This window comes from Aethalodelphis obliquidens, unplaced genomic scaffold (genome assembly GCF_003676395.1).
Source record: "Aethalodelphis obliquidens isolate GAN/ISIS:26980383/991018 unplaced genomic scaffold, ASM367639v1 scaffold5, whole genome shotgun sequence".
NCBI classification, from domain to species: Eukaryota; Metazoa; Chordata; class Mammalia; order Artiodactyla; family Delphinidae; genus Aethalodelphis; species Aethalodelphis obliquidens.
This window is the reverse complement of record NW_020837949.1, coordinates 66,298,956-66,443,134: the sequence shown is the minus strand read 5'-3', so window position 1 is coordinate 66,443,134 and position 144,179 is coordinate 66,298,956. Positions and strand designations below refer to the sequence as shown.

The 144,179-nt window shown below is 36.8% G+C and overlaps 1 protein-coding gene across 17 annotated transcripts; it reads left to right on the top strand.

The window, feature by feature from the left end:
• Positions 1-37,192: 37,192 nt before the first annotated feature.
• ETV1 (ETS variant transcription factor 1) lies at positions 37,193-133,952 on the top strand. Of its 17 annotated transcripts, none has more exons than XM_027102557.1 (14): positions 38,591-38,808; positions 38,907-39,066; positions 39,243-39,374; positions 40,179-40,266; positions 41,636-41,683; positions 50,984-51,037; positions 89,204-89,333; positions 92,890-93,078; positions 97,391-97,638; positions 114,902-114,970; positions 116,571-116,639; positions 120,130-120,299; positions 126,256-126,357; positions 131,205-133,952. In XM_027102557.1, the coding sequence occupies exons 3-14, from the start codon at positions 39,330-39,332 to the stop codon at positions 131,424-131,426; spliced, it is 1,434 nt and encodes a 477-aa protein (XP_026958358.1). In that variant the 5' UTR covers positions 38,591-38,808; positions 38,907-39,066; positions 39,243-39,329; the 3' UTR covers positions 131,427-133,952. The 17 variants fall into 17 exon arrangements, with proteins under 17 accessions (XP_026958362.1, XP_026958361.1, XP_026958364.1 ...); XM_027102555.1 differs by having other exon boundaries at positions 38,592-38,808; positions 38,907-39,103; XM_027102556.1 differs by having other exon boundaries at positions 38,592-38,808; positions 38,907-39,103; positions 39,216-39,374.
• The last annotated feature ends 10,227 nt before the right edge of the window (positions 133,953-144,179 follow it).

The window sequence follows — 144,179 nt, the reverse complement described above, 5'->3', positions numbered from 1 at the left end:
CATAATAAATAAAATCATATCCTAAGTAAATAACTATGGCACCCTGTTTTCATTCTTCCATTTCTAGAACTACTGCCAGGCTCTCTCCACATTATCAAGTAATCAAAAAGTTTATACTGAAGTATAAACCAGAGGACATATGTAAAATGGGATCTTGAAGGATTATCTGATACATCTTCTGTCAGCCCCAAATGTCTAGCACCTCTGATGAATGATTCTTTTAAAGGAATTAGAGAAATTCTGCCACTCTCATTTGATAGATTTTTCAAATATACATACTTTATCATATATCAAAATTTCTGTTAATGGTACTGAGTAGACTTTAATTTTTCCCTTATGCTTGAAGGGTTAATAAGCTCCTGGAGGATAAAAGAAGATACACAGCAAGCTGGATACAAATGGAAAGCAAAGCAGAGAAATCAGTACCCACCAGGGCTCTGCATATAGTTTAGCACAGTGTCTGGGACATAGTTGGTTCTAAATAAACTTGATTCCTGAGGAATCAAGATGTCGGTGTGGGAAAATGCAGAGTTAGTGTCTCCCCACAGCTATGGTGCCTGCCGGCCACTGGTGGGGAACTCTGACCCCCAAGGAGATGGGAGGAACCCTGGAATGAACTGGTAGGACATAGGGGGACCGAGGGGGGGAGGAGAAGTGGAGGCCAGACAAGATTGGTGCCCCTGAACTTGGGGAGATCAGGAGAGGCAGGTGGGAAGGACTTTCCAGGAAGAGCAGGAGAGGAGTGGAGGGTGATCGCCTGGCCCACTTGGGGGGGGGGAGCTTGCTGAGCTCCCAAGCTGGTTCCCCCACCTCCAAAGCCCCATCCAGGCAGTGTGGTTCCTGGAGGCATAGGAGGGAGGCCGGGGAGATCAGGAGTGGCAGGCGGGAGGGGACTTCCTAGACCCCAGACCAGAGGAGCAGGAGAGGAGAGGAGAGGAAGGTATTTACCCCACCCACTTGAGCCCAGGAAGCCTGCTGGGCCCCCCGGGTGAGGTCCCCTGCCCTCTGAGACAAGGGGAGGGGGACATGCCTGGGCCCCTTCTGTTCCTTGAGACTAAGCCCCATCCCCCACAGCTCCCAGGGCGTTTTCCAGCCCTGTGGGTCCTAAGCATTGGCCCCACAAACCACACAAACCTTGCTGTTGCTTAGCCCCGCTCACCACAGCCAAGACCTTTCCTGCCCCACCCCTGCCTTTTTTTTTTTTTTTCTTTTCCCTCCTCCTCTGTTTTACTATTGTGGTACTGATGTACCTTCCAGTTGTTGATTTATCTGTATGTTTATTTTTACATTCTTTCTAACATATCTCTTATTTTCCTAGTCTAATTTTATTTTTTACTTTGTTATTCTCTTTTTTTTTTCTTGCTGCCCCACGTGGCTGGTGAGATCTTGATTCATGAGCCTGGGGTCGGGGGGTAGCTCCTGCAGTGGGAGCTCCAATCCTGAACCACTGAGCTAACAGAGAATCTCAGACCCCAGGGAATATTCATCGGCGTGAGGTCTCACAGAGCTCCTCATCTCAGCACCAAGACCCAGCTCTACAAAATAGCCTACAAACTTCAGTGTTGGAAGCCTCAGACCAAACAACCAGTAAAACAGGAACACAATCTCACTCATAAAAAAAAAAAAAAAAAAAAAAAAAAGAGACGTTAAAAAAATATGTCACAGATGAAGGAGCAAGGTAAAAACCTACAAGACCAAATAAATGAAGAGGAAATAGGAAATCTACTTGAAAAAGAACTCAGAGTAAAGATGATCCAGAATCTCTGAAATAGAATGGAAGCACGGATTGAGAAAATACAAGAAATGTTTAACAAAGATCTAGAAGAACTAAAGAACAAACAAACAGAGATGAACAACACAATAACTGAAATGAAAAATACACTAGAAGGAATCAATAACAATAACGGAGACAGAAGAACGAATAAGTGAGCTGGAAGACAAAATGGTGGAAATAACTGCTGAGGAGCAGAAGAAAGAAGAAAGAATGAAAAGAATTGAAGACAATCTCAGAGACCTCTGGGACAATACTAAATGCACCAACATTCGAATTACAGGGGTCCCAGAAGAGGAAGAGAAAAAGAAAGGGTCTGAGAAAATATTTGAAGAGATTATAGTGGCAAACTTCCCTAACATGGGGAAAGAAATGGTCACCCGAGTCCAGGAAGCACAGAAAGTCCCATACAAGATAGACAGTAGGAGAAACACACCAAGACACATATTAATCAAACTAACAAAAATTAAATTCAAAGAAAAAATATTAAAAGCAGCAATGGAAAAACAAAAAATAACATACAAAGGAATCCCCATAAGGTTATCAGCTGATTTTTCAGTGCAAACTCTGCAAGCCAGAAGGAAGTGGCAGGATATACTTAAAGTGATTAAAGAGAAAAACCTACAACCAAGATTACTCTACCCAGCAAGGATCTCATTCAGATTCAACAGAGAAATTAAAACCTTTACAGACAAGCAGAAGCTAAAAGAATTCAGCACCACAAAACCAGCTTTACAATAAGTGCTAAAGAAACTTCTCTGAGCAGGAAACACTAGAGAAGAAAAAGACCCACAAAAACAAACCAAAAACAATTAAGAAAATGGTAATAGGAACATACATATCGATAATAACCTTGAATGTAAACGGATTAAGTGCCCCAACCAAAAGACACAGACTGGCTGAATGGATACAAAAAACAGACCCATATATATGCTGTCTACAAGAGACCCACTTCAGACCTAGGGACACATACGGACTGAAAGTGAAGTGATGGTAAAACATATTCCACGCAAATGGAAATCAAAAGAAAGCTGGAGTAGCAATAGTCATATCAGATAAAATAGACTTTAAAATGAAGACTGTTACAAGAGATAAGGAGGGACACTACCTAATGATCAAAGGATCAATTCAAGAAGAAGATATAACAATTATAAATGTTTATGCACCCAACATAGGAGCATCTCAGTACATAGGCAAATGCTAACAAACATGAAAGGAGAAATTGACAGTAACACAATAATAGTAGGGGACTTTTAACACCCCACTTACACCAAAGGAAAGATCATCCAAACAGAAAATAAATAAGGAAAAACAAGCTTTAAATGACACAATAGACCAGATACATGTTATTCATATTTATAGAACATTCCACCCCAAAGTGTCAGAATACATTTTCTTCTCGAGTGCACATGGAACAGTCTCCAGGATAGATCACATCTTGGGTCACAAATCAAGCCTCAGAAAATTTAAGAAAATTGAAATCATATCAAGCATCTTTTCTGATGACAACACTATGAGATTGGAAATCAATTACAGAAAAAATACATGGAGGCTAAACAGTGCACTACTAAATAACCAAGAGATCACTAAAGAAATCAAAGAAGAAATAAAAAAATACATAGAAACAAATGACAATGAAAACATGACAACCCAAAACCTAGGGGACACAGCAAAAGCAGTTCTAAGAGGGAAGTTTATAGCAATTCAGTCTCACCTCAAGAAACAAGAAAAATCTCAAATAAACAATCTACACTACACTTAAAACAACTAAAGAAGAACAAAGAAAACCCAAAGTTAGTAGAAGGAAAGAAATCATAAAGATCAGAGCAGAAATGAATGAAATAGAAACGAAGAAAACAATAGCAAAGATCAATAAAACTAAAAGCTGGTTCTTTGAGAAGATAAACAAAATGATAAACCCTTAGACTCACCAAGAAAAAAAAGGATAGAACGCAAATCAATAAAATTAGAAATGAAAAAGGAGAAATCACAACAGACACCACAGAAGTACAAAGGATAATAAGAGACTACTACAAACAACCATATGCCACTAAAATGGACAACCACGAAGAAATAGACAAATTCTCGGAAAGGTAAAATTTTCCAAGGCTGAACCAGGAAAAATTAGAAAACATAAACAGACCTATCACAAGTAATGAAATTGAAACTGTAATTAAAAATCTTCCAGCAAACAAAAGTCCAGGACAAGGTGGCTTCACAGGTGAATTCTATCAAACATTTAGAGAAGAGCTAACACCAATCCTTCTCAAAATCTTCCAAAAAACTGCAGATGGAGAAATACTCCCAAATTCATTCTACAAGGCCACCATCACCTAAATACCAAAAGCAGAAAACGATATCACATAAAAAAAGAAAATTATAGACCAATATCACTGATGAATGTAGATGCAAAAATCCTCAACAAAATACTAGCAAACAGAATCCAACAGCACATTAAAAGGATCATCCACCATCAAGTGGGATTTATTCCAAGAATGCAAGGATTCTTCAGTATATGCAAATCAATCAATGTGATAACCACATTAACAAATTAAGGAATAAAACCCATATGATCATCTCAATAGATGCAGAAAAAGCTTTTGACAAAATTCAACACCCATTTATGGTAAAAACTCTCCAGAAAATGGGCATAGAGGGAACCTACCTCAACATAATAAAGGCCATATATGACAAACCCACAGCAAGCATCATACTCAATGGTGAAAAACTGAAAGCATTTTCACTAGGATCAGAAACAAGACGAGGATGTTCACTCAGGCCACTCTTATTCAGCATAGTTTTGGAAGTCCAAGCCACGGCAATCGGGAGAAAAAGAAATAAAAGGAATACAAATTGGAAAAGAAGTAAAACTGTCACTGTTTGCAGATGACATGATACTATACATAGAGAATCCTAAAGATGACACCAGAAAACTACTAGAGCTAATCAATGAATTTAGCAAGGTTGCAGGATACAAAATTAATGCACAGAAATCTTTTGCATGTCTATACACTAATGATGAAAAACCTGAAAGAGAAATCAAGGAAACACTCCCATTTACCATTGTAACGAAAAGAATAAAATACCTAGGAATAAACCTGCCTAAGGAGGTGAAAGACTTGTACTCAGAAAACTATAAAACACTGATGAAAGAAATCAAACATGACATAAACAGATGGAGAAATATACCATGTTCTTGGATTGGAAGAATCAGTATTGTGAAAATGACTATACTGCCCAAAGCAATCTACAGATTCAATGCAATCCCTATCAAACTACCAGTGGCATTCTTCACAGATTAGAACAAAAAAATCTTGCAATTCATGTGGAAACACAAAAGACCCCGAACAGCCAAAGCAATCTTGAGAAAGAAAAACGGAGTTGGAGGAATCAGGCTCCCTGACTTCAAACTATACCACAAAGCTACAGTAATCAAGACAGTATGGTACTGGCACAAAAACAGAAATATAGATCAATGGTACAGGATAGAATGCCCAGAGACAAACCCATGCACATATGGGTACCTAATTTACAACACAGGAGGCAAGAACATATGATGGAGAAAACACAGCCTCTTCAATAAGTCGTGCTGGGAAAACTGGACAGCTACATGTAAACGAATGAAATTAGAACACTCCCTAACACCATATGCAAAAATAAACTCAAAATGGATTAAAGACTTAAATGTAAGGCCGATACTATAAAACTCTTAGAGGAAAATATAGGCAGAACACAGCAAGATCCTTTTTGACCCACCTCCTAGAGAAATGGAAATAAAAACAAAAATAAACAAGTGGAACCTAATGAAACTTAAAACCTTTTGCACAGCAAAGGAAATCATAAACAAGATAAAAAGACAACCCTCAGAATGGGAGAAAATATTTGCAAATGAGGCAACTGACAAACGATTAATCTCCAAAATTTACATGCAGCTCAATATCAAGAAAACAAACAACCCAATCCAAAAATGGGCAGAAGACCTAAATAGACATTTCTCTAAAGAAGATATACAGATTGCCAAGAAACACATGAAAGGATTCTCAACATCACTAATTAGAGAAATGCAAATCAAAACTACAATGAGGTATCACCTCACACCAGTCAGAATGGCCATCATCAAAAAATCTACAAACAATAAATGCTGGAGAGGGTGTGGAGAAAAGGGAACCCTCTTGCACTGTTGGTGGGAATGTAAATTGATACAGCCACTATGGAGAACACTATGGAGGTTCCTTAAAAAACTAAAAATAGGACTACCACAAGACCCAGCAATCCCACTACTGGGCATATACCCTGAGAAAACCATAATTCAAAGAGTCATGTACCACAATGTTCATTGCAGCTCTATTTACAATAGTCAGGACATGGAAGCAACCTAAGTGTCCATCAACAGATGAATGGATAGAGAAGATGTGACACATATATACAATGGAATATTAGTCAGCCATAAAAAGAAACAAAATTGAGTTATTTGTAGTAAGGTGGATGGACCTAGAGTCTGTCTTACAGAGTGAAGTCAGAAAGAGAAAAACAAATACTGTATGCTAACACATATACATGGAATCTAAAAAATAAAATGGTTCTGAAGAACCTAGGGGCGGGACAGGAATAAAGATGCAGATGTAGAGAATGGACTTGAGGACACAGGGAGGGGGAAGGGTGAGCTGGGATGAAGTGAGAGAGTGGCATGGACATATATACACTACCAAATGTAAAATAGATAGCTAGTGGAAAGCAGCCGCGTAGCACAGGGAGATCAGCTTGGTGCTTTGTGACCACATAGAGGGGTGGGATAGGGAGGGTGGGAGGGAGATGCAAGAGGGAGGGGATCTAGGGATATATGTATATGTATAGCTGATTCACTTTGTTATAAAGCAGAAACTAACACACCCTTGTAAAGCACTTATACTCCAATAAAGATGTGGGATAAAAAAGGAATCTTAAAAAAAAAATGGTACTGATGAATGTAGTTGCAGGGCAGGAATAAAGAGGTAGACATAGAGAATGGACTTGATGATATGGGGTGGGAGGGCGAAGCTGAGGCAAAGTGAGTGTAGCATCGAGGTATATACACTACCGAATGTAAAATAGTTGATTCGTGGGAAGCAGCAGCATGGCACAAGGAGATCCGCCCAGTGCTTTGCGGTGAACTCAAGGGGTGGGATAGGGAGGATTCTAGGGAGGCTCAAGGGGGAGGAGATATGGGGACATATGTATGCATATGGCTGGTTTGCTTTGTTGTGCAACAGAAAGTAACACAATATTGTGAAGCAACTTTACTCCAATAAAGGTGTATTAGAAAAGAATAAAAGAAGCTCCCTCTACATGGCCTAGAAAAAACGATGAAAACTTTGTAAATGGACCTTGATTAGTAAGTCTGAAATTAAAAGGAAATTTTTCTAACACTATCCTTTTCACTTGCGGAGCAAGGGAACTACTGGAAAGAATATCATTGACAAGAAAAGCAAATAAAAATTCTGTTATCAGTTTAAAGTGACAACATACTACCATCACCTTTTTCTCAGTCACCATCTTCAAGAACAAATAACAATGAACAGTTGTTGGATTTGAAACTGGAAAATTACAACTGATAACAGATATCAATTGCTTCTCCAACTCTGGAAAATTTTTGAGTTCATTTCTCCTTAAATTTTTGGAGGAAAGAATCTATTAATGATTCCCACTTTAGGCCTTTTTCTCAGTGTGTTTGTAAAGTCTTTTCTGGGTTGATTGGACTTCGAATAGTGGCACATAACATATTTAACTCATTTCCTTTACTTCAAACACCGTAAGCTACTACTGCTTCCATTATCATAGGAAATGTAGGTAAATGACTGGACCTTCAGTCTTAAAAAAAAAATAGCTTAGATCAAGAGATAGTTAAGAAGAATAAATTAAATCTGACTTTTAGCATGTTTTATTGTGGACCATTCCTTTCAATAATTAATGCTTCAAATTCTAGATGATGGATTTATTTTGAGCTGTCAGTTTTAAGACAGAAAGAAAAATGAGAGAAAAATGTTCTAGGCAATGATAACGTCCTACTTTAAAGTTCTTATGTGTTTGCTTAAATAGTTACAATAACACATGCTGCAGAAATTTCCTATATTTATTTTAGAATTACTGCTATGCACATATGTATTATTCTTGGTAGGATGGGCATCTTCATATCTAGGGCATCCCACTATGATGACTGATTATGTTCCAGCTGGTCTTTCTCTACTTAGGAATGAAATTTTTTACTGGAGTAAATTTAATCAGAAAATCCTGTTAAATGTGGCACTCGTCCCAATCAGTTGAAAGTTTCGAAAAGAGAAAGTATAAGAAGAGAGGCAAAAGCTACAGTCTTTAATAACATGAACTTATCCAATGTGAGTTCTGAAGTTGGACAGTCTTTGACTCTTCTTCTGAATTCATCACTTATTAACTCTATGACTTTTAAAGTGCTGTAAAACCCCTCTAATTCTTGGTTTTTTGTAACTTTGAGAAATAATATTAATAGCTACATTTTAGGCTTCCTAAAAGGGTAAATTGAGATACTGTATACATGCATTTAGCCAAGTGGGCAATAAGTGTTTCCTTTTATTGTTACTGTTATATATTCCAACCAGTGTCAAAGAATGATTTGCAAACCACCTGCATTGTTATCTGTTGAGGTACTTATTAAACTACAAATTCTGGGTCTCTCTCAATACCAACTGTTTCAAGATCTCTAGGGCTGAGGCCCAGAAATCTGCATTTTTCACAAGAACCCCAGGTGATTTTATGCATATTAAAACATTTTTTTCCAATTTTAATCAGTTTTTTTTTGATTTTTAAAATGGAAGTATAGTTGATTTACAATGTTATATTAGTTTCAGGGGTACAGCCTAGTGATTCAATTATACATATATACATGTATAATGTGTGTGTATATATATATGTATACACACACACACACACACACATCTGTTCTTTTTCAGATTCTTTTCCCTTACAGGTTATTACAAAATATTGAGTATAGTTCCCTGTGCTATACAGTAGGTCCTTGTTGGTTATCTCTTTTATGTATAGCAGTGTGCATATGTTAATCCCAGCCTCCTAATTTATCCCTCCCTCCCCTCATTTCCCCTTTGCTAACCATAAGTGTGTTTTCTATGTCTGTGAATCTGTATCTGTTTTGTAAATAAGTTGATTTGTATCATTTTTTTTTTTTGGATTGCACATACAAGCGATATCATATTATATTTGTCTTTCTCTGTCTGGCTTACTTCACTTAGTATGACAATCTCTAGGTCCACCCATGTTGCTACAAATTGCATTATTTCATTCCTTTTTATGGCTGAGTAGTATTCTCTTGTGTATATGTACCACAACTTCTTTATCCATTCCTCTGTCAATGGACATTTAGGTTGCTTCCATGTCTTGGCTATTGTAAATAGTGCTGCTATGAACATTGATGTTTATGTATATTTTCTTTTACTTAAGTTTTATTGGTGTATAGTTGATTTACAATGTTGTATTAGTTTCAGGTGTATGGCAGAGTGATTCATTTATACATATACATATATTCATTCTTTTTCAAATTCTTTTCCCATATAGGTTATTATAGAATATTGAGTAGTGTTTCCTGTGCTATATAGTAGGTCCTTGTTGGTTATCTGTTTTATATATAGTAGTGTGTATATGTTAATCTCAAACTCATCATTTATCCCTCCCACCCATGTTTCCCCTTTGGTAACCATAAGTTTGTTTTCAAAATCTGTGAGTCTGTCTCAGTTTTGTAAATAAGTTCATTTGTATTATTTTTTTAATTAGATTCCACATATGAGTGATATATGATATTTGTCTTTCTCTGACTTATTTCACTTAGTATGATAATCTCTAGGTCCATCCATGTTGCTGCAAATGGCATTATTTTGTTCTTTTTGTATGGTTGAGTAATATTCCATCGTATATATGTACCACATCTTCTTTATCCAATCCTCTGTTGATGCACATTTAGGTTGCTTCCATGTCTTAGCTGTTGTAAATAGTGCTGCAATGAACATCGGGGTGCATGTATCTTTTTGAATGATGCTTTTCTCTGAATATATGTCCAGGAGTGAGATTGCTAGATCATATGGTAGTTCTATTTTTAGTTTTTTAAGGAACCTCCCTACTGTTCTCCATAATGATTTTACCAATTTACATTCCCACCAACAGTGTAGGAGGCTTCCCTTTTCTCCACACCCTTTCCAGCATTTATTCTTTGTAGACTTCAATGATGGCTCTTCTTACTGGTGTGAGGTGATAACTCATTGTAGTTTTGATTGGCATTTCTCCAATAATTAGTGATGTGGAGCACTTTTTCATGTGCTTTTTGGTCATCTGTATGTCTTCTTTGGAGAAATGTCTATTTGGATCTTCTGCCCATTTTTTGATTGGGTTTTTTTTTTTTTTTTTTTTGATATAGAGCTGCATGAGTTGTTTGTATATTTGGGGGAATAATCCCTTGTAGGTTGCTTCATTTGCAAATATTTTCTTCCAGTCAGTAGGTTGTCTTTCTGTTTTGTTTATGGTTTCCTTTGCTGTGCAAAAGAGTTTAAGTTTAATTAGGTTCCATTTGTTTATTTTTGTTGTTATTTTTATTACTCTAGGAGGTAGATCCAAAAAGATATTGGTGCACTTTATTGCAGAGTGTTCTTCCTGTGTTTTCCTCTAAGAGTTTTATAGTGTCTGGCATTACATTTAGGGATTTAATATATTTTGAGTTTATTTTTATGTATGATGTTAGAGAATGTTTTAATTTAATTCTTTTACATGTAGCTGTCTAGTCTTCCCAGCACCACTTATTGAAGAGACTGTCTTTTCTCCACTGTATATTCTTGCCTCCTTTTTCAAAGATTAATTTAATGGGTTTATTTCTGGGATTTCTATCCTGTTCCATTGATCTATATTTCTGTTTTTGTGCCAGTACCATACTGTTTTCATTACTGTAGCTTTGTAGTATAGTCTGAAGCCAGGGAGCCTGATTCCTCCAACTCCTTTTTTTCCCCCAGGATTGCTTTGGCTATTTGGGGTCTTTTGTGTTTCCATACAAATTAAAAATTTTTTTGTTCTAGTTCTGTGAAAAATGTTATTGGTAATTTGATAGGGATTGCATTAAATTGGTAGATTGCCTTGGGCATTTTAGTTATTTTAACAGTATTGATTCTTTAATCCAAAACATGGTATATCTTTCCATCTGTTTGTGTGGTCTTCAGTTTTTTTCATTAGCATCTTAGACTTTTCATGGTACAAATCTTTTTCCTCCTTAGGTAGGTTTATTCCTTGGTATTTTATTCTTTTTGAGGTGACAGTAAATGAGATTGTTTCCTTAATTTCACTGTCTGATCTTTTGTTGTTAGTGTATAGAAATGCAACAGATTTCTGTGTATTAATTTTGTATCCTGCAACTCTACCCAATTCACTGATGAGCTCTAGTAGTTTACTGATAGTGTCATATTTTCTATGTATAGTATGTCATCTGCAAACAGCGACAGTTTTACTTCTTCTACTAAAGTTTGAGAAACATTACTTTAATACTTGAATTTCCTTTTTTAAAATGCTGTTTTCTTATCATCTGGCAGTAGTTTAAAGTCACTGTTTAGTAACTCCATTTTATCTTATCAATATGCTAACTACCTGAAAGAAAATAAATGCACATTGCTGGGGTTTGTATTTAAAATGCCCCCTTCCCTGAATAGCCAAAATGATCTTGATAAAGAACAAGAAAGCTGGAGGTATCATGTGCCCTGATTTCAAACTATACTACAAAGCTACAATAATCAAAACAGTACTGTACTAGGACAAAAACAGACATATATATCAATGAAACAGAATAAAGAGGCCAGAATGAACCCATGCTTATATGAACAATTAATCTAGGACAAAAGTGGCAAGAATATATAATGAGGAAAAGACAGCCTCTTCAATAAATGGTGCTGGGAAAACTGGACAGCTATGTGCAAAAGAATCAAACAGGACTACTTTCTGCACAAAATATGCACAAAAATAAATTCAAAATAGATTAAAGACTTAAATATAAGCCCTGAAACCATAAAAATTCTAGAAGAAAATATACATAGTAACTTCTCTGACATCAGTTACAGTAATATATTTTTGGATTTATCTCCTCAGGCAAGAAAAAACAAAAATAAACAAGTGGGATTAAATAAACTAAACAAACGGGACATCAAACTAAAAAGCTTTTGCACAGTGAACAAAACAAAAAGTCCGCCTACACCTTAAAAGTACACAGAGCTGTAGTCAATTATATCTCAGTAAAACTGGAGGAAAAAATTAAAGTAAAATGCCTGTTACCCCCCCACTCACCTTAGCTCAGGCCCATTGAAAACTGCTTCCAACTCCCCTTGTGTCTTCCTCATCTCTTTTCTTCCTGCATATAACCCATAGGAACTTTCTAGCACTCACTGTGCACACTTCAAAATTTTTAGTTGTTAATCATCCTGTACATGATAAAGTCTAAGCTTCTGAACATAGAAATCAAAATCCTCAAAATGTATCCCCTACCTCTCTTTTAAGCCATATATCTACCCTGTCCCTGACACAGTATACTCTACTGAAAGAAAAGAAAAAGAAAAAAAACCCTCAGCATTTCAAATAAATAGTTCTGCCCTGTTTCAATGCCCTTCCTTCAGTCAACAAATGACTTAAAATTTCTTCCCGTTGAAATCATGTCCACCAAGATCCAGTGTGAATGGCACTTCCTCCCAAGAGCTTTTTCTAATCTCTTCAGCTGCAAGAGATTACCTTCTTAAAGCCCTTAGTTTGTAATATTCTTAAAACACTTAGATTTTTCTTTTTTGTATTATGTCACCTGTTAGGTTTTTCACTTCTTACAGACAAAAAAAACACATCATTATCTCTTTCTCTTCATCCCTTGTTGTGCTTGGCATAAATACTGGACTCAGGATGGTTGTTTCAAAGGAACCACTGAATGAATTAATGATCGTAACACGTAACTTGCAATAATAGTTTTCTAGAGACGCTCAACTTATGAAATATTTATCTTTGGCACTTTTAATTACTCTTGGAATGCAAGGGTGTTCTTGCTTTATCAACTGTATATGGACCTTAAAAACTACCCCATCCAACACTAGCATGACAGTTGAGAAATATGAGTAACACGATGACTTGCCCAAATCATACTGTTAAGGATGACACTGAGTCCAGAAGTATATTGGACTAATTCTCTGTTCAGATGATTTACACACTTATTTCATTTGTATATATGTACACTTATACATCAGTATATTTATTTTTCACATTTCTGTAAGTGTCCTGTATAAGCTTATTCTGTTGTTTCAAGAATGCTGTATAATCATCACAGTTCTACTGGCATACAACAAGAAGCATCGATCCTCATGTTTAGGAGATTGATGTCCACTGTTCTTCAGCTGAACTACACTGAATTCTGCATTAGGCTACAATTCAGCTGGGCTTAGCTACAGACTGATGGGTGGGTTCAGGTTTTCTTCATGTGTCTTCTTTCTGATGGGAAGCGAAAGGGGCAGCAGCTACCTAGGGCATGCTGTTTTGCTTTTTTCTGATTTGTCAAACTATCATTTCTGCCCACATTCCATTGGCCAAAGGAAGTAATTTTTATTATGTTTACATTTATATTTAATATCTGAAATATGTATATATGTCAAAATGGTTTAACTTCTAAAGATACAATTCTAGATATTCCTTGTTATAAGTGCAACTTGTAAAAAAATAAATGAAAATTAACCAATATAGAAATTTAGTTTCTGTATCTCCATTATGAAACTGAAAAAAATATATATATATATATTCAGTTTTGTTCATACTTGACAAAATGTTTATATGACTGGCCTATACTGATTATTTTTGATTATTCATATTTCTACTAGTGGGAGAAATTACAGTGACTTCATTTAAATGCTAGCAATTTTTTTTTTTTTTTTTTTTTTTTTTTTTTGCGGTACGCGGGCCTCTCACTGTAGCGGCCTCTCCTGCCGTGGAGCACAGGCTCCGGATGCACAGGCTCAGCAGCCATGGCTCACGGGCCCAGCTGCTCCGTGGCATGTGGAATCTTCCCAGACCGGGGCACGAACCCGTGTCCCCTGCATTAGCAGGCAGACTCTCAAAAACTGTGCCACCAGGGAAGCCCCAATGCTAGCAATTTAAATGAGTAAAGCTATGTTTTAAAATATTGAGGAATTTGGATTTTGTTTTCTATTTGCACCAAACAGAAGAATGAAAAGGTACAATTTTTAATCTGCAGTAATAAAATTCATGAGAAAATTGCTTAAGATCTGAACTTTTAACAATTACTCAGATTAATTCTGATACACGTTACCCAAAATCAGTTTCAGTCAACCCTTCCTTAAAAGGGAAACCTCATGAATCATGTTTATATAGATACACTCCAGAATATTTTACACATTTAAATTGACTTCCATGTGAAAATGACATCATTAAACAAAATATCCAGCATTTATTAATTTTACCAAAACTTTGCCTCCCTGAGTGATTGCTAGTGATTGCCTGTAGTCTAATCAAAATATTATGTGAGAAGCAAAATACTATATATCATACAATTTTATTTCAAAATTCCTACTACTTTGCCATGATACTTAGTAAGATCTACTGCTATACATTTAGCTATATTTTTCATTAATAATACTGAGATGGTCAAACCCTTAAATTGCTTTTAAACTCCTTATATACAAGATGGAACCATTTTAGAAAGCTCAAAATAATGAGAATTTAGGGATTAACTGTTTTTTTTCCCCTTGGAAATTAATATGCAGCTAGTAATTATTGTACAACACTCACACTGAAGACCTGGGGTCTGAAAACTGAAAATATAAAGTTGTTTAAATGGTGTTACTGTAACCTAAAGATTCAGTACTAAAATTTCTCTCTTAGTTATTTTATATTTGTTTGGGTTGGCTATCCAACCCAAAAATCCTTTGCCCAGTTTTATTAGAAATTTCATGTCAAAATGGGCCTAACAATTCTGACTTTTTTTTTTCGCCCACAGTTTAATAATTGCTGTTCTCTCTCTCTCTCTTTTTTTTATAAGGAATTCTGAAGAGGGTAACCCATCAAGTATGTTATTTGCGCCCAGTTGCCATGGTTAGAGAAAAGGTAAGGGAGATTCCGTAAGAAAGTGGGGCCCCCAAACTATCATTACATCATTAAAGAGGAAACACAACCACCGGTACTACCTATAAGTGTTCATAATTCAGCTGCAGTAAAGGGATTTACTAGATGACAGTGTAAAAGTGGTTATTTTCTATTCCTATCTGCATTTTTTGTAAGACCTGGATTTTTGTGACCTATACTGTATGAATATTTGTTTCAATTAAAAGGTGCTTTCTCTTTCAAAAAAAAAAGGGAAACAAACAAAAAATTCATTTTTTCATGCCTATCCATGTTGATTTTCTGCTTTCTCTATAAGGTGGGGTGGAGAGGCAGGAAGAATGTTCTAATTTGAAGTAATTTGTAATGAAAATTAATTGTATATTTCTATGCATTTATTCAATGTTTTATTGATTGATTTTAACTAGAGTTTAAGTCTATATCAGGGAAGAGCTATGTGCAAATTACTCTGAAACTATTGTCAAGTTTGGCAGTGTTGGTGCTTTAAGAAATTCTTTGGTTTTCATTGGAGTCATTTATTCCTATTGATAAGGAAAAGTGTTTGAATTTCTCTAATACAAAGTTGCTGCACTGGGAGTTAATACTAACTTTACCAAAGTATACGATGGTAAGAATGAAAATGTCTCACTCTGGATCTTAGTTTCATTTCCTATAAAATGGGGAATTGATACTGTATCAGCTTCAGAGTCCCTTCTGATGATAGGATACTGGAGTAGTAAAGAATTGTGCTTAACCATTATTTTTATGTACTAGTGTTTATAATGATCAAAATACAATGTACATTCATGGCAGAATGTGTGATAGGATAATTTATTGAAATATTAATTTGTGTTTCATTTTCACTGCTATGGAAGGATCAGAAAGAACATGAATTATTTTTACTTTGACATTTCTATTACATTCCCGTCCTCATTCCAGTAAGTGACCAGAATTTGTGTTCCTTTTGTTACCTGAAGATAAACTCACTCCCCAGCTTTTGTTTTCAGTTTACTAGGAGGAGTTATACTAAAGATTGGAGAGACAGAGAGAGAGAGAGAGAGAGAGAGAGAGAGAGAGAGAGAGAGAGGAATGGAGAAAGATGCAAGGTAGAGGAAGCATTAAAGGAAGGGAATGGAAGACTACCGAACCCTTGATTTATAGGGATCCAGGCCTCAGGCCTTGCAGAAACCCCAAGAGTACGGAAGAAGCTGGGGGAGGTTGGTTGAGTACACGGGACTTCTAGGGAGGTTGCTCTTGAAGGACTTAACAAAGATTCCTTTCACTGGCACTACCTACCTTCAAGAAGAAGTGGGTGGGTGGGACGGAGGGAGATGCAAGAGGGAAGAGATATGGGAACATATGTATATGTATAACTGATTCACTTTGTTATAAAGCAGAAACTAACACACCATTGTAAAGCAATTATACTCAAAGATGTAAAAAAAAAAAAAAGAAGTGGGCTTGGTCACTAAATCATAAAAGAAGAAAGCAAGAGAAGAAGAAAGGAACAGAGAGGAACTTCAAAAACAGCCAGAAACAATTAACAAAATGGCAGTAAGCATAAATTGATCAATAATTATTTCAAATGTAAATAGATGAAATTCTCCAATCAAAAGCCACAGAGTGGCTGAATGGATTTAAAACAAAAACAAAAGCAAAACCCATCTATATGCTGCCTACAAGTGACTCATTTAGATGTAAGGAAACACACAGACTGAAAGTGAAGAGATGGAAAAAGTTATTCCATACAACTGGAAACAAAAAGAAAGCTGGAATAGCCATATTTAATCAGACAAACTACATTTTAAAACAAATACTATAATAAGAGACAAAGAAGAGCATTACATAATGATAAAGGAGTCAATCCACCAAGAAGATATAACATTTGTAAGTATTTATTCACCCAACATAGTAGCAACTAAATATATAGAGCAAATATTAACAGACCTAGAGAAAGAAATAGACATCAATACAATAATAGTAGGGGACTATAATATCCCACTTACCTCAATGGATAGATCATCCAGACAGAAAATCAATAAAGAAACATCAGCCTTAAATGATATAGACCTAATAGGTACTTACAGAACATTCCATACAAAACCAAGAGAATACAGTTGATCCTTATACAGCATGAGTTGAACTGCTTGGATCCGCTTATATATAGATTCTTTTTAATAAAGATATTGGAAAATCTTTTGGAGATTTGAAACAATTTGAAAAACTCACAGGTGAACTGCATAGCCTAGAAATATCAAAAAAATAAGAAAAAGGTACGTTATGAATGAATAAAAATGTAGATATACAAAATACAGGTCAATCATTTGTTTATGTTATCAGTAAAGCTTCTGATCAACAGTAGGTTATTAAGTTTCTGGAAAGTCAAAAGTTGTACAGGAATTTTTGGCTGCACCAAAGGGTCAGCACCCCTAACCACTGTATTGTTCAAGGGTCAATTGTATATGTTCTTCTCAAGGGCACATGGAAAATTTTCCAAGATAGATCATATGTTACGCCATAAAACAAGTCTTAGTAAATTTAAGAGGATTGAGATAATATTATGCATCATTTCTGACCACAGTGTTATGAAACTAGAAATTAATTACACAAGGAAAATTGGAAAATTCATAAGTATGAGGAGATTAAGCAACATGCTACTGAACAACCAATGGGTCAAAGAAGAAATCAAAGAATACTCTGAGACAAATGGAAATAGAAAATTAACATACCAACATTTATGGCAAGCAGCAAAAGCAGTTCCAGGAGGGAAGTTCATAAAGATAAATGCCTACCTCAAGAAACAAGAAAGGGGCTTCCCTGGTGGCACAGTGGTTAAGAATCTGCCTGCCAATGCAGGGGACACGGGTTCGAGCCCTGGCCCAGGAAGATCCCACATGCCACGGAACAACTAGGCCCATGAGCCACAACTACTGAGCCTGTGCTCTAGGGCCCACGAGCCATAACTACTGAGCCTGCATGCCACAACTACTGGATCCCACGCACCTAGTGCCCATGCTCCACAACAAGAGAAGCCACCAAAACAACAAAGAGTAGCCCCCACTCGGCACAACTAGAGAAAGCCCGTGCACAGCAACGAAGATCCAACACAGCCAAAAATAAATAAATTAATTAAATAAATTTAAAAAAAAAAAACAAGAAAGGTCTCAAATAAACAACCTAATGTTACAACTCAAGGAACTAGAAAAAGAAGAAGAAAGCCCAAAGTTAGTGGAAGGAAGGAAATAAAATGTCAGAGCAGAAATAAATGAATTTACAGACTGAAAAGAAAATAGAAAAGATCAATGAAATTAGGAGCTGGTTCTTTGAAAAGTTAAACAAAATTGACTAACCTTTAGCTAGACTCACCAATAAAAAAGAGACTCAAATTTAAAAAAATCAAAAATGAAAGAGGAGATATTATAACTGATACCACAGAAATACAAAGGATCATAAGAGACTACCATGAATAATCACTTACAAATTGGACAACCTAAAGAAATGGATAAATTCCTAGAAACTTACAACCTACCAACACTGAATCATGATACAATAGAAAATCTTAACATATGTTGATTATTAGTAAGGAGATTGAATCAGTAATCAAAAACCTCCAACAAACAAAAATCCAGGACCAGACTGCTTCACTGGTAAATTTTACTAAACATTCAAAGAATTAATACCAGTCCTTCCAAACTATTCCAAGAAAAATTGAAGTGGAAGGAGCTCTTCCAAACTCATTTTACAAGGCCAGCATGACCCTGATACCAAAACCAAACACAAGAAAAAAAATTACAGGCCAATACCCCTGAGGATCACAGATGCAAAAATCCTCAACAAAATATTAGCAAACTGAATTCAAAAATACGTTAAAAGGATCATACGCCACCGCAATCAAGTGAGTGAGACTTATTCCAGGGATGCAAGAATATACCAACATCCACAAATCAGTCAATGTGATACACCACATTAACAAATTGAAGAATAAAAGTCGTAGGATCATCTCAGTAGGTGCATAAAAAACATTTGACAAGGTTCAATATCCATTTGTGATCAAAGCTCTCAACAAAGTGAGTAGAGAGAGAACATACCTCAACATAATAAAGTCCATGTATGACAAGCCCACAGCTAACATCATACTCAGTGGTTACAAGCTGAAAGCTATTCCTCTGAGATCAGGAATAACACAAAGATGCCCACTCTTGCCACTTTTATTCAACATAGTTTTAGATGTCCTAGCCAGAACGATTAGGCAGGAAAAAATAACTCACCCATGGAAAGGAAGAAGGAAAAGTGTCACTATCTGCAGTTGACCTGATGTTATATATAAAAAACCTTGAGAGACTCCATTAAAAACCTGTTAGAACTAATAAAAAATTTAGTAAAGTTGTAGTTATAAATCAGTACACAAATCTGTTGTGTTTCTATACACTAATAATGAACAATCAAGGAAATTAAGAAAACAGTGCCATTTACAAATGCCTCAAAAAGAACAAAATATCTAGGAATAAATTTAATTAAAGAGGTGAAAGACCTGTATATTAAAAATTATAAGACATTAGTGAAAAAAAATGAAAGAAGACCAAATAAATGGAAAGATATTCCATGCTCATGGATTGGAAGAATTAATATTGTTAAAATGTCCATACTACCCAAAGCAATATACAGATTCAATGCAATCCCTGTCAAAATTCCAATGCCATTTTTCACAGAACTAGAACAAAAAATCTTAAAATTTGTGTGGAATCATAAAAGACCCCAAACAGCCAAAGCAATCCTAAAAAAAAAGAGCAAGGCTGGAGGCATCACACTACCTGATTTCAAAGTATTACAAAGGTATAGTAATTAAAACAGTACGGTATTGGCATAAAAGCAGACACATAGATCAATGGAACAGAATAAACCCATACATATATGGTGAATTAATTTATGACAAGGAGCCAAGAATAAACAATGGGCAAAGGAGAGTATTTTCAATGTGTGGTATTGGGAAAATTGGACAGCCACAAGCGAAAGAATGAAACTGGAATACTATTTTATACTATATACAAAAACTAACTCAAAATGGATTAAAGACTTACAGACTGTAAGACCTGAAACCATAAAACTCCTAGTAGGAAACATAGGCAGTAAACTCCTTGACATAGGTCTTGTTGATGATTTTTGAATCTGACACCAAAAGCAAAAGCAGCAAAAGCAACAAAAGCAAAAATAAACAAGTGGGACTACATCAAACTAAAAAGCTCTGCACAGCAAAGGAAACTATCAACAAAATGAAAAGGTAACCTACTGAGAGAAAATATTTGCAAATCATGTATCTGATAAGGGACTAGTATGCAAAATATATAAAGAACTCATACAACTCAAGCAAACAAAAACAATTTTAAAAATGGCAGAAAAAATGAATAGACTTTTTTCCATAGAAGACATGCAGATAGCCAACAGGTACATGAAAAGATGCTCAACGTCGTTAATCATCAAGGAAATGCAAATCAAAACCACAATGAGATACAACTTCTTACTTGTTAGAATGGATATTATAAAAAAGACTAGAAGTAACAAGTGTTGGCGAGGATGTGAGAAGAAGGGAACCATTGTGTATTGTTGGTGGAAATGTAAATTGGTGCAGCCACTATGGAAAACACTATCTCAAAAATTAAAAATAGGACTACTATATGTTCCAGCAGTTCTGCTGGGCATTTATTTAAAGAACACCAAAACACTACTTCAGAAAGATATGTAGCCTCATGTTCATTGAAGCATTATTTACAATAGCTCAGATATAGAAGCAACTTAAGTGTCCATCAATGGATGAATGAATAAAGAAGAGGTGGTGTGTGTATACACACACTCACACACACACACAATGGAATATTACTCAGCCGTAAAATACAATGAAATCATGCTATCTGCAACAACATGAATGGAACTCAAGGACCTTATGCTAAGTGAAATAAGTCAGATAGAGAAAGACAAATACTATATATGTGTGTGTGTTAGTGCATAAAAAAGAATAAACCTAAAACTAAGTTTATAGGTCCAAAAACAGAGTAGTGGTTGCCAGAGCTGGGGATGGGGATGGGATAAATGAAAGAACTGTTTGTTTGTTTTTAGTTTAAATAAGTTAACTAAAAAATAAAATTAAAATATAATTTATTTTTTAGGAAAAAACTGGGGTTGGACATTGAGCATATCACTAAAGTCATATTTGACTAAAGAACTGAGGCCTTCTTCCATGTTCCAGTCTTCCTATTAAATACGTAGATTTCTGTGTGGTCCTAGAGAGGCAGATGGATGTTGCCAAAATGACTGAATTTGGATCTCTTACCAGCCAAACAAGGAGAGGCTTGGAGTCAGATGCAACTTGATTTAATGACAAGAAAGATAATGTGACATTTCTTGCTCATGTACTTAGAAACTGAAAATTATAATGGCTGCAAGTATTGAGCAATAAAAATTCCTTTGAAAATTAACTATAAACATAACTGAATAATTAAATTAGAATTACTTTCCTCTGCTATAAACATCAAAAGGCAAAGTTCAAACTATATATATCAAATAAACATATATGATCCAATAGAATGAAAGTAGTGTTCTGTTTGTTAGAATGCATCATCGTAGGTAAAAACCCTCTAGGACTTTCCAATGCACAGAAAAATTTAAAGCTCTCAAATTTGTTTTTACAAGCTCAAGGGGTGAGACCTAACATAAAAAAAATACAGCATTCTTTAGCCCTTATCTGTGTACATCATTACACATTCAGGAGATTTGCCTCTACAAAGCTTTGTTATTTTGAGAGACAGCCCAGTGAACTTGTCACCATTCATGATGCAGTGGTGCGAAAAAAACTCTACTGTGTGTCAGGTATCCTAACTCTAGTCCCAGTTTCTGATTTTACATCTGTGGACTTGGTTAAATTGCTTAACTCTTCTGATTCTCAAAAGTATCCTCTGTAAGTTAAAAAGATTGTGATAAGAGGCTCCAAAGCTTCGGCCAACTTGAATTTTCTATTATAATGGTAATTTTTTCCAAATACTTTGTTTCCCTGGCCTTTAGCCCGATATCCTAAGAACTGCCATCTTAACTACCATTCATGTATTAATGTTGAAAGTTAAAGGAGTCACTACAACGATTCTCTCATCAGCTAACAGTTTTGGAATTCCCTTTTCTTATTGTCTTCAGAGTCCATCTGAGTTACACAACAGAATGAGTCTCAATACTAGTACGTTAAACTCACATCAGTGTTTGAACAAAAGCAACATTACCCACTTTGTTTTGTTTTGTTTTGTTTTGCGGTACGAGGGCCTCTCACTGTTGTGGCCTCTCCCGTTGCGGAGCACAGGCTCCGGACGCGCAGGCTCAGCGGCCATGGCTCACGGGCCCAGCCGCTCCACGGCACGTGGGATCTTCCCGGACCCGGGCACGAACCCGTGTCCCCTGCATCGGCAGGCGGACTCTCAACCACTGCGCCACCAGGGAAGCCCCCACTTTGTTTTATTCACAAGATGCCCTCCAAAAGGTTTTAGTTGTTTCAAAGAAAATCCATACTCAAAGACTCCCTTATGTTAAAATTATTCAATAAGAATATCCTGCCAGCATTGATGCCAGCTACAAAGGATGAAACCTGAAAGTGCTTTAGGTGATGGCGGTGTCTTTGAAATAAACATCATCCTTTAGTCTATATATTGTATTCAACTCACTAAATATAAGGAATGTATATTTGCCTTATTTATGATTTTCTTCAAGAAATGCCCTTTTCTAGAAGCATCTGTTAGGCATATGCCCACTGCTAACCAAAGAGCCAAAATATCAAAGCGCCAGCATTCTTTTGAATTGAAAGATCTAGAATGTTTGCTGGAAATCAGCTCAATAATGACACAATCACAATATGCATACATATTTTTTGTACATTAGCCTTTATCAATGGGAACTGTTTGCAATACTTTAACGAGACTAAAACAAGGGCTTTCATTTGAACTCAATACTCAGAGGACTCCACAGGATTTGAGGGCAGGAAAGAAAGCAGAGAAGGTAGTAATTCCATTTTACAGTTGGGAAAACTGAAGCAGAGGCATAATTGAGTTCCAAAACTTATGGAGGAGGTGATGTTAAATCTAGAACATAAAGAATTATTTTTCAAGTCATGGCAGTTTTATTGCAAAAGGACCCTGTACACATTTATCAGTTCTAGTACCTTAATAGCTACCCAACAAGTCATTTTTTTGAAAAATATATAACTAATAAAGACATTTAAATTAACATAGCTCTAATATTGACTATGGCCTTTTTTTTCTTCTCTTTCTATCTGAGTTGAAGATCAGTGTCCCAAGACACCTTAAATAAAATCTACGTAAGAACAGTAAACTTGTGAGGCAAATGCAGCTGCCATGTTCCACTGCCCTTCCTCTCAGCCAGGACAGATTATTGTCTGGTTGTTGTCTCAAATCCTCCCATTAAAACATTCTGGAGCCCCTTTCATGTATTAGGACCAAAACATGAGACTCCGAGAAATCAAGAGCAATCGATGTGGACTTCAGTTAGCATGTGACATCAACAGAACTGCTGAAATTTTCAATGGAAAATCCACAAAAATGTACAGCAACAATACTTCCATTAAAAAAAAGAAGAATCGTAAGCCATTTATCTTCCATTGGATGAAAAGAAGTAAAGTTAGATTAAGTCTCGCAGTAAAACTTTCTGGCTATACTTTGTACGTACTGAAGTACAAGAATATTTAGCCAATAAGGCGAGTTTTTGCCCATTCCCTAAAGGAAAATTATACGACTAACTAACACAAGATAGATAATACGGGGGTGGGGGGGGGAATGTAGTCTGTCTTGTGAAGTGTGTATGAAATTTTTCCATCTAAACAGCAAAGAAATCATATCTTTGGTTTCTTTAACCCACAGAAAATAAGCAGTCAAATTGTAGAGACTTGTATGAATAGACAAATGTCATAAATATTTTTCTTTCTCCCGATATTTAAAAAATGTCTTTATATTCATATATTTATCTATGCACGCATAGACTCACCCTAAAGTACCCATATTTTCAATCTGTGATTTAAAATTCTCACCTCATGGGGACTGCCCTGGCAGTCCAGTGGATAAGACTTTGCCTTCCAATGCGGGGGTGAAGGTTCGATCCCTGGTCGGGGAGCTGAGCTCCCACATGCCTTGGGGTCAAAAAAACAAAACATGAAACAGAAGCAATATTGTCACAAATTCAATGAGGACTTTAAAAATTGTCCACGTCAAAAAATCTTTAAAAAAATAAATAAAATTCACAACTCTTTTTTTTAGACTTAAAAATTATGTCTGTATGTATGATATTATTTGGAAAACAAATCTTTTGTAATAGTATATAACTACCTCCTGACAATATTAGCAGTTGCTTCCTAAATTCTATATATTGTATTCACTTTACCAAACAGGAAATGCAAATTGCCCTTCTTTGTTATTCTTCCATTAAAGATATGCCATTTCATTGAATTAAAGACTTGTTGAACATAAGCCAACCATTAGAATGAGGTTATGAATACCAAATGTACATACGTGTCGTACGCCTTTTCATTCTTAAAAGTGTGGAAGAATAGAAGGGAATAGAAGAGACTTATGAAGCATCCAAGTAGTTCTGTCCTTAGACAAGAGGGACTCATACTTGACACGGGTCCCACACTTATATAGGCCTTCACATGAATTTTTATCCCCAAATATAATTTTGCCCTGAAAAGATTGACTAGCTTGCATTTAAACATCATTTCAGCCACTCTTGGTAATGATCATACATCAGAGATTCTTCTTTAGAACCAATGATGTATACAGCAAATGTCATTGGAAGTTACACTTAATATTTCCCTCTTACATCCTCATTCCTCACACTCCACCACTTTTGTATTTTAGTAATGGCTAAATTGATAATACAAATCAAGAAAGGATTTGTGCTTGTGGAGATCGGTGAGAAAATGGAGACAAAGAATTTTTTAATGATAAAAAATTTGTATTTATACTGTAAAATTTCCTTAGTTTCATAGTTCCTTACACACTTTGGATCAAGGAGGCTACTCTGGGCTCCCCAACTACAGCTACTGCTGTCACTCCATAGAGTTGAGGCCAACACTCTGGATTCCAAGGAAAGGTGGAAGTAATAAGGGAGAACTAAAGTGCAAAACAGCTGGTAGAAAGTTAAGAAATAAAAATAATTGTTGGGCTTCCCTGGTGGCGCAGTGGTTGAGAGTCTGCCTGCTGATGCAAGGGACACGGTTCATGCCCCGGTCCGGGAAGATCCCACAGCCCGCGGAGCGGCTGGGCCCATGAGCCATGGCCGCTGAGCCTGCGTGTCCGGAGCCTGTGCTCTGCAACGGGAGAGGCCACAACAGTGAGAGGCCCGCATACTGCAAAGAAAAAATAAATTAAAAAAAAATTGTTGATAGTATGTAGCTGTTATTATAAGTATATCATAAACTGGTCATTTCAATTAACAAAGACCTTATAAACTGGATGCTATTTTTATCCACATTTCAAAAATGTAGAAACAGGGCTTAGAGAGATTAAGCAACCTGCCCAGGATCACGCAGCTATTAAATGGCTGAAGCAAGTTTGGAATCAGGCAATGTAGCCCCAGGAATTCATCCTTCTCAATGTCCACCTCCTCTCCCATCTTCTCTCAGCTGAATGCAACACATTTCTTTATTATTATTTGTCTTCCTGGGCAAGGAGAAGCCTGTTTCTATTCAAAAGAACTTCAACTCCAATATCAGCTATTTTTAATTTGATAAAATAAATTGGTATAACCTACTAGAAAGTGAATGTGCCAAGCATTGATGTAAGCACTTGACAAGAGATAATTCCTTTTATCGACTCTGTGATGGAGGTATTTAATTATCCCCATTTTGCAGAAGAACAAATAAAGGCACAGAAAAGTAAAATAACTTGCCCAAGCTCACACAGCTGCTAAATAGAAAAGCTAGGATTTGCAACATGGCAGCCTGGCTTCAGAACCTACATTCTTAAGCAGGGCTGACTTCTCATTAGGCACATAGACATAGAGGCAAGGGCCTGCCATATTTTAGAGGACCATAAAAAATGTTTCAATTTAAGTTTCTTTTAAAATCAGAAGCAAAAAATGAATTTAATAATAACAAGTAGATAATAAGTATAATATCAAGTGTATAATATAACTAATATCATAACACTGAATATATAATTTCATATAATTTCTAATTTCTCTCTGCATAATTTCTTATGCCAAGACTGTCTTAAAATATAACAATATAATTTTATAGTTTTACTATTAATTTTTAATGGAGGAAGGAGCCCATGAAAACAAAGATATTCAGGGTTCAAAGAAGTCAAATCTAGCCATGTTCTTAACCATTGTGCTATGCTGCCTCTCATTAAAAAATAAAGTTCACAGTCAAACACTCTTAAGTTTTGTTGTAGAAATAACTTTCTCCAAAAGTTATCTGCCTATTATTTAGCATCCTGCATATTTCCCAGGCAATGGCATGCTATTATCTTTTCCCAACCAAAACAAATTAAGAAATAAGAATCATCCTTTTCATGCAAATATCACTTATAACTTTTAAACCCATACTGACAATCATAAGGAAAAGTAGACACAATAAAAGGTAGCTGAGGTCAATTTCACAAAGCCTAGGACTCAAGTCAAACAAGTTCATTCTCTAAGTCTGTGAGCCTGTTTCTCTTTTGTAAATAAGTTCATTTGTATCATTTTTTAAATTTAGATTCTGCATGTAAGTGATATCAGTGATATTTGTCTTTGTCTGACTTACTTCACTTAGTATGATGACCTCCAGGTCCATCCATGTTGCTGCAAATGTCATTATTTCATTCTTTCAGTGGCTGAGTAATATTCCCTTGTATATATGTACCACATCTTCTTTATCCATTCTTCTGTTGACGGACATTTAGGTTGCTTCCATGTCTTGGTGATTGTAAACAATACTGCAGTGAACATTGGGGTGCATGTATCCTTTTGAACCATGTTTTTCTCCAGATGTATGCCCAGGAGTGGAATTGCTGGACATATGGTAGCTCTACTTTTAGTTTTTTAAGGAACCTCCATACTGGTCTCCATAGTGGCTGTGCCAATTTACATTCCCACCAACAGTGTAGGAGCATTCGAAGAGGGCATCTTTTGTGTTCACGTGGTAATATTGAATCAGTATAATTAGCAGCCCTCATTGTAAACTCCTTCAGAATTGCTGCTTTTTTTTTTGCTCTAATAATTTACGCAAGTATTTTACAAACTGTAACCCATAGGGCTTTAGTCCTAAAAATGTTCTAAGAGGGAAAAATGTTAGATGATCAACTACTTCTGGAAATTTTATTGTACTGTCTCAATCCAGGTCCCCACCTTCCCCGTCTCTAGGGGGCTCTAAACCACCACCATGGAGATTTAATTCACCCAGAGCATTAGTGCGTTGAAGGTTCTGATAAGTGCCAAAGGGTTATTTGCTTTCTTTTGTTTTGTCGTAAATTGATATGTGTTCCCTTCAGGATTTCTCAAACTTTCAAACCTACCCTGGCAACTTTTTCCTCTCCAGATATCTATTAGTGTTTCAAGATCAAGTCCTTCCCTCAAGAAAAACTTTGGGGAACTCTGTTCTGTTTATTGTGTAGTCACATTTGTCCCGACTACACATTAGAAAGTGCTTCAGACCAGACTTGAGCAATTATTCAGCAGCCAATTATTCATGGTCTTGAGGTGCCTGGGAGTCATATGAGCTGCGCTTTGCAGCTCTGTTCCTCCACTTGATGGCTCTGTGACTTCGGGTGATTCCTTTTCCTTTTTTTTTTTTTTTATCAGTTTCCTAGACTGTAAAATGGGACACCAGTACCACTGTTACAGTATTGTTCTGAAGATCTAGTGAGAGAAATTGTGCAGTATATAATATGCCCACTGCACAGCTTAGCACAGAGCAGAACTCAATGTTTCTTTTCACAAATAAACAGTTAAATATTAACCAAAAAAAATTCTGATTAAAAAAAGCCTTTCCCATCCCAGTTTTATAAATTCCTAGGTAATGGTTAATTTACTCATTTGCGTTAGTGGGCTACCTGGCAATTTCCATGACTACTGAAAAATAATTTTACATGAGACTAATTATAAAGCAGATCAATTTTTAGAACAAATGTCCTTGAAAACATCTCTTTAATTTCCATTTAGTTTGAACAGATTCATCTGCAACCCTTATTCATGCAAAACTCCCATTGATGTCACTTGATTCCAAACTAAATTAGGTGATCCAAAGATGAAGTAGAATCACTGAACAGACACGAGAATATTGTGCTTGTACTGTGGCTCCAAAGCTTAAAAAGCCGGAAGAAGAGGACGGAGTGAAGGGAAAAAACAATGATCAAAATATTGAAAGGCCAGAAATTAGGTGAAAGCGTAAATGAACAAAGTAGAATTTTAGGCCTTGTCATGGACAGTTTGAGACAGGATTTATAGAAAAACGTAACAGATCCCATCTTGCCTTGAACGTACCTCTAGTTAACTGTATTCATTCAGTGTGTATTTGGTGAATGCTTCGTTTGAGCTCAGTCCAATTCCAGGCAGGTTTGTAAATAAAATAATCAACAAGACCGCCAGGACCCACCCAACTTTCCTGGAGTTACATCTTGTAGTGGGTAAGGAAGAGTCAGGGAACAAACAAAAACCAGGACCTGTATGTAAACAAGTGGGAATATTTTAAACAAGCTAAATCCTATGATGAATAAAGCAGATTAATATGCCAGAGAAACAGTGAGTTAGGGGAAACACGGGGTGAGTCACGGAGGGCTCCTCTAAAAGGCTGCTTGGCTGGGATATCTCTCCTTCTAGCTTACGTTTTTCATCTATTGGGGGTGCTATGTTGTCTGTGTCTTCCTCATATAACACAGTGCCTGGTATGCTGTGATGATGAGTGCTGAGACCTGCAGCTGCACTTCCTTATTTGCTGAACAGAGAATTTAATAAGAGGAAATAAGTTTCCACTTCAGCATAAGGGATTTAGTTTAGCTATTACTAAGCACATCCCAATCCTGAAGCGTTAAATCCCTAAATGGTGTTGTAATTTGAAGTTCTTGTAGTTTTCTCGGGCTGCCACAACAAAATACCACAGACTGGCTTAACAATGGAAATTTTTTTTCTCACAGTTGCGACGATTGGAAATCCAGGATCTGGGTGCCAGCGTGGTCATGTTCTGGTGAGAGCTCTCTTCCCGGCTTGGCTTTTCACTGTGCTCAAGAAGCTGTGAGTGGAGAGGGAGGGAGGGAAGGGATTTGAGAGAGAGAATGAGAGTTCCTCTTTCTTTTCCTCCTTCTTCTTCTTGTGAGGGCCCTACCCCCATGAACTAATCTAACCCTAATTACCTCCCAATACCATCAGAATGGGGGTTAGAGCTTCAACATAAGAATTTGGGGAGGAGGGACATAAACATTCAGTCCATACACGCATCTTTAACAAGAGGATGTGTTTAATAAGTCCTTTAACAGTCATCCCTCAGAGATGACTGAGGTGATAGGAATACAGCCATGAGTAACATGAAGTCCCTGTTCTCTTGGAGCCTTGGGTCTAATTGTGGAAGCCACTTGGCATACATTAAAATGGCAAGTAAATCTGTGTTCAATCTGTGATAGACTGGACATTTGAAAAGAAAAAAGTTCTTATAGTCAGCCTCTAAGATTGCCACCAGTGATCCCAGCTTCCTAATATTCACACCTTTGTGCCATCTCTCTCTCACATTGTATTAGTCTGTATGACCAATAGTCTATGGTAGAACGGATGGTTTGTCACTTCCGAGATTAGGTTGTAAAAGACTGATTTCCATCTTGAGCTGTCTCTCTTGGATTATTGGTACTTGAAAGGCTTGTCATCAGCAGCCCTATGGAGAAACACACATGGTGAAAAACTGAGCTATGTGGCCAATAGTCACAAGAAACTGAGAGCACCAGCCACCACATGAGTGAGCCTGGCAGCAGATTTCCTAGCTCCAGATCACAGCTTGACTACAGCCTCGAGAGAGACCCTGAGCCAGAAATACCCAGCTAGGTTTTTCTTAGATTCCTGATTCACAGAAATAGTGAGATAATAAATGTGGAGTAACTTAAGCCATTAAATTTGGAGATAGTTTGTAACTCAGTGATGGATAACTAACGCTGGTCTTTCACTGCAGATAATTTGAGAGACAGTGACCTAGAATGTTCTTGATCAGTGATCAGATATGGAAGGCTTAAGTAAGAATTGATAAGCTCTAAATAAGTATGGCTCTGTGTGTTGGAAAATAAGAAGGGTAGTGATGGCATTGATAACAAACTTGATGAGCTACTGATGCCCCTTTGGGCTATAAGACTGAATTATCTAGAAACCAAGCACGGATATCTTATATTACGTCACGAATGAGTCAAATAACAAGAGCTATTTGTAATGAATGTCATGGCCTTTTCCTCTGTTTTAACTGATAACACTTATTATTTTAAGAATTCTGATATTTCAGTAGGAGTGGGTGTGAGAATATGTATATGTATAGGAAAGAATATCTTTGTTTTAACTCTGAATGCAAAATTATTTTTAGGTCTCATCCATATACATACCTGCTTCCTGAATGCCTTTCTGATAATGCCTTCCTTTATGGACTCAAATGATGTCAAGAGTGTCAGATACAAATCTTTCCTAACAAAGGTAAGACTCTCATCGTAAATAACTTATTTTTCTGGGTGGACTATGTTGTTCCAAGATATATTTGATAAACTTATGAGCATTGATATTATTTGACACAAGAGAAATAGGGAGTAATTTCAATTTAGAATATAAAAGTGAACCAAGAATAAAAACCTGAGTTGTATTTAGAGTGTGTCAGACAGATACAAAGAAGATTTGTAGCTTTCTTTGATGTGCTCACATGAAATGCCTGTAGTCAAAGGGCTATTTTTAAACTTGAGAAGAAATTCAGGACAAAAGGAACATTTTAAATATAAAAGAGAATTCAGGAAGATCACAAAGAAGTGAAATCACTATTACAAAGTTCAAAGACACATTGTTCTTCAAATACCAAGAAACTGACTTAAGGATCATTGGTGACCCTCATTCAGGGAAGACTCTCTAGGTATTAAGGAAGTGAGGGACACGAGGCTCTTCTTTTGCCCCCTTTGCAGAAACTGCTCTGTTTGGACAACTTTTCTGTTTTACTTTCTTGAGACTAATTCCTCTGTTGTGCACTGCCGTCAAGCAGCATTTTCTCTCTCCTTCAGCTACTGTGCTAGAGTTTTGAACTCAGCAAGGAGATCTTAACTGCAAGATAATTGGCATGTGGTGTCAGGCGTCACGTTGGCTGATCACTAGAGACCAGGGAGAGGAATCTGATGTGTCAGTCCCCTGCCTGAGCAGGATAAGTATTGGAGACCAGGAATTGACCTCCACATTGATAGGAAGCTAGAAAATTATTTTAAACATGGACAGGAAGTCCATTACAGGAAGTCAGGCTGACTGTTCTTAGGTATTAAGGACAGTTCTAAAAGTCATCTGGAAGGTCACAGGGATGGATCTGTGACATTAGGCCAAGGAGGACTGACCCAGAGAGGAGAAATCTTTTGTCTTATGTCAGAGAAAATCTCTAACACACAGGACAAGAAAGGCCACTTCTATGAGTACCAACTCTGCGAGGCAATTTAAATACATTAGCTCATTTCTTCCTCAGCAATTTTGGAAAAGAGGTTTTATATCCATCATATAGCTGTGGAAACTGAGACTCAGAGACATGACATAATTTAGCCTGTGTTGGACCGGCATTCAGATCTATGACCATCTGATACAAAATCCTCTTTCCACTACACCACTGTTTTTTTTCCTCTGAGTGACTTTATCACAGTCATTGACTAAAAATAAGATAGGAGACATCTTTCATAAGGGATCTCAAGGGTATCTATTACAAACCCTTCATTTAATACATTTAAAAAAGAAAGAAAGGTTACATTGGTACAAGTTATGATTCTGAATTATATACTTCAGATACTTTGCTGTCAGTCACAAATATCAGATCCTGAGAAATCACAAAGAATGTTTCTCTGTGTCAAAAAAAAAATGAAAGAAACCTATACATAGGAGAAATATATTTAGCTCAAGGCAGCTTTTAATTTTCTTTTCGATAATAAATCAAGAACAAACTTTTATCAAAAAGCCATTTGTACTCAGGTAAATCGGCCCTTTTCAGTTGTCCAGCAAATTTTTATTTGTTTTCAGTACAGTCTGCCTACAACATTGCTTAGTTAATATTTGAAATGTGTTTATATTTGTAGAGTGAGGCAGTTCAGTAGTAGGCTATCCATTCACTGATTCATTCATCCTACAACAAGCATTAAACACCTTCTATATGCCAGTGGCTAAGATACTTGTAATCAGGTCCTAAGTACTGAATGAAGGACAGTTATTAACATTTACACAGAATTTAGAGCTATGAAAAAATGCCAGCTCTGAGAGGCCAGAAGAAGAAATTCTCCTAAAGCTACCTTGGGATTCAGAACTGGAGAAAACAAACTATTTCCAGGAGGACCACCCAGAGGAGGTACTTTGGGAAGCCAGCCTGGAAATAGTCCTCCCAATGTGTAATACACATAAAAGATTAACTTTATTGCTGGTGATTTAGATTGTTCTAAATCAAGTTGTGTCCCAGGAGAATAAAATTCCATTTCTAAAGTGGACTTTTAGAATCATTTTTTCCCTTTTACATGAGGAAAGCACCTCCACCAAACCTGCATCTCTCACAGTGGTCCAGAAAACAACTACAAGGGTAGAGATTGGTGAACTCCACTGATGTCTTACTGTTTAATGTTACCAATGCCATGCCTTCAAATGCAAGTAGTCCTCTTTCCAAAGAAAGGTAAAAGATTTGTTCCTTATTTATTCTAAAATTTATAAATCACTCAAAGTTAAGATCCATGACTATCTAGATATATTGTTATTCTATAAATGAAAATTTCTATGGTTCTTACAAAATTAACTCTAAATTACTAATGTGTTCACCCCTTAAATGGATTAAAAAATGACTGATACATGCATGTTGTAACAAACCATTCCACGTGCTAAAGGAAAAATATGATTATCTTTTTTTATAAATTTCTTTGGTTTTTTTTTTTTTTTTTTTTTTTTTTTTTTCTGGCTGTGTTGGGTCTTTGTTTCTGTGTGCAGGCTTTCTCTAGTTGCCACGAGTGGCGGCTACTCTTCATTGCGGTGTGCGGGCTTCTCTTGTTGCGGAGCACGGGCTGTAGGCATGCAGGCTTCAGTAGTTGTGGCACGTGGGGTCAGTAGTTGTGGCTTGCGGGCTCTAGAGCACAGGCTCAGTAGTTGTGGCACACGGGCTTGGTTGCTCCACGGCATGTGGGATCTTCCCAGGCCAGGGCTCGAACCCATGTCCCTTGCATTGGCAGGCAGATTCTTAACCACTGCGCCACCAGGGAAGCCCCCTATGATTATCTTTTACCTCACACCTCTAATCAGACCTACTAGAGGTACCTGTAGCTAATAATAAGAGATGGATGTGTATTCTTTGGGATGATAAAAATCAATATTTTTAGCTAAATATAGTACCTATAGGAAGAGAAAAGTGAAGGTATATATTATACATTCTCAATGGGGGTGATATTGCCCCCAAGTGTTGAAAATTGGTTCTTGGAGGGATAAATGTTAGATATTACACTAATTTGTGACCTTCCAAAGGATTAAGGATAAAAACAAATATATAGTATATCTGTAGTATTAAAATTGAATGGGAGGGGGGCAATTAGAAATAAAAAATGTCCACAAAGCCTCTTTGGGGAGGCAGTAATGAAAAATTGTTGACAAACACTGGTGTATAGGTATATATACACATATGTCTCCTATATGTGTATACAGGCACCTTTACGCACACTATTTTTTCTTTTGAACAAAAACAGAATATATGATACTCTATATTCTGTCCCTTGCTTTTATTAACATGCTATGCCACGTGTAATCCGGGATTGACACATGCAAATGCTTACAGGGGTCAGGTGGGTAACATAAATAACATAACATAAATAAGAAAAACAGGGATTAGGGAAGAGTGTGGGCCATGGCAAAACTGAAACCCATGCTCCTTCACAAGAGCTTCACAAGCTCCAGCTGATGGTTGCTATTTGGGAATTTAGTCTCAGTGTTATCATATTCTCTGATTTGTCAAGCAATAGTGGAAATCGAAATTTTACGTGTTGATGATGAAATTTCCAAGCATGTCAACATTATGTGGGTCAAGCAAAACATGTCCAAACTAGTAAACCTTGCAGGTCTCCCTTTGGATTTCTGGTAGAGGTCCAACCCAGGGTTTCCCCAGAAAGATTCAGAGGCCAACTACAACAAAATCCTCTGCAACAGAATTTTCATGTGATGTGCTTGCTGGGCCCAAGTTCAGGTCTACTGAATCGGAAACTCTGTGGGTCCATCCAGGAATCTGAAGTTTTAACAAGGAGTTTCTTAAGTAATCTCAAGTTTGAGAACCAAGAACACAGCATACTTTTTAACAGCTATATAAACACCATAATTGAATTCCAAAGTATGAAATGATCATACTATGTTAAAAACCATGTCCTTATTGGTGGGTATTGAAGTTGCTTCTAAATTTCCCCCTCTATACATAATACTTCAGTAACTGTCCTTATGCACATTGCTTTTATTTTTATAGAACAGATTTCCCAAATCAGGATTATTGGGTCTAACTAAGGTCTAATAGATACTGTACATTTTAGGGTCTAGTAGATACTGACTTCATACTTACTTTAGACATTTTAGGGTCTAGTAGATACTTGCTTTATAAAGGTTGCAGAAAGTCACATTCCAACCAGCAATACATGTGAGTGCCCTTATCCCAACACTAACATCCCTGGACATTAGAATTTTTTTCCAATTTGATGGGATAAAGATGTTTTTAATTTTTTTAATGAATAATGTCCTGACTTCCAGTGCAGTTAACAATTTTTAAAAACACATTTCCTCTACAAGGGAATATTGGAGATATTCCCCTGCTGAGAATGGCAGGGTTAGAGTGGGAGCTAACACCTTGTACACAGTGTCAACTTTCTTGATACCCTTACCTTCTTCCTAGGGTCTACCCTCCTCTCAAATCCCTGCTTCTCTTCCCACAGGGAGCCCACTATAGCCACTCATTATCTTTCACTATTCTGGCAGGTTTCTAAGTTTTCCTTTAAAATTATATTCACCTGTTCATTCCTATGCCCACTTGTCTATTTAATGGTCTGTCTTTTCCTTATCTATTTGATGTAGCTCTGTGCAAACTAGGCCATTAACAGTTTGCTTACAAAGAATTCAAAAAATTATACAGGTTACTATTTTACTTAATAATCAACCCAATTTGAACAAATTTCATTTAATTTTAATCACATTAACCATTTCAAACTATCAGTAGTACCATTTTAGTTTGTTTCTGCTGCTTTTAGAAATGTGCTTTAACATCAGGCATTTTCAGTATAATGCTATAATAAGTTAACTGCAGAAAAGCCACTAATGAATTTTATTTTATTAAATAACAGCAAAGGAACTATAAAGATTTAAATAGCTTTTTATGCAAGTTAAAAACTTTCCAAACTCAGAAATGGATTTTTATGGGGGGCGGAGGGGGGGAGGTGGGCTTTCTCTCAAGAGCTCTAATTTCAAAACCCAAATGGAATTTCAAAATACAAGTAAATAAATGTCAAAGCCTCTTGGCCTCTGCTCTGCCATTCTATGCCTGAAATCCTGCCAAAATGAAATTTTCCATTCAAGAAGGACTGGCGTTTACTAAGCTGATTTTTAAAGACTCACTTTCAAAAGTAGTGGAAACATTGTGCAACTTTTGACGTTCCTCTCTGTGGATACAACAGCTGCCTCTGTAGACATTTTCCACAATGGTAACAATTTCTGAAAAACGAATTTTTAGCCCTTCCAATGCCTTCAGCCACTAGGTCTACTGGTTCTTCCCAGCGCCAAGCAGAGAAGATAAACAGAAGCCAAACTAAAAGCTAGCGTCTCACTAAGTATCACGGCACAAAAAGGACAGAAAGAGAAAGGGCAGAAGAGAAAGTGGGAGGGAGGAGGGAGCGTGGTCTGATAGTCCACTTGATAGAGGGAAACATTAATCTCAAAACTGTGTGCTGTTTCAACAAAACTGAGCTGTAGTGAGACTGGCTTGTCTGCTTATTCACATATTATCATATTCAGTTACTGTTAAGATCAAATAGTTAGAAAAGCTGAGTTCGTTTAAAGAATACAAAGGGAAAATATGGAGCCCCTGCAATACGTAGTCAAATCCGAGGATTAAGGCTCAGCTTCTCTTGGTCAGTCCAGCGTAGGTGGGAAGTAGGGGTAGTGCTTTTGGGGGCCGGTGAAAGAGTGAAGTCTTGGCAAATGGAAACTAAAACTGTCAGCCAGTGAAAACCTGCAGTGTGCCTAAAAGAAGCTTTAAAAAGTTAACAAACTATGGGATAAATCTAAGGTGGGAATGAAAATTAGAGTGTTGTGAGAAAACTGAAATCCATTTACTCTTTGACAGTCTAAAAGCAATGACTTGAAACAGCAAGCCTAAGTTCCTAGCTTGTCCTTAAGGCTTTCTCCCCACTCCTTTATTCTCTTCCTTTCCTCTTTCGCAGCTTTTCTCATATGCAGTGTATGTACCCCGTAATTATCTCCCTGTGAGTCTTCCTTTAATTTCGGACTTATTTTTTTCCCCCCTCTTTGTTGCTCCCAGACCCAAGCCTCCTTTTCCTCATGTTCTAGTATTTGTTCGTTGACGGAACAGAGAAGGGGTAGCGAGGCAGAAAAGTTTCGTGGTTTGGAAAACTTGGGCCTTTGTTGTGTCATTTCCCCTACCCCGTCACGCCCCCAACCACGTGACCAAGAAAGGCCGGAATTTTGTGAATGGAGCCGAAAGGTGGCTGCAGGGCGGGAGAGGCTCCGCCTCTTTTCCTAAAGCGGCCAATCTCCTAGCGGAGCGCTGCGGGGTCAGCAATAAACAACAATGGGCTGGGAACAGACGGTAAATTATTGGCTACCGAGAGAACCTCGCGGGGGCTGAGTCTGAAGCTCCGCCCCCTCCCGGTTACCATCGTTACCCGTCAGGCTCCAGCCGCAGAGAAGGTCTTTGGAAACTGTTGGTCAGGTTACGGGGGCTGGGTTATCCCGGGAGTGTTGGGCGGCGGGACACACTTGCCGCCTGACTGCACCCTCAGAAAGTACCCTGGAGCCTCACGATGCCAGCCTCGAGGCCCGGCTGCGCCCGAACCCCTCCCCGGCTCGGGTAAATGTGCAGTTCCCGCTCAAAATGCTTGTAGGTGCGCGCCTTAGGACGGGCTAACTCTGATTTACTACTTTCAGGGAACGCACGGTGTGTGTCCTTGCTGTCCACAGTTACTGGGTGTTTCCCCAGTAATAAGTTTTTTTTTTAATATTAAAAAAATTTTTGACCCATGACCTCCATGGGTCCGGAATTGAGCCTTGTGCGCTCACACTCCGGTTTAATACGGCTCCATAACGTTCCATTTAAGGAAAGAAACTTTCAATTAGAAATTAAGAACTGCAGCACGTTTCTCAAAGGGCTGAACAGCTGCCGGAAACACCCTTTGGTCTCTAGCTCTGGTCGCCACCAGGATCACAAATGAATTTCAACACCATTGAGTCCCTGGTCCCATCCCCGAGGCCTCTCATCCGCGGTTGGGCCGAGGCTTCTGAAGTGACTCTTTACAGCTCTAAGCCCCGTAGGAGGGTCAGGGCAAGTGGTTTCAGAATTGCAGCCCTCACTTTTTAACGTCCTAGTCATTGTCCTTGAAACCCGACCCCCCTCGCCTCTCTCCCCCAACTCCCGGCTCTGGCTGTTTAAAAGCTGGAGAGGAAGTGAAAGCGTCAAGTACAGTAAGTGATACCCTCCGCCTCCGTGTATACATAACAAAAGCTCAGGAAACGTGCGGGTCCCTAGGATATCCGAGCCACCCCTAACCTATCCCTGCTCCTCCCCACCTCCACCAGGGACTGGAAACACCTTGTCCCAGTGCACACGTGGGACAAATTTTATTTTAATACTTTACCTCACCTAGATCGCTCTGTAGTTCTCCCTTCCAACGCAACCACTCCTGAAGCGATTCCTCTGCTTCTCCCAGGTGCTTTCCCCATAGATTTTACTGTCCCATGAAAGATTTACTTGAGGATGACGTTAAAAAAAATAATGTTGTTGATGCGCCATAATGGTTATGGTGGGTGTTGAAAAATGGGAAGAGAACCTGGGCCAAAAACTTAGTGGGAACGAGGCTATAGTGTGAGGTGGGCTCCTTATCAGGTTCAAAGTAGAGGGGCTGGAGATCTTGAGGGAGGGGTGGTGGGAGACTAAGGAGGCACGGTCTTGGTGGATCGCACTTCAGAGTATATATGTGACCCGAACGAATGTGCTTTAGGAAATCAGCCCAATTAGTGGACCAAACACACCAGTAAGGAGAACTGGCGACTCGAAACACATGGCTTCGGTGTCCCCGGGCGCCTTAACAATAAGCAGCGGGTTAGGACGGCAGTCGATTTGCTCTGTGGCGTTTCCAGGCTGTGGTCACCGCGCCAGCCGGCGGAGCACGGGTATGGGCAGAGGGGCGCGGGAGATTCACGAGCAGGGGCAGCAAGCCTCCTGATTGACAGCCCGAAATCCGATCTTGTGAAAGAGACGCGGAGCCAATGGGAGGCAGCGATCCATCAGTTTGGATTGGAGGCCCCTGGAGGAGAAGTAGAGGAAAAACCACCGAATTGAGCTCTGTCAGAGGCGCTTTCGGCTTCCAAGGGGGAAGTGCTGGGCAATAATTAATGTTTTTATTAAAATTGGAGGGAATTTTTTGCAGCCGTTCGCCTAGCGTGGCCTTCAGGTGGGTCTTTCCAACAACTTTTTATGTCTCTCCAGATAATTGCATGGTTGTGGGTTGCAAAAACTATCCTTATGAAAGAGGTGTCTCCGTCTCTTTAGTCCCGTTAGGTGCAAAGCAAGTCTCGTTGATCGCCATTGCTAGTTTTGCACACGTTTGCGAATCAGAGCTGCCCGGGGTACACCGACCGCGCAGGGAAACATCGAGAGTGTAAATAAATACATCGCCTCTGGTTCGGATTTTTGCTACTGCCGAAAATATGTAAATTGTGAACTCTCTTGTCTCTCTTTGGATCCAGGTGAAGGAGGCGGTGTAGGGAGGGTTATTTTTGTGAATGGGACTGTCGGAGGGTAATTAGCTATGCAAATTCAAGAGCTTCATTCATGATTTTTTTTTTTTTTTTTTTGTAGCCTAAAAGCCATCTTGTTCCCCTCTAGGTTGATAGAAGTCCAGATCCCGAGGAAATCTCCAGCTAAATGCTCAAAATATAAAATACTGAGCTGAGATTTGCGAAGAGCAGCAGAATGGATGGATTTTATGACCAGCAAGTGCCTTACATGGTCACCAATGTGAGTGATCAGTTCGAAAGTTGCTGTTTATAAACTTGACTCCGACGGAGGGGGTGGGGTGGGGAGGAGGGAGAGAATGAGGAGGGAGGGGGCAAGGGGGCTGGGATTGCAGATACTTTATCTGCTTTGTTGCCACTGTAGGGCGACTCTGCTTCTAGAAGCCCAATCTTCAAAATGAGCTTACCTTTCAGTGATTTGGATAAGGCATAGTTTTGTTTTTAAGACTCCTTTTTCTGATTAAAGTGCTCAAGATGAGTGGAAGAGGAGATGGGGGGCAGCAGCAGCTGCTGCTCTCAAAGTTTTTGGCTGGGTTTGTCTGCCACATTGAAAAGAATGAAGTTGAGACAAATGCTGACACTTTTTGTTTATATGGGGTGTTTATTTTTTTTTTTCATTGTCTCTCTTACATTTTTCATTTCACCACTCTGTTTTTGTTCTTTTTTTAGGGGTGTTTCAGGGAGAATAAAATTCACTGTGTTTTAATCTAGCGTTGATCCAGCCTAAAACGACTTTAAGTGTAATTGCTTAATGTTGTTTTGATGTTGAGATACCATGAATATATGACTGATAAATAGTGTATTACCATCGGCACAGGGGAGCAACTCTCCCTGGCTGTTGAGTTCTCAGCATAAGCTTTCACTGTCAAATGAACACAGAAAATGATTATTGGAATTGATACGATGGACTTTTATTTTTCTATTTAGGGAGAAGATCCAGTAGACTTTTGTATGCATGTGTGTTTCTATGTGTGTGTGCCATGTGAGGTTTACATTCTTTTAAAGGATTTTATCTTTCCCTTTGTAGAATCAGCGTGGGAGAAATTGTAACGAGAAACCAACAAATGTCAGGAAAAGAAAATTCATTAACAGAGATCTGGCTCATGATTCAGAAGGTGAGGTTTGATTTTGGGCTGAATCCCCCCTCTTTACCTATACTTCCCACCCTCATAAAGAAGAGAAGCACTTCAGTCTTACCTTAAGAATAATACACTTTCAAATTACTGCATTTAACCAAGACTTCTATTTGGAGCAATTAACATGATGTGACAGTTTGCGTTGAGACATATTTTATGGCTCTGTCACAACCTAATGCAAGAAGGAAATAAAAACAGTGACAACCTTCTTTTAATCATTCTTTTGTGTTTAAATACCTTTGTCCATATGGCATACAAGTAATCCCATACACTAAGGTAACAATTTTGAAATATCCAACACAGTGGGACAAATTAGGCAGCTGTGCACACTGCTTAATTTCTCTTTTCTCCTGTGTTAGAAGTTGAGCAATGTAAGTGATTGTTTGATTTCCCATCCCCTTACACTAAAACCATATACTGTTATCAAACTTCTCATTGATGATTTTGATGACCACATGGTGAGGCCTTAAAATGTTCAATGAATCATAATCAAGGCCTAATTAGTAATTATAATACCTATTTGGGAAATTGGGTCACAGATTCCTTTTATGAACTGTTGGTAGGAGGTCAATATATTATAAATTATTCCAGCCCTATGCAGGCATTCATAATAAACTTACCATACTTAGATTTAATTACCAAAGTTCAGTTTGCCATTTAGATTAGGTATATTGGATTCTGAAATATCCTCAAATCTTCATATAAGTATAAATAAGTTACACGTGCCTCTCCCTCCCCACTATGACAGAATACACAGTTTTGGACTTGATAATAATCAGGTACCAGAGAATTATCTCTCTGACTTTTGTAAACCTACTCCTGTAGAAATTTTCTTCCAAAATCTTGTATTTAAAAGTTGTCCCTTTTAGTTTTGAGGCGTTGAACTTCAAAACATATAGTACTTTGAGAATTATACAATGTACTGTTACATGTTTTATATAAGATTCGGAAGATAGAAATAAAACGTTTTTCAGTCGTTCTGATTTTTCCCCTACTACTGTTTTAGCAAGAGTTGAATATATTTAAGAAAGGTTTCTGTGGATAGACATGCCTTTACCTCAGCCTTTTTGAGTTCTAGTGTATGCGTGTTGTTTGAGGTCCCTAAGCTTATTTATTAAGCTAACTGTTAAAAAGGGGAAAAAAAAGATATTGAGAAGTATTGCTTAATAGACATCAAAATGGGCAGGATTATTGATATAATTAAGTTACAAATCCTGATTTCTTTTTATATTGACTCCCCTCCCCAAATTAAATTGATCTATAGTACTAATTTCATGAAAAACATTTCCATTTAATGTAGGCTAAAGGTTTGCAAATCTTTTGTTTATGTCTTTGACTTGTTTTTTAGAACTCTTTCAAGATCTAAGTCAATTACAGGAAACATGGCTTGCAGAAGGTAAGGCAAAAAATTGCTTTCAAAGGAGGGGAAAAGCAACTCTAGAAGGGGAGGGAAAAAAAGTCCTGAACTTGCTGTCTTAATGTTCAGCCCAATTAATTGAGCTCTAAAAGAGCCACCTCATGTGTCATGCATACATTAGAGCCTCTGATGAGTTTGTCTTCGGGGAATCTGGGACTGCACTACCCAGTGTCATCACAAATTACCAGGAGAAATTGCTTCCAGCTCACAATCACATCTGCTTTTGGCAAGAACTAATGCACCAAGACTTCAAGTTCTAAGCCTCTGTTCAGATTTTAATTGCAATTGATCAGGTTTATATTATTGTACCTCGAGAGACCTCCTAGAGCCAGAACTCGGGCTTGCTGTTTCCTTTAGAGCAGCGCATATCATTATTTGGTGTTCTGGCGGAGGACTTTTCTGATGGCAGAAATTAGTTTCTCTGGGTTCATCAGGACGGGATGCTTCAAGATTTAAGTGCAAGTGTCTTCTTTCCACCTTGTTCACAACACAGAACGTTAGGTGTGTATCCAATGCTAAGGAAATCCATGGCTTTAAAATAAATCTTGGGGGGATTGGAGGATTTTAAAAATGTTTTCTGTTTGTTACTATGATGTGATGTTTGTTGAAATTGATCTTTGCTATTATAACACTTTTATTAGGATTTATTTAATATAGCAAGGAGATATTTAAAGGCATTACTTTTATTTTTGATAAAATTTTGTGTTGCAGTCTATTGTATCTTTTTTTGTGAAACTTTATTTTATAGGAACGAGGAGATATTGCTTCAGTACAGCTTTATACAACTTGAGAAATGTCTAATGTTGAGGGACTTTTGTTGGCGTCTATAATTTGAAATTTTTCTTTTGGATTTGGTACACTAAATGTGAAATAATAATTTTATCCTACGATGTGTTTTGTGGGAAATACAAAGAGAAAATTATAGATAGTTAGGTATTGAGTATAGTTGTGTTATTTCTGTCTTTGCATTACATGGGAAACATGCAGTTTTTGGAACAGATTTTTAAGATGGTTCAAAGAAGAGAGAGGGTCTCTTTAAAAGGAACCCAAGCAATGCTGTTGCTACTTTGAGGCAGACTGCTGTGTTTTTTCTAGTGGTCTTGCTTGCAGTTGATCAAGTTGCTGTTAGCATGTAAAATAAGTTTCTTTGTTTTGCTGATATTCTAGTTCTTCCAAAGGGCTTCTGCAATCTTTATAAAGCTTTTAAGTTAAATAGCTTTTCCAGTATCCCTTTGCAAGGGTGATTGTATTTGTATGTTAATGAAAGGTAAGTATTAATGAAAGTTTTAGTTACATTTAAAGGTCATTTTGCTTGTCACTGTAAATGAAACTTATTGCAATAGATTACTTATTATTGCAACATAAGCCATATATTCAAATGTAACTTTCTCAAGAAAAATCTGCACAGAGGCTCTTGCATGAATTTTATCTGTTAGTTTTGCAAAGTTAAATGTTGTGAGAACACTATGTTTATGAGGGAATTTATTCGCTTATCCAGAATACCTTCAGATATCTATTTTAATTGTTCTGGAAGGTTTGTTGGTTCTTAAGATGTTTAAGTCTCATTGATTCCAAGTCAGTGCACTTGCTGGCAGATTTTGAATGTGCACAGCAACTCTGTTCCTGGAATTTAAAAATGTGGAATCTGTGACAGACTCTTACCATTTTATAATCAGTTTCAGTGCAGTGTTTTACTTTTGACTTGTTTTGTTTCTTTGTCCCTCAGATAAGTGATTTGGTAATTTATCCAAGTTTATTTTAAAACTCTACACTGAATATTCTTACCCATGATAATTAACTTACCTGTAAATCAGATCTGAAGATTTAGCTTTATATAAAATAAACCTAGAAAATGATTGATGTATTTGAAAGAACATGGACTTTTACTTAGAAAAGAATTTATAAGCTTAAATAAGTTCAGGAATTAATCCTCGGAGTGTTTTATTGAATACCCAGGTGGGCTCCTATTTACAAACCATGAGTAAGATTGCATTTGAGGATAATTTAAACATTTGTTCAGAATACTTTACGTTAATGTATCCTGTCATGATATAAGCATAACATTAACTTTATTTTTAAAAATCTAAGAGTAAGAAGAGAGGTGGGTTTTTAAAATTATCTGTTAATGGACTGCACATTTATTTTTAGCAATTTTATATAATTATGTTATTTGCATTAGCATGTTAACTTATCCCACATCTTGAACAATATTAGCTAAGAAGAGATCTCAAAATTATACTAGTTTATTTGTAGCTAGATCTGTTCATTTATGTTCTTCTGGTCATCCAGAAATTAAAACATTGCCAAACTGGCAGACTATAAACGGTTCACATATTTCTTTTCATAATTCTTTATCGCCAAGAAAGGGACCATGGAATTTTAAGTCATCTTGACCCTTTTTAAAAAGACCATTGGCAATTAACCAAGTTTCTCCCGTAAGAATCCCACTGGGAAGTTAAACAGGTCTAAAAATGTTACTAGGCAGGAGAGTCAAGGTACTTGTAATGTGTCATATGAATTTTTAAAAAATTATCAAAGTCCCTAAATACTTGGGAAATAATATTGTTTCAGGTTTAATTTATTTTTTTCCTGTAAAAATTTTTATAAGGTAGACCCGAAGTGTAACATGGATTGGTCAGAGGTAAATTATTATGGATTATGAAATGTGTTTTATGTCCAAGGAAAAATTTGGATAGATAAGGTAGGACTTATTTGAGGGTGGGGTTGGAACCAGTATTTTCAATTCACTAAAGTCCTCTCCAAAAAATATGCTTCCATTCTTCCCCCAAATTTCTAAACAGGGATCAAAAATATGTTTTTGAAGAATATAACTTTATATTAGTATCAGTTTTGAAGTACTAACTGCAATTTTAAGGTTTTTTAACATATACACCACAATTTAAAATAGTCACATCTTATTCTGAAGAAAATTGAAAAGGTAATGTTTTCAGTGACCAGAGTAGCAGTTAAAAAAGTGAAGAATGTGCTTATTTTAAATTTTGCCATAGCCAGTTTATATTGTCATTTTACTGTGTACAATTCTTTATTTATTGATTCTTTGACTTTTGAATTCGATTGCCACTGACAGAAAGGCAATTCCAATTATTTGATCCCATGAAATAATGAGTTCAAATATCAATTCTATCAACATCCTGGTAACGTCCTGTTTTTTTAAGTGGTGCTTTAAGGAAGGGCATCCTAGAAATTCATAGTTAAAATGGAACCTTTTGTGTGGGGGGGACAGAAGTAGAAGGATGTAAAATCGAGTTAAAAGAGGATCACGTTCTTTTAAAGTTGCTTGTTAAAGTTTACCTTTAACACAACTTAAAGAAAAATAATACATTTCATATGTATCTAATATAAATACATAGCAACTTTTGAGTGTTATTTTTGATGTTGGTCTAGATGTCCTTGAGGTTTCTTTTCATCAGTAATATTAAGGAAAATTGTCGATAGTGATTCGCTGCCATCAGGGTAGAATGTTTTTCAGTTGTGTGGTAAGTCAAGTTTCATGCTGCCAGGACACTTTAGTCAAAGTTGTGCCTCCAAGAATAACCTTTCTACACTAAAGATTATTATTACCTCATGCCCTCATGCCGATAAGCTTTTTTCCTTTTGTTTTATGTGACTTTCTATTAATAGTCAGGTTTGCTGAAAAGTAGAGATGTCATTCTATTTCCTCAGTTCACTTTAGTGGCTGATACTAAATTTATAATCAAAATCATTTATTATGAATTTCATCAAATAATATGTGCTCTTGTTACTCAATATACATAATGCCACCCATAATACACAGTAGTCATAATGTACTCATTTTTATTTTTTAAAAACTAGACTGTTTCTTTTTGAAACGGAACATAAATTGGGTATGGACTCACGATTTTTTTTTAAATGTGAGGCAGTAAGGAGAAAAAGCTTTAAAAACTACATTATTTTGTGTGGTTTAAATAAAAAAGGAATTGAGAGTTAGGCATTAAATTACAGAAGTCCATACTATTTCTTAGAGTTGAGCAAGAGTCATTGTATGGGGGGAGGGGGGAGCTACTCTCCATCTTTTTCTTGTACCAGGAAATACTCTAAACTATGAAACAAAGACTTCTTGTTTGGACTTCATTAAAGGGTAGCAGGTAGAGTAGATGTATTCTGTTTCTCAACATTTATTGGAAGTATATAAATGCATTTTCATCTAGGGTCTATTTGCAAAATAGAAAAATTTGTTAAAAATAGAATTCGGATTTGATGTAGCCTAGATATCGGTTTTCCAGAGGGTCCTAATACATGTTAATGAAATATTGCTGAACTTTTCTAATTCAGTTACAGAAAATGTATAATTTCTTGAATTTCATAATATAACTTTATTTCCTCTGACCTGTGCACAACATTGTAATTAAAATAATAATAATGATAATAATAATAGAAGTCAGACCTCAGTAGCATTAGAGAAAATATATGGATAATAACAACAGCTCTGAGCTACGCTTAAGTTTTCAAGTCTCTCTATAGGTTAGTTAGGAAATTGAAGTTGATTTGAGACCAAAGACAACTAAAACTTACTGTTTTCTTTCTTTTAGAGCATACAGAAAGAATGCCTTTATCAATATTAAAGATGTTTTTGTCATGGGGAAAATGCCCCCCCTTTTTTCATCTGTTTCAATGTATTTATATTTCTGCATTAATTAATGTTTATACATTGGTACAATCATTTTAATGTTAAAAGTGATGTGGTATAAAACCAGGCTTAGCGGCCTCATGATTATTTTCTTCCATGGCCTGAAGCTTCATTTTAGGATTAAACAAAGTATGACTGTGTGAAGGTTGATTTTCTTGTTGTTTTACTTTTATTTAAAAGAAAATTTAAATTTCTTTAGAGAAACTTGTTTCTTAACCCTGTGAGAGTGAAATGCTACTAAGTTCAGCAATAAACTATTATAATCTTAAGGTAAAAAGAGCATTTGAATAATAAGCAAGAAAAATAAGGTATTTCTTTAATGGTTTGGCTTTTTTTCCCCCTTCCTTCTTTCCTTCCTTCCTTCCATCCACCCATGCATCCACCCATCCATCCATCCCTCCGTCTATCTTTACCTCTTTTCTTTTTTCCTTCTTAGTTTTATACATTTAAGTTTCTGTGACAAATTACCGTATAAAGCAGGATGGGTTAAACATATGTAAATATATATATGGATTTAACTTTGTCATTTATTTAAACGTGTACCTTAATGGATTTGAGCTGTATTTGAGACAGAGCAATAAAACTGGTATGTTTATACTGCAAGTTCAAGTTGACTTGCTTTAGCTCTCTGGAAGGGTGTGACATGAAAAGATTGCGGTTGGGCCCCATGGCTCATGCTGGACTGTGTTTTTGTGAATGGAGGCGGAACTCCAGCTCTGCCTGCTTGTCTGGAGGAATTGCTGAGGAGATCAGCTGTCTCATTCACGGGCAGAAAGAATGACTCTTACATCTTCCGCCTTGTTTGGCTCCAGGTCATTGTTACAGTGGATAGAACTGGTTTTAATTAAATATTAACCCCTTTTCAACTTGACATTTGTTTCAGTTGTAATTTTTCCACTTTTTCCCTAGCTTTAAAAGAAAACCTGACAGGCGCCTAGTTTGTAAGAAAAAGGGGGTTTTTACTTGTTTGCAGCCAAACTTGGAAAATATTTCAACACTCACCTTTCCTTAAGTAATGATTATTACTTTATTTGAAGGTTTAAAATAAGCACAAAAGACAGACAAACTCTGTTTAAAAATTGTGCACTCCCCACCCCAGCCCCGCCCAAGAAATATTAGTTAAGAAAGTATATTAAAATTCAAAATAAGGGTTAGTGATTCTGTGACATCAAGACTGTGATTAATATTTTCATGGGTTTCTTTCTCATAATATGTATTGCGATGTAGTAGAACGAGAGAGAGAGAGAGAGAGAGAGAGAGAGAGAGAGAGAGAGAGAGAGGGAGAGAGGGAGAGAGGGAGAGAGGGAGAGAGAGGAGAAACAACTTTGGATAATAATGTAGGTAAATAGCTGAAAGTGCAAATACTTCCCTTATAAAGGCGAAGTCCTGAGACTTGATGGCAACTTGTCTATTAATGTGTGATGAACTGATAGAAGCGCTCCAGCTATTACCAGTAAAATCCACATGCTTCATCTTCTTGAAAGCCTTTTATTGGTCTTTTGGTATATACTTTCTCTTCTCCTTTCTTACTCTTTCCCCTTCCTCTTTAATTACAGAGTGTGGGGAAACATTTTCATTCCCCAAAGGTGATTATTCCAAGCATAGTTTATTATAGATGGCAGTGAAAAAACTAATTTATTTTTAGGTTGGCCTCTATTGTTAATTTTCCACTTTGGAGTTGGTATGGCTTGCCGCAAATTTTCAGGAAGCTGTAGTTTGCTACTTCACAGAATTCCCCGTGAATGGAGGAAAAAAAGGAAATGTACGATACGAGTGTGGCAATACTTTGTCATATTTTCCTTGCCCAGATCCAACTTGTGTTTTTCGTTAGCTGCTTTCCTTTGACTCTAACTTGAAGTTAGAGGTAGACTTCAGCTTTTGTCCATTTAAGTAGCATGCTGCTTCATTTGGTCTATTCAGTTTCTTAAGATTAGCTTCTGTGAAAATGTGAGTCATATGTTTTTTGTTAAAATTCTGGAATATGTTCAGGCATAAGTGTGAAGTATTTATTCAGTATGTTAAGGAGTTAGAACAGAAATAGCAGTTCTTATTCTTTTTACAAAATTGTTGGTATGTAGCTATTTTCTGTATTTGTGAGGTATAACTTCTGGTTTCTTCTCCTCCTGAAGTTTTCCCTCCCCAGCTCCCATCTCCCAACATACACTGCTTATCCATCAGCGATTTTTACGCCTTTCTTGCAGTGATATATATCATTGAATTGCAACTTTGTCTTCTGATAGTAAGAAAAAAAAAGTCTGGCCTTTGGGACAGTCATACCAGCATATTCTGTTACAAATACGTTTTTGTTACTCACCCGCTATTTTTAACTATTCCTGTAAAGGGATATTATGTTTTTATTAGATTCTTGTAAATGTTGGCTTTTTAAAAGCATAGTGATTGCTGTGGTTGATAATTTTGCATCTCAGTAGTTATCTGAGTTTAGCTGTTAATTTCAAAGGAAAACCAAAACCTGTGGATATGGTGGGAAAAATGTGTAGGGTTTGATTCTGTCTGCCTGCTGTTATTTATTAAATAGATATTAAAAACACTTTTTGTAATTTTTTTTGGTGAAAAGACTTATTTTGATCGTTACTCCTCCAGTTATAATTTGTGAGTCTTTGAGAAAAATCAGGTTTACTGTACTGTCAAAAGAATGTTTATAGCTAAGAGAATGCTAATGTACATATTTTAGCTGCGATTTTTATCCGTCTCCAATATAATTCATTAGAAGTAAAGATATTAAACTTGCATTGTAATGATTTGAGTAGTACCTCGTGTGTGAATTGAAAAAAAGGGATGGGTGGTGGAGGTTTGGAAAGAAGAATATAAGTAACGTTTCTTGAGTATCTGATATTGTGTCTGGCGTTGTGCTTAGACTATTCCATTTAATTCTCATGAAAAACCTATATTATCACTATTAAACTGATGAGTAAAATGGAGTTCAAAGAGGTTAATGTTACACAGTTTACACAGCATAACATAGAACAATGATTTGAAGGTTGTTGGCCTTTAGTTAACCTTGGTATCAGGTATTAGTGGAATCGGAAGAAAAAAGTACCTCTTCCTCCAGTACAGGCTGATCAAATAGGTATCAGTTCTAATTTGGAAAAAAGCGCTTAATTTGTTTGGTTTTCTTAAGTGGCAGAGGATGGAATTTGTCTTCAATAAACTTAAGTATTGGTGTACAGAAGAAAGTTGTTAGAAAATAATTGAATGTCAAACTGCATATGTCTTGGTAATAGGCAAGATTATCGTTTGTTCCGCTCTTAATAATATAACATAAATTTTATTCAACCAAATATTTGTTTTTTTAAATCCTATTAAATAAGCTGACACAACAGACATTTTAATTCTATGTATGTTGTGTTCCTTTTTTATACAGAATTTTTAAAATGTAGAATTTCTTTTTATATGAATTTTTTTTCTTAATTACCAACACAAAGCTTTTTCAACAAAGACTGATTATGTTAATAAGAATTCCCCATACAGAATAGGCACTTTTAAAAAAATTAATTGACATCTGTTTTAGTATGACTTGATTGGATAAAAAGTTTCACTCTTAGATAATACTAGTAAAGTAATACTAACTAATCAGGCTATAGCTAAAGTTAATTAGGATTATAACTCATTATAAACCCAGCTTTTATGTAGCTTGTATGTCTGTAAGTGTGCGTATTTGTGTGTGCAGATGAAAACTCATTTTTTTAATATGTCAATTTGGAATAGGTTATTTTGACACCTAAATTAACTGTGATGAAAATATTCTAGAAGTGAAAAATATACTTGTGTTTTGATTGCCGAATACATTAAGTTCTTGCTCTTCAGAATTTTTTTCCTTTACTAAAAATAGGGTAGTCATTTGACATTAGGACTGATGAAATAGTGATATTCTTTTGTTAGTACTAAATAGTCACCTGGAAAATATTTTGCATGAAAAGATGGAGTTTGGTTTTATTATTTATTATTTTTATTATTGTGACCATAATCATTGAGATATAATATTTTATCATATATGACCAAAATCAATGATAATCTTTTCATGTAAAAAACTTTGTCACATATTTTGGCCAAATTTAGGGCAAACATTTTTAATTGTGGTAGTCTAATTGGCAGTAGACCGAACATATCAAAAGCAGATATTTCGAAAAAGCAGAGGGATATGTGTAGTAATTACACATCATTTGGAAGAATTGTGTGGTTAATTGAAATGGGCCGCTTAAGCACCGGCAGTAGGTGAATTGAAATACTTCTTACTCCATTCTTGCAAAAACAGAAAACAAAAAAAACCCCACTGCATCTAATGGAATTCCTGTAGCTTCTTTTATTTTGCATGTTTCTTTTATTTCCACGTGGCAGGTGAAATTCAGAGGGACTACAACTTCCACCATTTTATTTCTGACATACGTGTTTTCTGGGTGACACTGATGATGGCTTCTATTTCTCCTCCCAAATATTGCTGTCAATGCCATTTTAAATATGAGCTCATTGGCAAATAATCATAGGTTTGGTCTCAGTCTAAAAAGCTCTTCCATGAGAGATCTTACTTGACATTCTTTATGCCTTGGCAGTTTCTCTCTTAATTTTGTTTTCTTTTCTTTTTTTTTCTTCAGCTCAGGTACCTGACAATGATGAGCAGTTTGTGCCAGACTATCAGGCTGAAAGTTGTAAGTATACTATGACTCATCTCTTGAACTTTTCTTTGTCTTTGTTTCCTGCTTTTATCCTTTCTCTTTGGTTGGTCTCCACTTCCAGTGTCTTTTCTTGCATTGTGTCCGTGCCTTTTTAGCTTACAGTCATGAGGTGATTGTATTTGTCAGGTTGTGACCTCAGTAGAACCCCTGTAGGATCTGAAAAGAGCTTAGGAAAACTGATTGGATTAAAAGAGGGTCCTGTTCTCTATTTCGTTTATATCCTTGGAGAAGAAACAGGGTGTGATCCATGAACATGCAAGTGTTTACTTCCAGCTTTTCAGTATGTCCAGCAGGAAAAGTGTGTGTGCTGATGGGAGACGGTCAGTAGTTCAAATCCTCATGAGATTTATTGTATAACATAAAAATCTTAGACCACACATCCTCTGGCTTATTGTATTATTTTACACTCATGAACTTTCACCTGCTTGGATTTAATTTTTAGCCTCATTATCTGCTTCCCGGTTGCAGTCACACAAATGCAAGTAGCCATTGGCTTCTCTTAGGATCCCTTCTGTGTTTCTTTCCCCGAGCCTTGCTCCAGGGCTTGTCATAGCATGCGAGAGGAGTGATTCAGGGGTTCTCCCCTCCTCTAATCAAAGAATGAGCATTTTGCCTGTATCAACATGGTTGCCTCGGGGTTTGCTTCCGATATTTATGGTTTGCCTCTATCAGCAAACTGCAGCTATTGACCTGAGGTGTGAATAGTAAAGATAAGGGTATAAATGCCATCCTGATTATAAAACTGACCTAATACATTTTTGTTCTTTTAGCACCAATTAAAGCTCTAACTTGTTTCATTTTTCCAGGCCATTGACGGTTTCACAGGAGGCAGTAGCAACAGCAACAACAGATGCTTAATACCTTACAACTTATCAAACCCATACTTTCACACCTAATATCATAAATCTAACACAAATACCTACGTTACTTTGAGTAACAGATGTTCGTGTGCAATGTTTTCAGCTTTTATGTTTGCTATCTTACATTTCCCAGGTGTCAAGGGTTGTAAGAGGTTTCTTCCAGATTCTCTCCCGTGTTACATATTTTAGTTCGGCGTCATTACAATTTTTTTCATTTGTGGTAAAATATATATTACAGAAAATTTATCATTTGAATCATTTTTAAGTGTGCAGTTCAATGGCAGTCATGTTGTTGTGCAAACACCAACACCATCCATTTCCAGAACTTTCTTATCATCCCTACCGAAAGTCTGTACTTACCAAAAACTAACTCCCCACTTACCGTGCCCCCAGCACCTGGTAACTGCTGTTGTATCAGCTTGATTTTTGATCTGAGAAGAGAATTTTCTGTACTGTTTGATATATTTATTAGACATAGGACTTCAAGAAACCTGTTCAGCTAAGGTTTAGACCTTAATTAGAGACTCTTAGAAATTCCCGGAAGGATGATGGCTAAGGATGACAGCTAGGCAAGGTCTCCCTTTCTTCGGTGAAGTGTGGGAAGAGAATGGTCACATTTCCACATGTCCCTTCCTGTGAGGCACTGGAGTTCTTTCTAAAAACTAAACCTGTCATCTGAGTGGGAGAGTTAGTCTCATGGAGTCATTTTATATCTGAAGAAATTGGTAATGATTTTAATACTCTACCAAATGCCTAAAGGTAATTTTTTATTCCTTTTCTTATTTGTCGTCTTTTTGTTTTTTCATATTCTTGATTAATTCGTCTCCTTGAACTCACTTCTCTAGGTTCACAGCATATGATTTTTTCTTTCTTTCTTTATTCCTTTGATTACTCCTTCTCAAGTCACTCATCTGCTTTCTCTGTCTTTCCCAGGGTTCTGTCCCCAGACCTTTCCTCTTCTTTTTCTTATACCGTGCCAGCACAGTCCCACAGAACTTTCTGCGATGATGGGAATAATCTACGTCTGTACCGTTCAGTATAGGAGCCACTAACCACATTCCTCACTGAGCACTTGAACTGTGGCTAATGGGACTGAAGAAATTAATTTTTAATTTATTTATATTTTATGACTTTAAATGTATGTGAACACATGTGGCTATCAGCTACTGTGGTCAGCATGCTTCTGTTGAGCTATGTCTCCTACGTCGTTTTCTCTAGTGCGGGTCTCCAGTCTGTCCCCGTCTACTGAACATCTGGTGCCCTGATCCACCACTGAGGTCCTGGTGCAAATTAGAAAAACGCAGCACCTCTGCACTCACCCCCTCCGCCCTCAGCTGAGCATCAGCATAAAACACCATTTACATAGCACCCCCAGTTTTCAATGTGATTCTCCAGTGACAGTACACTCTCAGTAAGGCCAATGGTGAAATCTTTACTTTTTTTCTGCCCAGCATCTCTCTTCAACTCCTGTTGCCCTTCTGAGTTGATGGCATCACCAATCCAAGCTGAAAACCTTTAATTTATCGTCAGTCCGTCCCAGTTCTTTACCATTAACCTCCCTTTGCTTACCAAGTTGTTAATTCTACGTCTCAGAAGTATCTTAATTTCATGGCTTCGACTCCATTTCTAATATTTCACTGCCTTAGTTCACACCCACTTTCTGCCTCCACGGAACTTGTGAATCAGCCTTTCTGTTGGTGTTCTTGCCTTCGGGTTTCCCTCCTTCCAGTCCTGCTCTCTGCAATGATATTAACACACAGCCATGTGACCTTGTTAATTTTCTCTTTAAACTTCTTTCAGGACAAAGTCCTAATTCTTTAGCTGTACAGAACATTGTTCTATAACCTGGGCCTTGGCTATCTTTTCAGTTTTAACTCTTGCTATCCCAGCACCCTGTGTCTCTCCATTCTCTAAACTTGAGCCTTTCTAATTTTTCAGTCCCCCAAACAGAGTGAGCTCTCTTATGCCTCTACCTTTGCACATGTTCATTTTGCTTTAAAATTTTTTTTAAGTTTTGCTTTGCAGTCTGGTGTACCTCCAACTCCAGACTCAGCTGCGAGTTCACCGCACTGAGGTCTTTCTTGACCTTTCTTTGCATCCTTACCCTGCAGAGTTAGACTCTATAGCATCTTGTATCTTCTGTTTATTATAATATTGTAGATCCATGTCAGTAAGACTATGAACTTCTTGAGGATTAGGAGCATGTCATAGTCAGTATGCCTGGCGTGTTTCAGAAGCACCATAAGTAAAATTGTTGTCATAACCATGATCAGCTTCTTAGTGCTGATTTTCTCCTAAGTATTTTCGAAGTCCTAATTCCCTTCTTAAGGTAGAAACATCTGATCATGCCTTAAAGCATTATATATAGTGTCCTTCTGGAAAAACATGCTAAAACCATGAATTAATTTAGCCAAGCACTTTCAGAATGCTGAAATTTTATTTTACTTCAATGAGTGAGTATTTACAGTTTAACAAATATGGCTCTAGGACTTATGAATAAAACACCTAATTATAAAGGGAAACCTATAAACACACGTAAAAATAAATCTGAAATAGTCTAATAAGAAGGAAGTGGAGATGTGATTTATTTTAAGTTTCACTGACTTAAAGGACTATTGTTCGGATGATGGTGACCAACTAATTTCAATCTTCACTGAGGATGGAGAAAGAGGGAAATAATTTAAATAGAGGAATAGGGCATATGGATTAGACTCTAAAGAGCATTTCTGGATGGAGAAGTTTATCAAATATTGGAATTGAAAGGCCATCTTGTCTCCTAAATGCCCTTTGCAAATGTTTGATACTTGTCTGTCTGGAAAAGCTTAGTGGGGCAGAGGGATCCTATCTCTAGGAACAGAAGGAAACTCCATCCCCTCTGTGTGGCCCGTCTATAACTTCTATGGGGCTATTTTTTTCCAATGGGAATAATCAGATTTCCTTACATACCTCAATCGAATAAAATGCTTCTGTTTTTGCTTTTATTGCTTTAGCCCTTTGGTAAATGTAGGTTAGGAGAACGAATGGCAAGTTTCTGCCCAGCACTGTGTTACAGAACATACATTCGAGTGTAACGTGTATAAACATACGTAGAAGAGTAGTGAACAGAGCATTCAAAAAATCTGAAAAATGAAATTAAACCATAACACTGGGGTATTGCCTAAAAATTTTCCTGAGCATCTCTTATTTTTATTTATAAAGTTTTTCTGTTGGAAACCTGGAATCTTAATGATGTCATGCTATAGTTTGGTAACCTTTGAAGGATGCTGACGTTTGAAGCATGTATAGACATTAAAAACAAATGAGAACAAACAAAAACATCATACAAGCCCATCCTGGGAATTGAATGGAGGTTAAGAAAAACAATTATGTGGCTCAAACAAACTGTTTCTTAGAAATGAATCTTTTCAGAATTCAGACACTGTGGAAAAAGATAGAATAACTTTAGGATACGCTTTAGTCCAGAGCAAGTAGAATTATATCTCTTCAGAAAAGAGAATTAAAAGAGTATTTAGAATAATAGATGAGCCTTATCTTTCCAAAGTAGTTACAAATTTGTGTATAGACTGAATTTTTGTAAATCATGTGTTTTAAATTCAATACATCAATAATCTTATATTTTAAGTCATATACTTTAAATTTAGTTATACCACTAGTCTTTTAAAATCTACCACCCCTCATTTTCTTCATTTACAAAGTTGTGTGTTACTATTTTTCTAACTTGTTCGTTTCCATTTGATTACATTAGTTCCTTTCCATGTTTCTTCTACAGTGATTCACATGATAGATGATATTCACATTTACATTTTATGTTCTCCCAGAACATTCCCAGGGGTTTAGCCAGGGTTATGCAAAATTCCCAGTAGGATAGATCCTTGTAACTCTACACCTTTCTTTCACACCCGAGAAAGAACACTGGAATGCAAATCAATTAGAATGATGTCATTAAAGGAATAATAACCTTGACTCTTCTCTGATATATTTATGAAAGTAAATATAAAAAGTTTGCAAATTTCTCTACTTTAACTGAAGTTTGTAACAGAATACTAGTGACCCATTCTGAAAATAAGACAAACCAGTGTGTGCGGACTCAACTGTTTAAAGCCGTTATTACACGGGTGATACGTTGTCTATGTAAATGAAAGTCCTAGCTGCACTTCATCTTCGTAGGAATTTTTAAAAAAAAAATAGCACTTGGGGTGCTTTTTGCAGTGAAGTGGAGAAAAAAAATACCTTAACAGATTCATGTTACAAATCTGCTTCTGAAAAAAGCTGAAGTTAGGTCTATGCAGACCCTGACTGAATAATTCCTTTTATATTAACATGCGTTTGTCCTGGGTTGGAAAGTTCCACTTAGTGTTTGTGTTTCTTAATTTTCTTCCTTTCTACTAAGCTACCTTCCTGCATTCTGTTCCTTTCTACACAGACAGTGAGTACTTTATAAAATTTACTTTTTGTTACTAATTTTGAAACCTTTCTTACCTGATTCATGTTTTGGATGTGACTGGTCAGGAAGATTTTGTCTTTTATTTCTCTAACTGCTTTTACCAGAAGGTGAGCACACATTCACAGAGGAATTCCGTTTCTGAGATTTGAGGAAGTGAGTTTGTTACTGTGTTTTGTCTTCTTTTTAAACATTTTTGGAGGTAAATTTAAGCATGTCACCATCATCAGACTTAAACTATCCATTTCAAGGATGAAGTGTCTTCTGCCTTTCTCACCTGCGATCATACGTATGTGTATGATCTCAGCCATTGCCAGCCCTTGAAGGTTGATTCCTTTGTGTATGGTTTTTGTTGTGGTTTTTGTTGTTTTTGGTCTGTTTGTTGCTTTGGGGTTTTTTTCTTGTTTTTTTTTTTTTTTTTACAGCTTAAATATTTTATCAACGCAATATATTGATAGAGTAGGAAAACACAAGTAAGATCATTCCCCATGTTTCACAGTTCTCTTCTCTAGAGGCAACCATTTTTTTCCCCTTTGTAGTTGGCTCACATACTAAATAATGTAATTGTACTGCAACTTATTGATTTATCAGTTTTAGGTTTTTTTGGTTGTCCTGTTCAGATAGATAATCACTTTGGGTAAGTTTAAATTATTTTCCTGAAAGTCATCAGCTATTTAATTTTACATGAGTCCAGTAAACTTATTCACACTTGAGTGTGAATATGAATTATTTGGGAAGCTTATTCAAATGCAGCTTTATGGTCCCTATCTGTGAGAGTTTGACCGTTTAGGTCTGGAATTGGGCCCTGTAATTTCTAACGAGCTGTTAGGTGATTCTGATGCAGGCCTTCCAAGGAGCACAACGTTAGAAATTTTACTATCCTGTTATTTACTTATTTGTAGACTAAAGATAGCAGCATCAATTTTTTGCAGTTAAGTTGTAAGATGGACTTGGCTATTCATACACAATTCATTATGTAATAGATACAGTTTCTGAAGATGTTATTAAGTAATATATTGTCATCTTATTGAAATATACTAGGGAATTAAATCTATATAAAAATGATACTGTTGAAGTGGTTTCTTCATTTTTATCATTTTTACTTGAGTTATTTGTGTTTTCCAATTGCAAAGACTATTTTCTACTTATTTTCTCTTACCTTTGGCTATAAGAAAGTCATGGCTGATTGTAGATCCCTGTCATCCTTCAATCAATTCTACTTTAGAAGGCTACCTAGTAAATTGTGAATTTTCCCAATCTGGTTAGAGAGAACCAAGCATTGGGGGCCCCATCCTTTTCCAAGTACATTCATTAGGGATTCTGTTATTAGATAGTCTGCTCTTCCTTTGGGAGTGCACATCTGCCCTATCTATGCCAGTTTTGAGTCCAGCAGCCACATTTTCAGCAAAAAAAATTTAATTTGGTGCTTGATTGTTTCACAAGGAATGTATTTTTCAAACCAAAATAGAAACCCAGTGAAAAATAAGCTGCATCTTGCGATAATTTTCATTTTAGATAACCTCCCAGGAATCCACAAAGTTTTAGAGAAGAAAGAAAATCTAAATAATACACCTTGGGCCTGTTTCTTAATCTTTATTTACTTATCCGTAAAATGACAAAGAAATAATCTCTCAGACCCAGGCTACGTTGTGATTGTGACTTTTTCCACGCTCAAGGGAAAAAAGGAAGGGTAACATTTAAATATGGTAAATGCTTGCTTGAATTTGAAAGTGGACTTTAGAAAAAACATAATGGGGAAATGTATAAATAGAAATTACAATAAATTACTATGTACTTATAAGTAAACAGTTGGATCAATTTTATTAAGATCTGCTCTAGGAGAGAGATCCCTTTCACAAATTTTGGTTCTACCGGTTTATTCTTCATAAGGTAGATAGTTCAGACCCAGTGCCAAAGTGAAAACCAAAAGACAAAGGAAAACAACCCCACCTTCCAAAAAAAATTGAAGTTTGTTGTTTCCTTATAGCTGAAAGCTAAAATTACATATCTCAACCCAAGATTTTAGCTTTTTGTTTCCTATTTTCTTTATCGTTCTTTAATTTTGCCTTCAGTATAACAAATTATCCTAGAAATTAACTTCAGAAACATGCTCAAAGGGAGTACGTCAACAAATGCTTTCCACTTAGCCTGCCTATTATTAGTAACAAATTATTTTGAGAAAAGTGATCTGTGCCTTTGGTTGAACGTTACTCAATATTAAATAAGTATATCGTTATGCAGTAACTGGATTTATTAGTCTGAAAGCCAAATAGTATTTATTGGAAAATTTAGGTAAGGGATGAAGGTGGAAAAGTATTTGCAGAACCAAAGTTATGTTCTTTGTTCTAGTATTTTTAGTATATACACAGATGCGTATATATATATTGATGAATTAAAAAAGCAAAAACAACATTTATTAGTATTTGCAAATAAAGCCAAAGCAGTCATGAAAATGAGTACATTTGGGGGCCACCAAATGTATGTAAATTTCATGAAATCAGATATAAAGGACCGATGAAGAGGTAATCTGAGCTAAACTAGTACATAAGAATCTTTATGTCATAATTGTATGTTTAGTGTTCTTATGGGGTTTTATTTATATCATTCTGTTTTTTCCATTTTTTCCCTTTTATAACATTAAACGTCTACTTAATATGCACAGTGCTTATTTGCTTCTGTCTGTTAATGAATTTTCTCCTAATGAGAGTTTGTGCTGTGTCTCACTAAGTAAAAATGGTTGGTTTGATGTGGTTGCTTTTTTAAATCTAATGAATTGTGCCCCAACAAGCACTACTTTGCTTTGGCATTAGCTGAGGCTTTTGTGAACCCAAGAACGTATTTATCGGCAATTTATCAGGAGTGGCTAGATTAAAAATCCTACTTATATAATGTCTGATTAAAGTTTAAGAAAAACTACTTTTGTGTGCTAATGATTTTGTATGCCATCTTTAAATCTTATTTAAATCTAAGGTTAGCAAAGTTCATTTTGCCATAGATACTACATTGTTAAACCGTTCAGGTTTGTTTCATAATTACTCCTAGTTGTTGAATTTACAGTGCTTTTAAGAGCGATTTTTAGATGCCATGGAAGAGGTTTGAATTGTGATTGTTCCTTTATGTTTTATAGGGAAATATTATATTCATATTTCTGTTTGCAAAATTGGAGTGCTTATGTACGCTTACAAGCGTGAGCCATATCCATTATCTTCATTTTTATCATTTAAAATATGAATAATATTATCTTAGTAGTATAAACATTTTTATTTTACTTATGAGATTTTAATTTAACTTATTTACTGATACATACATCTATACAGTTGTATATTAAGGATGCTAAGTAAGTTTATAAGACACTGAAAGTTTATTCGTTCAGCGAATGTGCTTTGAGCCTATTATATGCTGTGCGTTGTTCTAGGCATTGCTGATACAGTGGTGGGCAAACCAGAAAAATACCTCTGCTCTCGTGAAGCTTTCGTTCTTATTGCATGTAACTGATAAAGTCTTATTCATCCCATGTTGAGGGATGTGAAATTGTATCGGGATGAGTGTGTATTCATAGTCACTGTCTGTTCAGACTCTGATCTGTTATGTTCTGAAGAAAATGTACTTAGGTGTTTTTTTCAAATTTTATGTTTATTTCCACAGAAAGCACTCTGCTTAAAGGTGTAGCCACTGGATTTCCCAGTGGATGACTCTCTGTGTTCATACCTCTTTAGCCTAAGCCTAAATTCCTGTGATGGTTGACTAAGAAGAATATTTTACAGCTTTTTAAAAATTATGTACTCTCATGTTAATATTGGGTTGGCCAGGAAGTTCGTGTAACATCATACGGAAAATGCCGAATGAACTTTCTGGCCAACCGAATACTATACATTGTATATTACTATATACAGTGTATTAACCTCTACATTTTGAGATCATACTCGTTCTTTAAGATTCCGTTCATATGTCATTTATTCCTTAATTATGTTCGAATTAATGACTTCTGTGTGCCCCTAAATGCTTTGTGTGCATCTCAATTTAAACACTATTTCAATTGGCTTGTAGAGGATGGATCATGTCCTACTCATCCTTGTATGATTCACATGTTGTGGCGATTGAATGAGTATTGAAATGACTGAATAGCTTCTTGGGTACTTAGACTCTTTCTAAAAACGTATTCATGCACAGGTGGCTTAAGTTGTTTGAAATCTAACGCAGATATCTTCTTTTATTTTCCATGTTTCATTTTTATTTGAAGGATAATGGAAAGCTGTCTGCATTTGTGTAACATTAGAGCCAAGTCTCAGTTATCAGATTAGGGGTCTCTGATAAATATTATTTAAGACTCATATCTCACATTTCTCAGTAATCTCTATTTAGCACGAATACTCTGACATAACTTGGTATTGTTCCAGTTTTATACAGAGAGAAACCTAGGATGTAAAATAATTCAGTAGGTAAAGCATGTGATGACTGATATTACAGAGGTCAGACCCCAGCTCATACTTTCTTTCTCTGTGGAAATCTTCCTTCCCTGAGAGCCCTTCCTTAGCCCACTTGTAAAGATTTCAAAACTGATATTACCCTTGGGAAAAAACCTACATTGTTAAAAAAGAATGTTCTTCATATGAGACATCAATATTGTTTGAAAATTCTTCTTATCAAGGTGTGATAAATTGACAGAGACCAAGAGAGCCGGGCGTTTGTCCCAAGAAAGATATTCTGTGAACTGATATGAGCTAATTACCTACAGGAAAGCAAGATGGGAGGACTTGGTATTTGGGGACTATTGCCAATCCTTATCTAGGCTACAGTGCTTTTTTTCCTCTTCCTCAAATATTTTATCTTACTTTACCAGCATTTGAGAGGTTTATGACAACACTATATATTTTCATGTTTATGTGCAGGTTTTGACTTCAGAAATGTTTCAGACCTGGCATATTTTCCTCGCAGGAGGTGGAGGGAGAAGAATAGTTTGGGTAATTATGACAGTAGTAGTAGTTAGCAGCAGCAGAATTAGTAAGAGTACTAGTCACAGTCGTAGTGTCCATGGAATTGCCAAAATGTAGTAAATATTCATGAAAATCCCAAAGCTGCAGCTTGAAGAGACATTATAGATTAGTGATATCACCATTCTTATGTTAAAGATGAAAAACTGAAATCCAGAAATATTATTGGGCTGTCTCTGATTTTAAAAAGAGTATATGCTCTCACTTGTGTGTAGGTAAAACAGCAAATAAAAATTCTATGAACCTAGACACTGTCACTTATATGTGACCTTTCCTTTATCAAATTCTCTGTTTGTAACCCTGGAATAAAAAATATTTTTCTCAACCATTTTCTCATTCAAGAAGGTACTTTTAAACTCTGCAACCTTATTAGCACAAATGTGTATTTTTCAGATAAAGGAATGAGTTTAATTCAACACGTCTTTATGGTAGGCTTTTGTTTATCTGCTTTACCAATTTTAGTGTGTCTGTATTTAATTCTTAGTTTACTATTATTTAGGTTTTTCACATTAAGTAGGATCAACATCTATAAACTGCTACAAAATTCTGGATACATTTTGATCAGAAAGAAATATATACCCTGCTTTGTCCACTTTTCCCTCTGAACTTCTCAACACTGACATTTAATCCTAAACCATAATACGCTCTTCTTAGATTGTCTTCCAGCTATAGAGTTGCCAGGAAAAGTTCTGTCAAATACTCTCAAGGCAACTGGACTCGGTTAAAAGTGGCTCTTTCTTACCAAGATGTATGGATAATATTGAAGCAAACCTTTCAATAGTGTTAGCTTTTCCTTTGAAATGGAGGTCATGCTGTGAAGTGAACTCTTACTGCTGTTTGAGGTTGTTTTCCTCCATCCTCATGGCCACAACAGCCTTATTACATTGATTTGATTTGATTCTCTAGTCCATGGCACTGGGGCTAGAATGTCAGGTGACTCAGGTGTCTCAACTGACCGGGCTGCAGGGAAAGCCAAGTCACTGGATGTCATTGCTCCCTTTTTTCTGAATGTTTTTGCCTTCCTCAGTCTCTCCACATTCTTGTTTTCTTCTAGGGTAATCAAACCTTATTTTCCTTTCTGAAAGCTCTACGTTTGTTCACTGTTTTATTGCAGATTAAAGGCTGGTGCATTAGAAGGTTATCAGCTAATCAATAAACTTCAGGCATCCCATCTTGTGATAAAACTGTTTCATTGATCAAAGTGGAAATTAGGCCCTTAGCCTTTAAATGGCAGTTTCTGAAGGTTTGGAGAATGTGCTTATGGAATGTATAGCCCAATCCTCTTGTGTATATTGAGAGGTAGTCGTATGAGTTTAATGTGTGTGTGATGTACACAGAAGCAGATTCACGTATAAAAATGTCTTTAGGGCTTCCCTGGTGGTGCAGTGGTTGAGAGTCCGTCTGCCGATGTAGGGGACACGGGTTCGTGCCCCGGGCCGGGAAGATCCCACGTGCCGCAGAGCGGCTGGGCCCGTGAGCCATGGCCGCTGAGCCTGCGCGTCCGGAGCCTGTGCTCCGCAACGGGAGAGGCCACAACAGTGAGAGGCCCGCGTACTGCAAAGAAAAAAAAGTCTTTAACTGTATTTTATTTAACATATCGTTCTCACTTTTCTTAAAATTTTTTTTTCAAATTCTGATCAGTAAACCTCTCTCTCCCTATCTCTCTAAATATATAAAACCTATTTTTGTTAAGACTGGTATTAAGATGTCTTCTAAACCCCTAAAGTGAATTTTCAATAATTGCACACATAGGAGATAAAGGTTCAAATGCTGATTGTGAAATCAGAAAAATAATACTCTTATTTTCATATTAATTACGTAGTTAAATAGATAATAGCTTAAGAATCTTAAGATTTCGCTTCTTTATTTTGGTAAATCGAAGCTTGCTCTTTTGGTTGAGTTCCTACCATTGCTTTTTTTTTCTTCCATAATGAAAAGTAAGTTTTGCCAACAAATATTCATAGTGCCAGGCATTATGCTAGGTGCTATAGAATGAAATTTAAAAACAATATTTGTGATAATACTAATCTCTATTTGTTTAGCAATTTAGAATTCATAGATCATTTTGACACCCACGTTTCATTTGTACCTCGCAGTGGTCCTGGGATGTAGGCAGAACAGACAACGTCATACAGGTTTAGTGAGATTCCCGAAGTCTCATAGATAGTGAATGTCAGAACCAACTCATCTTGTAGCATTTTCTCTTACACGCATCTGAGCAGAATGTGTTAACCCGTCATTCCTTGAAATGCTAAGACTAGACAAGTGAATAAAAAACATAAGTATTTTTTCCATTTGCATGTATGCATACATAAATTTATGTTTGTATAATATAAATTAAAGGAAAAATGGAAAACATCCAAAAGTTTCTTACTGTTTATGGATTTCTTCTAATTTATAACAATGTACAAAATAACATATATGGAAAGCATCGGTGGAGTAGACAGTCCTTTAAGTTCCCTATTACTCTATGAAAATCATGCTCATACTTTGAGTTGTAGAGAGGTATGGTTAACTCCTGTGTATACATAAGCCTTCAGCTTCAGGAATCCTGAATGTTTGATTAACAAAATAATGAAGCTCTCAAAAGAGAATTTTTAAATTTTGGTTTGGAACACTATTTCTCTTTGGGCATTGTATAATTTGGCCAGAAATAATTCCTAATATTGTGCAGAAATTAATTGAACATTATATTTGACATTCTGTCTGGTACAACTTTTTTATGTCTATTCATGCTCTTTTATAGTATTAATGCTATAGACACTAAAGCCATGTAATATAAACATGTGATCCTTTCAGGGGACCAAGGGCAGTGTACTACATAAGAGCAAGGCATTGGACCTAGGATGCTTGAGTTGAAATCTCTATTTACTAGGTGTGTGGCTTTGTATAAGCAACTTAAGATCATTGTGCCTCAGTTTCCTCCTGTTTAAAACCTGGATAATAATGTTCCCATCCCTTAGGGTCACTTGTGTACGTTTATATAAAATATGTAAGTAATGAACAGTGAGTAATAAACTACTATGCCATTTTAAATAAGGACTTGAGCATTGGGATTTTGGTATCCATGGGTGGGAACAGATCCTAGAACTAATACCCTGAGGATACCTAGGCAACAACTGAATGTCTGGCACATAGAAAACACCATATAAGCTTTTATTCTATATATATACAAATATATATGAAATACACAAAATACATAATTCATATAATATTTCACAAATGCATTTATTTTGATCAAGTTACTTTTCTGTGTTGTTTTTGTTTGTTTGCTTTTGCCATATTCAGAAATTATCTATACCTCCCAGCTTACAGGCTTATCTACACATATTGTAAAATAGTAGAAGAATACTATTTTAAAAGGTCAAAAGAATAGTATTTGACCTTTTACTGTTGGTCACACTAAGCAGTTCAGTGCATATCCACAGTGATACTGTCAGAAGACACTCAGAAGTGTTGTTTGTTCAAACCTACTGTCATTTTGACTCTAAGGATTCATAAACAGAAAGTTGACCTGGAAACATTCGGTACTTGAAAAACAGACCTGGTTATAGGATCAGTTAACATCTTACATTTAAGATTATGGGTTATGCATTCTGGTTGATCAAGGACACCCTGATTTGTGGGTCTAGCAAAACTGCCTGCATCTTCAATGTTTTTGTTGATTTTGAAGTTGATGTATTCATTGAAAGGGAAAAAAAGTGTTGATTTCTCAAGATGCAACCTTTACAGTGCAAAGCGATAATAATTATAGTGTTCACTCAGCCTGAAGAAAAAATTTCACCAGTTAAATAGCAATAATCAAGATGAGAACTATATTAGAAGGGTGCTAATTTTATGATCCTCTCTTATTTAAATAATAAAAATGAATCCCCAGGACCTTTGCTGTAACACTACGTGCAATGAAAGGGTATTCAGCTTTAGATGTGGCCTGTGGAAGCCCATTTAAAAGTAATTGGTTGCTTAAGTTGTGAATGACCTAAGATCATCCTTATCAAATAGGATGAATGAATTAGTTAGGCAGTGGCTGGGCTTCTACCAGACCAGTTGTGTTCGACCTAAGAATTGGACTCTGCGTGCTAAATTTAAGAAAAGTTGGTTCTAACTGTACCTAAAACAGAACTGGAATTACTAACGTTGGATGCTCGTTCAGCACTGAAGTAAATAAAGATCTTAAAGTAGCCATAATCTCACAAGGCAACACGTTGGCTTTAGGTTCAAATCTTAAGTTCCACAGTTTACCATATTTGTGATCTTGGGCTAATTACTTAACTTCTTTAACCCTTGTAAGTGAGAGGAGAAAGTAAACGGATTGGTGTAATGATTAAATGAGATATTTTATGTCAAGATTTTGGCATGCAAGTTAGTATTTGATAACTCAGTAACTCTATAGAAGTAAGACGTTATCGATGTCTATACTCTTTTGAGGCCAGAGGATTTCATAAGCTACAGTGACAGTTTCAGAATAGTAATGCTAATAATACAGTTAAAAACAATTGAAAGTGACTGCATTTGATTGACCTAGTGGTGAAGAAATTTGGTTTGTGTTGTCATTCCTGCTACCTAACCACCTGTTGGTAATATACCTACTCTAGATAGAGATAATCAATAGATGGTTCTTTAAAAAGTAAACCTCACCCTCCTTTCCATTATGCTCCATTACCAACCCACAAGGAAGAAACACTACAGATGTAGCAGTGTATACATTACAAAATTGTGGAAGATCCTGCTCTTTCTCTAGTTGGTGTGGTAGGTTGTCTATGCCCAGTGCTTGAAGTTTTTCCTGTAGGAAAGATAAACACTGTATTCGTGACTCACAATTGGGGGGGAAAAAAAAAAAAAAAAGGTGGTTTGACAGACCCAACCATTTTTATTTATTTTATTTTATTTTTTATTGGCAGAGGCACATTTAATTTACAGTGATTATACTATCTATTATTCAGCACAGTTTTAAGTACTACAAGCTCCCTGGAGAACAGGGGGGAAAAATGCATGTAAAAAGAACCCAACCCTCTCCAAAATCACACAATGCAGAAGAATCTCAGTGACAAAATACAATTCATGGCACAATACTGTATTTTAAAGTACTTTATATTTATCAATTCTGTATTTCATTCCCATGAGGAACTCAGTTTATTTATTTATTTTTTTGAATTTAATTTTTTTTATACAGCAGGTTCTTATTAGTTATCCATTTTATACAGATTATATATGTCAATCCCAATCTCTCAGTTCATCACACCACCACCACCATCCTCCGCTGCTTCCCCACTTGGTGTCCATACATTTGTTTTCTACAACTGGGTCTCAATTTCTGCCCTGCAAACCGGTTCATCTGTACCATTTTTCTAGGTTCCACATATATGCGTTAATATACCATATTTGTTTTTCTCTTTCTGACTTACTTCACTCTGTATGACAGTCTCTAGATTCATCCACGTCTCTACAAATGACCCAATTTTGTTCCTATTCATGGCTGAGTAATATTCCATTATATATATGTACCACATCTTTTATTTCCTTTTTTGGTTCCACATCTTCTTTATTCGTCTGTCAATGGGCATTTAGGTTGCTTCCATGACCTGGCTATTGTAAATAGTGCTGCAATGAACATTGGGGTGCATGTGTCTTTTTGAATTATGGTTTTCTCTGGGTATATGCCCAGTAGTGGGATTGCTGGGTCATATGGTAATTCTATTTTTAGTTTTCTAAGGAACCTCCATACTGTTCTCCATAGTGGCTGTATCAATTTACATTCCCACCAACAGTGCAAGAGGCTTCCCTTTTCTCCACACCCGCTCCAGCATTTGTTGTTTGTAGATTCTCTGATGATGCCCATTCTAATGGGTGTGAGGTGATACCTCATTGTAGTTATGATTTGCATTTCTCTACTAATTAGTGACGTTGAGCAGCTTTTCATGTGCTTCTTGGCCATCTGTATGTCTTCTTTGGAGAAATGTCTGTTTAGGTCTTCTGCCCATTTTCGGATTGGGTTGTTTTTTTTTAAATATTGAGCTGCATGAGCTGTTTATATATTTTGGAGATTAATCCTTTGTCCGTTGATTCGTTTGCAAATATTTTTTCCCATTCTGAGGGTTGTCTTTTAGTCTTGTTTGTAGTTTCCTTTGCTGTGCAAAAGCTTTTAATTTTCATTACGTCCCATTTGTTTATTTTTGTTTTTACTTCCATTACTTTAGGAGGCGGGTCAAAAAAGATCTTGCTGTGATTTATGTCAAAGAGTGTTCTTCCTATGTTTTCCTCTAAGAGTTTTATAGTGCCCGGTCTTACATTTAGGTCTTTAATCCATCTTGAGTTTATTTTTGTGTACGGTGTTAGGGAGTATTCCAGTTTCATTCTTTACATGTAGCTGTCCAGTTTTCCCAGCACCACTTATTGAAGAGACTGTCTTTTCTATGTTGTATATCCTTGCCTCCTTTGTCATAGATTAGTTGACCATAGGTGCATGGGTTTATCTCTGGGCTTTCTGTCCTGTTACATTGATCTATATTTCTGTTTTTGTGCCAGTACCATACTGTCTGAATTACTGTACCTTTGTAGTATAGTCTGAAGTCAAGGGGTCTGATTCCTCCAGCTCCGTTTTTTTCCCTGAAGACTGCTTTGGCTATTTGGGGTCTTTTCTGTCTCCATACAAATTTTAAGTTTTTTTGTTCTAGTTCTGTAAAAAATGCCATTGGTAATTTGATAGGGATTGCATTGAATCTGTAGATTGCTTTGGGTAGTAATTTTCACAATATTGATTCTTTCAATCTAAGAACATGGTATATCTCTCCATCTGTTTATAGCATCTTTAATTTCTTTCATCAGTTTCTTATAGTTTTCTGCATACAGGTCTTTTGCCTCCCTAGGCAGGTTTATTCCTATGTATTTTATTATTTTTGTTGCAGTCGTAATTGGGAGTGTTTCCTTAATTTCTCTTTCGGATTTTTCATCATTAGTGTATAGGAATGCAATTGATTTCTGTGCATTAATTTTGTATCCTGCTACTTTACCAAATTCATTGATTAGCTCTAGTAGTTTTCTGGTGGCACCTTTAGGATTTTCTATGTATAGTATTGTGTCATCTGCAAACAGTGACAGTTTTACTTCTTCTTTTCCGGTTTGTATTCCTTTTATTTCTTTTTCTTCTCTGATTGCTGTGGTTAGGACTTCCAAAAACTGTGTTGAATAATAGTGGTGAGAGTGGACATACTTGTCTTGTTGCTGTTCTTAGAGGAAATGCTTTCAGTTTTTCACTATTGAGAATGATGTTTGCTGTGGGTTTGTCATATATGGCCTTTATTATGTTGAGGTAGGTTCCCTCTATGCCCACTTTCTGGAGAGTTTTTATTATAAATCGGTGTGGAATTTTGTCAAAAGCTTTTTCTGCATCTATTGAGATGATCATATGGTTTTTCTTCGTCAGTTTGTTAATATGGTGTATCACATTGATTGATTTGCGTACATTGAAGAATCCTTGCATCCCTGGGATAAATCCGACTTGATCGTGGTGTATGATCCTTTTAATGTGTTGTTCGATTCTGTTTGCTAGTATTTTGTTCATGATCTTTGCATGTATGTTCATCAGTAATATTGGTCTGTAATTTTCTTTTTTTGTAGTATCTTTGTCTGGCTCTGGTATCAGGGTGATGGTGGCCTCATAGAATGAGTTTGGGAGTGTTCCTTCCTCTGCAATATTTTGGAAGAGTTTGAGGATAGGTGTTAGCTCTTCTCTAAATGTTTGATAGAATTCACCTGTGAAGCCATCTGGTCCTGGACTTTTGTTTGTTGGAAGATTTTTAATCACAGTTTCAATTTCATTACTTGTGATTGGTCTGTTCATATTTTTTATTTCTTCCTGGTTCAGTCTTGGAAGGTTATACCTTGCTAAGGATTTGTCCATTTCTTCCAGGTTGTCCATTTTATTGGCATAGAGCTGCTTGTAGTAGTCTCTTAGGATGCTTTGTATTTCTGAGGTGTCTGTTGTAACTTCTCCTTTTTCATTTCTAATTTTATTGATTTGAGTCCTCTCCCTCTTCTTCTTGATGAGGCTGGCTAATGGTTTATCAATTTTATTTATCGTCTCAAAGAACCAGATTTTGGTTTTATTGATCTTTGCTATTGTTTTCTTTGTTTCTATTTCATTTATTTCTGCTCTGATCTTTATGATTTCTTTCCTTCTGTTACCTTTGGGTTTTGATTGTTCTTCTTTCTCTAGTTCCTTTAAGTGTAAGGTTAGATTGTTTATTTGAGATTTTTCTTGTTTCTTGAGGTAGGCTTGTATTGCTATAAAGTTCCCTCTTAGAACTGCTTTTGCTGCATCCCATAGGTTTTGGATCGTCGTGTTTTCATTGTCATTTGTCTCTAGGTATTTTTTTATTTCCTCTTTGATTTCTTCAGTGATCTCTTGGTTGTTTAGTAATGTATTGTTTAGTCTTCATGTGTATGTGTTTTTTACGTTTTTTTCCCTGTAATTGATTTCTAATCTCATAGTCTTGAGGTCAGAAAAGATGCTTGATATGATTTCAATTTTCTTAAATTTACTGAGGCTTGATTTGTGATCAAGATGTGATCTATCCTGGAGAATGTTCCATGCACACTTGAGAAGAAAGTGTAATCTGCTGTTTTTGGATGGAATGTCCTATAAATATCAATTAAGTCCATCTTGTTTAATGTATCATTTAAAGCTTGTGTTTCCTTATTAATTTTCTGTCTGGATGATCTGTCCATTGGTGTAAGTGAGATGTTAAAGTCCCCGACTATTATTGTTACTGTTGATTTCCTCTTTTATAGCTGTTAGCAGTAGCCTTATGTGTTGAGGTGCTTCTATATTGGGTGCACAGCTATTTATAATTGTTATATCTTCTTGGATTGATCCCTTGATCATTATGTAGTGTCCTTCCTTGCCTCTTGTAGCATTCTTTATTTTAAAGTCTATTTTATCTGATATGAGTATTGCTACTCCAGCTTTCTTTTGATTTCCATTTGCATGGAATATCTTTTTCCCTCAGTTTATTTCTAGTAGAGGAAAAAAAGTATATCAACAATTTAGAATTCTGAGACCCAGCCATTTTTAAACCATGGTTAAGAGTCATTCCATTTTAGAAATTGTGTGAATTATTTGCATAGATGTAGTGCCAAGATAAAGATAGACAAATATTTAAGTCTTTATTTACATGGAGTACAGTTCTTGTGCATAAAAATATGTTAAAAACCAAAACCATGATCCTTGAATTCAAAAAACATAGTGGGAAGTTTGGAAGAAGAGGGTGAAATATGCCTGGGGTAGTTAAGATACAGTAGAGTGAGGAGTTAACATAGCAGCTAAGAGTACAGGTTCTGGGGTCCTACTAGTTAGGCTCATAACTCGATCTGCTACTTTCTAATTCAGTGATCTTAGTAAGTCACTTAGTCTCCCAATACTTCCATTTCCTCAGCTTACAAAAAGGCTCTCAATGGTAAGGATGCTATAGATGTGGAACAAGGGAACAGGCATACAACTGATCAGGGCGTTCATAATTATTGACACTATTACTATTATAAAATTAATAAAAGTCCTGCATGACTAACAAATTAAATAAATGTTACATAACTTCTATAGCTTTTTTAAGAGATTAATGTAAATTGGAGTAGTTGAGAATGTCTTCATGAAGCAAATGAAACATGACCTGGAACTAGAAACCCAGATTCATGGAATGAAATGATCCATGAAATGAAATGAACCTAGAGATTATCCACCCTTCATGGGCAGTAGTAGTGAATACTTGTTTAGTGCTCCCTGTGTGCTGGGTACTTTTCTAAGCACTTTATATATATCTTCATGCATCATCCAATCTTTACAACAACCTTGTGTACTGCAAACTATTAGTTCCTTTTTTTCAGGTGGGAAGATTGAGGCACAGAGTGGTTAAGTGGATTGTTTCTGATCACACAGTGACCAAGTTGCAGATCTGACTCTAGAGTTTACACCCATAACCACTATCCTATGCTGTTCCAGATAGAGTTTTGTGCCAAAACTAAGGTTGGTGGGGGAAAACAATTTGCTCAAGGTGACTAGTAGTTAGTGCCCAAGAAGTTAGGCACTTAATCCTTCTTAGCGCCTAATTTGCAATACTTCTGTGCATCCGCCACCTCAACTGGCTCTTCATGATTTGTGTGATTTCCCCAGTCATGATGGGAGGGCCTGTGAGGTGAGATGAAGGCCAGGTGTTAATTTCTCTGAAGAAGGCCTGAGCATTTTCTGTCCTTTGGGGAGAAAGGCAGCAGTATTTGGAGAATAGGTGTGCATTGGATAGTGGGAAGATGAAATTTGATAGGTCACAGTCAACATTTGTGAGTCAGCAGAAGTCCGTCAGGTACATTTGGGATTTATTCCTAAGGACAAACAGGCCAGCCTGGAAATTTCTAAGCATGAAATCAGATGTCATGTTATTGAGGAAGAGAAAGTGGAGAGAAAAAAACAAAGGCGCATAATATATATATATTTTTTCTTTTTTTTCTTTTTTTTTTCTTCGGTACGTGTGCCTCTCACAGCTCTGGCCTCTCCCGCTGCGGAGCACAGGCTCCGGACATGCAGGCCCAGCGGCCATGGCTCACGGGCCCAGCCGCTCCGTGGCATGTGGGATCTTCCCAGACTGGGGCACGAACCCGCGTCCCCTGCATCGGCAGGCGGATTCTCAACCACCGCGCCACCAGGGAAGCCCTATATTTTTTGTACATATATTTCAGCATATAAGCACACTGTAGGTAACCATATTTAAAAGAGGTACATACTAAGTAATGCACCTGTATCAGAAATGTTATAATTATGTTGGTGGAATCTAATGTGGTAAATTGAAGAAATGTGCAGTGGCTAAGAATTTATATGCATGCAGTTGTAAAGGGAGAGGGGAATCAAGCTTAATCTGACAATATTTATCCCTATGCACACCCTCAGTTTACAAAGCTTCGATTAACTTCAAAGGAATGAGGTGGAGAATGCAAACCAGGCCTGTTTTGTTTGTGATCATACGCTTGTTTTGTGGGTGGTATCCTTGTGTTTCTCCAAAGTTCATCTTTTCTATTTGCACACACGGAAGGAGAGCCGAGTCCTCTTTCATCTTCATATTTTTCTAGTTTCTTGGAAATGTCAATTACAAAGGAGGGCTGTATAAATCTTCTTTGTGTGGTTTAAGTGCTAATATAAGCTGCCGAACATATCAGCTGGCTACAGTATTTGACACACTTAATACTGACTTTACACCTGCAGTTATAGCAGACGCATTGGTAGAGCTCTGTGTTCTAAAGAATGAGATTATATTTCAGAATACAACATACAAAAGAAATATAAAAAAGTCCATTTTACTCATGAGTTTCCTACATTGTGTTACATCGGTAAAACATTAAGCAGCTTGAAAAAACGCTGTTTGTTTTCATTGTCTGTCATCCTCTGATCACTCAGTTGTAGAAAAATGATTATTCCTGTATAATTTGTGATCTACAGTAGGCATTATAATATCCGTTTATTCACAGGGGCTTGCTGTTAACATCTAAGCATCTCAAGAGGCAAATTTTAAATAGGTGCTTTAGGTTGACACAGCAGTAAATCTAGTTTTGACAGTTTTAAAAGAAAGCAGTTAAACATGCGAATACATTGATTGTTTGGATATACCAACTCATTTGAGCATGGAGATCCATTTATATATACCTTACGTCTTTAATTTTTTAAATCCACAAGGAGTATTAGTAACTAATATTTATTTAAGTGAAATTTATGTGAAAATACAATCCAATGCAGAATTTATTTCCCAGTTAGTGCATCAATATATTATGAATAACATAAAGACTTGCATTGTGCAAAGATTAGTATGATTTGATATGTACCTTGATGTTACCACAAAACGCTTTGTCCAAAGTAGAAGTAAAAAGATTTGTAATATACAAATATTATTGCCTCCGTGCTGTGATTTTCTATTTCCAATAACACCTGTGCAATACTGCTACCTAGTTATGCTCTACCTTTTATGTTTAATGTGGTAATCTAATTTCCCCTTATTTGCAATTAGCAAGTCAAAGTAAAAAATGTACATTGGAAAGTTGCCATGACACTATTGCTCTGGAGCCAAATTTAGTAACCGGTGAGAAGTCTTGGTTCCTATCAGACAGGGCTGGTTCCTGAAGGACCAAGCAGAATGATCTTATTACATGGCGTTTTCCCCTGTAATGTAACCTCAAGGATGCACTTGTGGGGTCATGCAATAGGAAGGCTCTAGAGTAGGGGAAAAAAGGAACAGACTTCCTTTGAACTAGCAGCTGCGAAGTTACATCAACAACTCTATGAAGTGTAATAAAAATTTGGGGATAATTTTCTACACATTTAAGAAGCCCTTCTGGAATACTGTGAATAGGGTGAAAATTAAGGAAATTTCTAAGGTTATCAGTGTGTGTAATTAATGAATAGTTGTATAATACTTGATTTCGTATTTTCAGCTATTCTTATGATTATATATCCCTAGATCATAGCAAGTAAGTCACATATAATTGTAAGTTTATATAAATATGTCTTGAGATAAATTGGGCTGCAGGGTATAAAAATCATATTTAAAAAGTTGTATTATCCATGGTTAAAGTCTTTCTCAATAATTGTTCATTGTGAAGATTGTGGAAGTGGACAAGAGTAGTCTCTTAAACTCTTTATGTAGTACCATAAACTGACTTGGTGCATTTGTGATTCATAACTCCCAACTGTTATGCCAATTAAAAATTAGAGATGTCTTCCTGTAGAAAAAAATTAATTTAATCTATAATATAATACATTTTTTAAAAAAACTTATATTCAAAGGAAGCAATCTATTTTTTTAATGAATTTATTTATTTATTTATTTTTGGCTGCATTCGGTGTTCGTTGCTGTGTGCAGGCTTTCTCTAGTTGCAGCAAGCAGGCTTCTCGTTGCGGTGGCTTCTCTTGTTGCGGAGCACGGGCTCTAGGCGCGTGGGCTTTAGTAGTTGTGGCACATGGGCTCAGTAGTTGTGGCTTGCGGGCTCTAGAGCACAGGCTCAGTAGTTGTGGCGCACGGGCTTTGTTGCTCCGTGGCATGTGGGATATTCCCGGACCGGGGCTCGAGCCCAGGTCCCCTGCACTGGCAGGTGGATTCTTAACCACTGCGCCACCAGGGAAGCCCTAGAAGCAATCTTTTAAAAATAAGTATGTTAACAAATCACAGAAACCACTTAAAAAATGCTAGTGTAATTCTGAAAGTCTTCATCCCAATAACAGTTTTCTTGGGATTATATCCTTTAGCTGTGGAAATGCGATCTGTGTATACACTGATTGTTTACATTTGCTTTCTGAAACGTTTGCAGAGTAAAATCAGCTCCTTATATACTCTATCTTACGTGGTATCTCTTGACTGTTTATTTCATGGCCATGTTTAAGCCTATCCAAAGCTCCCTTCATCCTTTGGCTTGTTTACTTATTTTATTTATGAAGGCTGGGCCTGTGTCAGTAGAGACTTTTTATAGTTATTCTGATATCACTCGTGCTATAGATTTTTTAAGTTAATATTTATTGTTAAGAAATGACAAAAGGGCTTGATTGGCATCTGGAGGTGCTGATGGTATTGTCACAGTTTAGGAAGCAAACACTCTACTTAGCTATGAGTCTCATTTTTTAAGAAAATCTTACGGATTTTCATAAGGAAGTTTGGTCAGCAATATTATCTGCTGTATGAAAAATAACGTGCACTTTTCTAAACGTTTCTACGTAATAATGAAACATTTTTTTCTTCATAAAGGCTATTTTGGGGTTAAAAATGTGGCTCCCAAATCGTAGTATTTACTTTTATATTTCATGAATCTCCCTTTTCTTGGAGAGAGTTCTTAATCTGGTACAGTTAAATAACCATTTTTCAAGATGGGCAAAATAGTTTGGATAAAAGCTTTTCTGTAAGAATGGTCATTTCTCCATGGAAAATGCTCTAGTGTACCTTGAATTAAATATTACAGGGCATATTTAAAGAAAATCCCCAAATTTATTTTGGGGAAGAAATTCTAAACATTTTGTACCAAATTAGTAGTTGGTTTAAGTAAGATGTGTTTGTGGGATTTATCCTCGTTAGTAGGAACATCTGTAACAATTGAGGCCAAGTGACAGATAATTTCTTTTTTAAGAAGGTGTTTATTGTCAGGAAAATTACAAAGTTTCCTTTGTAATTACTCTTTGTTATTTTGGCAGCCTGTAAAGTTTTATTGGCATTTACTGAAAGGTACTTTTTTTGGCTCTAGGCAGCTGCCTTTCTTTGTGGGGTAAACTTTTCTAGCTCTGGTATTCACGACATATTTTCAACTTTGTCTCCGATGGTGTCTTTTTGAACAAGGAGCCAAGTGGCTAATAATGTCTGAATTGTTCTCAATCATGTCTTCAGGAGAGTGACATCAGAATACTGCAGGTGTACTTCAGCCATTTGAGTGTTGTATCCTACTTATCCCGTGTATCATTTTGGAACCAAAGTGGTCAATTTAAGACCATGCAAATTACAGGCTCTTTCACATACAGCCTGGAGGAAAAGTATGTTGAAATTATGAATCGAAAGTGAGGATTCACTAATTTGAAAGAAAACAGAATCTTTCAAGCAGTACCGGGTCACCAAATCAGAATTGAAAGATTCTTTTCAAGAGGTGAATATTAAAAGAAGTAAAGCCCAAACATTGAAGAAATGGTGCTATAATAGAATTTTGTTAGACTTGGGAGTGTGACATATACGTTTGGAATTTCAGTTGTCTTGGTGGTGGTATTCACTCTGTCGCCCATGTACCATTTCTCTTACCTCTGGGCTTATTTAAAGACTTTTCTAGTTCAAGCCATTACATGTGAGATGAATTCTAAATTTAGAATTATACTGCTCTAGTTTTGAAGACCACCAAATTCGTTTAAGCAAGTCTTTGCATCACTACTTACTTATTTCATTGCTTTGAAAATAATACTGGAGAAAGTGGTTATACTTTATTTCATAAAAACTTATTTATTTGACTACTTGTTCTTAGTGAGTAAGACTTACAAATCATAGAAAACTCCTGGTCTTTTTACTAATTATTATTCCAAAGTGATGACAGGCATGTTAGTAATTGGCAGTCTTCTTTGGCAATGAAATATCATCTTAATTTTGTTTTTTATGTTACTATGGTCTATAGAGTAATTAATGTAAAATTTTAGGTTGGAGCTTCTGTATTTGTGATTTAATAAAAAAGGAAAATTAAAGATTACATTTATTGTTTGCTACTTCTAAGTAAAAATATCCTTAGATGCTACTATCTGCCTTGGTTCTTCTCTACTGTCTGTTGTCTACTTTCTTTTTTTTAATCAATAGATTTCAAAGAATATATTTACCACCTTTTATCTGAACCACTTGTTAGAGATCTATACAGATAGTTTGCAGAGGGTGATACTCTGAGGTTTGTTCTGGAGAGCTGGACGAGGCAGGGGGGTGCAGGATAGAAGAAGCCCACCTTTTACATGTCCTTCCTGTGGGAAGGAGCTGTCTTCATGGTCACACAGTATCGAGGACAGAGCACTCTTGGTGTCTGGGTATTCAGCAGGGCCCATCTGTCATGGCCTTCTTCAGAACTTCTTCATGCTAGACTGAGAAACACCAGGTAGTGTTGGCCTCTTCCAAGTCACCTAGGAATAATAATAGATGCTGATCAGCCTTTTCCAAGACAGTATTGTCCGTTATTTGGAAGAAATTACAGAATTACAAGCTGGAGAAGTAATATTAATTTTTGTAACCGTATAGGTCTTAACGAGTATCCATATCAAAGCACAATGGAACAATTTCTGCAGAAGAGGTATCTTGTGTATTTATAAAGGTCGTAAGTAGGTGATTGATGAAGTAGGGCAGTTTTTGAGGGGTGTGGGTTTGGGTGGGCATCTTGATTCAGAACTTCATTTCAGTTTATTAGATCTGTTTCTCAAATAGCTGCAGCTTGTTCAGGTTTGATTCCTGCCAGCTGGATATGAAGTACTCTCTGTTTGGGCTCGCTGTACAGAATCTCTTTCCAAAAAAATAGTGTCGTGCTGCTTTCCATCTACTGGACCAGTAGGGGAAGGAAGATCTGATTTGAAGCCAGTACAGAATGCAAAACTGATTCGATTTGGATTGTTTTTACATTAGGTCTTCTTTTCCCTGTTCTTACCCTTTTCCAGATGGAAGAACCAGTTTCCCACCAGGGCACTTTCTCCTGGCAGTTAAATTGTGAAGGTGAGGATCATTTAGCACCACTCCTGCTGAAGTACTGTTATAGTAGGATTAGGCTTTAAAATTCAGAGGAATGAATCAACACTGTCCGAGGTCTCTCTATTTTTAAATTAATGGTGCTTGTGATGCTTTTAAACTAGGAATATAACTTTTTGTCTTTTGATTCTGCTTTTTATTTTATCAACATAATAACATTACTTTTCATCATCCGCTGGAAAGAAGGTGGTCCATGAAATGCCTTTTAAAAGCATCAAGTGTTTTAAAATGTTAACCGTAGGTACACCTTTCTAATGTGCATATGCACCCTCCTTTCTTGAATATAGTAGATTACACCCAATGTTGCCTTTTCTTGGTGATTAAGTCTCATTATGAATTTCAGTGACCACCATTTGCTAAAATCCAGTAATGCCCTCAGGGATTCTTGAGGTGCTTAGAGCTGTGTGGCCTCAGAACGTTATGCCCTCTGAATTCTTGCATCAGATTTTTACATTTTTCTTTGACATCAGCAGCAAACAGGTACTTACACCCAGAGTTACATTTTAGAACTACAAGATTGCTTAGTCTGATGCTTTCGTTTTGGAGATGAGGAACAGAAGCCCAGAGAGGTTGCACACTGTGCCTGAGGTCACGCAGCTAGTTAGCGGTGGTAGGAACTAGGTACAGAGTACTTGACTCCTTATCCAATGCTCATTCTGCCAGGCCACACTGTTTGCTTTTTCCTCTCGTCAAGGTACCTTCCTTATAGATTCTTCTCCATGTGTACATCTTTTGTTCTTAGTGAGTGGTTGACTTAACTACTGTGAAGTAGTATGTGTAGTATGTGTGAAGTTTCCCTATGAAATTGGAAACAAAATGAAATAGAAAACGTAGTATGGTAACACTCTGATGGTTGAAGTCCCGTTCCTATCATTGGTCACTTTACTTTCTTGAGTTTCAGTTTATCTTCCGTGAAAGGAAGTGCTTGGAGTAATAATGGTAATAACTAACGTTTCCTGAGTTCTTACCACGTGCCAGGTACTCTTCAGAGTTCTCCTGTGCATTACCTCATTTAATTCTCACACAAACTCCATGAGGAAGGTCTGTGATAAGTCCCATATTACACAGGGAGAAACTGAATCCTGTAGCAGCTACCTAGTTGACCAGAAGTCCTTAAGCTAGTAAGTAGCAAAGCCAAATTTCATCTCCACGCTCTTAGCCACTGCTGTTATGTTTCTGGGTGATCTACGTGTTCTCTTTTAGCTGTCATGTGTAAATATTCTGGGTTTGAATCATAGCAATGCCAATAGCTAATATTATTGAGCACTTACGTACTTTACACGTAGTATCCCACTTAATCTTAACAGCGACTCCACAGGGCAGGTGCTATTATCATGCCGACTTTATAAAAGAGGAAAGTGAAGTACACAGAGGCTTGCCCAGTCTTACAACTGGTAAGTAACAGGGGCAAAATTTGAAACCAGGCAGATTTAAGTACTTGTTACCTTCACTGCTCTGTCCTATTGCCTGAGAACGAGTACTTGAGTACCTAAGCCAGAGCGTGTTATAAGTTTTGTAATAGTTATTTTTGCTGATTAGAGGTAATGTGTGTGTGTGTGTGTGTCTGGGCACATGCACATCCACATGTGGAAACACACTGACTAATGATTTCTTAGCTGTGTGTTTGATGAGGTGTAGAAAACTCTCATGCCAAGCATAGAAATGAGGGAAGTGAATTTAGTGCCAGAGAGAATGGGGTGTGGAGTGGTAGCGATGGTGGGAACTGTGACAAATAGGAAAACACGGGTTGTGGCCAAAGGGGAAGGTGATATAGGGCTCAGTCAACTGCTGTCCTATTTTTCAGGCTGGAAAGTGGATTCAGTGTTGCTGGATATTGTGTTTTTTTCTAGAGAAGCCAGAATTTTAAACCAGAAAAAGATTTTTAAGCTGATTTTTAAATGATCACAACAGGGGCTTCCTTGGTGGCGCAGTGGTTGAGAGTCCGCCTGCCGATGCAGGGAACACGGGTTCGTGCCCCGGTCCGGGAAGATCCCACATGCCGCGGAGCGGCTGGGCCCCTGCGCCATGGCCGCTGAGCCTGTGTGTCCAGAGCCTGTGCTCCGCGACGGGAGAGGCCACAACAGTGAGAGGCCGGCGTACCACAAAAAAAAAAAAAAAAAGATCACAATGAATTGAAATTATTTGAAGCCACTATGTGAACCAAACAGAAACATTGGCAACCTCTGGTTTAGACCATCAGGACTGGTAGATAAGTGACCTTCAGACGAGTCAGAGTTGGTTGCTTCTTTTGAAGAGGGAGGGTTCCAAATCCAGAATACTTGTCCATTCTATTCCGTCTATTAAGATGGCATAACGGTAGTCTGTGGTGTAGAGAAAGTTGAATTATGAAGTGTACTTTTAAGAAATAACCGTCTTGCGTGAGGCTTTTCTCTGTAGATTGTGAGGATTCCTGGCTTCTGATTTTGGCTCTGTCCTCAGCACTGGTTTCCACGTCTGTAGACACCACAGCAGATTCTGGATGGGGCTGTGGGGTGCAGGATGACCTCCGGGACTTTTTCAAGCTCCATCCCCTCTTTTGTTCGGGTATGTACACCCCTGGCAGGACCATTCAGGAATCCCTGCAATGGAGCATGCAGTCCCTGTTACTGATAGGAGGAGTTTGGGATTAGGAAAAAAAATTTGATATGCCCTTCTGAGAAAGGTGTGGCTTCTCTGAGGTTCAGTTCTGGTTTTCAGACTGCCCAGGAAGTTCCTTGCATGTGCCGAACATTTACTTCTGGGAGCAATGCAGGGGCAGTTTGATGACTGTTTGCCTTCCTCCTATTAAAGTAGCTCCTCTTGTTTATATTTTTACCCAAAGGGCGTCCACTTATGGTTCCTTTAGCACAGGGGTTTCTGAGTACAAACACCGGCTCAATCGCTAAAACTTGATCATATCTAATGTTTTCAATTTAAAAATTCTGAGATTGATAACAAGAGGTGAGAGTCTCCCTTACTTTACCTTTGTGATTACTACGGAGCAGCATTCTATGTGTTGCCAAACTAACATCAAAGGACCAACTAGGTATGGGATCTATCCCCACTGATAATATTCCTTTAAGAAACATTGTATCATCTTTTTGATAACTGCTTTACTCATAGAATATTCTTTCAGAGAAAATATATATCAACTTGCTGTGCAGTGGTCTAAATTTTTGTCTCGGAAATATTATAGGTGAATCTATTTCCAGATGCTGCAAATAATGGAAAATCATGGAAAGTGGAATCAGGGTCTCTGTCCTTAAATGTGTTTCAGTTTGCATTTTGATAGCAGTTTAGAAATGTTATCGCTTGTTTTGTCACAGGCATAATTCACATCTTTCTTCGGGCACTGTAAACAAGAGAAATGGTTTAATGGCCCCATAGAGGCACTCTGCTGATAGCTGAGATTAGGCCCTTTAGTAATGGATGTCGGTGCGTGTATGTGTGAGTGGTACGTGTACACAGTGGGGGTGGGGAGGGCTTGGAAGAAGTAAATGTACTGGAAAAGAATCTTTGAGAGGCTCAGATGCGGCAGAAGTGCCCGCCGATTTTCTGTAAGACTTGGAAGATGGATTTACGGAGTGTGTGACACTATTGTCTTTATTTGTACACAAGCCTTCCCCTTTGCTTCTGGAATTTAACCCAGTACTAATTGAGGTCGCTGCCACCCATTTATCACCTGAAATTGAAGTGATGTTAACTTAAAGTGAATGCTTTTCATCTAGTGAGTGTATTCCCAACTATATATATTTGTATAAAAGGCTACATGCATTTTTCATGCCATGCTTGTATCTGGTCTTAAATAACCTAATTTATGTATACCATTTACTTTTTCCCCTTTTTACAGAGTTTTTTTTAATTTGCTGCTATAGCCAAGTGAAATTATTTTACAAACACTTTTGTGTCCACAGAATGATTTGTTTTGACTTCCTCAGCTATATTTTGTAGACAAGTGTAAAAAACTCTCTGCATTAAACATAACCATGGTCTAAGTAAATGCCTTGAAATACCTCAAAACACATAAATTTCTAGTGTTTTAGAGCCTGAATATCATGTCATGTTTTTCACCATCTTTTTTGTATATATCCCTTTAAATTGGCTACACAGCCAGAGTAAACACAGGGTTAGTGAAGCAAAATTAAATATCCGTTGTTAACTAATTTAGCTGTTCCCTATCACTAGCAGGGGTCACTGTGGCAGATCTTTCTCCTTTCTCATTGCAGACCCTAATCTAGACTAGGGATCAGCAGACTTTTTTTTCTGTTTTTCTATTTTCAGATAGTAAATATTTTAGGCTTTGTGGGTCAAAGTGTTTCTGTCACAAATATCCCATTGTTACTCAAAGTAGTCCTAGACTCTACCTAAATGAATGGGTAGAATGGTGTTCCAATAAAACTTTATTTACCAAAACAGGTGGGAAACTGGATTTGACCCATGGGCTGCAATTTGCTAACCCCTGTTCTAGAATACTGTACAGTAGACTATTCTAAAACAGACTTTTTGAGCAGACCAGAAATCGCAACATCAAACTCAGGAGAGTCTCATCAAGGCTCTAAATTCCCAGCTAATATTGATTCAGAAACTACAGATGTGATTCAAAGACATAGTTTTGTTTACAGAAGAAGTAGTTAAAAATCTGATGTGCTTCTCTCTGCAGGGTAATTGTTTTGTACTCACAGAAATTACTGCTCTATTTCACTCTTAGGATAAGAGTTGGGAGGAAAGCAGAGTGAAAGGTCAGAGCTAAGACAATTTATCACCGTATTTACATTCAGTGTCCACATAGAGAAGGGGACCCATCACTTGTGACATTTTGGTTATCAGAATCAAGGGGAAGCTTTAGATGTTGGATAGCAATGTTTTTCCTTCAGTGGAATATGAGTGGTGTGAATTTTTAAATGCCTTTGGCCACAGCAATAAATTGAAAGAAGGCAGAATGCCTAAAAGCAAGCATGAATGCTCTAAGTGTTTTCATTTAGATACAAGTGCAAGAATATATTATTAAGGTCATGTATACAGAAATATGCATAGCATACACATGAATTGATCAAACTTAAAGAAGACTGGCTAATATATTTATTAGAACTTTTCTTAAAAAAACAACTAAATAAAGCTCTAATTGGACTTCTGTGAGCTCTTGATGGTTAGGACTGTGCCTTACTGTTCAGCTTCTTCTATAGCTCCACATTCCCTGCCCCTTAGCAACTGGCATAATGTCTGGGCTGTAGAAAATGAATGAATTAATGAAGAAGTAAATGGATAAAGAACCATCTGATATAATGTTGTAGTGGTGCTCATGCATGAAGGAGATCTTAAGTGTGCTTATTCAAAAATATATTTGAATTGTATGCTCAAGGGTTCAAGAGTTGCTGCCCAAAGCCCATGGCTTTAATTCCTAGGCTGTTATAAGTTAGTCCTAGGTCTTTAGTTGGACATGAAGCTTAGCTTCTTCATGCCTTTAAAAATTCTTTTTGCAAAATTGGAATGCTAATGTCCTTATCTTGAATGATGAGAATCGAGAGTTGGTGAAGATTCTTTGAAAACTTTATAATACTATGTAAATTTGAGTCTTTTTTTAAAAAAATAGCATTATAGCTGGTGTTTTCTAGCACTATTCCAAACTCAACCAGAGTTCAGTATGTTAACACCTACAGTTTAGCATATTATCTTTCTTAAATTTATATCATGTTCACTATAGAAATATAAACAGAAACTCAATTCATAAGTTTCATTGTTTATTCTCTGGACTAACATGAACCAGTAAGTCATAACATGGTCTGTTCTCAATTTAGTGGTGCCAAAAAATACTCCAGGGTCATGACTGTTTAGGAAATTATTCTCCTATGAGCAAATTTTTAAATTCATTATCTCCATCTCTAATATTGTAGGTGTTCACATATGACTTATATGTCTACCCTGAGCCAAAGACTTGGTTGTATACCAGCATTGTTGCATTTGTAAAGCCAAGGGGATTTCTGTGCTCCAGGAGAATGATGACAACAAGAGTGGGTCTCTGGTCAAAAATGTGGGCAGAAAAAAATGGAATCCAAGATGATGCCTCATAGTTCATAGTTCTAAAATGAAAACAATCACTAATCTAACAAATACTTTACGATGAATACCATAAACCCAAGTAAACTGTGTGAATTAAGAAGTGGTTAAGTTTATTTTGGAAGTGCATTTTTTAAAGTCCTGGTACTTTGGAGCACTTACGTTTAACCATTAGAGGAATTCAGTCATTGTAAGTCATTGTAAGTCAGCCTTAAGATGTGGTTTTAAAGGTCAAGCCTCCATCAAAGAAAAAATGCAAGAATCATCTCTTGAGAGTTCTCTTGGCTTCTCCTCCTAAAAATCTGATTGTCCAGAGGAGTTGCAGGTCATAAAAGTTTGCATGGAAACGTGTTTGAGGAAGACAGCAGATTTCATAGATAAATGATCTGAACTGTCTGAAGTCAGGGATAAGGATATAATACAATATCATTGGGAACCATCACTTCTTTGTAAATGAAATGAAGGAGTTAACTCACTTGATTTGATACACTTGAAGAAGGAAAGATTCACTTTAATTAAAACTACAAACAATGCCGATTCCTGTAGCCCTGGTTCCAGAGCCAGCCAGGACAGTACAGTAAGCGAGATGAAATGTACCTAAGCAGCCTCGGCAGCAGGCTGGAGCCATGTTCAGCGAAAGTAATTTAATTAGTGTTGATCATGACTCCAGATGATGGTGATTTGATAAGGAATAATTTAGTACTTAACAGCCTTTTACATGCACCAACTCCTTGTGGGAAGGTAAAGCAAATTGCACAAAATGAATGTGCTGCTTCCACTTGTGACTGTGCCAGTGAACTGGAAAACTGCCTGTTCACAGACGCTCAGGCTCTCAGCCCTGTGATGAAATACCCAACAGGGTCTCAGCTCAGCCCTCTCTGGTGGGAGTCTCTGTACTACTCTTACTGAAGAATAATAAATAACAGAAGTCATTTTTGTGATCTAAAATCTCGAGGAAGCAGAAAAGTGAAATTGAGGAAAATAAAGTAGCTCTGGTTCTTGTGCAGAAGGTTGACGATCTTAGGCTGGCTTCTTTTTTCCCCTCAACACAGCAATTAAAAAAAAAAATCCTCGCATTTGGCTTACGACTAGAAAAAAAAAGTCATGATTCCAAGGGCACACAGTGATTAAGAGGCCCACACACGGAGAGAGTAGGGGAGCCCTAAACTTCTTGGAGAACCTGTGAGAATCCTTGAGTGTTGGCATCTAACAAAAAGGAAGACATTGTTAGTTTTTTAAAAAACGTCTTTTCAAGTACTGGACCTGTTTCAGTGCAGCACACACTGGATCCAGGTGTTGCCAAGCATCATAGTGGATTTGAAATTTGCCCCGTTATGAGAATCACCTAGAAAATGTTATAAGATACAGAATCCTGATCTATATACCAGCTTTAGTGAATCAGTTTCTGGGAACAGGGTATGAGTTTGCTAGGGCTGCCATAACAAGGCACCACAAACTGGGTCCCACCCTAATGACCCCGTCTTAACTAATTTTCCAAATAAGGTCACATTCTGAGGTGGGGTTAGGACTTCAGGATAAAATTTGGAGGGGACACAACTGAACCTGTAACATATGGAGTATGGGAATGCCTGTTTGTTTTTTTCCAGAATTTCCCTCGGTAATCTGATGATTGGCCACATTTGGGGGACCCCTGTTTAGGGATCTACTTGCCTCTGATAGCACTTTGGGAATCCTTATGTGTTCTTTCTTCTAAAGTCACTTTGGGAAACTCATGGGGCCAGTCTGAAAGCACTAGAGCTCCAAATGGTGTATCTACAAGGATGGGTCATGCCTTTTGCTTCTAGGCTGATATTAATGGACATTTTGATAGGAGGCTACTGTCCTGCTAGCAACCATTCCCAATGGTATCCTAGACTTGTCATTCCTCCCATGAGTCATCTGGAATTATTTATTATGTGAAGTTGAAGCACATGATCAGACGTCTCTGCTGGAAGAGGAGGCCACCAGACATTTTCAAACATCTTAATTTGTATAGCATTGCTTGATGCTTCTCATACTTCTAAATCTTTTTATGGAGATACACATTCATTACAATGCAAAAATCTTAAGTGTTTAACTTGATGAATTTTACATAGGTATATACTCATATATACACCGCCAAGAGCAAGATATAAAATATTTACAGTTCTCTAGTAGGTTACTAGTGCCCTTTCTCAGTCATGAACACTCCCATCCACCAACAGAAGGAGATTCTTTCATTATCCATTAGTTTGGTCTGTACTTGAAATTCATATACTGTGTACTCCTTGTATACTCTTTTGTGTTTGTCTTCTTTTACTCAATTTACCATCTGTGAGACCATCCACATTTCTGCATGTGTCATCAATGTGTTCCTTGTTAATTCTTGTGGAATATTCCATTGTATGAATAAGCCACAATTTACTCATCCATTTTTCTGCTAATGAACATTGGAATTTTTCCAGTTTTTGGTATTATGAGTAAAGCTGCTATGAACATGTACTTTAGTAAACATATTCAATCCTTTCTCTTTGATACCTACCTAGGAGTATAGTTACTGGACCATAGTGGAGATTTATATGGAGACTTGGTAGATACTTCAAAAAATTTTCCAAAGTGTTTTTGTCAGTTTATACTCTTAGCAGCATATATAAGCAGTTCTTATTGCTTTAGACCTTCTTCATATCTTGGTAATGCCAGTCTTTTTCAGTTTAGTTAGCCATTCTAGTGGGTGTATAGTGAAAACCTTGTGTGATTTTATTTGCAGTTTCCTGATGAGTAAAGATGCTGAATACTTTTTCATATATGCTTGCTTTGTTGCTCATTTGTTTGTCGTTTGGGTATCTTCTTTTATGAACTGCCCGTTTGAGTCTTTTGCCCGTTTTAATTGGGTCTCTTGTTTTCTTTTATTAATTTGTAGCAATTCTTACTATGTTGAATATGATTTCTTTGTCAGATCTTTCTATAGCAAGTATCCTCTTGATGTCTGTAACTTAGTGTCTTGACGAAGAGAAGTTCTTAATTTCAATGAAGCCTAATTCGTAGATTATTTTCTTTTATGGTTAATGCCTTTTGCATCCTGTTTAGTAATCTTTTCCTACACTATGGTCCCAAAGACTTTTAAAATATAGTAATGTTGAATACGGCAGTCTCTGGTATGTTTGATATTTTGATAAATATGATAAACTTTGCATCATACTGGCAATTTATTAGCTTTTAGGTTCTTATCCATTTTCATTCATATAATTTAGATCTCATCTCTCAGGTATAATGATTTGTTACTTAGTTGAATGGCAAAGTGAGTTCCTTTGATGTTGCTGCTGCTTTTTCTTAGGAAAATATAAAACCTACTACTTAATCTAAAGTGCTGAACTAGGGTATACACATTTTGTTGTATATGTTCAAGTAAGTAATAAACAGTGGAAAACTATTTGTTAAGAAAGCAACAAATGCATGGTTAAGATATTACAAGATTGCATCATACAATATTTGTCATTCTAAGAAGTAGCACACACACACACACACACACACACAGGGAGAGAATTTTCTTATAGAATACTACTTTAAATCTTTTGTGATTTTTTTCCCCACATTTAAAAAACATTTCATCTTGCAAATTCAGGTAAAAGTAAAGAAAATAATGTAGTGAACTCCCACCTATCCGTCAGTCAGCTTTTAACATTTATCAGCATTTTTCTATTTGATTCTTCCCTCATACATTTTTTTCTAGAGTATTTTAAAGAAAATCCCAGAGCTTATTTTTTATCTGTAAATATTTTATGAAGTTTTAGCTTTAAACCTTTCTTTTTGGTACAACTGCCATTTCACTATCACATCCAACAAAATTAACAATAATTTCTTAAACATCTAATACCTAGTCCACATTGAAATATCTTATTTGTTGGAAAGGTGTCTCTTTCAGTTGGTTTGTTCAAGTCAGAATCCAAACAAGTCCACATGTTACAATTGATTCTTGAGGTTCTTAAGCCTCTTCTATCGTAACGTTTTATAAATTATAACTTTCTGACTTGGTAAAGTTAATGAACATATGTACCCTTTGCATATGAAGAGACATGTAATTTCCCCTTTGTTTCTAACTCTCTACTTTGAGTAGGTATATTAAACACACATTAAATTAGAAAAAAATACTTTGAAATAGACGACTCAGCGAAAGAATTGTATTATTATTTATTAAGTTTTCCTTAGACAACTAATTTAGATGAAACTTGTTTACTTCTGTGGCACATTTGTTTTCTACAGTGTTTCAGATGTCTCTTGAGTACCACTGAACATTTTTGTCAAAATTATGTGCTTATGTAAACAGATAGCATTTATCTTCCTGGAGCTTGGTAGCTCTTGATATCAATTTCTTATACTAAAATTATATATGACATTCAAGTTAGTACAAGTTCATAATGATGTAATATCATAATCAAGATTGAATGGCATCGTAAGCCACAAAGCTTCTCTTGTAATATCTTCCTTTATAGTATATACACTTAATATTTTGTTTTAATCCCAGGTTTTATAGGACTTGGAGTAACTATCCACAGTGTGTCCTTCTTGTGTTTATCCTTGATAATTCATACCTGTGCAAATTGTATGAAAATAAAATTCATTCTCATGTCTATTTTCCCCTTATCTTTTTATTCATTTTCCATTTATACTAAAACTTCAATTATTCTGAGGATCTCTAATATGCATTTGTTCAGTTTCATATAGAAGAATAAAAATATATAATCTTATTTATTTATTGGTTTGAAAGCTATGATTCCACCCCAGATATACATATTTCTTCATATTTTATGATATTGTCTTTATATTATATTGAACAGTAATGACATATGACACTGAGTCATATGAAAAAGGAAGAAACATCATTTCATATAGAATAATTGTTTTATGGTAGATTATATATGAAAAATAACTTTAACATATTTCTCACAATGTATCTTCACACTTGTGGTAAGTAGTTAGGCAAATAGTTTTATGTGTATTTTTATATATGAGCGCTGGCCTAAACAGAGGTCGAGTTTTTTGTCCTTTTGTCCAAAGTATCATTAGTTACCCTGAGAACTGCATGCATCTGGATTTTCTTTCTCATAGTCCAGTTGTTATTCCATTAAACCATTACTATTGGTACATTTGAGATATTTTCCTTTCAATAATACTTAAATTTATGTTCCTGTCTTCAGTTAATTCTTGGATAATCAGCTGTATTTTTTCTGCTTTAGTCATTGGAAACCTTTCTGAAATGTTTTCAAGCTTACTTTCTGAAAACTTCTAGTATTGTCAATATCCGCTAAACCAATTACAAGTAGTTCATCTGACTTTAAGTAATGAGAGAGAGTTTAAGCATGCATTTCGTTATGCAGTAAAAGCAAACAACGAGTATATGGAGATCCTCCAGAATCTTTTCTTGCATGAAATTCATCCAATGTGATTTTTCTTATGTATGAAAGTTAATATGAAATGTTAGTGACATTTTAACCAAGAGGAGTAGAACAGATTAGTGTACTTAATTCCTAACTGTATTTCATTTTTGTGGGTATTTGTGTTTTGTTTTCTAGTGGCTTTTCATGGCCTCCCACTGAAAATCAAGAAAGAACCCCACAGTCCATGTTCAGAACTTGGCTCTGCCTGCAGTCAAGAACAGCCCTTTAAATTCAGCTATGGAGAAAAGTGCCTCTACAATGTCAGGTAAAGCAATCAGGTGTACAGAGAAGGCCTGATGGTTCTTATTGAAACACAGTTCCAGCATAATATAAAATCTCAAGTCATATTTTATGAGTTACACCTGCAGCATATAACAAGCTAATTAGGTTATGTGTTTAGCAGAACTCGGAAGGACCATTTACTGTCTGATTACATACTTTCAGAATCATTTTAATTAAAGGTCAAGTCAGAGACCTATCTTTTTTTTTTGGGGGGGGGTCTTTGTTGCTGTGTGGGGGCTTTCTCTAGTTGCGGCGAGGGGGGCTACTCTTCGTTGGGTTTTGCAGGCTTCTCATTGCAGTGGCTTCTCTTGTTGCAGAGCACAGGCTCTAGGCGTGCAGGCTTCAGTAGTTGTGGTGCACGGGCTCAGTAGCTGTGGCTCACGGACTCTAGAGCGCAGGCTCAGTAGTTGTGGCGCACAGGCTTAGTTGCTCCGCGGCATGTGGGATCTTCCCGGACCAGGGCTCAAATACATGTCCCCTGCATTGGCAGGCGGATTCTTAACCACTGTGCCATCAGGGAAGCCCCCAGAATCATTTTAATGCAGTCATTTTTATCCAAATCATGAGTTACTTTTCTACTGTAGTGATGCACTATGGGATTGAAAAGAGGGACTGGGGACTTCCCTGGCCGTCCAGTGGTGAAGAATCCGTACTTCCACTGCAGGGGGCACTGGTTCAATCCCTGGTCGGAGAACTAAGATCTTACATGCTGTGCGGTGTGCCCAAATAAATAAATAAATAAACAAGTAAAAGAGAAAGGTGCTTCCTGTGTCTATCTTCACTTAAAAAAAGAGAGAGAGAGAGAGAGAGAGGTTCTTACTTTGCATGCATGAATAGCTGCTGAAAGTTCTCATTAGAAAGAAAGCATTATGCACTTTAGATAGAGTGTGTAGGAAAAAATGAACCATTTGGCAGGTCTAAGCAGTACATTAGTTATCTGACAGGTTTTGCAGATGATCTATAAGATGCATTCATGGACAATTGCAGTAAAGTTAGAATTTTATAAGGCTTAGCAGAGGCTACTATCTATTAAAAAGCCAGTTGTTCCTTCGGATGATAATAAAGGGGGGTGGAGCAGTAGAAGTGCATTGTTCATTTGTTGGAAAATTTGATAACATGTATGTTCATTAAAAACCCTTCATAGTAAATTGCATTCTGCTGCTTTTCATATCGGCCTCTAATTGCGTACGGAAAAAGTTGGCTCTGTATATTGTATGTTATTACTCTCAATTATAGTAGAGACGTATGTAGTTCTTTAAAGGAGTTAGTTTAGAAACTTATAAAAATGATGACAAATATTTGTGGTCTTATAAATTATGTTGATTCCAGTTCATAATACGTTATAATCCAAAGGAGTCTTCTATTTCCTCAGATTTTTTTTACATATTTTCTTTTTTCTTTTTCGTGGAATAATTTTTTTCCTTTTTTTAAAATTGAAGTATAGTTGATGTACAATATTATATAAGATAGAGGTGTACAAGATAGTGATTCACAACATTTAAAGGTTATACTCCATTTATAGTTATTATAAAATATTGGCTATATTCCCTGTGTTGTACAGTATGTCCTTATAGCTTATTTTATGCCTAGTAGTTTGTACCTCTTAATCTCCTACCCCTGTGTTGCCCCTCTCAACTTCACTCTCCCCACTGGTAACCACTCGTTTGTTCTTTATATCTGTGAGTCTGCTTCCTTTTTGTTATATTCACTAGTTTGTTGTCCAAGATAGTTAAGATTTGAGAAACTTCGATTTGTGCAGTCTCACAGTACCTGACCAGTGCTTGGACATTCTATTACTATTTGTTCTTGCCAACTTGTCTTTTATATCTGTTTTTCTAGGAGGTTCACCAGAGCCTGAAATGATGAGGCAGTTCAGTTGAACTTCAAAGCTTTTATAAAACAGATCTCTTGTAGAAGCCAACTAATAAAACATACTGAGTTCAGATAAAACAATATTGATCAATCTGAGTTTTATTTTTATCATGTTTTTAATTTTTGCATTTTCTCCTTAAGAGTACTGTGTATTCTCAGAGTAATTATTTAACATATGGAGGAATTTTTAATTAATAAACCAAATAGGTATAGAATTGCCATTGCATTTTAGCATTGATCAGAAGTGTGACTGTGAAATAACTGCTGCTTTATGGACTTAGAAGAAAGACATATCTGACTTTCATAAATTAATGGTAGAAGAATTACCTGAATATTTTGAGGTTCTTCTTGGGGACCAGTAATTCCCACAGTGATATATGGATTAAATTTTGTTATTTCCATTTCTATACAAACAGTGTAACTCAATACACCATTTCATAAGGGAAAAAAGTAATTTTCTAGGACAGGAGATGTGTCATTTTTTCTTTTTATGTGGGAATGAGACATGTGAACCATTTTATAAAAGAAGTGGGTTCACATTCAGAAATATTGGTAAATGAAATAGGTAGGACCAAACATAATATGAGTTCCACTGACTTTGCTTTAAAGCAAGGAAGACTTATGCAGTACATACTCCTTCACTTCTATAAAGTATTTTTGCACTTGGATGTTATTCTGTTGTATAGATGGTGCAACAGGGTAAATTATTACATAAGTCAGTTTTTTTTAAAGTTTCTTTTTTAAAGAAAAATATATATTAATGAATGCTTTTTATTTTAAAATGAAATACAGTATTTTAATCTAGAACATCTTTTTTTGTTCAGAAATTTAAGTACAATTTGTTTTCAATAAAATATTTTTTAGATTACAAAAATTAGTTAAATCATATTCCTGAGAGCTACGCTAAAGAAAGCAACTTAAATTCATAATGTATATAAAAACAAGCTTACTCATTTTATTATTTTGTAACTGTGTTCAGAAGTTAGACGATGATAACAGGATTTTACTCTTAAGAACATTATTTTGTACCTATTCTTATACTCCAAGAAAGTTTAAAGATATCAGAGACATAAATCTTTATTAATTTGCCTCATAAACCTTTATTATCCTATGTGAGGAAATTAATGCCAGGCATCATTTACTTTACATTAAAAAAATGACAATAAGGCAAAAGCATGGCCTTCTTAGAGTTCTACCCAAATAAAGACGAGCCAGGTATGATCCGCATCTCGTTAAACTGACGTGAGTTCTTATTCTAAAATCTTATGTAACATAGAAGGATTATAATATCAGAAATATTTAATGATCTAGAAAAGATCTATGGAACTTGCTTAAGGAGACATATCAAGAATAGATGGAAATAATATGCCACTGCTTTCATTGACAGAGATGTTCCTTATACTGTGTTGTTTGTATATATATTAAAAATAGATGTTGTATATTTATGCTGTTACCAAGTTATACATTCATTATCCCATTTTCTTTTTAAGTGTGTGACAGTTTCCAAGATTACGTGTTCTAGAGCTGCGGAAACTAAAAGACATGCAATTCCAACTTCCTTAAGACTTAAGCCTAAAATATTTTTTCTACCCTTGGGTTGGGGGGGAAAAAAAGTTTTAATTGCTCCCAAGAAGCACATGTTCTCTTTTCTTTCATTCCTTGGGTAGTGCCTATGATCAGAAGCCACAAGTGGGAATGAGGCCCTCCAACCCCCCAACACCATCCAGCACCCCAGTGTCCCCCCTGCACCATGCGTCTCCCAACTCAGCTCACACTTCGAAACCTGACCGCGCCTTCCCAGCTCACCTCCCTCCGTCGCAGCCCATTCAAGACAGTAGCTACCCCATGGACCACAGGTAACTGCAAGTACCATTTAAAAGAAATTTTTGGTTAGAGTATAGTTGATTTACAATGTTGTGTTAGTTTCTGCTGTACAGCAAAGTGGTTAAGTTATACACATACATATATCCACTGTTTTTTTAGATTCTTTTCCTATATAGGCCATTACAGAGTACTGGGTAGAGTTCCCTGTGTTATACAGTAGGTCCTTATCAGTTACTTATTTTATATGTAGTAGTGTGTATGTGTTAATCCCAGTCTCCCAATTTATCCCTTCTCCCACCCTTACCCCCTGGTAACTGCAAGTACCATTTAAAAAAACAAAAAACAAACCAAAAAAACAACTGTTTTTAGCATTCTTGGAAGAAAGTCCTATTACTACCAATTCCTAAGACCTATAGTAAATTCAAGGGGAGTGTATTAATTTTGCACATCTGTGCAAAATATTTTTAGGAAGAGCTTGCTCTATCTATCTTCAGCTATAAATAATTTATGGAGAAGGTCATTTATAAACATTCCTTTATAAACATTTAAATTGGTTGCTAAAATGGAAAATTAATCTATATACTGACATTTGAACATTTCCCTTTCACTTTGCTTGAATTAAATTGCTTCACTTAAACTTTAAATCAGATCATCCCATTTTTATGAGCATATGTGTGTACTTTTTCTATAAAGTTAGGAGACTAATTTTAGTAGGTGGCTTACAGAATGAGGTTCTTTACCTTAGATGAGTGGTTTAGCTGTACGTAGTTTTGCAGAAGAAAACTTATTTGATAGAACTATCTTTCCTCCTTTCCAAGTAATGAATGTTTAATGTCAGTAGAGGCATGACCCTGAACGCTGAGAATATAAAGAGGTAGAGACTCAATTAGTATTACCTAGAAAGGAATAATGCAAGACACAACATAGAGCTAAAGAGAATGTTACGGTGGGTAATTCTCGACTCCTAGAGATGAAAAAATTCATATTGAAATAAAATATTGGAGGACCTTTAGAGGCCTTCATAATACAACTTAAAACACAAGTCAATTATGTATAGCATCCTTTCTTCCCCTTCTACCTTGTACTTATATAGAGTGAGTGGTGTGCTGGTAAATGGTTAACAACAGGCTCTATGGGAGTAAACCCAAGGACCTTGATCTATAGCATTTGATGCGTCTGTGATGTAAATATTGCCCCCATGGCAGACTCCAGGGTATCACTGTGACAACCCTGAATGTGGAATTGCAAAGAGACGTGTAGTAACATGCCATGAAACAGTATTTCTGCCAAACAGATACAATAGACATAACCTCCAGAGCATAATTAGTATAATTAGTAGTAAAATGTAGTGAAAGAATTAGGAAGTGATGAGTTTTGAGTGTTTTCTGCCTTTGTTTTAAATATAATTTTTTAATAATTTTAAACTTACATAATTTAATTCTTAACGATGGCTGTGTTTAAGCGTTGGCTCCCATAATTCCTGAAAATTTAACAATGAGCCCGTGCAAATTGGCTCTGACACACCATTATAAAAATAGCTCAGCCAGAGGAATCTCCCAGATCAGCAGAGGAAACCAGAAGATGTGCCACTGGCAACTTTCGGAAAATAAGGGAATACTCAGATCTGCTTTTTATAGGTTATTTAATGGGACTCAATCTCAAGTTCAGTAACTCTTTTGATATGAAGGTAAGATGAAAGCATTCTTTCCAATGTGAAACCAAGTAATAACTTTCCTACCTTGGTTTCCATCCCTGAGTCCTCTTGTGCTTTAGTTATGAAATGCTTCCCATTATCTTTCCCTTCTCACCCTGTGGACTTGAGACTCTGTCCGAGTGTAATGGTATGTGCATCTGTGTAAACAGTTTTGTAAATACAGATGAAAGACATCTTATTGCCGGGTGGGCCATTAAACAGATGCACATTGTGCAGGGCTGAAAGGGAAAAAGAGGACGACCAAAGAAAAGCAAGTTTTGTTTTGTCTACTTCTGGTGACTTCCCAGAGTTCTTGATAGCGCGTCTCACACCTCAGATGAGGGCCAGAATTAGAGATTGCATAGTCGGTGCTCTGTGCAGAATAGTTCTTTCTTATGGGAGGTGACTGCTGAACAAGCAGTATGGCTGTTTTTAGGTGACCTAACTTGAAATGCTGTAGCCAAACCCATTTTAGTTTCTCTACTTGAACTCAAATATTTGAGACTGAGAACAGCCGGCCCGGAACTAGAAGAGGGAAGCTCAGGGTCTTTTCCCACTGCCCCCCACTGAGTGTTGAGGACAGCACCAGCTGGCCGATCCCAGGAAAATCTCTGAAGCCGTATGCTTCTGAGGAGGATTTCTTGGAGAGCTCTAGCCAACAAATGACAGTCCCTCAGTTATAATTGGCAAATTTGCTCTGGGAACAGATCCTTTCCCCCAAATAGCCCCATCCAGCCGAGGCACCCCACCTCACTCTGGGAATGCTTCATGGCCAACTGGGCTGCACCCCGCTTCCTTTCCTCAGCCTCATTCTGCTCCTTGGGCCAGCCCTTTGGCACTTTTTCCTGAACCCACTGTGCAGGAGCCCTGTCTCTTTTTCTCAATGTTTCCCACCACTTAGGCACTGTTTTTCTTTACCCAGGAGCTCATCAGCACGCCCTCCTTACCCATGAACCCTCTCCAGAAAGCTTCTGGAGTCGCTTTCTCTTTACAGTGGGTCATAAGAATGATACCACAAACTTGTAGTTTCTTAGGAAGCACGTGTGTTTGATATATTCCTGGTCCTCAGTGAGTACCAACTGGAATCATGTTGACTTGTGAAAACAAATGGCTTGATTTTTCAACAAAGCTTTTAGTAGAAGTATTATTATCTTCCTTTGAAGACTTCCCAAGTGAGCTGGTTTCTTTTTTTAACTTCAACTTACAATTTTCTTATTCATTCCTTGACAGTTCTTAATGATAATTTGTTTCTTTTTTTGGCTAATGAAATAAGCAAGCGAAGGGAAGTGAATGCAGTGCCAGTCAGCCTATTTTGCTATATCTGAGTTTCTGAGTTTATTTTCTGCAGGTGTAGGTGGAATTTCAGTGCTTTCCATGGCAGCCAGAAAGGCTAGAGTTAAATCACAGGGTGGAGTGTTCTTAGAAATGCTAAAGCAATTGCCCTGCCATTCTTTCGCTTTTACCTTGTTTTCATTTAACGTTACCAAAATTAAATGTTAACTTTCCAAATTAAAGTCTGAGGAATGCTTTTGGGGGCGGGTGCAGGGGAGTTAATAGGCTTACATTTGCTCATAGAAATGTTGGATAGGTTATTTTTAAGCACTCCTGGGCATGTTTAGAGCTGTTAAATCTTTAATTAATCCACATCTTTGCGGTGGGTCAATGATATTAGGATGAGAAACACAGAACTGAACTGATGAAGTGATTAGCCAATCAGTACACAGGATAACCAAGAAGGAAGGAGCGTAGAGACTCACTCTCAGCCTTCTGCCAAGGCCTCAGAACTTCCCCATGACCTAACGGCACGACCTGTCCCAAAGCTATGTGACGCATGCATGTTCCTTCCATCATTGGAGGTCTGCTGTAATAGTTTATGCTTATTTTTATCAACCTGATATTTTGTTTGAAAATCTTGGAAGCCAGTGAGTTCTGTGTTGCTGTTTGACAGTAAAGAAGTAGTCTTTTACAACTAGCTTGGATTTCAGTCTCTATAATATTTCCCAGTTTAATTTCTCACTAGAATACAGTGTTATTTAGGACATTGTTGAAGATGTAAGAGTCCTGCACATTTGAGAAGAAAGTCATTCCCTTCTTGCTCCCTTGATAACTGATGGTAAGGGAAGGAAAACCAATAAGGAGGTTTTTATGTGGTTGATTTTGTTTGTTGGTTGGTTAGTTTGATAACAGAATTAAAAGCTGGAGGCTGCAGTTTGAAATCAGATTCTTTCTGGTTCCCCTGTTTTGTTTTGTTTTGTTTTGTTTTTCTTGTCTATAATTAATTTGAGACCCTCTTAATAAGGAAATCTGGTAAATGATCCAGTTGATTTCCAGTTGGGCATTTTAACTGTTAGAGTGTGTTATTTCTTGCAAACACTACAATGCTCTCCTAGCCTTCCCCGAAGCACATCTTTAACTTTTTGGCAGGTACTGAAATAGTGCTGAATGGAACTAATTAGAAGGGGAACACAAGGTGTATTATGATTAGAAATCACAGTGCTACTGACCCAGGAAGTATCTAGTCTTTGGTAAAGATTTACACTTCGGGTCAGCTGGTGTCATGTTCATTAGCTAGAAGTTAAAAATCGTGCCAGTATTTTTAAAGGGTATTCCTTGTTACTATTTTATTTGAAACATGCTCTCTTATTTCCCAGATTTCGCCGCCAACTTTCTGAACCCTGTAATTCCTTTCCTCCTTTGCCGACAATGCCAAGGGAAGGACGTCCCATGTACCAACGGCAGATGTCTGAGCCAAACATTCCCTTCCCACCTCAAGGCTTTAAGCAGGAGTACCACGACCCAGTGTATGAACACAACACCATGGTTGGTGGTGCGGCCAGCCAAAGCTTCCCCCCTCCTCTGATGATCAAACAGGAGCCCAGAGATTTTGCATATGATTCAGGTAGGCCTGTGCTTTAAGTTATGTTTAAGATAAATCTTTTCACTTGCTTGTCAGTTTCATTAGTGTTGGCCACAGATGGGGTGGCTCCTGACCATTTTTTGGTGGAATCTTTCTGATTTATTCCTTCTTTGAATCTTTCTCTTTGTGTGAAGGGTTGGACTGTCAAACCAGTTTGGCATGAGCCAATGGATGAAATAGTGTCTAGAAATGAAACCTGTCCAAAGAAGAGTACAATTTGTAAAATTATGTGCACTCTCAGCCCAAGAGAGTAACGTGATCCTTCTTTTCTTGATTCTGGGCTTTCTTTCCATTTGCTCCTGCTGCACTGTTTAATAACAATATTAACAGAAAGCAATATTCTTCTGTACTGAGTAACTTATTGCTTATAACTGTTTGTTTGTTTGTTTCTTTATTTTTGTGGCAAGATTCCAAGGGTCCGGAAGTAAGGATTCTTCCATATTGGGAGAGGGATAGCAAAAATAGCAATAATAGGCTTAGCTCTAGTCTCACTGAGCCTGAAAGATCTCACTAAGTAGTACGTCAAGGTGGAGAATTGGGGTTTCCCGAAAGTAAAAAGCACTTATGTCTATTGTTAATGTTACCACCAACTTTGCCAATATTTGACCTTAAGAACTCAGAAAAATTACTTAACTATTCTGTGCTCATTTCTTTTGTTATAATCTCAAAATCAGGACACCTGCCTTTCAGAAATCTCAGGAATTTGGGGAAAAAGTATGAAATAAAAGCTAATGCTTCTAAGAAGGGCACCAGGTAAAATATTACTAACGTTATTGTAAGCACGGTCAATAGATGGTTGTGGACGTAAAAATATTGGAAAACAATGTGACTTCCTTTCATCTGGATGCAAAGTTGTGGGTGTTCTTTGTGAAGGAACTATTGCTTCTCTAGGCATAACTCTGCTGAGTTTTTCTGTCGGTTCTACTTGAGGAAAGAAAATTGTCTGCTGGTCTTCAGTTTCCAACTTGCATAAAGTTACCTGTTTTATTATAAACTGGTCTTAAAGCTCAGCAAGAAGGAGCCCTACCACTGAGAGTCTCCCTCTGGCCACCCTTCCTCATTGGCCAAGAAGTTGAAAAGGACTAAGGGGAGTTGCCCACTGAGAGGCTATACCTCTACTTCTGGAAGGTATACCAGTTACCCAGGGCCCATGAATTCCCTGCCCAGCCAACCTTGAGTCCACTTCCAGGGCCTGAGCAAGTTTATCCCAGGCCTAGTTTTCTGAAGGCAGAGCACACTGTTCCTGTCTAGGTCCAAGGAGGTGGCCAAGGGACAGCTGCTTGTGGGAGGATGAGGATGAAGCTTGGTTGTGCCCATATGTTTGGTGTGTGAGGCCCCCGTGGTGTGGAACAAGGTGGGGTTGAGGAATAGGGAGAGAGGCAGGAAGGGGGTGTGGAGGGGCCGGGATCTGAAGACTGAAAACTGGCTGCATACCATCCTCTTTCAGCACTAATCCTAGAGATTTCCCCAAATTCTAGGTTTGGCCTGGCCTTCCAAGTTGTTATGTTTTTATAGTTTCAAGGAATAGGAGGAGAGAACATATTTATTTATCGTTTTGTTTGGCTGGTTTATAGTTTAAAAATTTAAACATATGGTGTGAGGGACTGTACTTGAATGCTTGTCCCAGGCCCTGTAATTTGGAGAGGGTCCTAGAATGTACCATAGTGTTTACACTTTAGAACCTTTTATGTTTGTCCATGATTTACGGGCATAATTAAGAACTCTGCACTACAATGGGCTTTATTATAGACACGATTCATTTTTCTCTGCAAGTTTCTAGTCCTGTTAACTGATGTTATTCTTACTCTCCAAACCACATTTTAATTTGCTGCACAGTTTTTTGAATTCATCATGATTTCAAGAAACTTTACATGGAAATCAGTTAAAATAGCCCAAATAATTGGTTCAAAAGGACTTGTAGGGCATAGCATTTTTAGAAAATTCTTTGTGTTTTTTAGAATGTTTTTATAGGTATAATCTCAGAAAGATTATCATTGAAATCATTTTCTTGATTCTGTGGTTTTCCATACGTATATATATATACATATACACACACACGTATATATTCTCCTTATATCTATATTGTATATAAAATTATATATAACATGATGTTGAAGACGTGTAACTTTTCCTGAGAAGATGTGAAGCAAACAAGAAAAATATTTAAATAATACATTGAGGGCAAAAAAATAGGAACTCGGGCTGTGAGGTTTAATTGCATTATTTGTGGACCATATATAATATGAATTCGAGTCAGCTACGGTCTGACCCTCAAAAGCACAGATTCAGTCACTTCTAACCTAAAGAAGGATAGTCCATTCCTTAGCTCAATCTGCTATAATAAAATACCATCATCAGTGGGAAAGCTGAAGTAACAGACATTTAACTTCCACAGTTCTGCAGGCTGGGAAGTCCAAGATCAAGGTTCCAGAAGATTCATTTCCTGGTGAGGCCTCTTTTCCTGGCTTTGCAGATGGCTACTTACTCACTGTGTCCTCATGAGGCAGAGAGAGGGCTCTGGTCTCTCTTCCTCTTCTTTTATAAGGACACTAATTCCACCATGGGGGCCCTACCCTCATGACCTAGTCTTATTCTAATTACCTCTCAAAGCCCCCGCCCCCCTCCAAATACCACCACTTTTGGCATTAGGGCTTCACAATGAATTATGGGGGACACGATCATTCAGTCTATAACAGTCCAGTATCCTGTTTTAAAGGTACATAGGGCATCTCTTTTGTAAGTTGCCATAAAGCTTGCAAATGACTTGTGGAATATTTGTTTAATATTTGAGAAGCTGTTAATTTATGTTACTGTCTCTCCTGTAAATTATATTTCCGATTGCTAAAGTTGGACAACACCTTTGAATTCTAATTTCAATATTGCCAATAAGATACACTTCAGTTTCGCTTGAATAGTTAAATAGTAAAGTTGTATCTTCTGGATGGATGTGGTCTAAAGAACTGTAGTTACTGTGTAACCAGGGCAGATGAAAAATTAACCTGTGTGTTTCAAAATATGTTTTACTGGCCACCAAATTGCTGCAATTAAGTTGACGCATCTGTATACGTCATACATTGCCGTCAACAAGTACGATCTCCAGATGTTTTGTTTTGTTGTCATTAGTTCTTTCATCCTTGCTGACAGAATATTAAATAACCTTTTTAGGAAATCTAATGTATTTATCACTGAATCATTAAGTTCTTTGTTCACTTATTGATGTTGAACAAGTAGCACATTAGAAAATACTTAATGTGATTTAAAGACAATGCAAAAACGTTTCATAGTCCATTTACTCAGCATCTGTGATCCAAAGCTTGTCCTTTAAGAAGGCCTCTAGAACTCGTTATTGCTTAATTCAATATAGCATAAATGTTGTGAAAATAAAAGAAGCTTTGTAAGTGAAAAGGTAGCATGATTATGCTCTAATAAAGCCTGACATTAATTATGATATGGGAAATGGAAGGTCTATTAGTTATAATTATAATTACAGGAATGCAATTTCAACTGCTGAGTATTTAAGCTAAAAAATTGCAAAATATTATGTTAGTAGAGTAGAAATTTTATTCAGGAAAAGGGACAAATCTTGGATCAGAAGACACTGAGGAGATAAAAAAAAATTGATATTTAGGGCCAATTTGGTGAACCAGTACAGTGTGATCATGATTATATGATATTAAGTTCTCAGCAGTCCAGTTGCATCTATTATTGTTGTTTTCCTCCTCTGCTTCTTTAGCCTAATGGTGCTGCATAAAGCAGGACACAGGTTTTTTGTTGGTTGGTTGCTTTGTCTTGAATCCAACCTGGTTCCTCTCTTTTGCTCCTATGGCCAAGTGACTATGTAAAAAGCGTTGAATAAGCATTGTGCACTTCATGTGGATGCAATGCTCCATTTTCATAAAATCGTGGTTATTTTCCCATTATGCTTGCATATGAGGTTTTGCAGATTCAAAATGCCCAATGAGGTAAATATTTTAGATACTCACAGCAACATATTTTATTAGAATTGTATGTGTTCGTCTTTTGTTTGTTTTTGTTTTGGATAGCTTCGGGTAGTATTTTTAGGAGGGTGGTGGGCACATGAAACTAAAGTTTGACTCAAGAAAATATCAGCACACAATGTTCATGTGCTTTGATTAGCAGGTATTTTCACTCTCAGAAAATTATCTTAAGGAAGGGGAGTTGCAGGATGAATGTTTGGGGGGGGAGGAATATTACAGAGTAATTGAATGGTAATGTAAGTTATGGCTGCCAATAACAGAAATACTATGCAGCCATTAGAAGTCAGGTTTTAAAAAATATTTAGTGAAATGAGACTATTGAGTAAAAAAAATTATAAGTGTAAAGCCCGACTTAGGCAAAATAAGACTCGGGACATAAATACTGTGGTTATACATGCGTGGTGCTGTTATAGGCAATATTTATTTTGTCTGTAAAGTGCTTTGTCTTTCAACAGTGCTTACGTACTGCTTTTCTATTCAGACAGAGTACGTATTATATTTTAAAGTATCAACCAATTTAGAATTGAAGAAAAAAAGTGTCCAAATTAATCACATCAGTCCTATAAGTGAAAAGAATGCTAAGTTAAAGATGACACAGTCTCATTCATTGCAAACCTGACTTTCTATTCGTTTGTTTCCAGGACTGCCTTAGAGAGGGAGGAGAATGAATATGCTACTTGGTGGGTTTCAGGTTCATCCCTGCACTGTTCTTGCAGTACCATCATTTAATGCTATTACGTTCCTTTGCATTTTGGGGTGTCTTAAAAATCTTAACCTAGGAGTTGATTGGAGGGGATGATACATTAATAAGGTGTTTTTAACACTCAGCGCCTATTCTATTACTTTAATTAGTTTAAAAGATACTTCCCAGCCCTGTGGTGGAGCAGTTTAAGCTAGGAGCTGGGAAGGAAGAGGGGAAAGAGAACTTTCAGGGACAGAATAAGGTTTCTGAAATAAGAGAAAGGGGGAAAGCGTGTGCTTGGAGCTTCGGGAGAGGAGGAAGTAGTTGTAGAGGGTAAGGGAGAAAGCTGACGTCATGTTTTCTGAAGAAAAAGTTTCTGTATTTTTTAATTGTGTTTTTTAGGGCCATCAGTCCTGGTACTGATGAGGCCTTCTTTCAGTTTGGAGGCATGTCGCATTTATGTGGTAGTAAATGTTAGCATTATTTTCAATTGGGAAATTGACACAAATAGCTGTTTCATAGAATCATAAATCTTTAAACTCATGAAAGCTCTGGGGTATCACCTAATTCACATTCCTTCTTTACACCCTATTATACAGATAAAATGTCCGAGGCTCATTCAAGTTAACTTACCATCAGTTACAAAGGTGTTTTGTGAAACAGCCAAAACCAGAACCAAGGTTTTCTTATTCTTAGTTTAGTGCACAGTCCACAGCCTATCTTTCTATATAATTGTCCAAAATAAAGTACTTTAATCTACAATTTGTTAGATATATTATTTACCCTTTTCTCTAATTCTTAGAATGAGTATTTGCCTATGTCTTTTCGGTACGCGGGCCTCTCACTGTTGTGGCCCCTCCCGCTGCGGAGCACAGGCTCTGGACGCACAGGCTCAGCGGCCATGGCTCACAGACCCAGCCCCTCCGCGGCACGTGGGATCTTCCTGAACCGGGGCACGAGCCCGCATCCCCTGCATCGGCAGGCGGACTCTCAACCGCTGTGCCACCAGGGAAGCCCTGCCTATGTCTTTTAAAAGCTCTATGTGACCCAGGGCAAAGAAAGCATTTGCATTAAAACTTAAGGTGTGCTTTTCCTAATTTGGGGGTATTTATTTCACATTAGACAGTCCCCAGATTTTATTCTGTTAGGTGCTCACTGTTGTAAGGTAGGAAAATATAAAACTTCAAATGATATTTCAGATTAAAATGTGTTCTATTTCCTTTTTAAAAATGCACCATAAACATTATCAAACATTGAGATTGTCAGAGAAGTAACTTTTCCTAATAGTTCTTCTGGAAAAAGCTGAACAATTATTAGAAGGAAACGTATCAAATCGATGGCCTAGCCAGCTCGAAAATTCTTTGATTGATTATATAAACTTTGAGTGTGTCTGAGCCTTCTTTCTTATTGGACTTCACTCTTTGTTAAAACACTTGATAGCTTGATGGCTTAAAATTTAACTATAAGAGTCATTTTCAAACTTTTGTCAACTGAATCTATTTTTTAGCAGAAAGCTTATGAAGGACTGCGGTATCTAAAACAGATACGGGACTTCCCTGGCCGTCCAGTGGTTGGAACTCCACGCTTCCACCGCAGAGGGCGAGGGTTCGATCCCTGGTTGGGGAACTAAGATCCCACATACTGTGTGGCATGGCCAAAAAATTAAAAAACAAAACAAACAAAAGAACATATAAGGAAAGCTTACGTTTGGAAAAATAATCTTTCATTTTTAAATATCTTTCATTTTTAAATCCTAGCAACCCTTTCCAAGTTTCCATATACTTCATCACCTTAGGACTTTGATGAAGGCCAATAGACAAACCTTCAAATTTGGAGAGTAATTATCTGCACTTAGCATGTAGAAAAATAATATGTAGGCAGAGAAATGATAAAATAGGTGCACAATACTTAGCTCATGTTAAGTATGTTAAAACGAGGAATACGTTTAACTTTCATCTGTGAGAGCTGACAAATATATCTGGTACTGACATAGGGCCAAGCTGGCAATGTAGTCGTAAGAGTTAAATAGTTTTGCGTTTCTGAAGTGGCGAGAGAAGATTTTTATGTTGTCAATGTTATTCTGTGTTTTGCTGTGTTGATGGGTACTCATCTTAAATAGCAGAGAAGATAGTGAAGTAATTCCTAATGCTGCTCTTAGTGAGCATTGCTTGGGATTCCCCTTGCAGAATTTAGAATATGGTTTGAAGGTTAAAGTTATAGGATGACATCAGTAGATAATAGAGCAAGAAAAACGTACTTGTTTTCTGCAGCCACATGGAAATATGAGTAAATAGTGCTTTATGTGTTTGGAGATGATTTGTCAGGGCCTCAATCAACTGGCTCAACTTGCACAAAATTACAAAAAAACAAAACCCCAGAAACACCAAAATTCAGAAGGCAAGATGTACTCAGTAGTTTATTTCTAAACTGTTACTACTATGATTGTTACTACTACTCCTGTAGTAACAGCTCAGAAATTCTGTCATCAGGATATATTATTTTTTAATGATTTCTTATTATTTACTTTTTAAGAGGGGATATATATTTTAGGGAAACCTCATATATTTTATAATAAATGTTCTTATATGTCTTCTGAACAATTGAGTTATACATAAGTAAACAACCAGAAATATTGTTCAAGAAATGCAAGGAATGCAGTGATGACAAAAGGAAACTGTTGAAAAATGCTCATTAAAGTTGGATGGAACAGAGGGAAGAGACGTAAAGGCTACTGATATTTATTTTGAACTTCCAGGCTTGCCATAAACTAGCTTCTTCATTTCTGAAATGGAAGGCCCCATGATTGATAATTATAACTTTAATTTTTAAAAATATGAAATAAAAACATTTAGAAATATTAAGCTTTACTTCATCACTTTTACTTACGTATCTTTGAACCACCTTAAAAACTAATTCCTAAAAGAATACTGAAATTTTTTAAAGCCAAAAAACGAGAATGTTATTTAAGAATTAATAATTGAATGTACGTTGACTCTTCAGTGGTCTTTCTCTGTTCCATGTTTTCTCTGGATGATAGATTATAGGATTCCTTATCATCTCCCCTCCTGGCTGTGTCAAGTATTTTAATTTTAGTTTAATTTTAGTTTAAAGTTAAATATGGTAGTAACTTGATTTATTCTCTATCATTTTATTAGCCAGATATTAGAAATTGGAAGATAAATATTAAATTATAACACCATAGTAGAAAATCTTGCACACATTTAAAACCAAAGACCATGCATTTTTCATGTTTCTCCTCATTCCTTCTTCTATAGGCATAGCAAAGATCCTATGAGAAATCAGTTAGAGATATATTCAGGGATTGTTGACTGCAACCATTTCCCAATGTGGCTTCAGGTCACTGGAAGAGAAAAGTATTTTCTTCCCTCTGGAGTCAAGGACCAAGTTACAGATGGCTGATAAAACCCATTATATGTTTTAACAGTGTTTGGTATTGGACTGACTCTTTACAAATCATTCCCATAATTGCTCATAAATAGTTTTCTTCCCTCCTAAAAACTCTGGATATTTTTAAGCATTACCATCTTTAGTAATTTCCAGCGCAGTGATGATTATGGTTCCATGAACTTTGGCTTTTTGTACCTGCTATTTAACACTCCCAAAGGCCAAGCCTTGGCCCTACTCCATTACTAAGCATCATTTGCTTATGGCCACATTTTCTCCTAAAACATGGCAGCTGATTTTTTTCCCTCCTAACTTTGAAACCATTGCTCCAAAAATTTCAAGTGGAGAATCACTTGGGAATTTAAAGGAATGAGCTATTGATCCTTCAGAAAAAATTAACATCTTACCTGTTTCTCTAGAATCCAAATATAATTTTCTTTTTCTCAGTGTGTGATTTGTGGACTAGTAGATCACTTAATCTCTGATATTTAGGTGCTTAAATTATGAAAAGTGACGGTGATGCCTTCCTAATTGATTTTGTTATTATAATAGAGCTCACAATTTGACTTTGCTTTTTATTGCTTAGCAGATCTCATATGAGTTTTCCTCATTCAGTTCTGGGTTAAAATAGCAAATCTCCCCAAACAGCACTTTGGTCCACTATATCAGTTTTTCTAAGAAATACTTCAGTATGCTCTAAATCTACAGTTACAGTAAGTGGCATTGGCTAGTGATTTGATTTGAGAATTGAGACTATGGTCTGGATTTACTCTTTATGCATTAACACAGGTCAAATGGACAGGGACTGTATTTTAAGTCAGTAATGGAAGGCTGAAGGCTGTCTTAAACCAATCATATCAGTTTTACCCATGACTGATTGATCCCTAGGGGCAGAGCCCTGTAAGCATTTCTCTTACATGAATGGACTCTATAGAGCCTGGAGTTTCATTCATAAAATGGAGATTGAAAGGACACACACACACACACACACACACACACACACACACTCTTTACTCTCTGGAATGTCCATTTATACAGAGCTGAAGGGTATAGTGTTCCATCAGCTGCTGCTTTTGCCAGTTGACTGGAAGTAATGATTAATGCTTATTGGTCCTGCCTGCATGTAACCTGACACTATTTATGGCCTTGCAGTGTTCCTAATGTATAGTGAATGAGAAGGCAACATTCTCAAATCAGAAACATAAACAGGAACTGGTGGGTCTGAATTCCATTCAAATATGTCATTTCAGCCACACAGTGTTTGTCTAACTGGGATTTTACAGGCAGGAAAGGGGGAAGGGAGGGATAATCTGCTTGTGAGTTGAACTAGCATGAAAAAAGGGAATTAGAATGGGGAGGGGGGGTGTACTTTTTTAGTGTAGGATTTTTAGTTTCTTTTTAAAGAAAACAACCAGGATGCTTAGGCCCAGAACTGCTTATTGCGAGTGGGTGAGATGAACATACAACTGTTTTCATATGTGCAACTAAGATTTGCAATTAAATGAGACAGTTTAAGGATGCGCATTTGGATTTCTCCCTCTGTGTGTGTGTTTCATAAACGTGAACAAGAGAGGGAAGATAAATATTTATTTTTTACAAGTATATATCTGAGTATATATTTTTAGGTTTAGAATATCGTTATAGAATATTTTACACTTAAAGGATCTCTATACTTAAGTGACTTAACTATTTAATAGTTTAAAGGGAGACTTTTTATTTCATAAAATATTTTTACCTAACATAGGCATAACTTAATTGAAATCTTTTCAAGGAATTTTTTTCAGATTAAATAGATTATGGTTTTTATCATGTGTGTACATGTGTGTAAATTTTCTATTTAATTGCTTCTAATACAGTCTTGAAAATTTTACAAAGATAGCTACTCAAAAACACACGTGAAAAACAAAGCAGGGCAAAACTGAAAGAATGACACGCATATATCATTATGATCTATTTACTATTCTCTTAAGTTTAGAAAAGTATCTTTGAACATTCCATTCTGCTAACCCTTCTTTGCAGTGTGTGGGCCCTCACAGTTCACTGTTTTCATCCACATGTTTTTGTTATTCTTAGCATTAAAAAGTAAAACCACCCACTTGGTATGACACTGGAAACATTATACTGAATCCTGGACCTGTTACCTATTTACTACTAATGTCATTTTGAGCATGTTTTGTTACCTCTTTTGTCCTCAGTTTCCTCATTCATGGAAAGGGGAAAATAATTCCTATACCTTTTGTGTTTTCGTGAGGATTAAATATGACTATGTTTGTAAAATTGCTAATATAGTGTTAGGGGTCTAGGCAATTAGAATAAGGATCTCTGTTGATATGATTTTATCTTAACTTCTAGAGATTTCCTCAGACTGTTGCTAGTTCTGGAATGAGGTGCCACTATTATAATATTTCTAAATACACTTCAGTGCTAAAGGATAAGACAAAATAAGAGAGATATTCTTATGTTAAAACAATCATATTGGGGCTTCCCTGGTGGCGCAGTGGTTGAGAGTCCGCCTGCCGATGCAGGAGACACGGGTTCGTGCCCTGGTCCGGGAAGATCCCACATGCCGCGGAGCGGCTGGGCCCGTGAGCCATGGCCGCTGAGCCTGCGCGTCCCGGAGCCTGTTTTCCGCAACGGGAGAGGCCACAACAGTGAGAGGCCCGTGTACCGCAAAGAAACAAAACAAAACAAACAAAAAACAATCATATTGTGCATAGCCAGCAAGATAGTGTACAATTATGCTGTTTCTGACGTAGTGAAACAGTCGTACTGAACTTACTGCTAGTGTTATTCATGTTTAAAGCAAGGAGACTAAATCATCTGAATATTGAGGTGATCCAAGGAAAAATGAGTGAGAGGACAAAGCAATTCATGATGTATTTGTTTCAAATTGTGTAGGTTCCAGAAAGGGAACAATTCAGTATTGAAGCTCATCATGAAAAATTCCCCCACTTCAGAATTTTTTTTGTGGCCCGCTTTGGCAACTAATGGCATCTTTTCTCATATATATTTTTAAACTTCCGTTAATTGTCAGAGTGCAATAATATCTAATAAGTAGTCAAAGTTAAAATTGTGCTTATTTTGTGCAATTGTGTTTCCTATCATTGCAACTTTATTTTCAACTCTAACTTACTGAAACCTCCACAGGCTTGTAAAACTTGTAAAACTGTGAGCCAACTAGATCATAATAAGCTAATCCTCTTTGAATGTGGTGGTTATTTGTGTAGGATACTGTCCCCTGCAAAAAAAAAAAAAAAAAAGCCAAAAAACCCAGAAGCTTACAAGAGAAGTTTGTGGTTTCTTAGGTAAAATTCTATGCTGTTGTTTTAGGTTATATAGCCTTTAAGTTTTAAAAGCATCTGAATGCAGATAACTGTGTTACTTTCTTTTTCTTTTTTAAGGTTTTGCAAGCACTATTCTAGGCATACAAAGATTGACATAGTTCTCTTTCTGTCCTCAAAGTCTGTCAACAGTAGATTCAGTACATCTGATCTGTGGCAAAAGAAATATCTCTGCAGATTTTACATTATTTATATTCACAGTTTACTAAAAATCCTGATGACAAAGCTCCCATCTAAGTGTGAATGAAGTAATACCAAATGCATCACTCTCTTAAGATTTCAGCCACCTCCAACTTTTCTGCCTTCTTTACATGTTTCAGTGACTAAGTTGTTATATTTATATAGAGCTTTTGTGAGTGACAACAGATAGGTCTTATAAAACTTGACTTAAAGCCTTCACACTTGAATTCAGACATATTAATACTGGGCCTTATTTTTTAGAGTTAATTACTTTCAGGTTTGTTCTATAAATAGCTTGTATGGGTGTAAAAAAAAATCCTCATGTTAGCATCCTTTTTAGAACACTTTATAAAATATATTTTCTTGATTAGTTACACGAAATCTCTTCATGTGGCAAGTAGAAATGCAGGGTACAAGGATGCTACACTAGTATGTATGTGAAGACCTGTGCATTTAAATACATCTTTATGAAGCTCATTTATTTATTCACTCTGGAAAACCTTTGGATTTTAAACATGAAACTGAATTTGCCAGGAAATGAGAAGAAACAAAAAACTTAAGTTTAAGAAAGACAGAACTTAGGCAAGATCTGTCATAATGCTCTTCTTTCTTGAATGAGATTGATGCCATTAGTTCTTGGTACAGCTCAGTATTTGTTTAGATGATAAATAAATGTCTTTGAAAACTTGTTTAAACTCCTGTGTTTACATTGAAATACACACACACACACACACACACACAAGCACATTTTTCACCAAGTACCTGTTAATTTCAGATGTATGTTGACACACACATTTTGGCCCTGGAGTTTTAATTTCCGCCATCATCATTATACCATAAACAAGTTTAGGTGGACTTGATCTTGTTACATCACCTCCTCAAGGAGTTAGTTAAGTGTGTAATCAATCCATCTCTGCAGTGTACACTCACATGAAAGCAAAATCACATTAAAATACAACATCAAACTTATTTCTATTTTACTGGGATTTCTCATTTACTCTCAGAGATTTGAATGCTTAATTAAGTTATCACACTGATTGTTTCTCCAGGAATTTAACTAGAAGCATCAAATGAAAGAAAGGTGCTTTTTCCCCCTTATTTAGAGTTTACAATCTGAAGTGTTTTCAGCTTCGTACACTATTTGATAACAAAGAATTTCAACAAATCATAGGGATGTCTCATACAACTGTGGCAAATAGTTTCTCTCTGATCCGGCCTGTTACAGCTCCTAGAAACTTTAGGCAAACCATGACCTGAAGAAGAAACTTCATCCTGTACTATGGGGCAACGCATATGCAAATCAGAAAAGTGCCTAGCAACTTCAAAACTGCACTTTGTGGGCAGACCTTTGGTAAAGCTTCCCAAATCAGTATTATGTTTCCCAATACAGTTTTAAAATGCAAGTCAAGAAACAGCTTTTTAGTTTCATACTTGCTTATCTTAATTTAAAGGAAATTTTAACTGCGTTACTAAAGGTGAAGACTAATCAAATCAGGTAGTTTAGTGTGTTAGTTTACTTCTTCTTAACTTCCGCCACAGTGACTATGACTAGCGCATTAAAATGACAACAGTGCTTTGCTGCTTTGAATTTTTGCAGCATATTAGATCAGCTTTCATCACCATGAACTCATCTGTGACAAATTATAGGCAGTTTAGTTTCTGCAAGCTGATTTGGCCCCATCCTAAGGTCATGCTGAAGAGCTCTTTGATCCATAAGTTTCCAAATAATAAAAAACAATCCTTTACCCTAAATTAAATATACATAATTCAATTTACAGATTGAATTTAAAACTTTTTAGACTAAAGCCATTTAGCATCAAATATCAGGGAGTAATACTGTAAAAAGAAGCTCAAAAGAGGTACCTCCAAATATTTTGAAAATATAATAGAGCTTCTCACTTAAACCTTATAAATTTATAGTGAATTTAAAATCAATATATTTTAAATATCATAGGTTAATAGATTTATGAAGAATATTACTGAATAAGTACACGAATAAGCAATGTCAACCATCTCAATAGATACATGATTTAAGAATAGCAAATTAAGTTACAAAAATAATTTTGATATGTAATTATTTCTAGTTTTAAGTACGGTGATTCACACTGTTTAAATACTTGTGAGGTTCACTTAAAAGTAGATTCTGTTAATAATAAGTACCTTATATTGAATCCTGAGTGTTAGCAGAAAGTGGGCAGAATGTTGCCCATGGCTTACTCCATATGGTCTTCCAAAAACCCTTTGAAGGAAATCACTGTTATTCCCATTTTACAGATGTGGAGGTTGAGAGTTAAGAGGTGTTAAATAATTAACAAAATGTTATACTCCCATAAAATATCAGACCTGAGATTCAAAACCAGGTCTCTTAGATGACAAGGTGAACGTTTGTAATCACTGCTGACTAATGATCCTAAGATTATAATCATGGATGCATATTAAGACAGTGTAAATATGCTCTCATCTTAATGTTTGTGAACAGGATAAACTGCAGCTTATTATTGTCACTGAATTATGTAAGTTTTATTTCATGGATAAACGTAAACGAATACGTATGAAATGCCTCCATTCCCTGCTACAAAACATTTCCCTTTGAAGTCGCCACTTAGCTAGTTTGGATCTGAGTTGAGCATTTAGCAAAAGTTAAAATGTAATGCCAAACTTCATTGGTTGGATTTTTTATTAGATAAGGTAGAAATGAAAGCAGCAGGCAATTTAATTAGCAGTAATTTTTCTGGGCAAGTCATTACTTTGATGAACTTCAGAGCAACGTTTATGGCTCCTAATTAACCATGTTAGTCATTTGATTGAATAATCACTTTGGAAATGTTTCTACAATTTGATTAGAGTCTGACCCACTCGGATGGTCATAAATTAACTGATATCGCTTTAGGATAACATGACTTTCGTTACTTTAGGGGAGTAAGCTTCTCTTAGCCATATTTTTTTCAGGCTTCTCTGGACCATACAGAGGGCACCGATTTTAAAGATAGACTGGACTTAAACGATGCTGACCAAGTGTCTCAATTTCAAGAGCTAGATGTTAATTTTATTTACTCTGGGGTGTAATCAATAGTATTAAGAACTGGCATAATCACAGATATATTCTCATGTATGCATTTTTTTCTAAATTGCCGTTCAGTGCTTTTTTGTTTAGAACTTAGGCCACAAGTTGAGCCTTTGGAAACGTAATGGAGGCTGCGGCATTAGCCGTATTTTATGTCATTAATTTACGACGAATTTTAAATCAGTATACTTTAAATGTCATAGAATAATAAGTAGAATTTATGAATAATATTACAGAGTAAGTACAACAGAAACCAATAAATCAGCTAGTTCAATAGACACTAGTATTAGTGAAATTATCCATCGAATCCTATCTTTGATGTCAAATGTCTAGTTTTCCAGGATTATGATTATTTCATATGATGTTAGGGCACTTTTATAAGCCGACCCTTCAACTTTGAATAGTGGGTTTCTCAGAAACGCTTGCATTTTCTTTCTTCCGCTTTTTCTCCCCCTTTGGGGAGGAAACTACATTTAGTCACGCTAAATATATAATAGAGTTTAACCTATACATTTCCTAGCTGCCTCCAGAGCCAGCCAGCTGTTTTTACAGCCACACTCCAGCTGGGCAGCAGTCAGTAAAAGTATTTTGTGGCAGGGTGTCAACATTGGTACAACAAAATGCTTGCCTCTAAGCAGCTGCGGAGCTGATGGCAGAGTCATTAACACTCTCCTTTCCAGGCCCAGCTGCCTGAGGGAACTTACGCCTTGGTAATAAATCAAAATAACATGAAAAATTAATTTGAAGTACCATTGGTTAAAGAGTTGGGATAAAATGCATTGCTAATCATTTGTTAACCCAGAAGATCAACTCCACTGCAACCCTATTGTAAGCACTGATATCAGGAAGCACGGTTTAACCCTGTAGGGTCAGAATTATATACTACATAATACTTTATATAAAGAAGGCACAATGTAATAAAGTGTTTGAAAATGAGTTTTACACTATTTTCGGCTTGTAAGCTATTGATTGCCACATACTTTTCAATATTACTGCTATTAGGGATCGCCATTAAGCTATTTTTGACTAAAACCACATAAGATAAGCTTTTTTCTGTGAAATAATATCTCATATTTTGGTTGATATTTATCACTAGAAAAAATTTTAGAACATCAGGTAGACTTTAAAAATGGAACATTCCAGACCAAGAAAGAATGACATCTGGGCTAAACAGTGCTCATTATCTATTACAGCATGAAAGTCTATAGATGGATAGTTAAAGAGAGATAAGGGCCTTTGGATTCCCATTCATTTAAATGTTATTACTTGTTCAGAAGTTAAGTACTTACTACGAGTGGTGGAAAGGAAGATATATTCTTATATTAAATAGCACACTTGTCATATATATTTTATACATTTAGTTTTGTACATGTTGTTTTAAAAACTTAAGTAATACATACAGAAGATAGAATCAACTTAATCACATGTGTATATATTCCTGTGGAACCTATATATGTTATATGTAGGGTTGGGCCCAGGTTTTTGGTACCTAAAACTTATAAAATTTGGGGAACCCTCTGAAAGAAAAGGAAAAGGAAATGACATATACAAAATTAGGCATAGGATTTCAGTAGGGCTCTTGCAAGTAGAGGGTCTTGAGGTTGAAACTACACTCTCTTCACCATGAATAGACCTCTGGTTATGTGAGTGAACTTCTATATTCAGAGTTAAATAACTAGGGACGATAACAGACTCAGATAACATCTCACCCAACCCTTTGTTTTATATAAACTTAGACACAAAATGGCTTATCTAAAGTCATGTAGCTTTATTAGTAGTAAATGAAGGACTTGAATTTTAATCTTTTGTCTCTTAATCTATATATCTTTCCTTTTCCCCATATCTAAAGCTACTAAACACATTAGATACACAACCATCACTATGACTCAAGTTTAACCATTAACCAAGTTTATTTTCTCAGGGATGAGTTAACTGGGTCACACAGGCAAGGCCTCACTCTTAAGGTAACAATGGTGTTTGCTAAAAAGTTGTTGGATTTCTCTTTTATAGCCTCACTGGATTTGAATCTGACCTGTGGGCTTAACAAAATGAAAAGCCAGTCTTGTTTCTATCTGAAGAAAAAAGAGCAGTCACCTTACTAGGCTGGAGTAATTTTAAGAGATATAACAATTTCGTCTTCTCATAATAATTTCTAGCCAGTGTTCATGAAATAAACTGTGAATGAGTCTTTTATTGATCTTTGCTTTGGATGACATCGAGTATACAAAGTTATTCCATACATGTCCTGAAATATTTTTTAAGTCATGACACTGTTTGAGGACACAGTCACATTTATGCAGGGTTGCTAGTAAAGCCACCTTTACTTTATGAAGGTTGGTGTGGGTAAAACTTTGAATTCACCTGCCTGTTCAGGAGAATCAGTATCCACCATGGTATGCTTCTCATCCTTAAGTTTCTTGTGTGGGCCCTGCCTGAAATGTTAACTATGTGTTGACAAGTTCCCCTCAAGAGACTCGTGTCAGTTTCTGTTACTTTTCCTTTCTGCACTCTGTCCACTGATAACAGCACATTTGCAGCTCCAGACATCTTTGACCGCTGTTGTTTCCTCTTGCAGAAGTGCCTAGCTGCCACTCCATTTATATGAGGCAAGAAGGCTTCCTGGCTCATCCCAGCAGAACAGAAGTTAAGTTTTCCACTATTGAAATTCTTGTAAATACCTGTCAACATAATTGGACATCCTAAGGATGCTGTCAGATTATCATTATATTACATGGGGAAAAATCACTTATGTCCACTAAACCATTATTTTAAAACTTTTCTTTCTAAAGTAAAAGGAAGATTTTTCAGGTCATGATCTCTTATATTTGGTTGTTAACATGAGTCATGTGCATATAAACAGCTGAAAAGTGGACTTCTCTGTTCTTTTTTGCCAGCAACCACATCCTTTTGAAAGAGAACGTGTGCTTTTATAAGATCACCTTACCTTACTGCTTTCTACTGAAGTGTATCTTTTAGGAATTTTCAGTTTTGCTTTAGAGACCTAAGTCACTGTTTTGAAATAAAGCACCGTTGATTTAAATACATTCACCTTTAAATAGCCTAGATTTTACATTTTGGGACAAGTAATTGTTCAGAATGGACTTTCACAGAAGAGACTTAGAAAAGGAGTTTTCTGTTGTGGATGTGTTATGGTAACCCTGGGGGGAAAGTTTTGTTCTAATGGGCATGATACCTGCAAAGTAATGAATGAAAATGATTTTATCTGGATAGACTCCCCTTTAAAGTATTTCCGGAATTATGTGCATGGTCCTTGATGTCAACACTATGTATCTTCAGTGAATGACTTAGATCCATCCTTCTAGGTTGAGGCCAGCATTGGTTGTTTTGTTTAAATAACATTAATAGAAGTAAATCCCCATGTTTAAAGGGTAGTATTATGAGATGGTAAATCCAGAAAATAAGAGGCCCAAAATTTTGCACAAATGCAATATAATTATTGTTGCTATTTTTAATATTATGTACCTACCACAGAGACCAATACTTTTGAGAAATAAAACTGTGACTAAACTATGGGAAATTTCTTCCTGGTGATGAAAGATAACAGCAATTAAATGAAGGTCCCACAGTCAAGGATATTTGGGGGAGAAAATGATTGTGAAAAGCTGTCAATTTATTTTGCATTTTTCCTGTGGACTTAGTTATGTTACAGCAAAAAAGGAAAGTTTTTTTTAACTGCCTTGGCTATTGAAGATGAAAACATGAGAAAGTTAACCTAGCTAAAATATTTCTGCAAAGAAGTAAGGGGGTAAACCGTACCTGTTTCAGTTCCTCAGGGTCATAATGCAAGGTACATGGCAGTAATTCACTCTGATTTCCCTCTCATCTGGTTGAATAACAAAACTTGGAAGAAAATGGAAAAGGAAACGATACGTTGTACATCCCAGGTTTGCCAGTGTTTACGTAAGCTCTATGCTTTGGTTAGTAATAATATAAATTGCTAACTCTCATGTATTACCATGTGCTAGGCAGTGTTCTAAGGTTGCATATATTAAATTAAATCATGTAATCCTCACAACAACCCTATAAGGTAGATGCTTTGTTATCATTCCCATTTTATAGATGAGGAGACTGAGGCACAGAGGTTAAATAATGGGTCCAAGGTCACGGAGTGGAAAAGTAGAAGAGTCCTTTTCTACCTCCGTTTTTGCGTTAATGGTTATATTTTGATTTATTTGTGAGTGTTATTTCTGTCATGAGTAAATGTATTTCATTTCCCCCCACAGGCTGCATGTTTGAAAAGGGCCCCAGGCAGTTTTATGATGACACCTGTGTTGTCCCAGAGAAATTCGATGGTAGGTTTTTCATTGTGTATCAAGTTTTGATTTCTGTAAGAGGGCGAGGAGAGATCACCTTCGCCTCTCCTGAAAGCAGTCAACATCGCTACTTAACGATCTTTATGCCCGTCACTTACGATGCACTCAAGTCTCGCTAAACTTTGCCTCTTATAAATTCCCTTTCCTTTGCCCATTAAGAAGCTTTTTCCTTTTGTCCTATGAGAGATCCCATTTTTAGAGTTAGACAGAGTGTCATTCTTGCTGGGCTTTATGTAGAGTAAGGGGGCCCTTTCCATTGCCCGGCTGAGGACATGTAGCTTGTTGCTTGAGATCTACTGAGAGCTGATCCCGTAATTAACAAAGCAGAGGAGAAAGCGTGCTGCTGTGGATGCATGGATGACTAATGCAGGCTCTTGCCTTTTATTGTTCACGAAAACATGCATTATGGAACACAGGAACAATACAGCTGCCCATTTAGTTAGTGATTGTGAGTCCTCCTTTTTTGTTTTTCCCCTGGGAAGATGTTCATTACTAATGTGACATTACTTTGTAATTGCTTCAGATGGAGTTAGGAAAGCATCACTCTTTTTTTTTTTTTTTGCCGCACGCGGGCCTCTCACTGTTGTGGCCTCTCCCGTTGCGGAGCACAGGCTCCGGACACGCAGGCTCAGCGGCCATGGCTCACGGGCCCAGCCGCTCCGCGGCATGTGGGATCTTCCCGGACCGGGGCCCAAACCCATGTCCCCTGCATCGGCAGGTGGACTCTCAACCACTGCGCCACCAGGGAAGCCCTGCATCACTCTTTTAATATCACTTGCTGTGGCAATGAAAATGAAAATATCACCCCCCACACACACGTTAGAAAGGGGTGTCAAGTTAGAATCTTCTTTTCTTGACAAAGGTGGCAGCAGTCAGCGTCTACACAGAGGCTTGGGTAAAAAGTGAACAGTTGATTGACTTAGTGGTTCTTCAGAGCGGTCTCCATATTTCCTGCTTTGATTGTTTAACAGGAAACAAGCAGGGGCCCTCTGATTAGCTGATTGCACAAACTTTAGGGATCATGGCTGTAATGGCCTGGTAGCTCTCAGGAGTTTTTAATTGTCATTATTTAAACAGCAAAGTGTATGTGCAGATTGCTTCGCAGTCTCTAATTAGTTGCTTGAAGTCTACTGTGTTCCCCAGGCTTTCACTACACGTAGACGTTTCAGAAGGGGTGATGTAAGTCTTGGGAAGATCTGTTTCCTTAGCCTCCCTTTACATCGCTAAATGCATGCCAAGGTCACAGGGTTAAACTCCAATAGGGATCACTTTTTCAGCCTTACTCTATAATAGATGTTACTTTTAACCTTTGAGTTTCAGAGGTGTGAGCTGTGTTATTTTCTTTGGCATCATTCGCAGAGCATCAACATCCTTAAAGTCCAGCTTTTTCTCTTGAGATAAAGCATAAAGTCTACTTTTTGGCATGACCTTCATCAGTTTATTTCATGCTTAGTGAGCTTAACATTTTAAGAAATTGCGATAATTAGTATGGGCACGTAAGGAAGGAAAATAGCTCAAAACTGTAGACAGGATTATGATATAATCTAACAGGGCAAAGTCTAAGTCACTTACATGTTTGGGGAAGCTAACTGTCTTGATTATATTTTCCCTTTGGCTTTGAAATACTCCTCAATTTTATACTAAGAAAATATTTTTGGGAAGATAGTATTGGACTTACATTTTATAAGGAATAGAGACCAAGAAGAAAGAAGAACAAAGGGTTATTTTTTCATTGTACAAGGCCAGTATGGTCAGTCACATTTATAGGCAGAAGCAATCTAAAGGTTAGAAAATCTGAATCTGACAGTGTTTCACTCTGTCTGCATAATTGCTCAGTTACCCCCATGAAAATTTCTAAATCTCAGAAGGAAAAACGGAGATAAATAAACCCGTCATTGAAATCAGTATGAAGAGACACTTCTATATTTTATAGCTTAGACCAAAACAACATAATGATTTTTAGCAGCTGTTGAGTGAATAATTTTATTTTGGTTTAGGTTTTTCTTTTGCGGTACGCGGGCCTCTCACTGTTGTGGCCTCTCCCGTCGCGGAGCACAGGCACAGGCTCCGGACGTGCAGGCTCAGCGGCCATGGCTCATGGGCCCAGCCGCTCTGCGGCATGTGAGATCCTCCCGGACCGGGGATGAACCCGTGTCCCCTGCATCGGCAGGCGGACTCTCAACCACTGCGCCCCCAGGGAAGCCCTGGTTTAGGTTTTTTAAGTGTTCTTTCTGTAATTATTTTAAGAGGTGTATTTCTGTCTCTTGACCAAAGGAAATTTTTAAAAAGCTCGTGATTTGGTCTGGTTTATAATTCACACTTAATGTCAGAAGATCGGCTCGAATATATTCTGTCTGAATTGTTTCTTTAGTGCAGGAGAGAAATTCATGCATTAATAGTGATATGCTTGTAGGGCCCTAGACATTCAATCCCCAATGTGACTAATTCCACATATTTTTGGGACAATTTGCTGGAGATAGAAGTAAATAATCAGTAGTCATGAAACTGAGTTGTGTTTTTTTTTTTTGGTTTGTTTGTTTTTTTGGTAAAATCAAAATATCTGGCCAGATATTCCAAAGAATTGGAAACTAACACCTTTGCTGCTGTAATCTATTTAATAGCGTTTTTTACACTTTGTATGAATAACAAATAAATGTAGCACAAACAAACCTTTCTTGTTTAAAAATATAGATAACAGAAAACTCTGGTGTATTCTTTTTTGTGTGTGTATAAACATTATAAAATTGGACTTTTAGAAAAAGAATAGCAAGCTAAACTCAAATAAGTGCAATACAAACAAGAGACAAGGAAAAATGAGAGAATTTTCATTTGCTGCCAGTTGAGAAAGCAGAGTGCCAGTGAAGGTGTGGAAGAAAGATGGTATACCGGTAATCCAGTATGCCCTGAATTACCCATGACATTGTCCTAGTTTTTGCTTAACTCACAGAGTCTAAGATGCTATTAACTTTGCTTTGAAGTATTTGCATTAAAATTTTCACTAGTTTGTCATGTGCAGGTCAATGAGGTATTTACAAATTGCAGAATTTAATTTGCGCAAATAAAATGCACAGAGCTTAAAATTGATTACTCCCTCTGCATTGTTACTTAGAACAGTAAGTAATAGCATTAACAATGAAGGCAAGAAGTATGATCGGATACTACAGTTTTTAAAATAGTATCTAAAGAAAAAAAAGTTATACAGCATTTTTATAAGTAAATGACCTCCATGGATTTATTCTGGCCTTTGTGCGTTTATAGTGACCTCTATATATACAGTTGTGTGTAAGTTTGTAGATTCCTGGGTTATATTCACCCTTTTACCTATTTTAAATCCCTATTTAACGGTAACAGTATATTTCATAGAAACCCTTAAGTTGGTTGTGGTGTAACCATTTCAGTGATTGATTTAATATAAATTTTATGTAAATATCATGGCTAATCATAGAAACTTAAAATGTTCTTAATTTAGGAGATATAAAGCAAGAGCCAGGAATGTATCGGGAAGGACCCACGTACCAGCGGCGGGGATCACTTCAGCTCTGGCAGTTTTTGGTAGCACTTCTGGACGACCCTTCCAATTCCCATTTCATTGCCTGGACTGGGAGAGGCATGGAATTTAAATTGATTGAGCCTGAAGAGGTGAGTTTAGTAGATTCTAGTTAGGAAGATCAGATGTGTTCTAATATAAGGAAACATAGACTTGATTAATATGCCAAAGAAGTATTTTTTAATTTTAAAACTATAGGGAAACATTGTGAATTAAAAGGTGGGCCAAAAAAAAAAAAGCAGGAATGTATTTAAAATAAGACATGAATATGTTGCAGGCTTTTTCCAGTTGCATACCATCCTACAGGAATTGAAGGAAATCAACCGGATTGTTAGCATAATCCTTTATTCAAGAGAGCAGGGCTTGGGAAGTCTTTAAAGGTGCATCTAAGTTGGGCACGTTTGATGGTCTTTGAGGAAGAGAGATGTCTATCAAAGTTCAACTAGTTTTGGGTATGGAGGAATTGTTCTTGAGAATTAGCAGTTATTATTTGGACAGTCTTGATTCTTGTCAAGAGGGTTAGAGAGGAACATTTAGAGAACAAAGTCATGTGTAAGAGGGTGTAGGGGAGACGTAGCTGTGGGCAGTAAAGGCACACAAGGGCCACAGTGGGAAATTCTTACTCCTTAAGTGTTTCTTAGGAGACACAGACCTGTACAACCATTGTTTCCCTTTGATTATTGGTGACATCTGTTTTGAATCAGCTGGGCTGTGTACCTTCCTTTGGAAGGTAGGAATAAAGTTTAAAATGTCACCATACCTAAGAAGACTCTGGATAGAGAGAATACAGTAAATGGAACACCTTTCATTCTGTTCAGCTGTCTTACTTCCTCAAACCCTCCCCCATGCACATATCAATGGAGTGTTTTCCTGAAAAACCTCTCAGTTCAATTTTTATTCTGCCCAGGACTAACTTTAGGCTTAAGCCTACTATTTTTTTTTTTTTTTTTTCTTTTTTTGGTTGCGGCCCATGGGATCTGAGTCATGCAGGATCTTTTCATTACGGGGCGGTCTCTTCGTTGCCGTGCTCGGGTTTCTCTCTAGTTGTGGCATGCAGGATTTCTCTTTCTCGTTGAGGTGCGTGAGCTCAATAGTTGTGGCACACGGGCTTAGTTGCCCCACGGCATGTGGGATCTTAGTTCCCCAACCAGGGATCAAACCCGTGTCCCCTTCATTGGCAGGCAGATTCCTTACCACTGGACCACCGGGGAAGTCCCAAGCCTACTATTATTATTACAACATAACCTACCGAATAGCATTTTGGATCTCAAAAGAAAGGTGACTTTTTTTTTTTTTTTTTTTTTTTAAAAAAAATGTTGTGGGTAGGAGTTTATTAATGAATTAATTTATTTTTGCTGTGTTGCGTCTTCATTTTTGTGCGAGGGCTTTCTCTAGTTGTGGCAAGCGGGGGCCACTCTTCATCGCGGTGTGCGGGCCTCTCACTATCGCGGCCTCTCTCGTTGTGGAGCACAGGCTCCAGACGTGCAGGCTCAGTAGTTGTGGCTCACGGGCCTAGTTGCTCCGCGGCATGTGGGATCTTCCCGGACCAGGGCTCGAACCCGTGTCCCCTGCATTAGCAGGCGGATTCTCAACCACTGCGCCACCAGGGAAGCCCGAAAGGTGACTTTTATATGAAATGTTTGTGTCTTATCAAAGATGCTTTTTCTGCTGCTGTTAAAATTGACTTCAGTTTACATTAGCTGAGAAAGCAATGGAAGACTTTTAGCTAACATGCCTATGACTGATCATATTGGCTATAGGATCTAAACACCTCAGAGAAGTCGAAAAATTCAGAGAGAGATATCCAGCTATTTTTTAATTCAAAGTGATTAGTTTCACGTAGACTAGACATCTACAACCTAGACTAGGCTAATGGGCCTATACATCTTGCATTTTCTGCTCTATGAGACCATGTATTTAATCATAATCAGATAACGTGTCCTAATTTGATTTCCAGAAGATAAGGTGACATTACTTATTAAGATTTAAGAGATTATCCGATTCGAGTATGTATTAAATAAAGTATGAAATCAGAGGAGATGGTTAGTACAATTAAGTGTACTCCGGGTTACATCAATACCCTGGTAGCATTTGAGGGCTCAAGTTAAATCAGAAATTCAATTGAGTATAGGCTAAATGTTTGGGTGTTTGAATTTTGTACTGCATCTAAAACTTAATTTGGCTGTCAAAAGAAATTCATTTTTTATGTAGGTGTACTTAAATAAGTGAAAGAACCGCAAAAATGTGAAGCACTAAAAATTGAGACTAGAAACACTTAACGTAAAGTAATTTGAAAGCCCTTTAACATGATGGGAATGTGTGCTCTTCACCTCGTGAAAGATGTTAATAATCTCTGCAAGAGTTGCTTCATGCTAGAACTGAGGACATTCAACAGGGATTTATATCAATTACTTCCGTCCATCTGTGGTTAAAATAAGTGAGCAGAAACAGAATTTTTATTTTTGCCATCTATCTGTTAAGATGGGGGAAATGACTGAATTATGTCTGTGATTATCGATCCACTCAGAAGTGTAAAAATACTTAGGCACACGTGATTAAGTTCTTTATATAGCAATTGTTGATTTTTAAGCTGATCATGTTTGAACAAGTAGAATAGGAGACTTGACCAGGGGACCATTAAGTTACATCAAATTGTGAATTTCTGTGATTTTTTTTTTTTTAAATGCCGGGAAGGAATACAATTATTTCTGTTCCATACAACAAACCAACATTTAGACACCTTTTCTGTATCAGACTCAGAAAGTAAAAAAGGACAGGGGAATTCAGAGTCAGCCTAACTCCCTGGCAATTGTGCAATAAGCGCTCAATGTCTCCTAAGGCCCTTTGTTCAAAATGAAACATTCCATTTCTGGTTGCTGCATTGCTCACTGCTACAATTGCTTCCATCAGGCAATGACTGTGCTGCTTATGTTTAAATTTCTTCTTTGGAAAATGTTTGCGAAATTTCTTTCGTCTCTGTGGCCCACGGTCACCCTCTTCTTTCAACTACACAGCAGTTAATTGAGGGTCTGTGACAGCACAGCTCATGAAAGGTGGCTCTGAAGCCATCCTTGTTGGAATTACTCATGAGTTCCGCTTTTTGTATTTCCTCTTGCAGTTTCAAATGATACTGAGTGAGACTGCAGTCTTGTGGCTGACTATCTGCTCAGTGTGTTTGGATAACTTTTAGCAAGCACATAATCTTTAACATCTCTTTTTGAGATATTCGAGATAACGAGATGTTATTTTTTAATTAATCATGGGTTCTGGGGAATTGTTCCAGGGAACAGTTATTGACATAGTGAAGCATCTGTAGGAGGCAGAGTAGAAGTCTTCTGCTAATATGCAAGCTTGTTGAGCTGGAAGAGTTATCGAGAAGTCTGATAGCCAGGGCCTGATTGTGATTTCTAGGTTTACTGTTGCATATTCAAGCGTGATTTTAAAAATAAATTGAATAATAATTGAACGATTGCATTTTCCTGTTTAATTCATTTGGTGATAAGGGTAAATGCTAGAGTGCTATAGAGATCTTTTCACTCTCCTCATTAACATCCAAAGTTTTCTTTTGAAAGAGTATTAAAAGGAATTTACTGGAAGTATTGCCATCATCGTACCCACTCCATGTTGAAAATGGTTCCTTGGCTTTTTTTTTTTAACATCTTTATTGTAGTATAATTGTTTTACAATGGTGTGTCAGTTTCTGCTGTATGACAAAGTGAATCAGCTATATGTATACATATATCCCCATATCTCCTCCCTCTTGCGTCTCCCTCCCACCCTCCCTATCCCACCCCTCTAGGTGGTCACAAAGCACCGAGCTGATCTCCCTGTGCTATGCAGCTGCTTCCCACTAGCTATCTGTTTTACATTTGGTACCTTGGCTTTTAGTGGCGCCAGATATAGTGGTGATTGATGGGGTCATATGTGAGGGCTGAGTGGACTTTCTTAGTTGTTGGATGGTCTAACCTATCCTGGAAATTATTTACGTTATCTGTTCATTTTAAGTTGCAATCTTTTAAAAAATTTTTATCATGATAGGAACACAACATGGGATCTATCTTCTTATCAAATTTTTATGCGTTCAATCCAGTATCATTAACTATAGGAACAGTGCTGTACAACAGATTTCTGTATCTTATTCCTTCATCTTGCACAACTTGTCTGCATCTCTCAGGCATATGAGTATACATTTCCCTCAACTTTATAATGAATGTGATATTGAAACAGCTCTAAGAATAAATTTGGGGGCTTCCCTGTTGGCGCAGTGGTTGGGAGTCCGCCTGCCGATGCAGGGGACACGGGTTCATGCCCCGGTCTGGGAGGATCCCACATGCCGCGGAGCGGCTGGGCCCCTGAGCCATGGCCGCGGAGCCTGCACGTCCAGAGCCTGTGCTCTGCAACGGGAGAGGCCACAACAGTGAGAGGTGCGCATACCGCAAGAAAAAAGAAGAATAAATTTGATTGTTTTAAAATGTCTACTGATACCCATGGTGCTGAGAATTAACTGGCATCATAAAAGTCAAACTCTGCTTATGGTATTAAAAAAACATCTTTCTCTCCCCAAAGACTTCCACTGTGTTGTCTTGAAGTTTGTTGCACGTATTTTACTTTCTAGGTGCCTCCTGGTGAGCCTCTAGAAAAGTATCATTTACAAATGCATAAGTGTTCAGAAATTGTTGTTCAATTTCAGGAGATACTAATAATTTATTTTCACATCCCCTCCAGGTTCGCAGGCTGTTCAGTTGTCATGTCTATTAAAGATTCACTGACGTCCATTGTTAGCCTTTTAGAAGACATTTTATTTAGAAATTATTGCTTTCACTTCTTATTGCCATCAGCCCATTTTGCTATTGCTTAGAACATTTACATTAAAACGAAGTTTGTCTTTGGAACTTTAAGATGTACCTGTCACAGTGACTCTGTTTTGATATATAGTCACGTCCCTGTGACATTACATCTCTCTGCTCTTAAAAAATTATACTGATATATGTGACCAAATTACATTGTATCTTCATTCAGGAAGTAGAAATTAGTGAGAGAGAAAATAGCAAGGATCAGTGTTTTTAAAAGAGAAAAAAAAAAACTCTGGAGAAAGGTTACTGCTAATGAAGTAGAGAGAGACAGAATGATCTCTTTGCAAAGCATTCTGTTTTAGTATATTACACGTAGCAACAACTTGGAATTCTGTGAACATGAAGGAAAACTCTAACCCTATTTAAAAATGGTGTCTCAGGGTTACCTAGGTATGCATGGCAGCTGCAATTTCTGCTCAGATGAAGCAAGAGTGGAAATTAATGCGAAGGTGACTTTAGCTGGGGTCATAGAAGCAGGCCACCCTGTTCTGCATGTAGCCAGGGTAGTGGTGAGGTAGGGGATACAGATATGTTGAGGAAGGAGGTTTTGCTGAAGCTCTGTTGAAGCTCGGAGATTGTTCACTAAACAACAAAAGTGGATATTGTGCTTTAGAGATTTTTGTCTGTGGACTCATATACACGGTGACCTTCTTATTTTTAGCATCTGATTACTGTTCTTTAAATGAACGCTTAATTCCCCAGTGTAGTATTGGCTACAATTTTATCCTGATGCTGCTTCAGGCAATAAAAATTATTTGCAGTTCAGCTTACTAATTGGTATACTGTTTCCTCTGCTGTACACACTGTGCCACTTGTTCCCTCTTTTATTCAGCGTCATGCAGGATATCTATTTTCCTTTGGTTTATCATAACCTCAAAAACACCTTTACAAAGAGATCACGAAGCCACTCTTGATCTATAGATTTTATCTGAAAAGAAAAAATAAGAAGGAAAAAACAGGGTACCTCAGAATGCGAAGCATGCCTCGGCTCCAGGGTGATCACTGAAGGCCTGGTTTAAAAAGCAAACCAGGACGCAGGATATGCAGATCATGATAGCTTTTGTGTCTTTACTTATGTTTTTGATTTGGATGTGTTTTAGAGCGTTTGGGAGTAATTAATGAATTAACTAATTTTTATGAGATATGTTGATAAGTTTATACTTAACACTACAATGTAATTCTGTTTTGGTGGCAGGTGGCCCGGCGTTGGGGCATTCAGAAAAACAGGCCAGCTATGAACTATGATAAACTTAGCCGTTCACTCCGCTATTATTATGAGAAAGGAATCATGCAAAAGGTGAGCAGCTAATACAGCATTAAAATTCATTGAAATGTTGCACATTCATCTGCATGTCATACTTTAAAGCCACATATCATTACACTGCTGAAGCAAGGTTTTCGCCCACTTTAACCTATGCTTAGCTGTTTGTTTTGCTATTACAAGCCTTTCTGTTTATAAATGCATGGGCATTATAGACAAATGTGTAATAATATCATATACAAAGTAGTAGACTTTCTGGAAGTCCCCACTTTCCTGTGTTTGGTAGAAAAAATGTTGTTTTCGTACGAATATGGCAAGCATATATCCCCAGAAGTCATTGATATTTTGCTACATTCTCCACAAGTATATAATTTTGAATACTAACTGAATTGTTACCTTTTCCCTCTTGTTCTGGTTCTTAAAACATTCAGAACACTGCTTGTTCTCATTCTGAAAAACATTTTTTCATGGCTGATTTCATTACTTGACAGCTTAACATCTTAAACCGTTGATTAAAAATAAGTATTTGATCTTATTTCATTGGTATAATGAAGTTAAATTTATTTTATTTCAAATGAGTATCTCTTAATATTTCCAGGTAGCTTTTTTAAAAGGTGTGAGATAAAACAAATGAATTACACCTAGAACAAAATATAAAATTTTTGAAGAAGGTAATGAATAAATGAATAAATAAAGATAAAACATTTGGGTATTTGTTATTGTTACATCCTTAAGCCTTGCATGCATATTCGATCTAATAGTCTTGACTGTGAACAACGTTTAGGAGTTATTCATCGTGAATATTACATTATAGTTTTATTATGCATCCTTTGTTCATTTGGGGGGACACAGGCGTATATCACAGATTGTGGCATAGTTTTATGGTTCTGCCAAGAAAAACTAGACCAGTTGATCCATGAAACTTACTAGAAGACAGGGAAACAGCATCATTGAGTTTTCTAGACCAAAGGGAATCTGTGCTCTGGAGCTGGCCAGCCTGGAAGTTAGAACTTGGAAGATCCTTAAAAGATAAGGCTGAATTAGATTCTTAATTGCTTCCTATTTCCCTGAATCTCTCCTTCAAAATGTAAAACCAGTTACTATCTGCTCTGTCTTCTCCATCTCAACCCTGGAGTCCTTTTTAATTCCTCCCTTCCTCTCATCCACCACTCCCATTTGCAGCCAACCCCTTTCACATACATCCCATTCTTTTCGTTTTCATCACCATCTTCCTAATTGGGCACATCAAGTGGGCTGGCACAGTAGGTGCTCTGCAGGTCCCCTGGGCAGTGTTACACAAAAGGCAGTCATGACTTTGGTTTGCATGCTACCTTCTCATTAGATCACCTTTTTTGAACAGATTCTTCTGCTACTAAGCAGTGGTATTCTTACCTCGTGAAGCTGCTGTGATTATTAAATGAAATTATGTGCTTGAGACACTTGCATTGTACCTGGCGCAAAAGTCTTCAACAAATGGTAGCTGTGAATGCATCTCACACCCTGAATCCAAGGCATATCTAGCTTGTGTGTCTTGACCAGTAAGTCCCTTACTAAATGGAGCAGTCACAGAGAGCTAAAAAGTATCGTAAAATGTCCAATCATACCTCAGGTTTTAGACACAGTATTTGAGGGGGTATCTTCAGGATGACATGTCTGGTCTTAAATATTCTCAAAGGGGTTCAAACTTATGCTTATTACTGATACCACCACTTCCATGTTCCTATTTATTTATACAGTTATCACATATCCTATTTATTTACCTCTTACTTTAATAAATTAATAAGGCAAGATGCTATCAAATAGTCAAATGACAGCATAGATGTTGAAAAAACAAAGAAAAAATGTTGTGGCTCCTCACGTTTTTTCTATTAGGCTGTAATTGCCAAAGGAAACTATTAGCAACTATTTATTTGTCAGCTAATATAGGAGAGCAAAATGTTGTACATCACAGGCCTTTTGGGGTATTGCATATGATATAAGGAAAACCAGGTCGTTTAAAGGTGGAAAATGCAAAAGTTGAAGTCTGCTTATAACTAGCACAACAATCAAGACTTTGGACAATTTTTACAGACGTACATATACTTATTCTTCCTTCCACGTGTTGAGCCGTTCTACTTGCCACTTTCTGACACACCTGTGACTCTCATTGCTTCACTCTTTTTAGAATGTCCTGCCATCTTATCTTTACCTGTTAACATAATGGTTAAGTAAGTTCTAGTATAGTCATTCAGAGGAAAATGATGCAGTCCTTTAAAAAAAGAAAACTCTGATGTAGAATTATATATTTTAATGTATGGGGAAAGTGTTTATCTGACCACGCTTGTTCATGAACTTAAAACTCTGTGTGTATGTGGTGTATGTAAAAGAAAATAAAACGGAAAGATTAGAGGATAAAATAAAACCCAAGTGGATCTAAACATCAAAGAAACCCTGATTATTTTAGTAGTTATGAAAGAAATAAGAAATGAAGTAATGATCATTATACCTTATAGACAGTACATGTATGAATTTCAAAATTTAGAAATGATGGGAAAAGTATATACAAACATTTAAGCATTGGTTATTTCTGGTTGATATAATCAGATTATTATTTCTTTTGGCTTAATCTGTAATTTAAAATTTTCTTCCAATATCCCTGTATCACTTCTGAAACTTTAAAAGTTAACACATAATTTAAATAGCTAGTCTTTCAAAATTCATGTTTTATCTATCTAAGCATTGCAGTTTGTGTATACTGAATGTATAGCATTTTCCATATTATAACTGAATAACAGAAGACGTTCTGTCCCTTGGTTGGTTATCAGCCCTTGTTCTAAACTTTGTGGCATTTAACATAGTCCAGTAATTATGGTAGTAGCCCTAAATATGTTTACTGTAAGGAAAATAAAACAGTGAGTCAAGGCAGAGTCCTTAAGAGGTTTTATAATCTTGATGGCATATTATACATTTTAATTCCCCACAGTGATTTATTGAATCATTTCTAATTATAACCAATAGCAACAGGTTGTACAAAAAAACTTCCAGTGTCCTAAAGCAAATGCCTCCTTCTCAGCAGCTGCAGACAAAACAAAGCAGGTTATTGAATGCTCTGAGGTATGCAGGCCATTTATTTTATTTTTATTCTCAAAGTGCTTTGAACAAAGAAACACGGGAAACAAGGATTTAGTATAGTTAAGCTTTGTTTCTGATATGGTCTATTTTTACTTTTATGGCAGTTCCACCATTTCACCTTTACGAACTTAATTTCCTTTTTATAAAGGACTAAAGTGAATAAATTTATGCCAGACTCCTCTGTTTGCCATGCCCTGTGCTAGAGACTTCCATCTTAGTCTTGCAACAGGCTTTCCAAGAAGCCATTCCTGACTCCATTTCACAAAAAAAAAGGGGAACTGGGGGCAGTTTAAGAAACATGTCCAAATTCATAAAAACTAAGTCTTGGCTGTTTTCAAGCCTAAGGATATTCAGAGTATTTGAATTCTCTAAATTGATTCCTCTTACAGGGTAAAAAAAATCCAGGGCAGAAAACATTCTAAATCTGAGTCCAGAACAGCAGTGCTCTTTCGTAATTTTTTTTTTCTTCCCAAACATGCACAGATAGTTTATAAACTATGAACTCACCATACCCCCACGTCACACAGCAAGTAGCAGAGGAGTTGAGTAATTTGCACCTTTCTAAAATTACTGAACTCTACATACACACAAAAAGTTACTGCCAAACTTAATACAAAGAACTGTATTCATCCACTCCAGCCCTGCCCAACCCCCCCGTGGGTTTTTGAGAAGCTCAGCATTGTCTATTAATGGCAGCGGGGGCAGGGCTGTATTTGTTCCACTCAATTGTTTATAATTTCCTAGAGAAGCATTACTCTTCAAAATTTAAGTTTGGGACATGTTATTTCCTACAAATTACGCCACTTCTCCTTTATTTCAGGCAGCTGTCACATTCCTTTTTTTCATTTCCTCCCTATGCATCGTGTATTTTAAATTCCTTTCACTTTTTTACACCGTCTTACTTCAATTTGACACTTTATATACATCCTTACCTTCTGTCTAAGGCATCTTGCTTTCACTTTTAAAAGTGATGTACCCAGGATAATGCTGGGTACATCTCGATCCGTCTTTCGTTTAAATAAGGCTATGTATCTTTTTCTTCGGGTGAGAATATACGGTGCAAAAGAAAAAAAAAAGAAAAAAAGAACAGTTCACCCTGCGAATCAGTGAATCACTAGTCTAGTCTTATTAGGAACACAATACATTTTTCTTCCAAGGTTTGGAAGTTTAGTTTTTCTACAGTTTCAGAAATATAATGTTAAGAGGGAGACACTACACTTTAAAGGCCTGTTTATTTTATAAGTACTATAGATATTACCTTTTCAGACAGAGGGGAAAACATTGTAATGTGAAGATGCCTGCATGAAATCATTGATTTTTTTTTTCCCCCAAATAGCAATGTAAGTTTACACTTACATGAAAACAAGCAAACTGCTCAGCTTTCTAGCTATATCTGGAATGAATGTAATTATTACTCAAGGTCAACATTTTGCATTTCCCTCGATTGAACCGTAGTTTATCACACAAAGTGAGGATTTTTTTTCTATCTGTTAATAGTTCATTGCTTCTTCTTTTGTTATTCATCCTTTCTGGAGTATTAAATCATGTTTTTGTTTATTTCTTTCTCTGCCCTTCCAATCTGGGATGGTGAAGATGAGTTGTTGGGTTTTTTTAAGCTGAGATGTAGTTGACATAACAACCTCACATTAGTTTCAGGTGTACAACGCAGCGATTGGATATTTGTATCTCTTGCCAAATGCTCACCACACTAAGTCCAGTTACCATCCGGCACTGCACGTAAGGATGGGATTTCTCTTCCGTGTTTCCCTTAGGTGGCTGGAGAGAGATACGTCTACAAATTTGTATGTGATCCAGAAGCCCTCTTCTCCATGGCCTTTCCAGATAATCAGCGCCCACTGCTGAAGACAGACATGGAACGTCATATCAACGAAGAGGACACGGTGCCTCTGTCCCACTTTGACGAGAGCATGGCCTATATGCCAGAAGGGGGCTGCTGCAACCCTCACCCCTATAACGAAGGCTACGTGTATTAACACAAGTGACAGTCAAGGGCCTCCTCGCGCCTCTCCTCTTTTGCGAGATGCAGAGAATCTCTGAATTCTCTTCAATCTTTGTCTGATTTTTGTTGTTTGTATTTTATTTTTAAATAATAATACACAAAAAGGGGCTTTTCCTGTTGCATTATTCTATGGTCTACCATGGACTGTGCACTTTATTTGAGGGTGGGTGGGAGTAATCTAAACATTTATTCTGTGTAACAGGAAGGTAATGGGTGAATGGGAGGGGGGGATTGGGGGATTACTTTTTACTTAGGCTTGGGATGGGGTCCTACAGGTTTTAAGTATGATGAAGCTCTATCATGTTGATTTGATTTCATAACAACCTAGAAAATGTTCATGTCCTCTGGGTGTCTATAGTACACAGTTAATTCACATTGTGTAAATATCCACTTGGAGACTATTTGCCTTGGGCATTTTCCCCTATCATTTCTGAGTCTCTGCAAGGTGTACAAAAAAAAAAAACTACTGTAAAAGGCAGTTTAATTGTTAGAAATGACTGTTTTTGCACCTCTTGTAAAAAGGTATCTAGAGATTGCATTTGCTGCTTTTTGTTTCGTTTTGCTTTATATATGACTCTTAGAGGATAACCATAAAATGGGTAATTCTCTCTGAAGTTGAGTAATCACCATGACTGTAAATGAGGGGCACAATTTTGGACTCTGGCTCCAAACTGAGTCACAGGCCAGTAGCAGTATACGTATCTGGTGCCACCTTGCTCTTTAGATACAAATCATACTGTTGTTAAAGTACTTTGAAGCTCATTTCAGTTAAATAATGATATTTTTCATGGTCCTTTGAGATCTTCATTTAAATGGTAAATCTGGGATCACAATGAAGCAAAAAATATCTGTCTCCTTTCGCTTCCTTCAGTACATAAAAACATTATTTAATCAATAAGAATTAACTGTACTAAATCACATAATATGCTGTTCTAGATACAGCAAGCACTCCTTAAGAAAAATATCCAATACACTAAATAGGTACTATAGTAATTTTTAGACATGGTACCCATTGATATGCATTTAAGCCTTTTACTGCTGTGTTATGTTGAAACATATATAAATATTAGATAATGCTAATGCTTCTGCTGCTGTCTTTTCTGTAATATTCTCTTTCATGCTGAATTTACTATGACCATTTATAAGCAATGCAGTTAACTACAGATAGCATTTCAGGACAAAATAGATGACTCGAACCATTTATTGCTTAAAAAATAGCTTATGCCATGCTATGCTATAAGCAGCTTTTATGCACATTGACAAAATGAAGAGTAAGCTTCAGCTTGCTAAGGGAAACTGTGGAAAATTTTGTAACTTTTGGTGAAATGGAAAATTATTTACAAACTGTCAAAGAATATGAGGAAGTTGCTGTATGACATAGTGCTGGCGCTGGTACTATCCATCATCTTGTTTTGGACACTCGTGTAAATGTGATTGGATTGTTTGAAAGAAGATTTAAAGATTTAAAGTTTCAAAGGTTTTTGTTTTGGTTTTGTTTTGCATTTGGAGAAAATACTGAAAGCAGGGTATAACAAAACCATAAGTAAATGGTGTTACAGTATCTCTGAAGAGCTTGCTAAAATGATTCAAGCAAGAAACACGAATTTTGTTCACTCCATCAATATCCCAGAGGAACAAAAATTTTTAAAGAGTCAGTAGCAAAATTTTAAAAAAGTCCTAAACACAAAGCCAAAATCGACTTATAAAAGCTTTTCATGATGAACACAGGAAAAATTGTTGAAAGATGATCTCCTGGCTACCCATTTTCCAACATGACATGGATCACAACTCACGTCTTTAAATTGAACAGTTATTGGGAAACCCACATACCATAATCAATACTACTCACATTTAATCCTACAAAGAAAATTCTAATTTCAACACATCTATGTAACCTGTGATTTCAAGGCTCGTTCTACATTTACATTATATAGCATTAGGCCCATTATGGGCTAATAAATATGCCTTAAAAATCAGAACTTTTCCCCCCCACTTTGCTCATGTGGCCATTTACAGCATGTAGAATAAAAACAGATTTTAAAATATTCAGCTAAAGTTTTACTGGAAAGAGAATTGACACATTTGGAGAAATTGAAGGAGAAATTGAAAGTGGGTCCTTAAAATATGATCTAAGTGAAAATTATATTGAGTATTCTTTTTTTCTCTTTTTCTTTTATTCTTTTAAAACTTCTAGTTTGACAGTGAGAAAATTGGGCTATGAGTTATTTTAAGGAATCAAGGAAGAATTGGTATTGATTATATAATATTTAAGGACAAATTATATATTTTGCTGTTTATGGTACTAACTCACTGAATGAAGTAAGTAATTGGCCAACATTAAGTATATTTCTCATACAGAAGGGTTCAAGACATTACATTATAAACTCTTGGGAAATGTATCTAAATTTTTTTTTTTTTGGTTCTGTTCTTATTCTACTTTTTGTTTGGTTGTATTTTTATTTTCAGATAGATTAATAAATCTGGCAGCTGATTTCTGCAAGATTCTTGTGTTTTGAATTTCTAATTGAATTGGCTATTCAAACATAGAAATCAACAACATAACATTTTCCTTCAACTTGGTAAAGGAAAATAAAAGAATTATCTCCCCTCATGTTTGCTGCCTTTTGATGTTAATACCCAACAGACTAATTACAACAAAGAATGTCACCTCTGCAATAACTAATGAAAGATGATTTTCTTTAAATTATGCCTATAAAAATGCTTAAAAATAAAAATGCACACAGCTGACAGTGCAGAGCAGTTTTCTCGAATTATAGAAAGTTCTTGGGGGTCACTTAATTGAAACTCCTTTTTATAGATTTTTATCAGTTTCCTGTAGATTTTATAACAAATTACCGCAAGTTTAATAACTTAAAGCAACACAAATTTATCCTCTTTTAGTTCTAGAGATCAGAAGTCCAAAATGAGTCTAAAGGGGATAAAATCAAGGTGTCTGTAGGGCTGGTTCCTTCTGGAGGAAGCCCATCCTTACTTCTACTTTTAGAAGCTGTTGTCATTTCTGGCTCCTGGCTCCTGGCTTTCTTACTCCAATCTCTGCTTCTGTGGTCACATCTCTTTTTCCTCTACTGTAGTCAAATCTTCCTCGGCCTATCTCTTACAAGGATATCTGTGATTACATTTAGGGTCTACCCAGATAACGCAGGATAATCTCCCCACCTCAAGATCTTTAACTTAACCACATCTTTGACGTCCCTTTTGCCAGGTAAGTTATCATTCACAGGGATCAGGACACAGGTAAGGGGTTATGGAGGAAAAGGGGTGGCTCTTATTCAGCTTACCACACAGATGAAGACACTGTGTATTAAAAATACTGATTGACTTACCTATGGACAAAAATGTTCTTATTGATGGATCTAGGGTGAGAAATTACTGAAGAACATTTTTGTTTACCATTGAGATGGTCTCACTTTACTCTGCATAAAAGGTAATGAAAGCATTCTATGTTAAAGTTCACCTACTCCATTAAAGCATCTGATAATCACATAGAGCTTTTAGATTATTTAATTCCCCCACATGTAAAAATTATGTAATGAGAGAAAAATATAGTGTGATAATTACAGAGTTATAGCATAGTTAATTATGTTATCCAAGTCAGATTATTTTTTTAATATAAATTTCTTTTGATGCTAGTATGGGTTGTTACTCTACAGCCTTAACATCTACAAGTTATTACTGTTTAAGAAAGAATGATATGTAGAATATGTTTGTTACTCAAAAGAGCAATTTTAAAATATGAGTCAACTTATGTTTATATGACAAGGAAAGAAATCTATTACCAGATGTCTTAGCATTTGGCCAGATCATAGGTGCTTCTAAAATGAATGTTCTATCAGGTAGCATTTTCAGAGCGTATAATGACAAAACATTACAGAGGGGAAGACCATTTGAATGTTTCTTACTTGGTATCTCAAAAGACAAAACCTGAAATTTGAAAATAAGAAATGAGTGAGCTATTTTCCAGTTGCAGTTTGATATGGGGAAGGGGAAAAATAGAATTGTAAGAAAAAAATAAAGATGGGTAAAAATAATACAAGGAAGTTGAAGGCAAATGAACATATTGAGCAATTGTGAGAAGAATTACATCAAAGCCAAGTTTCCATAAGATATCAGTGTTGGACATGATACTGAAGAATTCGGCTCAATTTACTCAGAACTCAACTAGTATATACTTTTAAGACTTAGCTTTTTTTTTTTTCTTCTTTTTTTAATATATGAGACTTCTTTAGAAAGATTTATTTATTAAAAAAAAAATTTTATGGAAAGATGTAGTTTAAGAAGAGGAGAATTTGATCAGAGTAGTGGATGCCTTTACTGAAAAATATTGACGATTTTAGAACGTTCCATTAAAAGTATTCATAGAATAGCTGTGGTTTGTAAACTCATATGTAAGATAGGGTTGTTTTTTTTCTTTTTCTTTTTGCATATAGACTCCAATATTCTTATTTAGTTCCATCCTAAAATTATGTTTCTATGGAGAAGAAATTTTTAAGTCACTTGGATATATTAAAATTATACTTACGGTTTGAGAAAACATTCCATGAAGTTTATGTGATCATAGCAAATAAATTCTCAAAATTTAAATCTAAAATAAAAGCCCAGAAGCTGAAAATATTGCACTATTGTGATCGCTCTGGGAGGTGGCACATGTAAAACTGATAAATATCATCTAAGATGTTGACTTGCTTTGAATCATTTTAATCATTTAATTTATGACCAGTGTACTTGAGTAGTGTTTTGCCCTCCTGTCACTTCCCACGTGTTATTCTTTTTCTGGTAATTTAGGTCCCAGGACACCTGATAAATATTTTTCTAGTACTGTGTTCTAATCTCTTTCAATACATGGTTTCACTTAATCTGTTCAGCAGCTATGTCAGGAAGAAATTTTGGGAAAGGAACTATCTAAATTATTTCAGTGACTCCCATGTGCCAGCCAGGGTGCATGCTTGACAGATGTTAGTGTTTCCATCACTGATTGGCTTTGAGGAGAAGCTGAGGCTAAAGACAAAACCAGAATGTCATTGTGTTCAAAATGTCATGTGATCACAGGCAAATTCATAAACGATGCTTTTTTTTTTTTTTTTTTGTAACGTGGACCTAGCTACTTTCTTGACTTAAATTTTAAAAAACTTAAAAATGTATAAAAGTCTCTGCTCAGCTCAGAGAGGGACGCGGCGGCCGTGCAGGCCCCGGGGGACAGCACTGTAGGGGCAGGGGGCGGAGTTGGTCAGCAAAGCTCTTGAACTCCTGATCGCCAGAGTAGTTCAGGTAGCCCTGGAGGCGAGGGTGGTCACCGGGGCTCGGAAGGCCGGGGTGGGCCTGGCAGAGGAGCAGGGATGGAAGTAGCTGCCGCTGGTCCCAAGGGTGAGCTGGCACCACGTGCCCTAGGACATGGTGGAGATGCAGCACCCGCGGCTGTAGGGCCTGGAAGTGGACTGCTGGTGTTCACACAGTGCCTTTCCGACCCCCCCTGGGGGTGGGGGCAGACATGCCCCGCAGGTCTCTGATCCCAGATGCCTAATGCCACCAAGGCATGATTCATAAGGAATATACAGTGAATGGCAGTGCCCTGGCTATTAGACGGTCTGCTGAAGACCTTGTCCTCTTCCGGATTTCCATCAACTCATTCCTGGATCAGCTCTTCCTGGTGATTCGGAATATTCGGCGCTTTGGGCCCCTGCTTCCCCAAAGGCTAGGCGGAGGAAAGGGGGCTGTGGCCTAAGCTTGTGTCCCCTACTAGGGAAGGCTTAGGGAATTCAAACGTAGAGTAATTGCCACTTTGTTATTTGGGTTTAATTTTTTGCCTCTACTGGCCCTTGGTATCTCTTGGTTCACTTGTTTTGTTTCCCTGCAGCTTGAGGAGTGGGATGCTTCAATGTTTATTACTGCAGAAAATAAAACTTAGCTACTAAAAAAAAAAATTATATAACAGTGACATTTTGCTGAAACAGTCTTATTTAAAATGTATTTCTTTAAACATCTTTCATTAGTCTTTATAGAAAAATCTGAAAAAGAAATCAAGTACTACTTAAACAATAGCAATATCATAACATGAATTTTTTTTGAGTCTTTAAGCATTTAGAAATCAAAATGATTGAAGTATCACTTTGGTTTTTCCACTGGAGGATACAGCTTAATGATCCCCAAAGAGACAGATCAACTTCTTCAGAATCTTGTAAACACTGCCCCCATGACTTATGCTATTAGACATGACTTCTGAAAGTAATAGATTGCCCAGAAAACTTTTAAAGCATGGCAGATTTGAAGTCATGTGATTCAGAAGAAGCAACAAATGAATTTTTAAAGTAGAACTGAAATCACAGCAACGATTTTCCAAAGAAATCTTAATTTTTAAAAACTATCACATTGTTTTAGAGGGGACTATGACATCTTATGTACGTTTAAATTTTCTGAACAGCCAGTAAAACTATTTGTCCTATAGAAAATTTAATGTGAATTTAATTGACAGAAAACAAATATGGCACAAAAAGATGGGGAGAAAATAAGATAATGCATGTGGCATTACATTTTTAAAAATTTTTATTTATTTATTTTCTTATTTATTTTTTTGGCTGTGTCGGGTCTTAGCTGCCACATGCGGGATTTTTGTTGCGGCGTGCAGGCTTCTCTGTAGTTGTGGTGTGCTGGCTCCACAGCGTGTGGGCTCTGTAGTTTGCAGGCATGTGGGCTCTCGCTGAGGCATGAGCTCAGTAGTTGTGGCATGGGCTTAGTTGGCCCACGGCATGTGGGATCTTAGTTCCCCAACCAGGGATCGAACCTGCGTCCCCCTGCACTGGAAGGCAGATTCTTTACCACTGGACCACCAGGGAAGTCCTGACATTACATCTTAAACTGCACAATGCTCTCCTACTTTTAATACTTGAGAAATATTTTACTTGATATTTAAAAATATTAAATTCTTTAAATTTTTTCTATTTAAAAATGTTGTAGTAAAATATATGTAACATAAAACTTGCCATTTTAACCATTTTTAAGTGTCCGCTTCAGTGGCATTAATGACATTCTCAGTGTTGTGCAACCATCACCACTAGTATTTCCAATCCATTTAGATTATTTTATTCTTAAAGTATTAAAAAAAATACTATAGGAGATACTTTGTTATATATTAGAATTAGAAATGTAAAAAATGCAACCTTATGCTTTCTAATAATTCACATTACTTGTAGTTCCTTTATTAATGGGTTGGCCTTGATTTCATACTGTAGTTTAATAGCATTATTAAAGAAAAAAAGGACTTTATGTATAAACACTATTTCTACAAAGTCCCAATGATTGCAGGGAAAAAAGGTTCATTTAGATAAGGAGCTTACTGGATGCTTTGAAAATAACTCAGTTATGTACATCTATGTTAACAAATAAAAACGTCCCAGAACCTTAAAACAAACTACATCAGAGAACTGATCTTTTGCACTCTTGTTTCTTTAGTTTGAATGGACAGATTTGATTAACACATCATAAAGGCACAAACATACTGAAGCTATGCTCTTTAATACAGTGATAATTTCAGGTAACTTTTTTTTTTAGGAAAAAATTCCCAAACGGAAACGTGAGATTTAATAAAAGTACTGAATTAATGTGAAATCAGGTTAACAAGATACACTGGGCATCACGCCACCATCCCCTCACCAAACACTAAGAACTTGCTAAATTAAAACAGAAATTGAATATTTTTCTGTGACTTTTCAAACCTCATATATTCCTTTCAAAATCTGTCCCCTGAAATATGGTGCTTAATCACAAGGTGACTTGTTTATAATCATTCACTTATAGAGTAAATTTTGGTTTATTATTGAAAGCACAACATCTGAAGAGAGAAGTCTATTATTTATTTTTTCCTCAGATATATAATGCCAGGCCCAAATGTGATAACATTCCAAATTGGTTTGTTGATTTTTGTCTGTTTCATGAAGAGCTTGCTTTACAGGTGTAACAAATCACCCATAAAATTGCCATTTCAATTATTTCATATGCCAACATTTGAAATTCACCATCACGAAAATTATGAAGGACTTCCCTGGTGATCCGGTGGTAAAGAAGCCGCCTTACAATGCAAGGGACGCAGGTTCGATCCCTGGTCAGGGAACTAAGATCCCACATGCTGGGGGAGATTTTTTGTTCATAGATTTTTTTCTCCTAGCACAGAGCAAGTTTCTACGTCTTAAAAACCAGAGAACAGAAACAACATACTAATTTTTTTAGGGTACCACTTTTTCTTCTTTTTTTTTTTTGCCTGCACCTTGCAGCATGTGGGATGTTAAGTTCCCCAACCAGGGACCAAACCTGCACCCCCTGCATGCAACTAAGCCCACATCCCACAACTCACACACTTCAACGAGAGTCCACGTGCCGCAAACTACAGAGCCCACGTGCCCTGGAGCCTGTGCACCACAACTAGAGAAGAGAAAATCCTCACGCCACAACTAGAGAGAAGCCCACGCACCACAATGAAGAGCCCGTGCGCCGCAACTGAGACCCGATGCAGCCAAAAATAAATAAATCTTTTTAAAAAGTTATGAAATAGAATCAACCGAAAAAATAATTCTTCCCTAGAATTTACTGTTTAGTTATTTTCGTAAAAATCTGTGATCATGTAGAAATCCTGAGGCAGTTTTCCAAAACCAAAACAAGGAGAAATATGAAAATAAATATTTGGATAATTTAGATCTCAAAGGAGAAATACATTGCTCACTAATTTATTCATTGAGTGAGTATTAACTCACTCATATTAGAACAGACTTTGGATTATTCATTTCAATTTGTTCTTTGTTCTTTGTTGGGAAATCCATTGATTTCATCCCTCAAAAATCCCCAATTATGAATCTTCTACAAATTGGTCTTAAACATTGCTATAAAATCAGTTGATTGTGTACTTACTGCACCGAAATTAAGTTACCCCACCCCATAAGCAGACTCTATGGAGGATGTAGTAGATTTATAAAAGTGATTCCTGCCCTCAAACTACATAAGACTAACCCACATGAATCTAACCCACACTTAGAGAACTACATATGATATATCAGTTAGGCTGAAATAATCCATTATTTAGTGCATAAAGTCTGTGGAGAAGGAGTATGGTAACGAAGTGGTCTTTAAAATGCTAGTGACAGTGGGAAGCAGGGATCCTTTTATTCAAATATAATGAGTGTTTCAGGTCAATCATGCCTGTTGCTATAAAATGAAGCTTTCAGTTAATCACTACATGCAAGTCTATGTGGCCCATCATGGACAAGAATGCTGAACATTTAACTAAAAATCAAGGCAGGGCAGACTACTGACTCATTAACTTCCAGACTATCTTGACCCTGAGAATGTTGACTAAAAGCATTTATCAAATGCCCACTTGCTGTGTATGTGTACATCCTAGTAGCAAGAAATAGTCATCAATCTATTCAGGTCACTATTACTGAAATCAAAGATTACCAACTATCGTTCCATTCTTGTATTACTTTACTCAAGATTCAGAGCCCAGGAGAGAGAACCCAAGGGTTTGCCCTTTGTTTGTGTCCTCACCCTTTGCCGGTAAAAGGGCATGGAATCTTACAGTCCCGTGAAGCCCTTGCATGCTGGATGAGAAGTAATTCCCTCAAATAACTGGCATAAACAAGAAGTGGAATTGCCGGCTGGGGGTGTTCAGTCTTTCTCAAAGTCCCTAAAATTAATATTATCTTCCATCTTCAGAATGGGAAAACTGCTGAATGTAGAATGTCCTTTTTGTTCTTCCATTTCCTTCAAGAGTATTTTGATTCCTATAGGTCCTTAAAGCCTGCTGACATGGTAATGTGCATAAAAGCAGTGATTAGCAAGAACTGGATGTATTTACCAAGTTCTAGAAGAGTGTAATCTAAGAGGAATAACGATGAGAACAAACCAATATGCATATAGGACAGGTACTATATTAGTTCACTGGGGCTGCCGTAACAAAGTAGCATCAACAGGGTGGTTTGAACAGCTGAAATGTATTATCTCAAGTTCTGAGGCTAGACCTCTAAAATCAAGGTTTTGGCAGGGTTAGTATCTTCTATGGAGCTCAGTCTGTTGCAGGTCCCTCTCCTTAGCTTCTAGCTGTTCTTCTTTTCCCCTTTCTCTTCATATCGTCTTTCCCCTGCATCTGCCTCTGTGTTCACTTTCTCCTTTTCAGGATACTGGTCATATTGGGTTAGGGCTCACCCTAATGACCTCACTTTAACTTACTTCTGTAAAAGACGCTGAAACCATTGTTAAATCCATTTCACCTGCCTTTACTAATCAAGGCCATTTTAAGATTTGCATGCCCTCCAGGCCGCAGGTAGCCTTAACGATAAGCTGTTTGCCTGAGTTGTTTTCTAGGAACTTGGCGTCAGCTGCCTCTAAATCAATCTGAATCTAAGACCCTCCAACTGGGCATGCGCTAGCGTCCTCTCGGTGACCTGAACTGAGAGGCCTGTAGCTTAGTTACGCCTGCGCAGAACCACACACCTTCCTCCAATCACCTTTCCCCATGCTCCCCAGGCCTCAAACCGCCGTGCTTTCTCATTTGTTATCCCACCGGTACCCGGAGCCCCTTGCCTTCTGGGAAGGCGGAAGGCGGCTTTGGGATTCGTTTTCCTGCTCCTCGCTGGACTGCCTTGAGAGTAAACGCTCTCTTCTCTGCAAACCTCGGTGTCTCAGCGCTTTGACTTGACAGGTAAGACGAGCCTGGCTCGGTAGCAGTCTCATCTCCAAGTAAGGTCACTTTCAGACCTGTTGCAGGTAGGACTTCACGTTTCTTTTTGGGGGAGAACACAATTCAACCCGTAGCAAGTTATGGTCAAGCGAAAGTGAAAGAATCCATTAAAATGAAATTATTATCCATTTCATGTGAGATTTAAGCTTAAGAGAGAAATTACAACTGTATCTTTCTTATATTACATGACTAATGTGGATAAAGATATTGCATAAATATAACCAAGGCATTGCCCTTTATTTTCAATGTGGATGTTCAAAATAAATTTTGTTTTCATCGTCCTCTTGTCCCACTACCAGTGAACACTTTTCCTAAAAAAAATGTTGTAGGAGAATAGAAGTAAAGGGATTGCTCACATAATAAAATGAAAATCTAATAAGAAATTGTAGGGGGACTTCCCTGGCGGTCCAGCGGTTAAGACTCTGTGCTTCCAATGCAGGGGGTGCAGGTTTGGTCCCTGGTCGGGGAACTTAACATCCCACATGCTGCAAGGTGCAGGCAAAAAAAAAAAAAAAGAAGAAAAAGTGGTACCCTAAAAAAATTAGTATGTTGTTTCTGTTCTCTGGTTTTTAAGACCTAGAAACTTGCTCTGTGCTAGGAGAAAAAAATCTATGAACAAAAACACTGTAAACTTTTCTAGGCTAAAATGAGAAGTTAGATGAGGAAATTTGCGTTGAGCACTACTTATAATTTAAGCACCATTGAGCAACAAGCAGCCTGGGTTTACACAGAGCAAATCATGCCAAACAAACCTGATTGCTTTTTTTATTGAATTACAAGATTAGTGGATGAATGCAAAGTGGGAGATGTAATACATTTGGATTTTAGCAAAACATTTGATACAGCGTCTCATGAACTCTGAAATGAATTCAAAGAGTCAGGAATATTAACACTGAGGTAAAGAATAGAAATTCAATGAAGGATTGCAAAGAAAAAGAAGTCATAATCAACCATGATATGGCAGCCTGGGAACACATCACTATAGGTACTACAGTGATCACAGGATTTATTCAGTCCATATTAACATTCATACAGCTTTCTCAGGCTTGATAAAAAGAAATAGAATAAAGGATTCAGAATGCACCCCATGATTTCAGGCCGTATGTACAGTCAATCCAGATTTGGGGGAAGGAGAAAATAGCTTCAAACGTTTTTGATGCCTTTAAAAATAGTTACTTATATCACTGGATCATTTAATTCACTTAATGCTCCAAGATTTTGTTGTGATGCTATTATTTGATCCCTTTTCTGTGTCTCAAGATGAGCCAGTTTTTTTTTTTTTTTTTTTTTTTTTTTTTTTGCGGTACGCGGGCTTCTCACTGTTGTGGCCTCCCCCGATGCGGAGCACAGGCTCCAGACGCACAGGCTCCCTAGCCATGGCTCACGGGCCCAGCCGCTCCGCGGCATGTGGAATTTTCCTGGACTGAGGCTGGAACCCGCGTCCCCTGCGTCGGCAGGTGGACTCCCAACCACTGCGCCAGCAGGGAAGCCCGGGATGAGCCAGTTTTTGACATCATCCATATTCTTACGTAGGGTAAGTCATAGTGTACTTTAGTATAAGTCTGGCTGGCCTTATACTAAAGATCAATGAAGAAGATAACACAAGCTCTCTTGGTTGCCCGACTTTTTAGCGTTCAGGAGACTTAAATCCCACCACCTGTGTGTGGACTTAGCTACCGCCCTCAAGGTGCAAGTTAAAAGGATACCTAATTAAGTAAATAGGAAGCAGTAGAAGCATTCCAGTGAAATTCGCAGTTGATAGCTAAATTGGGAGGTGCTGCTAAAAGCAATGAGACCAGTAAAATTAAAGCTGGTGTTGTGGCGCAGCTGAGAGATGTGTATGTCAAATGCAAAGCGCAAGAGTCGCTTGGAAAGGAGAAAAACATTCAGCAGAAATGCCGGAGGCGACAGGAAACAGCAAGTTGCACGTGAGTTTACAATGTCAGATATCACCCAAGAGATGTAGCAGAATGTTTGATCTATTAG

What these genes read in the sequence shown, in the direction of transcription:
- ETV1 (XM_027102552.1), top strand. Translation starts at nt 39,626, where the DNA reads ATGAGTGGAAGAGGAGATGGGGGGCAGCAGCAGCTGCTGCTCTCAAAG. An exon ending in TGTCCCAGAGAAATTCGATG is followed by an intron (nt 116,640 to 120,129) that starts GTAGGTTTTTCA and finishes TTCTTAATTTAG; the next exon opens with GAGATATAAAGCAAGAGCCA. An exon ending in AGAAAGGAATCATGCAAAAG is followed by an intron (nt 126,358 to 131,204) that starts GTGAGCAGCTAA and finishes TGTTTCCCTTAG; the next exon opens with GTGGCTGGAGAGAGATACGT.